The sequence below is a fragment of the Cupressus sempervirens genome, chromosome 9 (genome assembly GCF_028749045.1).
Source record: "Cupressus sempervirens isolate cs-2001-9-10 chromosome 9, ASM2874904v1, whole genome shotgun sequence".
NCBI lineage: Eukaryota > Viridiplantae > Streptophyta > Pinopsida > Cupressales > Cupressaceae > Cupressus > Cupressus sempervirens.
In genome coordinates, this window is record NC_143126.1 from 908,233 (window position 1) to 1,052,411 (window position 144,179).

The window sequence follows — 144,179 nt, forward strand, 5'->3', positions numbered from 1 at the left end:
CAGCATGCAAATCTTGTGCACGCTCCAGCACAGGATCTACAGCGTATTGCACCACCTTGGCCTTTTGCTTGTTGGGGCCTTGATCTAGTTGGAACTATCACACCTCTCTCATCTGATGGACATAAATGGATAATAACAGCTACAGACTATTTCACTAAGTGGGTGGAAGCAGTCCCCCTAGTCTCAGCTACAGGAGTTCAAGTCTCCAAGTTCATCTTGTACCACATTGTTTGCTACTTCGGCATCCCATCCACCATCTTCACTGACCACGGAGGTAATTTTGAAAATCTCAACATGGAAGAATTATGCACTTCCCTCCGCATCCATCACCGCTTTTCTAGCCCATATTTTCCACAAGGTATCGGCCAGGCAGAGGCAACTAATAAAACCCTCCTCAAAATCCTAAAGAAAGTTGTCAATGATTCCGGCCGTGATTGGCACCTTCAAATAAACCCGGCTCTATGGGCCTATCGATCTTCCTTCCGTACATCCACAGGCACAACTCCATACTCCCTAGTCTATGGTGCCGAAGTGGTATTACCTATAGAAGTTGAACTTCCCTCACTACGCATATCTTTGCGAGGGCAAATCTTAGATGAAGAATACAGAGTAGCTCGACTCACCCAGCTAGATCTCTTAGACGAGAAGAGACAACAAGCCTATGACCATCTCACAGTCTATCAAACTCGTCTCAAAAGGAGTTTCAACAAGAAGGTGTTCCCACGACACTTTCAGCCAGGTGACATGGTCCTCAAAGAAAATATGAAAGTCCAAGCAGATCGAGAAAAGAAAGGCAAGTTTGAACCTACATGGCTTGGTCCCTATGTGGTTACTGCCTCCTTTGGCTCCAGAGCCTATCAATTATCTACACCAGAAGGAGAACTCTTGAATGATCCCACTAACATCATTCACCTCAAGAAGTTCTATGCTTGAAGATCCTTGGTATACCCAGCTTTTGAAAAAATACAAAAAAAAATAGTAAAGAGAAATAAGCGTCCAATGGTGAAAACTTGGCAATTCAAGCGCCTTGGATAGGTACCTTGGTAAAAACCTAGTAATTCAGGTGCCTTGTGTGCTAAAGACTAATCCATTATCTATCACTATCCTATCCCTCATCCATCCACCCACCATCCCATAAAACACCTACTTGTTCCCTTGGTGTTCCAATCAAATATCCAAAATCTGATGGAGCTTGTCAATACCTCCTGTACAGCTTGTAAATCTTGTACCAAAGCTTGTATTATACCTTGTAAATCTTGTACCATACCTTGTATATATCCAAATCTTGTCCAAAGCTTGTACCATATTCCAGCTTGTAAATAATCTTGTACCCTAGCTCGTATCCTATCACATGCACACACAGAATCCCATTTTCCTTAAGCTTTTCACAAACCATCTACCTGTCCACCTATCAACTATTATAGACATCCCATCCTTCACAAAAATTTCCATCTCACAAAAAACCAAAACATGAACAAACTTGTACATTTGTAACATATCTTGGTCTGTCAGCTTATACATCCTCTTTAGCTTAGTATCATTGTATCTATTCGGCTTTCGTGTTAGTTCGTCCTTGGTCAACATCTTGCACACATCGTACACCTTGGTTAGATATTCCAATGCATCCTTTAGCTAGATCTCCTATCACCAAAGTGTTATCCTTCTTAGTTTAGCTTGCCAGACGCATCACTCATCCAGATCCATCAGCTTAGGTGCTCTCTGATAGATTTTTGCAGGATATAGCTTTCCTCATGTCTGATCTTGGTCCGTTAGTACCTCATCCTACCCATCTCATTGGCAAACAATTCTCTTTTGGATTTTCACTTTCTTTTGATTTGGGATCTTAACTTTTGGGTCTTGAAATATCTTTTCCAAGCAATCTCCTTGTTCCCTCCTCAAGGTTGCCATGATCTTCCATATCATGGTATGCTGCGAATGGGGCAATTAGAGCGTAAGGTCTTGATCAGGTCTTTTGCTTGTTTTCTTTTTCTGCTTGTGGGTTACCTAGTGTCGTTTCCACGCTGCTTCCTCTGGGATTCATGTGTGATACTGGGGCAATCCTTGTGTGTTTGTTTTGAGTCAGTTCGTCAGTCCTCTGGACGGTTGGTGAAAAGGCCTTGATGTTCTTGGTAACCTTGGAAATTAACCAACAGTCCTATAGCAAATCTAGTGCTCAACTACATGGTGGTACTTCTCTTTGAAGTATCCCCCCGCTCAAAAAGCTTCAATGGATTCCTTTTATAGCGCTCCGCTCCTCCATCTCCCCCCCCAATCCTGGAAAGTCTTAAGCTTGCTTTACTATTGTGCCTCTGATTTCCCTTTATCATTCTCCCGTAGTGAGAGTTTGAGCTAATTCAGCCCCTTCTCTTCGCTAACCTGCGTCTTAGCTCGTCTCAATTTCTTGTACTTTTCAAGAAGTCATCGAGCCTCATTTCTCTCCCCGCCGCCTTCTTGAGGGGTCATCATCTAAGTCTAGTCTCTCCTCTTCTTATCCGAGACTGGGGCAACCTTGTTGCTAAAACATCTTCTTCGTGTCGTCTTCATTCGAACTTCTTTGAAATAGTGTTGTCTCAACACTATGTCAAAGAGGGGCAAAATGTAGACACCTAAATTTGATTACACTATTTTAGTAATCCTATTTAGTTATCTAAAAAGGCATTATTAATTAAATTTCTATTTAATTAATCCTTTGTCATCCCCTAGTTGATTAATTTAATTAATCATCTATAGTCCTAATTGATAAATCAAATAATCTATTATTTATCAATTAAATCCTTTTCTCCTATCTAATTCCAAAAATCCTCATTTATTAAATAAATCTATTTGATAAATGAAATCCTCAAATTCAAAAAAAATCCTAACCTATCCCTAATCCTCCTTTTACCCTAATCCACCCCATCCACCCATACTAACCAAGCTTAGCCACTAACTCACCCACCCTCATTAATGCCATCCACTTGCACATCTCTAACATCCCTAATCTAATCCTAAACCCAAGCCTAATCCACTCCCTAATGTTGTCACATTCCTTAAACAAGTTTAAAACTTTCCTAATCCAAACCAAAGTCTCCCCTCAAAAAAACCCAAACACTAAGTCATGAGTGCTCTTACAAAACATAAAGACTCTTACAAGCCCACTCATGACTCTTACATCCATCTTACACACTCTTCCCTCTTCCACACTCATTCCTCTTACATCCCTCTTACATCCCTCTTACATACTCAACCCCACTCATCATGACTTTAACCAACCCTTAACCCTACCCTCTCACACTCCTCCTCCTTGTGACAAGTGTCACCTTCCCATTGGTGCTAAACAAGCACAATCCATGTGCTCCCCTTTGAGTGCATCTTAGCCCTCCTTAAGCCTTCATCCATCCTTGCATCTAAGCCCTCCATCCCTCTACCCCTTAGCCTATAAATTGAATCCCATCCCAAGCCATTTCTTCAACAATCTTTGAGCTAAAGTTACCATGCTATTTTGAGAACCAAAGCCATCAACCATACCCTTATAATGCCAAATTGAGAGCTCACAAAGCTACTAATTTTCCATTACCCATCTCCATTGAAGCAACTTTTGAGCATCTTGAGCATACATCCACAGCAAAAAGGACACATCTACAGAATCAAGAAAGCATGGAGTGTTTTCTCTCGTGAGGTTTGCACTTCTTATTTTCTTTCTTAGTCTAAGCATATATGTGAATTTAGTTTTTGGTTTGTGAATGTTTACTTCATTTGTTAATGTTCTTTGCATACTGATTCTGGTTCTACACATACAGTATATTGGTTACCTTATATTTGAGCAATGCTCCTCTAGGGATTAGGATATCTCGCTATTGACATGTCATTATGATCTTTATCCATTTTCTTAGGAAATGTTTGGTTAGCATTCTATGTCTTCATATGGTCTTTGTACCTGTTGACTTAAATAATCACATGGAGTAAGAGGACCTCCTTGGGATATTGGAATATAAATATTGGGCTCCTCTTGAAGATCATACAAGTTTCAAATATTTAATTAAAACTTGTAATATCGTACATGGATTTTTCAGTCTTGAATTTGGGTATATTACAGTTGTGGTCTTACATTTAGTGCAGTTTAAAAAATCTCACCGTGCAGTTGAAAAATCCTTCAGTCCTTTTAGCACCACATTTGATCTAGATGAAGTTTGGATCTATTTTTTCTCTTTGAGAAATATAGTTCTTATGGCATCTTTACATATGTTTAGCAAAGGCCAGGAAACCTTAGAGTAAACTATAATTGGATTATATTGTAATTTCTGTTCGAGTGCAATTAATTTACTAAGTTTCATGTTAAGATTGAATTCCTTATAGTTGTTATGCTACTCAAAGTCTTTACTTCAATCCTGAGCATATTTTGCTAGCTGCGTGGTATTTTTCTTGAGGGCTGCTTTTGTAGATGCTTTCCATTTAATATATGTTGCAACATTTGGAAGCATATTTTACTTTTTGTACTTTATAATATGAGGGTAGATTTTTGGATTAAATATCAACATAATGATTTTCAAGGACATATTAGATTTGTAATTGGAATAGCTACAATATGCAGGGTCTAAAGCAGGAAGTGATTATAGATCTTGTTGGACAATGTAATACTTACAAGCAGTGTGTGATGCATCTTGTCAATACAACTTCGTAAGTTACATTTTCTATTTATGATTTTCATTTGGAATCCATTGTTTTAGTTTTGAGATGAATTTGGTAAAATTATTTTTGAAATGAGTGAATGAGACACTTGTCAGCCAGCTCACTGGACAGACCTACAGAGACTCAAACATTGAAAACCAATACTTGAACAAATAGGATTAACAAATATGTTAAATAAATTTGATCCCTTTTCATATGTGCCTACAAGGCTCTGATTGGACCACAATACATTCTCCAACATTGGAAAAAAAGAAACACAAATACAAACACAATCACCAACCTTCACTATTCGTTAGGACAATATACTTAATGAAGAGTTTGAGGAGGCTTATACCACAAATGTTGTTTTGGTCAGTCCCATTAATTTGAAAGGTGGCTTTAGAGAGCAGTTAAAGGATCTTGACTAAATCCAAGATTAGCGAAAATGTCTTCTGTCACATTTAAATGGAGTGTGCAATTTTGAAACCTAACATTGACAAACTTAAGAGCCCAACAAAAGAGCTTCTTTTACACAATGCCTCAACCTACAATTGAGAAAGGAACATTGTACATGAATTTAATTGATTTAACAAGAAGGAATCACAATTCCAGTATATGAAATCACAGAAACTTATTAAAAGAAATTGAAAGAAAAATAAGGAGTAGGGGACCACATTGTTTTGTGATACTTATGAAATGCTAAACACACCTTAAATATAACCTACACACATATTTGTAATGCCACTCACAATTACAGCAATCCTTTTTACATTTACAGCTTTCAACTTGGAGAGTATGGAGAAGAGGAAGGAGACTTGTATAGTTTATGACACATCACCCTAGAGTATTCACTTTACTCACACAAATGAAACTCATGGCTTTAAATCATGAAATTCAAAATACACCTTCCTTGATGTGAAATATGATGATTTTATACAAAATCTACAAGTGATCCCAAGGGCACTCTAGGGAAGTTGGATACTTTGGTTTTCCCACAAGCTTCTTCCCCTTATAAAATCCTAAAATAAACCTTATATATGATCCATTCACCCATTTGCATGACAACTCAACTACCACAATCATTTTTGCAGTTACAACTATTACCTGAAGAGGAAGGAGTGAAGAGGATGGGAGCATGCATTGTCTACCACTAGTCACTCGTGAATGGTCACATTTATTGCACAAATCAAACTCATGGTGTGAAATAATAAAATGCAAAATACACTTTTTGATGCCAAATATGACGCCCTTCTACACAATCTACACATGTTGTTGAAGGAACCTCAAGAAAGTTGGATACAACAAATAGGTACAAGTGTTCTATTGGGACCATATGCTTGAGAGCTTTTCCTCTAATAGTGTTTCAAGCTTGGAAGCAAGGTTTGTTGGGTGTTATTCTTTGGTTGTTTAGCTCTATAGCCTAAAAGATTCATTTCCATTACTTCTATTTCTTCTTCCAAATTGGGGGTGGTTGTACTTACAAAGTACACATTCTTTTCTCTCCTAAACATACAGTAGCTAGATAGACATCTACCCCTCCTTGGACACACGTATCCTATTCGTATGGATACCATATGGATACATATTAGATAACATACCCACATGAGCCCAACAAACCTTAATTTTTAGAATGTGTAGGATACTGTGTGAAAATTTGACATAAACCTTCCTAAACTTATTTAACAAAGCCAGAACCAAATGAGGATGACAAATGAAATGTTTTTTCTATTTTGGGGACCCATTTTTTGGGTTATCTTCTGATGCAACTCTACAATTTTTTTTGCATAGTGAATTTTTTAATGTAAACTTATAAATATGTATGGAGAAATTATTTGTCTATATTGCTTTAGAAGTAATGCAAATAGGGTGAGATTACATTTGGGTTTACTTTTGGTGATGTCATTAACTGAAGTTCAAGAGACTCATTTTGTATCGTTGAGTTCATCATGTAGGAATGACAATGATGCTGAATGAAAATTTTCTAACTCTTAAGTGCTTGTAGAGCCTATGGAAGCATTAATTATGTAGAGAATCTTGAGTTGGATGTTTCCTAGGATGCATTTAGACAGTCATCATTAGTTGAGAAGCAAGAGACTCATCTTGGATAGTTGAGTCCATCACGTGGGATTGACAATCATACTGCTGAGAAAAATTGATCTAGCTCTGATGTTCTTGGAGAGTGTAATGTAGAACATAATATTAGAACTTTAGTTTGGGTGTTTGTTGGATGAGGAGTTCTAGTTGTGAAGGTTTATTTTCTACTCAATGATTATGCTATATGTCTTCAACTACTAAGCTCATGTTTTTGAAATTTAAACTTTAAAATTAATTTAGACATTTTATCTCGTGACTTCCAATTTTATCATGATCTGATCTTCTTTGGGTAATAATTTTCACTTTTGGACAATTTTATATTATCTTTTAATAGATTTATATATATTTTTGGACAAATGTATAGACACCACAATGTATATGGGAGGTCCTTTGCTTATGAAAATGCATGCATCCGCTATATGTAGATGCTTTTTTAATGTAAAATTGTAAGTGGATCTACATGATAGTGGTTATTGGTTAAACATTTTTAGGTAGAAGGAAATATAGTGCATATAATGAAGGCATTGGCTAGTCACCCCAGAGCAGCACAGAGTTTGATTGAAGATGATTCACTTCAACTTTTATTTCAAATAGTTGCAAAAGGGGAAAATATTGGTACAATTCCTTTACACATAGTTCAACTTCATCGACATGTTGTGCAGGTTAGATTTAGCCATAATTTGTGCCAAATCTAGGAATAATATGAGGGTTTCCTTTGAAATTTTGAGCTCTCTTAATTATAAGATTTTAACTGCCATTTCAGTTGTAATGTAGATACTTGGTCTCCTTTTGGTCAATGATAATGGAAGCACAACCAAGTACATTCACACTCGGCATTTGGTGTGTTTTCTGATGACTAATTAGGCTTATTGATTCAATGTATTGAGTAGTCAAATAATCATTCAGTGGATGAATGGCCTTGAACTTATTATGGTTTTATAACTTGTTAAATATTTTATTTCTATGGATTTTAATTTTCTAAGCTAAAGTGCCTATTGATCTTTGTTACTATTAGAGCTATTTCTTTATCTAGGGGAAAAGATAAAATGATTGTTTTTTATTTCAAGTTTCAAAATTATTTTTATCAGTTGATTGTTTCCTAGCTAGATTTTTCTGTGTTGGTTCTTGGTCATTGCTATCACAGAACCATTCCATTAATTCTCAAAATACATCTAATCAAATAGCTAATATAGATAGTGAACGAAGAGGAAGGTCTCTATATTGTTGCAAATATTATGAATTTGAGGTATACTTTGATTTTTATTCAGGCATTTGATGCTGAAGTTGGCTCATTCATAATATTTCTCCATCAGAACTATTCCACTTTTTGGTATGTCATATTTTAGATTCATAAAGATGGATATAATTTCTAGCTCAAGTGATTTATCTTTAATACACATGCTATTCTTATTCATTACTGGCAGAGTGACATGGATCAAGCATCTAATAGGATGGGGCTAGGCCAAGTTAAAAATATTGGTTTGTTGAAAATAAAAGATACAGTCAAAATAAGCTTGCAAGAGATCAAGTCCACCTACAGCAAGGGATACAAATGACCTGGAGAGTTGACCTATGGGGTAGACTTGGTGAGCGTACTTGAATTGTGAGCTTGGCAAGTTCACTTGGGGAGCCGACCTAGCTATCTGACATGGTGAGTGGGCTTAAAGTGGTGACTTGGTGGGGCAAGTTAGCAAGCCGACTTAGCGAGGCCACTTGGAGAGGTGACTTGGTGAGCTGACTCGGTGAGAAGACTCAAAGACTAACCTTGATAAGGTGCTTTGGTGGGGTGATTTGATGAGAAAACTCAAAGTCAACTTGGCAAGCATACTTGAATAGTCAACTTGGTGACATGACTTGGTGGGGTGACTTGGCAAGCCCACCTGGTGAGTGTAATTAAATAGTCAACTTGGTGAGCTAACCAAGTGAGCTGACATGGTGAGTGGGCTTAGAGAAGCAACTCAGTGGGGCAACTTGGCAAGCACACATAATGAGCCAACTTGCCGAGGCAAGGTGGTAAAACCACTGGGTGAGCTGACTTGGTGAGTTGACTTAAAGAGTCGACTCATTGAGGTGACTGGGTGGGGGTGCCTTGGTGAGCTAACCTAGGGGGTGGACTTGGTGAGTGAACATAAAGAGTTGACTTGGTGAGCGTACTTGAATTTTTTGCTTGGTGAGTTGATTAGGGGAGTCGGCTTAGCAAGCTGACATGGCAAGTCAACTTAAAGTGGCGAGTTGGTGGGGCAAGTGGGGGTGACTCGGTGAGCTGACCTAGAGAGTTGGCCTAGGGGGCAAACTTGGTGAGCAAACTTAGAGAGTCAACTTGGTGAGTGTACTTCAATTGTCAGCTTGGCGAGTTGACTAGGGGAGCCAACTTGATGATCTAACATGGTGAGTGGGCTTAAAGTGGCAACTTGGTGGGACAAGTTGGCGAGCAAATTTAGCGAGGCCACTTAGAGATGTGACATGGCAAGCTAACTTGGTGAGTAAGCTCGATGAGCAGACCTAAAGACTGACCTTGATGAGACACTTTGGTGGGGTGACTTGATGACCAAACTCAAAGAGTCAACTTGGCGAGCATACTTGCACTAGTACATTTGGGTTCATTTTTTGACCTTTATTGGTCAAATTTTTGACCCAATTTTTGACCAAATTTGACCAACCCATTGGTCAAAATTTTTCTGCTCAAAATTTTGACCAACTCACCGGTACATGATTTTTTTCAATCATATAACTAATTATATATTCTTCATATTAGTTACTATCAGTGTTTTTCAGGCATTCTATAAAATAGTTCACACGCCTTGCGTATGATATGACATTTTGCATGCATCCTGCACTCTCTCTCATCCGACTAATGATGGATTACACAGAGTGATCTCAAACCATGATGCTAAAAAATACACAATCAAATCCAAAATGAACTTGCACTATAAATGGATTGTGGAAATATGATATTGGTAAAATTGCATGCATGTCTACCAGGACAATCACAACTTAAACATATATTTATCCTAGTAGACATGCATGCAAAATTAACAATATTAGATTTCCACAATCCATTTTTAGTGCAAGTTCATTTTGGATTTGATTGTGTTTGTTTTTTAGAATCATGGTTTCAGATCAGTCTACGTAATCCATCACCAGTCAGATGAGAGAGTCTGGGATACATGTAAAATGTTATATCATAGGCAAGACATGTGAACTATTTTATAGAATGCCTGAAAACAATTTACAGCTACCTGTTGGTGGAAATTTCCACCAATGCCTAAATTTTTTTCTACCTTTGTTGGTGGAAATTTCCACCAATGCCTAATTTTTTTTCCTACCTTTTTTGGTTGAAATTTCCACCAATGCCTAAATTTTTTTTCTACCTTTGTTGGTCAAAATTTCCACCAACCCCTACATTTTTTTCTACCTTTGTTGGTCAAAATTTCCACCTTCATTGGTCAAAATTTCCACCAATGCCTAAATTTTTTTCTACCTTTGTTGGTCAAAATTTTGACCAATTCTGGTATGAACCTAGACAATGGCTTTTGTGGGTTTTCAACCAATAGATTGGTCTAAATTTTGACCAACTAGTGAGTTGGTCAAAATTTTGACCAAAAAAATATCGACCAATAAAGGTCAAAAAATGAACTCCTTCTCACACTGCCCACTAATACTTTGCATTCCACTTTATCCTTTTTAAGATTAAACCTCAGATAGAAATAAAAATTACATAAAAATATAACCAATACCAGAAAATAATAGATCACATAGAAAAGAACACAAGACACCAAGATTTAATGTGGTTCACCCAATCCCTGGGCTATGTCCACCAAATAGCAAGTCCAATATTATTACAATCTAGTGATTACAACCTGATTACAATCTGTAATCCCTTAAAACTCAATACCGCTGCAAGAACCAATTTTTGTATCACACCTTATGAAAACACCTAACCCTAAGCCCCTTTTATACAAGAAATTTTATTTCACTTTAGGGTTACAACATGTCGGCCATATGTCGGCCATATGTTTGCCATATACTGGCCACAACATCAGCCATGGTCCAATTTTTTTTTTTTGGGGTGATGCCTTGAGCCCCAAATAATTTATGAAGTATGTACAATACTTCCTTGATTAGTCACCACATATTAACAATCCTCTTAATCAAGATCTCCCCTTAAGTAAGGAAAAAAACTTTTCTTTATACTATATCTTCATAATAATTCCTTGAGTCAGCCTTGAGGCTTTCCCAATTAACTAAAATAAGATAATTAATTAATTCATAATTACAATATCATCGTTGGCTTATAGTCTATACAAAACTTCACATGTGTGAAACCATGTGTTGTGTACACGCTGGCATCACCACACAACTATCGTCTATGACTATGTAACTATGCATCTCTTGATTAAGTTGTATCTTAGATGAAAGATAGTGATAGATCATTAGAACTCTATTTTCCAATGGTCTATTTCTACACTGCTTCTAGTAAATCAAGTATAACTTCCATACAACATTGACTTAGACTTATTTCTCTTAACTACATCATTAGGAAAACCTTAGGAACATGCCCTCCATTGCACATCATCTAAAACTTCCTTAGCTTCTATGCATCTTAAGATTACTGACTACTTTTCTTTTGGTCTTAATAAAATTGCTACTATGTTGACATTAATGAAAAATCCAGTCACGAATGAAACATATCAATACTCTCCAATGCTTAGGATACTCCCCAATGTAGTACATCAAAATTCATGCTAATAATCTCCCCCTTTGGCATTGATGTCAACAGGGGAGATAATGTAGATGAAAAACATATTGATACTAGAATTTTGCTCCTTTAGATCTTATAACCATATCTCATACTACACATCCAATGATCCCTTGGATCACTTACACGCATTCAACAAGAATTTTGTTGCTTCTCACACTATGCACTAATACTTTTCATTCCACTTGATCCTCTTAATCAAGATCTCCCCTTAAGTAAGGAAAAAACTTTCTTTTATATTGTATCTTCATAATAATTCCTTGAGTTGGCTTTAAGGCTTTTATAATTCATTAAAATAAGATAATTAATTAATTCACAATTACAATATCAGTATCGGCTCATAGTCTATACAAAACTTCACACATGTGAAACCTTATCTTGCACACATGCTAGTGTCACCACACAACTTTCCTCTATCACTATGTAACTATGCATCTCTTCATTACATCTTAGATGAAAGATAGCGATAGATCATCAAAACTCTATTTTCCAATGCTTTGTTTCTGCACTACTTCCAATAAATCAAGTGTAACTTCCATACAACATTGACTCATACTTAGTCCTCTTAACCACATCATCAAGAAAACCTTAGGAACATGTCATCCATTTTTCATCATCTAAAACATCCTCATCTTTTACATGTCTTAAGATTACTGACTACTATTCTTCCAGTCTTAATAGAATTACTGTTATGTTGACATCAATGACAAATCTTGTCATGAATGCAACATATCAATACTCCCCAATGCTAAGGATACTCCCTTAATGTAATATCATCAGTATTCATGCTAACATAAATAATTTTTTGTTGTCATTTCCCCTTTACTTTCTAATGGAAATAATTTCCTAGATTGAGAAAGGTCTTTCAACAACTATAATTGACTTTAGCTTGTTTTTAAGTGTACCACTTGACTTCTTTTCTACCCATATTTGTGTTCTTTTAGGTATCTTATCTTTAACAAATTTTTTATTGAAGTTCTCTACATTCTTTTTATTATTTTCTTTTTGACTTTCACTACTACTATCATTCCTTCTTATATTTTTGTTTGTGTTCCTTCTATAGCTCACGTTTTGTGGTCTTTTATTTGGTGTTCTCATGTTGTTCATCTTACAAAATCTTGTTGTATTTCACAAATTGTTACAAATATGACTTTCTATCACATTGTTCTCATATCTAGGCCTTGACTAACTAATCTATAATATGAAATCTCAAGCAATAATCCAAAGCTGTTGCACTTATAACACAATACTATATCTCTTATGACATTAGTTTCTCCAATAGGTCTACTAGCTGCAAGGTTAGTATTTCTATACATTCAATTATTATAATTATTATATCTATGTTTTGTACATTCAATAGCTTTATGACCGTATGCATAACAATTATAATAATAACCAAAATAGGGTTAGAATACTTTCCTATATATTCCTTCCAATTTTATTCCATGCAAAAATAAAATCCACTAAATTGTCTCCCCACTTCTTTTGGTTTCTCAGATTGTTTGGTACTTAATTGTTCATATCTTCTTATAGTTTTTTAGGATGTTGGATCACAAGATCTAGTTTGTTAGTAACTTTAGATCTCTTAGAGGATTCTCCTTCAACATATCCAATACCACTCATGTCACCTTTAGGCCTTTGTGCCATGATCTACTCATCAAGTTTTTCAGCATTGGAGTACAACTTCTCAAGATGTTGATTTGTGTTTGTAAGCTCTCCTTTCACAATAGTATTATGCTTCTTAAGTTTTGTATATTGTAGCATTGTCATCTTTGTCACCTTGGCAAGTTTGGATTTTAGATCTACATTCTTATATCTCAAATATAATTGACTTTTCTTCTCATCTTCCATAAATCTCATCTTATTATTGGTAATCTCATGCTCATGATTTAAAATCTCATTTTATTTACTAATATTATCAACAAATTTACTATTTTGATCATTTGAATCTTTCTTGGATTTGATAGATTCAATCCATTCTTTCAATTTCTGAATGGTATCATTTGCTTCTTTAATATATTTTCCTTTAGACTATCACTTTCTTCTATAATTCCATCAATTTCCTTAAGATCTACTTCCAAATTCTTATATACTTGATATGTATCCATAGTGATCTTACTCAAGCTATTAGGCCTCCTTTGAGTAACCATGCTCTGATACCAATTATTAGAAACATGAAATACTAAGGAGGGTAGGCAGGGGGTGGGTGGGTGGGTGAACTAGTATTTCACAAACTTTCGCCCAACTATGGATATATGTAATGATATTAAAGCATGCACTTGTGATTGAACTAAAAAGTGAACATTACACTAACACAATACAACTCATAATACCATTATTTATTAACTAGGGAAACTTTTTGCAAGGGAAAAACCTAGAGGGAATTATACCCATAAAATGATCCACTAATCAAAAGTATTTTATGAAAGATATTGATCTGTTAGGAGTCTATTACATCCATATAGTGTATATGTCCTTATTACAAGACTAGGTCTTTTTAGAAGCCTCAAATCTATTATGAGTTAATATTACAATTACAAAAGTAGCAAGATGAGTCCACTACTCAAACATACATATAAATAAAATTTTGTACAAAAGGGTATAGATACAAAACCCTTTTGAAAATGTTGATATCTTCAGTATCTAATTTGTCCTTTCTAGCTCTCTATATAATCTTTGCATATATTTCCTTCTCTACTCTAACATAAAATTCACATCACAAAATAATGGAATTTCAATGTCCAAAAGAGGTTACATTATTACAACAAAAAAATTCATCCAAAACTTTTTCCTTTCTACTAATCTATTATGTCCTATCGAACTTAAAGTCTTCATACATGTCTCAAAACAAAAAATTGACTTTTTCTCAATTAGGGTTAACATCTAGGATAGCATCCCTAATTAGTTAAGTAATTATTTTGGTGATCCACAATTCTTCCTTAACACAATTAATCATTTACTTCACTCTATCCTATTCTACCTGTGCAAACATGTACTTGGTAAAAAATTAATAACTTTGTTCATATAAATCCAAAACTTAAACACACTTATAGGTATGTAGAACATTGTCCATTCTAGTTGATGATAACTGTGCATTAGTTAATTCAATTTTTATGAACCTCTTGAATAAAAAAGGTATCTCTTTTGATAGTTATTCTTTATAACATGACCATTTTCTAGATTAATTTCTCCAAAGCACAACTCTAGGACTTGCTCACTAAATAAAGAATATATGTTTCCATACTCATCTCTTAGCCAAATTTTCAACTCTCCCTCCTCCCTCACTTGAATATTGGGTGGAATTACAAGGCCAACTCTTGTAGAGTGTAATAGCCCTTATTTTCATTGAGCTAAAAAATTGAATTTTATTGTGAAAATATGTTGTGTTGTTAGGGTTTGTGTTTTACTTGTTATCAATTCAAGAAAATAACCCTAGCCTAATTATTTTTCCCTAGCCTAGAATTGAAAGTCATACCCTAAGGTTTTGTATTTACCATATCGAGAAAAGAATCTATTAAATTCACAATCTTTTATCTTTACCCTAGTTTTTGTTCCAAATGGGAGATTATATGTCAGTTTCAAATCATGAGTTATGATCTTATGATCTAGGTTTAGGCATCTAGTTGTAAGTTAACTTTTTTCCTCTCCTAATGTTACAATGGAATGGTTAGCTAAGGATTGTAAGGAAAAATGTTGAATGTTGAGATCTTACAATGTATCATTTGGTCACAACATCGTGGGTGTTAAAAAAAAAGCTTTTGATCGTATGACTCACATTTTTGTATGAAATTTGTTCAGTGCTCCCCTCAAGATTTGTGACAAGGGATTAACTACCTTTTGTGTATTATAAGTTGGGTGGTTTTATTGGGAATTGACATATCAATCTTTTGGTGTAACTACAACCCCATTCTAACAAGTGATATCAGAGCTTGTTCACAAGTTTGAATCCTTAGATCCTCGGGTAATGCTAAGGGGGATATTGTTGGAAATTTATTCAGTGCTCCCCTTGAGATTTGTGATAGGGGCTTAACCACCTCCTGTGTACTATAAGTTGAGTGGTTGTATTGGGTATTGATAGATCAGTCTTTTGGTGCAATGGCAACCCCACTCTAACACTTTTTTTGTGTCATCTTAGGTGTCTCATAGAAGAAGTCTAAAGTTAAGTTGTAAGATGTTACAACAAATAGGTGATCATGTAATTGTATGAATAAAAGGAAAAGTGCATTACCATATGAAAAGAAGTGGATTGTAGGATCACAAAGGTGTAAAATACAAGGGGCTATGAAGAGTTCTGATCCTATGATAAAGAGGAGATCGAGACATCATAAATGTTTTCAAGGAGACCTTCAAGGATACAAAAAGCCCTTATCGTAAGATCATAGGATAAGATTTTGAGGTATCCAATGACACAATAAGGAGGTGATCATAAGATCATAAAGGATCAAAAGGATAAAGAAAGGTGGGGCCTAATGTATGAGCATAAAGATTTTTGAGACATGTGGTAATTCATATCTTCTAATGCTATGATCAGTAGTAGATTGTAAGATCTAAAGGGTAAGTCAAGAGATCTTAGAAGGTATGAAAAAGTTTTTGATCATAAGATCATGAAGAAGATAGTTTAATCTTTTGAGGCTATAATGAAGAAAAGATAACCACAACGTATGGTCATAAGTCACTAGTAGCAGTTGAGGGTAGCCTCCAATTTTATAAGCTAGGTTAAAGGACTACGATCGTGTGATCATAAGATAAGAAATGTTGATGCTTGATGCTACACTAAACCTTGATTGTGAGATTGTAAGGGTTTGTGAAAAGGGGAAAAAATTTAAAAGAAAGGCATGGCTAATCACAATTTTAAGATTATAAAACAAGTAAAAGTAAGATAAGATGTTATGAAAAGGCTCATTAACCTTTCAATGTAAGATCATGGGTATAGAAAACACTTTGTTTCTAGAGTTCTAATCTTAAGATAAATTGTGTCTCATAAGATTTTAAGGGAGTTAAAGGTAGCCTCTAAGGATACATAAAATTGTATATCATAAGATCATAAAAGTCATTTTTTGGATTTATAATAATGTGATAAGGTTTTGAATTAAAAAGGTCATAAGATCATAAAGCCAAATTCCCCTGCCTATGATAATATGAAGAGCTTATGCTTTAAAGTGAATCATAAGATCATAAATCCTAAAGTTTGACATGAAAAAGTAAATTTCACTATTTTAAGCTATAAAATGATAGAAAGCCTTTGACCAATGATTTTTGAGTAAACTACAAAGGGCCTAAGCTAGATAGTTATCTAGATGCTCCACTAAAGTGACATTAGAATGCTGAATTTAATGTTCAAGCATGCATAATATCAATACAGAGGGATGTTCATGAAGTACATGATGTATAAAGGCATTCTATAGATTAGTTATAGATTACCATTCATAGAGAGAAGAAAATCCTAGTAGTTGCAGAGCTTTCAGTGTGAGCAAATTATTGTTTTTAGTGCCAAGTGTAGAGTCCTCCTATATTTTTAGTATACACTTAAGATATTTGATAAAGAAGTGGACAAAATTAAGGCTTTAGACATGGAAATTACAGAAACCTCCACTTCTAAGGGAGGAAAAACTAGATAAAAAAAGCCAAAGAAGTTTGTTGATGAGTGGATTAAATTGTTTCCTGACTCTTTCAATGCCATTTCTTCAAATGATCATGAATTCAAAGACCCCTATACATTTTTTAGACATGCTACATGCCCTGGAATCACAAGTTCTAAACTATTTAGATACTTCCACCATAACAGGATAGATAAGATTTCTATTTGCAACCCATGAAGAAAAATATCACCAAGCTTATATTTCCAGATGTCTTGGTTTGTGTTGATTTGGTGAAGGCCATTATCAAATTATACAATCCAACCAAAAAATTAATTCACATGTGGGAGGACACCATTTTGTGCACATTAGACTATGCTTCTTTCATAGAAGCTTTTGGATTAGATGGTACCATGGGTGAACTAGTAGACCTAGTTGACCTACAAAAGAAATTTGAAAGAAACACCAAGGCATACATAGGGAGGACTATGGTACAACATATCCCTATGGACCTTAAGAAGGTGTGTGATTACCCTAAAAGGGTGGATAAGATGATGCCCCTAGACAAATTCAAGAATTATTTTATGAAGATAGTCTATGGTGTCCATAATGTAGTAGGAAAAGATGGATCTAACATGGTCTATGGTGCAGGATTTATTGTTTCCAGAGATGTACAACCCACCTACCATGGTGGAGAATATGAATATGTAGAATATATCCTAGAGAAAATGAAGAAAAATATAGGGTTACCACAGAGTGGAGAAATGGGAGCTTTCAAGTACCACCACTATTCATTGTCAGTGCATTTTATTTTGTACAAGAACATGGGATACATCAACCTTGATTTATTGAAAACATATCTGATGCAAATGGAGAGCTACCTATTTATCTATGGACATGGGTATGGGATATTTCTTATTACTACTATAAAAAAATTTCTTTATTTAATAATTTAAGTTATATTATAATGAAAATGCTAGACTCTAGCCAATTTAGGGCACCTAGGATTTTGAAGAGTCTTTTGAGACTAGTGCCACTCTAAGAGGGTACAAAATTAGATCATAATTGGGGTGATATTTTCTTATCTCCAATTTTTTCCTTAATGAGAGTCTATGGTTATCTTAACCCACCCCATATTTTTCCCAAGTTCATTCCCCCTAGATTCACCATCATTGAACTCATGTGGCAATTATTCATGGTAAATAGGGAGTACCTAGGACCTAAGGTACAAAAAGACACATTTCTATGTAGATGCTTTAGGGTTGGAGATTTTTTAATAGGAAAAGAATCCTTAGACCAAATACATTCTTTTCTACAACATTTCAATTTATCAACTGACCCTTATAGAATGTAAGATCTTAATAATTAGATGAGGAATACCCTCAAATAAACAAGAAACTATGTGTTGCCAAGCACCAAGGAATTTCCTCGTGAGGATCTCATTCTAAACATTGTTGCTAAGGGGGAGGTAGCTGACAAACTTGCCAAACTTGATGATATTTTAAGGGTAGAGAGGGAATTGAAGAGGTTAGATCCTAACTTCAAATGATTTTACATGGATGTCCCCTATCCTCATAGGATAAGGAAAATGTTGAATGATCATCTTGTGATCTTGGCACAGATGCCTGCAAGGCCAATTGGTGAAGAAGAAAGGGTGAATCCTGATAGCCCATAACTAGATGTAACCCTCGAGATTGAAGAGGATGAGCCTACAAAGGAATCATGGGTTACTAAGGGAAGAAAAAGGCATAAGGTAGCCCATATATCCAAAAGGGTGCAATAGAGGACTCTGCAAACCCAGCCTAGTAAGAGTCAGTACTTTGCTGACCTAAGATAGAGCTACATATAGGATAGAATTAGTGTAATAGAGAACACTCTCACTAACTTGAAGCTGGCAACAATAAGGTTGGATGATAAGATCATCCAAGCCCAATAGTTCATCAAAGATGAAAAATTCATTAAGTCTAATGAATTTAAAAGCTTCGTATATAAGATCAAGAAATGTGAACTAGTATTAAATATGAAACTAGGGGAGTCTAATGAGGAGAAGAAGAAGTTGATAGACAAACTACATGCCTGATAAGGCATATTAATGTCTTAATTTTGATATGGTTTTCATAAGTTTGGACTTACTCTTTGTGCTTTGTCAAAAACATTTCCAAAATATTTGTATAAATATCTTGTGACTTATGCCAGAGACAACTAGAACTTACTAAGCTATGGGTAGTGTGTATGGCATACTTTGCTTAATACTATACATAGAATGCAATATTTCATATAAATATCTTAAGCTATGTTCTAATATGTGAATAAGAGTAGGAATGTTATCTTGCATATATGTTTTGGATGTTTCTAACTTTTAGGAAAATGAAGAGTGGTGCAAAGTGTGGTGATTACTGCATTAAAGGAAGAGGATGATGGAGACTGATTGTTGCAAGGAAAGTGCAGTACAGTTCCTATGGATAAGGTGTGCCTATAAAGGAGTTACTATTCCAAAAAATTTAGGAGATGCAACTTTCTATATTTCCTACAAGTTGTTATTCTATTGCTTAGTAATAAATATTCTATGTCATGGTTGATCTTCTGCCTTCTTTCTTGGTGATGTTTTTCAAGACTTTTATGTCATGTTTTTAATAGGTCTCCAATCCTCCATATAATGGATTGGAATCGTCTTAGTAAGGAATAATAATGAAAAAATAGACAATGTTGGTTTAAGATTCAAAAGTTATTTTTTTTCTATTCTTCATGAATTATGTAGTTGATGTAATCAAAGAAGGATTTTAATGAAAGATTGATTTCAGAATACTTGTTGTGTTCATAGTTAGTTGAAACCAACCAATGGGGCCCACTTGGGAGGTGGAATAGATTTAGGTAGAGTAGATTCATTCTTTGCAATTTCCTATTTTCAAGATAGAATTATTGTATTAGTCTTGCAACATTGTTACTATGGAAGTTCTTGCAGCACTTGCATAAAATGATCATGGTGGATGTTTTGAGTTACTAACGAGTTTAGACTCATTTCCAAAGGTTTCTACAGTTATCTGTTGTTAGTAAAAATGTGTTCATTGCTTTGTAATAGTAGTATAGATTCTTTTTATGCATTTTACTTTCCTATAGCATAGGTGTTAAGACTCTTAAAAGAACTTGGTACACATACTGTGCTGACCCATTTCAAGTCCTATGTTCTTGGGTTGACAATTCAAGTGTATTTCATGATGGAATAGTATATATATATATATATATATATATATATAGATAGTATCCTTGAGAGAGACAATGGTGTAATTATCTTCATCCATTATGAAATCATACATTTTTGGCATCGTTGCTAGGGATAGTGTCAAACTAGGAACCTTTATGAGTCTTTTATTTTTAGATTAATTTGTTAGCAAAAAACTGCAAAGTTGTGGGCTTGATTAACAAGTCACTAATTCAATTGCAAGCATTGAAGAGGAAGACAAAGAGATGAATATGGAAGATTTCTTCTATGGGAGTCTGTTAATTTGAATGAAGAAGTTGAAGAAGAATTTGAGTTTCCTTTTGAGGATGCAAGCCCTAATTTTCTGATAGGATCTTCCTCTAGAGCAGAAATGTTGGACACAAGCAGTCTTTAGCCTTTTCCTAAAATTTTGGCCAACTTTCTTGATAGTTCTAGTCCAAATCCACTTATTGTTAACAATCCCATAGTCAATGCTCCTCTTCAGCAACAACCCCATAATCAAATACCTCCAGTAATGGCACAACCTACTTTTTCATTTCCTCTCCCAAGCCTCATTACCAATGCTAATCTCAAAAATATACCTGCAACTTCTCTTCCAAAGTGTTATGGCCTTGTAACTGAGGATCCTGATACTTTCTTGTTTGAGTTTGACATACTTTGTCATAGCTTTGACTATAAAACTAATACCTATAAGCTCAAGTTATTTCTAGCAACATTGAAAGAATCAACCTTACAATGGTTTATGGGTTTAGGAGCCAATGCAGCAGGTGCCTAGGATGAAATGAGAACTCTACTTCTAGAGAAATATAAAGAGTATTAAAGGGGGAGTGATCCAAAAGAAGATGATATCTTTAGAATATCACAAAAGGAGGATGAAACATTGGAAGACTATGTTTCACATTTCTTGTATAGATTGCAGAAGAACCCCCAGCATGTATTGGTAGAGGATTCACAGAAACTAGTCTTCCTAAGAGGGGTAAACGATAATTGTTTGGAAGTACTAGACCTGATGGCTAGTGGTAATGTATATCAATCCTCTTGGGATGACCTAAAGAAAATATTGTCTTAACTACTCAAGGTCAACTATGAAGAAAGGTAGAGCATATCGGTTCACAACCACTAAGGGATCAGTCAGAGTATTTCAAAGCTTGAGATATCTAATCTACTTTAGATTTCAAGTAGGACATCATAAATGATGTTGCTACACATATCGACACAATAACTATAAAGAAGAAGCATGCAGAGGCTAAGGAGCAGTTACTTGAGTACTTTTTGTGGTTCCACAACATATGCCCCATTTCCTACTAGGAATGGGGACCCCTTACTCTCTTTTTTGGATCCTCAGACTCACAATTCAGGATCTAGAAAATTCCAAGAGTCAAAAGAGTAAAAACTTGAAAAATTGAAAAAAAAAACCAAAAAATTTGAAAAATCAAAAAATTCATAAAAATTATAAAATTCATGTATTGTGAAACATCATGCATGCCTATGTGTTGCATCGTGTCTATGTGTGTTGTGAATTATGCACACACCCACATGCTAATGTACACACCACACTGCGTATGCATGCACTATGCATTGTGCACACCATGTCACATCCATACATGTGCTTGTGTGCCACTACATGCTCCGTATGGCATCTGCATGTGATTTGCATTGTGTATGTCGCACTACGCCATGCCCATATGCACTGCTTGCACCCTTCCAAACCTAGCATCGCATGCCCATGAAAAAATATTGTCATGTGCGCTACCAAGCTAGGTCACATGTGTACATCCACACATCCTCGACATCTAGTGCACCTCTAAGGTAAAAAAGACATCCTCAACTTGTTAGGGTCATAACTTTTGACCTAGAGCTCAAAATTTAGAACCGTTTACACCATTGGAAAGAAGAACTGAAGACTATTTTCAATCCCTAAAATAGTGAGCATTCAACTACCCAATTTTAGGGAGTAGAAGACCTTTGAAAAATCCATTAAAAAATGTCTAGAAAAACTTGTGAAAAAATATGAAAAATTTTCAAACATTTGATCATTTTGGATAATCTAGATCACTTGGTTTCTCATTAGGAAGGATATGGCAATTGGAAAGAATACAAAGGTCAAAGATACAGAGGTTGGAAACATGAAGTGGAATAGGTTCCTCATCTTATGTAGCTATTAATGACAAGAGTCAACATAGGTGCCTTGGGATTTTAGATTGAAGAAGTAGAAGGAGTTCAAGTTTATGAAAGTGATTGGCTATAAAGAGGGTATAAATCATCAAAAAGGGGCAAAGAATGGACAAAAAAAGTGATCTAAAACCCCATTTAAGCAAAATCCAGAAACCATTTTTAAAATTGAGAACTTTGATTTTTTGACGACTTGAGCTTTAGAGGTGCGCAGGTCCATAGCTCCACAACTCCACAGGTACGTAGGTCCGCAGCTCCACAATTTAGAGGTGCACTAATAGTTAACTACTTGTTCCAAAAATAACACTTTTCATGCATCAAAAATGCATTCTAATGGCAGTTTAACTTCGACACATGCCTAGTGAAGGAGCAGCTTCTAATTTTGGCACCTCCAGACACTCCTACTTTGACTAAAGGCTTCCTCTTTTTTTTTCTCTCATATTTTCTTTTTTTTTGACATGTAAAGGGCTCATGCATCCAATAAATGAATAAAATATGGATGGAGTCCCTCTAAGCACTAGATTAATCATTAGTCTGTATATATTTAGTTTGTTTTATTAGTTAAAAGCATTTTATTGCATGAAGAATATCTCTCACTCTCAACACAAATTAAGGAGATGATTTCTTATAAATACCCCATTATAAAATGTAACAAGGCCATCGTTATTATGCAATAAAATTATGCTTTTGGTGCTAGCATTTAGAGTGTAGTGATTCTTTCCTAAATGTATCATTGTTTTGTGAATTTTGTTCATGAGATTGTGATTGAACCAACAATTTATTGCATTATTTCTGGTTGTGCAATCTTTTAGTTCTAGTGTTTGCTATAGATTTATGAATTCTACTGATGTAACAAGCTTGAGAAGAGATCATCAAATTGTGCTTGCATAGCCTTTTGTCTTCCATGAACGCACTTTTTGGGCCTTGCAATTAGATGAAATATGAAATATCATACAATTTTTAAAGTTTCTCATCGACGATTGCATCAGTGGATTCTAGGAAGCATTGCTCCTATTTTCATTGGTTTTCTACCAATTTCTTTGAAATTTTAACTTGTAGAATGTTATTTTCTGTAGCTTATGTCCATTTAGGATTTCAATTTCAAGTTATTTCAATTTCATATTATTTTCTTTCAGTTTGTTATTTTCTTTGCTAACCCCGTGTTAGAATAGGAACTTATTTTAGTTCACTGTTAGAATAGAATTCATTTAAAAACTAGAAAATACAAAAATATTGTTCTTTTGTGTATTATTTTAAGACAACAATTAGATTCTCTTCATTTTGAGATCATAGTAGAGCTAGCAGAGGCCTCCTTGTGAACAATCACATTTATCTTCAATTGAGCAGATTTTGGTATGTCGCAAGACAAATACTGAACCTTGGAGTTGATCGCAAAAAGATTATATTTTCAAGAGAGGAATTACACAATGGATTCCTACCATTGACCTTGTGCAAAATGACTACCCAACAATACTATCCACACTGCCAGAAGTAGAAGAAAGTTTGTCAATGCAAATTGGTCGCTAATGTGGAGAACCAACATCTTCCAATTGAGTACATCAATATAGAAGGAGAGGATGAGCAAGTATTCTTTGTTGCTCAACATCGTCCATCAGCCCCATATCAAGGTATGCCTCAAGACCCTTTAAAAATTCAAATCCATATGGTAATCAATGGCAAAACCATAGAGTCCAAGGTCCTCTACAATATAGTTAACCTAATTGGAATAGTGCTTGGAAAAATAATCCACAACAGCCTCAATGCCCATAGTTCCCAAACCAATGGTAAACATGCCAAGGGAATTGGTAGTCTACAAACCAATGGAGAGGACCTTAGAAATGGCCTAACAATGTTGGATACACACATTTACCACCTCCAAAAAATATGCCTACACTAATGCCACCACTTGCAAGTTCTAGACCTCAAAAGAAAACTCAGTTGCCTACACAACCTCAACCAAATCCAAATAACCAATAGCCACAACAACCCATGTATTCTACTGATGCTCAAAAATATCTTTCTTATGATCTAAATGTTGTAGATATACATTTGAGATCTAGTACAACCCTACCAGTGCTTGAAATGCCTCTCATAACTAAAATATCAAATACTCCTATAGCATTAGTGCCAACAACTTCTCTACCACAAATGGTTGACCCAACCATTATAACTAGCTCAACTCAAACTCAAATAGTAGTTGGACCTCCTTTTCCACAAATTCTCAATACAATGTAAACCTAAACAAATAAAGGGATAATCTTTTGACATCATTGATCGACTAAAGAACATGCATTTCCAAATTCATTTGTTCCAAGCTATTAAAGATGATCCTATTTATGGCAAAGCCATTAGAAAAAGCCTATCTAAAAAATATGGGAAGAAAGAAAAAGGACCCAACCATAGTCCATGTTATAGGGAAATTGGGTGATATTATGTTAGTGAAATTGGTTATTCCTAAATATTCTAATCTAGGAAGTCCAGTTATGAATGTGATTATAAATGATCAATCTGTTAAAAATGCCTCAATTGATCTTGGTGCTGCTATAAATATTATGACCAGTGATACTATGAAAAAGCTAAATATAGAAGGATTAAGGGCTACCCCAAAAATTCTATAACTTTCAAATAGTTCTACTATCACTCCTCATGGGATGATCGAAGGCATAATAGTAACCTTAGACTCTCTAGATTACCCTGCATATTTCATGATTCTATCCCCAAAAGTCAACTTGGTTACCCTGTCATTTTAGGATGACCACAGTTAGCTATAGCTGATGCAAATATAAGTTGTAGGTCAAGGAGTATGACCATATCAAATGGATAGGAAACAAAGAAATTTTTCCTATATCCTCCAGCAAAACCCCAACTAGATTTAAGCACACCTATATGGCTAGATTTAGGGGATGGAGAGGAAGAGTTAAACTTTATAGCACAGCTTATGATGTTACATAGACAATCTTTTCTAAAGTTGTATGAGGAAGATTTATTAATTCAAAGTATTACTAATAATACTTGTGTGGTAGAAAAGGATGTATCTAACAGTTTTGTGTTGGAACTAACTACATATGTGGAATGTAATAAGAATTGTTTTCTACCCAGGGAGCCAGACATTATCCATCAGCTTTTACCATGTGAACTAGATACAAGTCCAATCTTTGAAGCTATTATGGTTAGTCTCACAACTATCTTTGAGTTGTTAAAAGGTCATAATCTCCATGTTAATAATGAACTACCTCCCAAATAGATGAAATAGTTAATAGAGCTTCTTCAAAAATATGAAAAGGCTTTTGCATGGGACTATGGGGTGAAAGGGTTAAGCTCTACATTATGAACTCATAGAATATATATATCAATGAAGGGTGCTTGCCACTCCATCAACCCCAGAGGAGGATTAATCCAAAACTCAAAGAAATAATTAAAACTGAACTACAAAAGTTGTTTGATGCTAGTTTTGTATACCCTATATCTAATAGTAGATGGGTCTCACCTCTAGTTATAGTACCTCAAAAGGGAGGGAAATGGAAAATTTGTGTAGATTATAGAGAATTGAATAAGGAAACCAAGAAGGATCACTTTCCTTTACCCTTTATTGATCAAGTTCTAGACACTCTGGCTAGTAAGAAATATTTTTCTTTTATTGTTGGGTACAATGGTTATAATCAGATAGGTATAGCTCCAGAAGATCAGGATAAAACCACATTTACATTCCCATGAGGTACTTTTACATATTCTATCTTGCCATTTGGCCTATGTAATGCTCCTGCAACATTTCAAAGAGATGCAATCAGTATTTTTGCTAATATATCATATGATTGCATGAAAATATACATGGATGATTTCATAGCATTTGGAGGCACGTTTGAGGAAGCCTTAATGAATCTTGAAATTGTTCTTGTCTAATACAAAGAACATAATCTATCACTAAATAGTGAGAAACAATTCATGCTCATGTAGGAAGGAGTGGTGTTTGGTCATTTTATATTAGCTATGGGAATACTAGTGGACCTGGCTAAGATAGAGGTAATCCTAACATTGCCCATACCTACAAAACCAAAGGATGTAAGATCTTTTTTAGGTCATGCTAGCTATTATAGGTGTTTCATAAAAGATTTTAGTAAAATAGCTAGTCATTTGTATACATTGTTGACTAAAGAAGTTGAATTCATTTGGACACCTACATGTAATGAAGCCTTCCTACAGATTAAGAAACTCCTCACCATAGTACTAGTTCTGATGGGACCAGATTGGTTAATTCCATTTCATATCCATACCGATGCATTAGACTATGTTGTAGGTTTTGTATTAGGAAAAAAGCCTACTAACCTTGAAAATGCAACTTACTACATTTGTAAAATCCTTCATGGTCTAGAACTAAACTACACAATAACTGAGAAAGAAATTTTAGCTGTAGTATATGCTTTGAACAAATTCAAACATTATGTAACTAGATATCCTAATTTTTTCATATTGACCACTCATCTATAAAGTACTTAATGAATAAACCTACTATAACTGATAGATTGGCAAGATGGCTCTTGTTGTTGTAAGAGTTTGATATTACCATTGTTGCTAAGTTAGGCAAGCCCAACATAGTTGTTGATTATTTGTCCAGACTACACATTGTTGATGAAGATCTGGCTCCATTTGAAGATACCTTTCTAGATGAGCATTTGTTCTACATAGCCACTCATACACCATGGTATGCAGACATAGAAAACTATCTTGCTACAAATAGAATGCCCCCACACTTCTCTCACAAAGACAGGAGAAAGCTAGTAAAGAAAAATTTTCATTATTAATGGATAGATAACAATCTATTCTATACTAGATTAGAAAAGACCATGAGGAAATGTGTTAGAGAGGATGAGATATATGATATACTACATGCCTATCATGAAGAACCATGTGGAGGTCATTTTTTAGGAAAAAGAATAGCACTAAAAGCACTTATAAGTGGATATTATTGGCCAACATTACATAAGGATGCAACAAATTATACAACTAAGTGACAAATTCCAAAGGATGGGCTAACCAACCAAGTCAAATGAGATGTCATTCCATCCAAAGATTGTTGTAACACCCTTTGACAAGTGGGGTATGGACTTCATAGGTCCAATTGACCCATCATCAAATGGAAAATACTATATCTTAGTGTGTACAAATTATTTAACTAAATGGGTGGAAGTGAGGATAATGAAAAATGAAAGAGATGAGAACGTAGCTAAATTCTTATATGAGGAAATGTTCACATGCTATAGAGTTCCAAGAGAACTTGTCACAGATCAAGGCACCCAGTTCACATCAAACTTAATCACTAAACTTATGAAAGAATACAACATAAGGCTCTAGTCCTTATCACCCTCAGGAAAATGGGAAGTAAACATCACCAACAAAGAAATTGTAGCCATTCTGACCAAGAAAATGCAAATAAACAAGAAGGATTGGAGCAATAGATTAACTGAACTTGTCTAGGCATACCAAACTACATGGAAGACAACAACTGGATTCACTCCATTTGAACTTGTGTATGGAAAAGTAGTAATGTTGCCTACTGAATTTAAACATAAAACATTGTGCACTACTTTGAAATTAAACACTAGTCTTCCTGTAGCACATGAAGAGAGACTTCTCCACTTAAAATCATTGGATGAAATGAGAAAGATAGCATTGGAAGGAACAAAGATCATTCAATAATAGCAAAAGAAGTGGCATGATGCACATATTAGTCATAAATAATTTTAAGTGGGAGATTGGGCTCTCCTATACGATTCTCATTTCAAAGAGAATTCAAGAAAGTTTTAGACTCAATGGCTAGAACCTTATGAAATTCAATATGTATTTGAAAATGGTATAGTCTAGTTGACAACCATTGATCCTATCTAGTTCAAATTTCTTGTAAATAGCCATAGGTTGTGCCTCTATCATTAACCATAGACCAAAGATGAGTTCCTATAGCAATTCCAACTAGCTAGTTTACTAGATCCTATGGACATAGTTCTTGCAGTGGAGGGTGCAAACCTTCTTCCTTTAGCCATACCATGATAAACCTTCAACAAGAACTCATAATAAAATCTCATTTAAGCTAAGGTCCATTCTTTCATTCATTTTTCTATTTCTTCATACCAACTCATCTCATTTCTTTATCTATCATGCACTTACACTCCACACCATCCAAAAATTATATTTTTACTACTTTTAATAACACGTACCATCAACACCTTTTTCTGTGGTCACCAAACCTTGCCACCTCATCAATTTTCATGCAAAACTATGCTCTAAAAATTTTAGGTACAACATTTATACTCTTTATTCATTTTTAGCACATCAACTTTGATATTTATATATAATACTGCATTAAATGTATAGTATAAACCTTAAGCCAGTTTCTCATTCCTATGCCAACATTTTTAAGTGTGGACACTTGTAAAAATTTAGTGGGGGGCTGAGAAAGTGTATTAGTTTTCAAATGTCATCTCCACATCACCCTAGTCATGTCCACATTATAGGTTGTACTTAGGAAGTGGTCTGATTTTAATTTAAAAATCTTTTTGTATTTGTCATACCTTTTCATTTCTTTTTTGGGAAAGATCTCCTTTGTTTGAAAAGGACTATGATTTATTACAAGAACGCTTCCAGTTAAACCTTGATGTCCTTCATAATTAATTTCATCATTATTTTACATGCCAAACATAATGGAGTCTTGTTAAGAGAATGTGGTATCAACATTTCTTAGAAAGATCAATTTGAAATTTTGAGAAGAGGGTATTTGTAGAAGTGTTAAAGGGGTAAAACTTATCAAGTTGGTAAGAATAGAGAAATTTGAAGCTAGGAATTTTGAATATGGGAGGATAGTTGCTGAGACATGAGTTGATTGATTATAGTATTCCACTTGCAAATGTGGAAGTAGTCTGACAATTTAATGCCTATGGATAGAGTTTATGAGGACATTTGATGAAGGGGAAGCCACAGTATGGGGATTAAGAGTAATTGCTACTAAGGAGTGGATAGCAGAAGTCATAGGACTACTAGCTAATGGGGAGCATTATCTGAATAAACATGATACTAGGTTGTTGTGGGTGTAGTTCTCTTAGTTGAGTGACCCTCTACTAAAAATTTCAAAGTAAGGATGTAAAAGGCTCTCTCTCCCAACTCTATATCCTGAATTAGCAACCCATATCATCAGGTATTTGACCTGCGAAGTTAGGTTTTCAAACTTGTATGCTCATCATTTTAAGCTGCTCAGTTGTCTATGACATAAAATTCAAGTTAATTTGCCCAATTTCCTTTATAATATGTTGTATATTAGCACTGAAGAAACTAAGAAAGGAAATCAAAATTTCTATTCCTCATCATGCCCTTGTCAAACTTTTAGTTGAAAGTTCTCTTAGGGATTCCTCCCCTATATCATGGATATAATTTTTTGAATTAAAAACCTTGCAGCCTCAAGCCAATATTGTTCCACAAAATTTAGGGAATGAGGAAGAACTTGTAGAGCCTAGTCAAAATCTAGCTAAAATAGAAAAAGAATCAACATTACCCGCTCTTGATAAACTCGTTAAGCCTATTTCAGAGGGTGATATACCTAGCTCTTCCAGAGACAAAGACAAGCATAAGATTTGTAAAGAGAGTCCTAATCTTGAAAAGGAAGCCCAAAACCCTCTTGTTAAAGTGACAAAGAGAAAAAGGTCTATTCCTACAACAACCACTCCTACAACATCTACCCCGATAGCACCTAAACCAAAGAGGACCCACAAAATAGTAGAAGTTAAAGAGGTTCCTATGCATCAAAGCCCTTGTATATGAGGTCAAGTATCCCTAGTTTCTACTAAAAACCAAAATGCTTCAATTTCAAAATATCATATAGAATCAGTGGTTGAGAATATTCTAGAGAGCTCTCTTATATGGTTGGAACCCCTAAAATGTAGAAACAAATGAAAATGACCCTGTTAATGAAATGCCCTAGGGAAATCAAAAAATGTATGAGTCCAACCCTATTTTTGTCTCTAAAAAGGCCCCTAAAAATGATCAACCTACTTTGCCACAAGTCTCTGTATATTCTAATGTTTCTATCATGCCTTATAGATCCTACTAGTAGACCTATTACTTTTGACAAGTTACTAAGGAACAAAAGAAGAAATCTATGGCTCAATAATTCCCTTCATCTAATATTCAATCTATATTATTTGGTCTTTACAACCACTTCATTTTTCAAAAGGCCTTGTGGAGGAAAGAAAGAGACCAAATGTAGAAATTAATATTTGACAAAGATGAGGAAATTTAGTCACTGAAAGAGCAACTTGAGAAACAAAAACAATGAATGAATAAGGCTTTAAAGTTGGATGAATAGGTACCGAGGGTATATTCCATTTGTCTGAAGGAGAAGTTTCTACTATTTCAACTGATGACGACAATAAGGGATGTTGATTGTGAATTGAAAAATGCTCAAGATTTCTACAATGTGTATCAGACTTTGCCTTCATGGAAAAAGATTTTTTTGTGTGAAATTTATTTACATAATTTCATAATTCCACATGAGATAGAGTGGAACCCTCTACTTTACATAGTGGATGTTCATCTCAGAGCCTTAATGTCCTGGATGCATAATGAGACAAACTATGATAGGTAGTTAAATGCCTATAGAGATCTTGAGAAATTTGAACCATTGCCACTATGACTTGAATCGCACAAGCCTAATGACCTTCAAAGAGACTGGTTTAGACTAACCTATGGAGAAATGAACATAGATATCAAGGAGAAAGTATTTTAAGAAAGAGAAAAGGTTTATAGAGATTACTAGACACTTACAAACTTTACACAACAAAGAGCTATTGAAGGGCTTAGGAATCAATGGAGCCGACTATCAGAAGATTTCAAAATGGTAGAACCACTGTAATGTCCCCTTTTTTTTAGCATTCATAGCATGATGTTGTCATTAGCCTATTTCCCCACGGTCTCATAGGCTAACCATGAAATTAAAGGGACTTAGAGGCCATTTGGCCTAGATAGTTTCAGTTGCAGGTCTTTCTGAGGGGTTTCGAGGCAACTTTGTGCATACTTACTATTTATAGTAAGTCATCTTGGGCATGGGCGGACATCCAGTGGCAACGGTATGTCAATGGTAATTGTTTAAAATTGACAAGAAGACTTGTTTATCACTGATAAGATTTGTTATGCATTGATAAAGCTATTTTATAAAGTTAAATTTAAATATTTAACTTTATTAATACATAGACTATAGTTTGTGGGAAATATTTAAATTAAAAGAGCCTCCTTTATTTTATAACACATTGGAGACATAAGTGACATAAAGGGAGTTATGTTTTATTCCACATTGAGAAAATGAAGGATGGAGCCCTTGTGAGAATACTATAGAAGAAATGGAAGAGCTTCTTTTGAGTATGCTTAGAAATATTAAAGAAATTGGGGAATTTTCTGGAGATTATGTCTCAATAGTTTGAAGGACAAAATCCCTTCAAGCTAGAAATCTTGATGCCATTGAAAGATATGGTCTTGAGATTCAACATAGTAGCAATATGAAAAAGTAGATACGAAAAAGTAGTCTGAAAAAGTGGAACCGAAAAAGTAAGCTAAAAAAGTGGGTACAAAAAAATAGTCTGAAAAAGTAGTTCATTAGCATTTTTGAAATTCTTTGAGCTTTCATCAGCATTTTTTGAGAGCAGATTTGAGGAGGGTTATTACAGTAGTATCAGAGCGGTTTCTTGCCATCTTGTGGAGGTCTTATTGGGAATTTGGAATAGCCAGATAGAGAGAAAAATGTTTGACAAAATGAATGCCAGTCCAGATCAAGGAAAGGAAAGATTCTTATAGTTATTAGACACCTTAGCATAGGGAAAATGATCAGCAGAGTAGAGAGCACAGGAACAGGGTCAGAGATTGGAGCTTATGATGCAAATGATGGCTCGTCAAATGGGGTTGAATGCTAACGTGGGTGGAGGAAATAATCAGAATGGTAATAACCAGAGTGGTAATAATCAAGATGGGACACATAATGGAGGTAAACAAGTTGGGAACAATTTCGATCATGGACCCCAGCAATCTAGGATAGTGAGTTTGAGGTCCATTATTCCCACATTTCCTCCTAGAGCTCTAGAGCAGCCCATACTAGAGCCCCAGATCACTGATATACAAGACCAACTGAGGAGAGATTGGGAAGCTAGAGGTCCAGATTTTACTACTGCAGTTACCTTTAGGGAGTATATAGATGTGTTGATGAAGCATATGCCACATGGACATGATAGGAACTAGAGCTATGAGCTATGAAAGAAAGTAGGGAAACTTCAGTTACCATATTATGATGGCTCGAGGAAGTCTATAGAAAGAGCTTGGCTTCAAAGGCTTGACACATACTTTCAAATGAACCCTATGCCTGAGGAAGAAGCTATTAAGTATAAAACAATTCACCTGGATAGGTTAGCACACAAGTGGTGGCATCATGGTATGGTCACTATGGGTCATGCAAACATTACCTCATATGTGGAGTTTAAGGAGAGACTAATTGAATATTTTGATAGGCCTAAGGATCGTACCTTCCCTATTAATGCCAGAAACTTGTATGAGGAGTTTAACAGACATTCTGATTCGATATAGGGAGACATTAGCACATCTTCAGGTAATGGTTTATTTGCATCATCTTCACAAGTAGAAGGGGTTATAGACATTGTGCAAGATGAGCTAGAAGGTGATATCACAAGGACATTGGATTGTGTGATTGAGACAGATGGTGATTCCAATACAGTTGGGTTGGATGAAGTTACAACAGTTGAGGATAGTGTCATATTTGAGGATAGTATAGTTGATCAAAAAGTGAGCATTCAGGACTTTGCAGAAAATAAGTATCAGGCATGGTTGGATGCTTCTTCACATGAGATAGAGGCTAGTATCTCTTTACTTGGTTTGGCAAGCCAGTTGAAGACAAGGGACAAGAATATTGTCACAGCTTTATCTCATCATGACAGGATACATGGATTGATTGAGAATCACATTTTGATGATTCAACTGCAGGAGAGACAAAAAGGAGTCACAATAGGTTCTTCTTGTGACGACTTACAACAGATCAATTAAGGCATGGAGGTGATGAAGTTAAGTTACATACACCTACTTTCAGATCATGATCATATCCTTAATCTTGCAAGGATCTATTTAGATGCAGTGAAGAAGGAGGAGAAGGAGGTTGACCAATTTTTTCATGAGCTGGAGGATACTTGAAATTCCTTGGTGTGTACTCAGTTGGTTCTCCAAGATTTTGAGAGATGCATGGACGAGCTTTGTCTTGAGGTGAGTTCAGTTTGAGAGTTAGTGCGTATACCAGGGACTCATTTTTCTTTTACAGTCAGGTCACATGTTGATGATGATATGAGTATGTCTAGCATTCACACTCTGGATTCAGAGATTGTAGATAGGTGCGTGAAGTCAGTTGGTATTGTTCACATTACTTAGGTGAGAAGTTTTCTTGAATTGCCAATTGGTTTCCGTTCATGGATTAGATGTTGGGATCCTTATCTTAGTACCTTGGATCGTTTTGACCAAAGATATCTATCATTCCTTGGTAGAAGTATCTGTTGCACCATCATGGACTTGATTAGTAGTTTGCCAAGTGTAGTTCTCATCCATGCTAGCAACTTGTTTGATGTTGGATTTAGTTTTTACACACCTATGTTGGGCATTGCTCATATATCCAGTCGACCATTCTTGTTGGAATGGGTTAATGATCTCTCAGATATGACAAAGTTTATAGATGAATCCTAGGATCTGAGTATTATAGATGATAGCTATTCTAAGGTTACTCCTTTGGATAGTGTACCAGGGATAGAGTATAGGAGTTCAACCAGTCGACACAATCATGTGTCTAGTCAGCTAAGAGTTGGCGAGCGAGACATTTCTATCGCTTGCGAGCACTTCGATCCTGCTCGACAGTTGTTAACAGTTTATGGATGGGGTTCTCCTACTAGTGATGAGCAGGGAGGCAGTTATCTTTCCTTGACAGAGATCCACTCTTTATGGGAGGCTATCCAAATTCTAAGATAGAATTATATGCAGTTGGCAGTCGATAGAGATTATCTTATGGAGTGGGGCAGTACAACATATGATGCATTATTGGTCAAGGAAGATGAGGTGAGTGAGCTTACTCAGCAGCTCAAGGTGACTTCTGAGTTTCTTAAGAGTACACAGTTGGCTTTCAAGGAGTCATAGTTTCATTTAACTAAGGTGACCATGGAGTTAGAATGACTTCAGTCTTTACCAAATTCTATACAAACATGGACTGTGGTGTCTGGTCATCCGCGGATGTCCATGGTCAAGGTTGATAGAGGTAGTGGAGATGAGGATATATCTATCCACGACACTAGTATTAGCATATTTGGTCTATTTCCACTGGAGGTAGGTTCAATTGAGTTGGGTGCTACAGCTGAGCATTGTGATATGTTTGACTTGGAGGGCACAGAGACTAGTGATGTTGTTGATTCTGCACTCTTGGCTATATCATCCTCTGACATAGCTGATGATCAGCCACAGTTGGTTGTATCACGTCTGCAGGATGAGTCTTTGACTATGATTGGTTCTTTTTACCAGCATTATACTATAGGATATGTTCATCAGTTTTCTTTTGATCCATGTGTTGAGGAGTTGATGGCAAACGAGTTTGGTCTGGGCTCTCATTTTTTCTATCTACCATGTAATGACTATTCTTCATCAGTAGTGCATGGGTGTTATGGTTATGAGATAGTGACCAGTGAACTACAAAGTTGTGTTAATTGTAGTAGGTGTGCAATGTGTGGATTCTCTGTATTTGGTACAGTTTCACATGGGAGTATTCATCATTGTTGTAGAATTGTATTGTACATTCCACATAGGCTACTGGGATGTGTTGATGGTATTTACTATGTTGGCAGTTTGGGTTATCTACTCTACTCGGGTTTTGATATTTCAAGAGCTTGTTTCTCATGGGTTCCTGACATTGGAGTTTGGGTGAGTTGTATTTGCCAATTTGATTATGGATTCCTCTTGGTTAATTTTTAGAGGTTGTTGCAGGAGCCTATGTTGATTGCCAGCAGTATAGTTCATGACTACATTTGGGATCCAGGTGGATTAATTGGGTTGTTGTTTGACCATTACTTGGGGACAAGCAATTTTGGGAAGGGCGGATTGTAATGTCCCCTTTTTTTTAGCATTCATAGCATGATGTTGTCATTAGCCTATTTCCCCATGGTCTCGTAGGCTAACCAAGACATTAAAGGGACTTAGAGGCCATTTGGCATAGATAGTTTCAATTGCAAGTCTTTTTGAGGGGTTTTGAGGCAACTTTGGGCATACTTACTATTTATAGCAAGTCATCTTGGGCATGGGCAGACATCCAGTGGCAACGGTATGTCGATGGTAATTGTTTAAAATTGACAAGAAGACTTGTTTATCACTGATAAGATTTGTTATGCATTGATAAAGCTATTTTATAAAGTTAAATTTAAATATTTAACTTTATTAATACATAGACTATAGTTTGTGGAAAATATTTAAATTAAAAGAGTCTCCTTTATTTTATAACACATTGGAGACGTAAGTGACATCAAGGGAGTTATGTTTTATCCCACATTGAGAAAATGAAGGATGGAGCCCTTGTGAGAATACTATAGAAGAAATGGAAGAGCTTCTTTTGAGTATGCTTGGAAATATCAAAGAAATTGGGGAATTTTTTGGAGATTATGTCTCAATAGTTTGAAGGATGAAATCCCTTCAAGCTGAAAATCTTGACGTCATTGAAAGATATGGTCTTGAGATTCAACATAGTAGCAATCCAAAAAAGCAGATACAAAAAAGTAGTCCAAAAAAGCGAAACCAAAAAAGCAAGCTAAAAAAGCAGGTACAAAAAAGTAGTCTGAAAAAGCAGAACTAAAAAAGCAGGCCGAAAAGCAGTTCAAAAAAAGCAAAGTAGAAGGGGAAGCATTGAAAGAAATTATTACACCCATCTACAACTAGGTTCTTCTGTTAGTATTGCTTTTTAGGGTGTTATAAGCTTTCAGCTGTAAGTGTGCATTATACCAACATTATCATTTTGTAATCCATGTAAATGCCAAAGTCTTGGCCATATTTCATAAGCATTGTATTTTTCATTGCAATTAAGAAGATAATAGTTGCTGGTGTCATTTAAGAAATTTAATATCATCATTTATCAACTAGTTAGTTTGCATACCAACTATTTGTCAAAATGCTAGTTGGTTGTAGGTGTTCATTTCTCATGCTTAGATCATATATATGCACTGAATATTGCCAAAATTAGTAGCACACTCATGTTAGGTCATTGTGTAGTCCATTGTAGTCTTCTAGCACAAGATTCTCATTGATGCAAATTGAAGAAAAAGTCATTTAAAGCCAGCTAAAAAACTATATGTCATAAGTCCCTTGCATGTGAATTGTTTGATGAAATTCTTTGAGCTTTCATCAGCATTTTTTGAGAGCAGATTTGAGGAGGGTATTACAACCACATAGTGTTGGATATAATTGATTAATTGTGTGTTTTCTTTGATGTTACAAAAATTTCATATCAGTTATTAGTCAGTGCATGTTGAGCTCACTAGGGTAGTGAAGATAGTTTTTTGTGTCTATCGAGCAGTCCTATGGTTGCCTCGTTCAGAAGATAGTGTCTATAGAGTTAACACGAGTGTCAAAGAAAAGTTTGTAGAAGATGAGTGCTAATCGAGCCCACTTGATTAATGAAGGAAAGTTGGATGAAACTAGTGCTAACCAAGGTCACTCAATTACCAAAGGATTTTAGCAAGTTTGTAGTGTTAACCAAGCTTCTATTGGTTAACACAAGAAATCACTTTTGAATTAACATCTATTGAGCTGGGTTAGCTAATGAAGGATTTTCTTATTTATATTAATCTCAATTGATTTATCTATTGGTTCTAGATAACTATGGAGATGAATATTAATTATTCTAAGTTGTATTTGAGCTGACTTGACAATATAAAAGATATAAGTATAAGGTGAAGTTGTGGTTTCAAAAGTGTGCAAGCTATTATGAATGAATTATAAGGGATGAAGAGAGGAAGTGAATTTGAAGGATATGCAGAATATCCTTGTGGAGCAGAAAAGCTATATTCAATGAAAAAGGATTAAGTGCAAGCTATAACAGAGATCTGTAATCAGCAATTTAGTTACATCTAAATTGGGTCATTTTATTGTTACTCTCTAACCATTGTAACAATGATCTAAATCTCTTAAAAAAGGTTATTTAATAGCCATTTGTAAATCCTCAAACAATGTGACAATTCTGTTGAATTGTCTAAAGACTTCTAACAAGGCCACTTCTAACAAGGTGATTAAATCCTTTGATAGGATCACACCTAATAGTGTGTTTTGTAACCTTTAACATTGTTTGCTATGTTACAAGCTAGAGTTTTTGTTGCACCAAAAGATTGACCTATTAATGCTTGATATAACCACTAGAATTATAGAACATAGGAGGTAGTTAAGCCACGTCACAAATCTTGAAGGGGAAAGCTGGTAGTTAGTCCAACAATTCCCCCCTCAACATTACCCAAGGAGATTCAAACCTGTGACCAAGCTCTAATACAACTTATTACAAGCTAGAGTCGTCATTCCACCAAAAAATTGACCTGTTAATGCCTGATATAACCACTAGACTTATAGAACACAAGAGGAAGTTAATCCATGTCATGAAACCTGAAGGAGAAGTCTAGCAGTTAGCCCAATAGGCTCCTCACAGAGTTCACTTCAGAAGAGTGAAAAGCAATAACTAGTTACAATTAGTGGTTTTTCCCAAATTGGGTTTCCACGTTAAATCTTGGTGTCTCATGTTTTCATGCTATCTCTTTTATGCTTATAATTAAGATAAAGTAAGAATAATCACTAATAACATCTTAAGGTCTGCAAAGTTAATTCATTACTAAGTAGATTCAATATTTACCAAGTTACAACATTAGCTATGTGTATGTCGAGTATCATTATTTTAGTTATTAGAGTTTGTTTTGTGATGACATATAAAGAGATCTTGGAATTATTTTTGGAGTAAATTATTCACCCCTCCCCTCTTAGTTACTCTCTTATATTTCCAACAATTGGTATCAGAGCTTTTGGTGCTTGTAGAGAAGGTTTTAAGGACTCAAGCTAAAGATCAAGATGTCTTACAAGAGAGAGAGATTCCAAAGTTGAACAAAGACAATTTTGTAGCATGGCAAGGACTTATGAGGTTACATCTAGCTACTATCAGTGATTTAGGTTGCAAATATCTTGATGCTGAATACAAAACTTTCACTGGAACATTATTACTTCAAGAAATTGCTGAGAAGAAGAACCATAATATCATGATGATTGATATTGCATCTACTCTTAGTTATGCTGAATTTGATGAGGTAAAGGACTGTAAATTAGCTCATGCAATGTGGACCAAACTGAAAGATATCTATGGAGGAGATGACAATGTAAGAAGAGAAAAAGAAAAATGTCTTAGAGGACGATTTGACCAAATAAAAATGAGAGAAGATTAAAATATTGCAAAATATGTGGAAAGAATCAAAGCTAGTGTAAGTGCAATCAAAGCATCTAGAGGAGACATTAAGGAGGAAATTGTTGTAAGAAAGGTACTCAAAACTCTTCTTCCTATCTATGCAATTAGAGTGTCTTCTATTCAAGAAATTATATGTGATCCCAATAATTAATTAACTTTGGATTCTCTAGTTGGAAGATTGACAACTTTTGAACTAGATAACTATGATAATTATGTTCCTATTTTAAAGAATATTGAGTCTACATTTGAAGCCAAACTCCCACTCAAAGAAAAGAGAAAGAAGTCAAAGATCAATCAATTAGAAAGTGAGGAAGAAATTGAATAAATTTTTGATAGTGATCTTGAAATTGTTGAAGCCCTACTTGCAAATAAATGCTCCAAACATAGAGGAAAGTACAAAGAAAAAATTGCTCTAGTCTATTTTTCTTGTGAAGAAATTGGTCATATTGCTGCTAGGTGTCCAAATAGAGAAAGAAAGGATGAGAAGAAAAGCCACAAGTACAAAGGCAAGAAGGAACTCAAAAGTCACAAATCCTTCGAGGAAAAAGGTAAGAAAACTTTTTTTATGGCTAAAGATTCTGATAATAGTGAAGATGAAATAGTGTATATTGTTGTAAAAGATGAATCTAATGATGAAGGAGATAAGATGGCACTTATCTCTTATGTTAGAAAAAATGACTCATGGATTATAGATAGTGGATGTTCACACCATATGACTAGAGACAAATCAAATTTTGAACATTTTAGATATTATGATGGAGGAAGTGTAAGATATGGTAACAATGAACCTTGTTGCATAAAAGGAAAAGGTCATATCTCTTTAACTAGTTAACTTATTTGTGATGATGCCTATTGGGTTGAAGGACTAAAGCATAATCTACTCAATGTGGCATAGTTGAACAACATTGAATTCAAGGTTGAATTCATGAATGGCAAGGAAAAACTGTTGGATGACAAAGGAAATCTAGTTGGATCAAGCAAGCAAACAAGAGGTAATCTATTTTATCTTGAACTTAGTGAATGCTCATTTTTTATTGGTCAAGTAGAAGAGAGTTGGTTATGGAATAGAAGACTATGTCATGTAAACTTTGATAATATGGTCAAGACTAGCAAACTTAGAACAGTAAGAGGTATTCCTAGTTTGAAGAAACCTGATGTTGGTTTGTGCAAAAATTGCCAAATTGGTAAAATGGGAAAGACTAGTTTTAAAAGATAAAACTATTAGTTAGAAGAAATCTTGGAAATTGTACACACTAACTTATGTGGACCTATTGGAATAGAAAATTATAGTGGAGAAAAGTTTTTCATTCTTTTTGTTGATGATTATTCTAGAATGATGACTGTGATGTATCTAAAAGAAAAATCAGAAGCTTTTGAGAAATTCAAATGGTATTTAGCAAGAGTAGAGAAAGAAACTAGAAAGAGATTGAAATGCTTAAGATCAGATAGAGGTGGTAAATTCATCTCCAATGAATTCAATAATTTCTATATAGAAAGAGGAATCAAAAGACAAGTATTAGCCCCTAGTACACCTCAGTAGAATGGTATAGCTGAAAGAAGAAATAGATCCATCATGGATTATGCAAGGACACTGATGATTCAAAAGATTGTTACTATCAAATATTGGAAGGAAGCTATCAGCACTGTAATTCATACTTTGAACTGAGTTTAGTTGAAGAAAGACTCAAACAAAACTCCCTATGAACTATGGTATGGCTACAAACCTAATGTAAGTTACTTGAAAGTATTTGGTATTAAATGTTATATCTTGAAAGAGTCTAGAAAAGGAAATTTTGATGTAAAAGGTGATGAACGCATATTTCTAGGATACTCCTACAAAAGTAAAGCATAAAAATGTTTGAATTTGTCTACTCATAAGAACATAGAAAGTGCACATGTGAGAATTGATGAGTTTGCAGAAAAGAGTGAAGAAGAAAGCAAAAAGGTGCTAGAGGATTACATAAGATTTGTTTATTATGAACTTGATACATTGGAAAATCTATTTGAAGGAAAGGAGACTTTATCTCCTGAGTCCCCTAAATCTCCAACAGTTACCCAGTTGCAGGAAGTGCAAAGTGAGCCACATTCTGAAGAACTTGAGTCACAATCAGAACCTACCAAGCCAGTTCAAACCAAGTTTGAAGGACTCAAGTCATAGACAGAAGGACCTAAGCTTGAACTTGAAATTCATAATGAATAAAATAGAAATTATTCAAAGCCAAAAGAGCCTATGTTAGAAAGATATGTCAGAAGGCATCATGCACCTAATCAGATCATTGGAGATAAATCAGATGGAACAATGACAAGAAGCAAATTAAAAGGTACATGTTTACTTGCTGAATTTGAACCTAGAAATGTTAAAGATTATCTAGAAATGAAAGTTGGATTGAAGAAATGAATGAAGAAATAGAAATAATAGAAAAGAACAAAAATTGAACTCTTGTTCCTAGACCCAAAGATAAAAATGTAATTGGTACTAAGTGGGTATTTAGAAAAAAATTAAATGAAGATGGAAAAGTGTCTAGAAAGAAAGCAAGACTGGTATGTGAAGGTTATTCTCAATAAGAAGGTATTGATTATGGTGAAACTTTTGCCTTTATTCCAAGATTAGAAGGTGTTAGAACTCTACTTGCATATGCAACTCACATAGGATTTAAAGTGTATCAAATGTATGTCAAATCTATATTCTTGAATGAAATTATTGATGAGGAAGTCTACATTGAACAACCAGAAGGTTTTATAGATCCTAACAAAAGGGACATGGTCTAAAAATTACATAAAGCTTTATATGGTCTCAAACAAGCTCCCAAAGCCTAGTATGAAAGGTTGCATAACTATTTGATACAGATTGGTTTTCAAAGAATAAATGATAACAATAGTGTGTATATCAAGGAAGGACCATATAAGAAGATTATGTTGGAATAAATATTTTTTAATGATACCCTATTTATAAGAAATGATGACTTATGAAAAGAATTTCAAAAGAAACAAGGAAGGAATTTGAGATGTCCATGTTTGGTGAAATGAAATTCTTTGTTGGATTGCAGATGTATATGAGCAATGTTAGTATGCTAATAGAAACCAAATTTAAATAAAGCTTCTAAAAACTAAATAAAATTCATAAAGTTCAAGATAGACTAAGATGATCTCTCAATTGAAAATATGAGCCATTAATGGGCTCTCTCAATGAGAAGCTCTCTCGTTGAGTGGCTTTATCTAAATGGATAGGATGTATGCTCAATATGCTTCCAAAGGCTTCAATGGATGATTGTAGATTTTTGGTGTGGATATATGGCTTTATTATGGATTTGGATCTCAAAATAGCATTATAACTTTATTTCATGGATTGTGTTATTTTGCAAAGGGGAAGGATCCAATTTATAGGCAAGAGGCTTGAGGGATTGAGGGCTAAGATGCAAGGATGGGAAAAAGCTCATGGAGGGCTTAGATTGCATGAGAGGAGAGCACATGGATTGTGCTTCCTTACAACCAATCAAGGAGTGACACATGTCACATGGTGAGAGGATGGAGGAAAGGGGAAGGATGAGTCAACAAAGGAGGCTCAAGGGATAAAATCTTCATAAAGACCCTTCATAAGTGCTTTGTAAGAACATTTATGACTTTGTGGGCTTTATAAAGTTTTGTGGTTGAAGATATTTGTGAGAGATACCATGAAATTCGAATTTGAGGGTTTAGGGAGGTTTTAAGCTTGCTTAGGGTTGTAAAAATGATTAGAGGAAGGGTTAGAGATGGCTTAGGACTAGGCAAGTGGATGGCAAGTGGATTGCAATTAATGAGGGTGGGTGAAGGAGGAGATATTTGTTAACTTTGGCTTGAGTTAGCAAGTCTTAACCCATGTTTAGGGAATGTGAAAAGGTTAGGAGGGGATTAGGATTAGGGTTAAAGACATCTTCTAGAAGAGTCTAGGCTTTGGATGAGGATAAAGACTTTATAGAATAGTCTAGAATTTTCTAGGATGAGGATGAAGACTTTCTAGAAGAGTCTAGAACTTCTTAGGATGAGGATAAATTAGATTTTTAGGAAATAAATAAAGTTTTATTTATTTCAAGGGTTTGGGTTGAGGAGATATTTATTAAAACTTTTTTAATAAACATGAGGATTAATATTTAATCTTAATTAAATATTTTGAGTTGGGATTAGGGGTAGCAAATGATGGGATTAGCCTTTAATCAAAATTAAAGAAGGATTAGAAGATTTTGGAAGAGGTTAGTGGTCTTAAGGAAATTGGCCAAGTTTTGGGCAAAAAATAAATTTTTTATTTATTTTGAGTTTTTTGGTCAATTTATTAATTAAATAATTAATAAATAAGGAAATAATGTTTAAATAAGATTTAAACATTTTTGGGAGGGATTTCTTAATTAAATATTTTTAATTAAGATAAAGGGATTTAATGGCATAAAAATAAATAAATAAATTAATTAATTAATAAATGATGATGTCATCAGGAATTTTTTAGAAAATAAAAATATTTTATTTTCTAAAGGTTTTTTAGGTGTCTACAACAGATACAGTAGATAAGATAAGATAAGATAAGATAAAATTATTAATGTCCACGAAAAATAAAAATGTTTTATGGGATTGAGCATACAAACAAAGAGCCAGCGAAGCAAAGGCACCAAACTATGACAGAAAATGAAACAAAACAACAAGAAGAAAGAAAGGCAAGGTAAGGACTAAGGGTCCTTCAATTTCACAAAGAAATCTATAATAGAGAGGTACATCCATGGACAATCCATGGTCTTTGGATGTCGTGAAGAACACCTATAGGACTGATGCTGCCTGTAGAGACTGGTACAATTTCTAACAGATTTGGAATGTCAAGTAGTGGAAGGCCTTTTCAAACCCCACGGAGGAGACAAGGACATCACTCAATCTAAGAATATCAAGGAGATACTAAAAAAGTTTGGAATGGAAGATTCAAGACTAGTTGGAACTCCCATGTGTACCGAACATAAGCTTTCCAAAAATGATATTTCCAAAGAAGTAGATAAGACCACATATAGATCAATGATTGAAAAATTATAGTATGTAGTACATACAAGGCCTGACATTGCCTTAATAGTTGGGATAGTGGCAAGATTCTCAGAAAATCCTAAAGAAAATTACATGATGAAAATCAAGAGAATCATGAGATATCTAAAAGGTACTAAAGACTATGGCTTATGTATAAACTTGGAGGCAATTTGGACTTAAAGAGGTTTACTAATGCTAATTGGGTAGGAAGTCTTGATTGCACCAATGGAGGAGCATTCTTCCTTGGTAAAAGATTGGTATCCTGGACAAGTAAGAAACAAAATTGTACATCTCAATCCATAGCAGAGGCAGAATATGTGGCAAAAGTAGACAATTTCTCTAACATTGTTTGGTTCAAACAACTATTGGAAGGAATGAAGGTAGAAATCAAACATCCAGTAGTCATATATTGTGATAAAACCAGTGCAATCATTATATCAAAGAATCCAGTGATGCATTCCAAAACAAAGCACATTCCTATAAAATATCACTTCTTAAGAGAATTGGTGCAAGATAAAGAAGGTAGATTGGAATATGTAAATATGAAAGAGAAAATTGCAAACATATTCACCAAGCCATTACCTAAAGATACATTTTTGTATCTAAGAGGTAAGCTAGGGGTCATTCCCCTATCTAAATCTCACTAAATAAAGTCTCATGATGCATCAACAAGAGAAAGTTGAAGATCAATCTGTTGATGCAGTATTAACAAGGGCTTGTTGTAAATGAATCAATACTTAAGGTATATTGATATTATCATAATTGTTGTCTTTGGCATGTGTTATCAAAGAGGGAGGAGTTTACTATCATATCTCACAAAAATTATGGCATATATTGTCAAAGAGGAGAAGTTTTATAAAGAGAGGTCAAAGAAGGAGACTGAACTTGGCAGAAGATTGTTGTAGATAGAAGTTTTTTGATAGAGGGAGAAGCTAAAGAGTTCACACTGATAGAGGATGTCTTGTTCTCAAAAATTTCATTGTGCTATGGCATGTTTTGTTTCTATCAATGCCAAAGAGGGATATTTTTGGATACAATTGATTAATTATGTGTTGTCTTTGATATTACACAAATGTCATATCAGTTATCAGTCAGTGCATACCGAGTGCTCCTATGGTTGCCTAGTTTAGAAGACAATGTCTACTGAGTAAACTTGGGCATAAAAAATAGTGTGTAGAAGATGAGTGTTAACTAAGCTCACTTAGTTAAAGAAGGAAATTTGGATGGAACTAGTGCTAATCGAGGTCACTTGGTTGCCAAAGGATTTTTGCAATTTTGCAGTGTTAACCAAGCTTTTGTTGGTTAACACACGAAATTGCTTCTGAGTTAGTGTCTATTGAGATGGGTTAGCTAATGAAGGATTTTCTTATTTTTGCATATTAAGCTTAATTGATTTATCAATTGGTTCTATCCAACTATGGTGATGAATATTAATTATTCTAAATTGTATTTGAGCCAAGTTGACAATATGAAAAATATAAGGGAAAGTTGTAGTTTAAAAGTGTGCAAGCTATTATGAATGAATTATAAGGGATGAAGAGAGGAAATGAATTTGAAGGATAAGCAGAATATCCTTGCAGAGAAACAAAGCTATATTTGATCAGAAAGGATTAAGTACAAGCTAGAAAAAATATACATAATCAAAAATTTAGGTTCATCTCAATCAAGTCATTTCATTCTTACTCTCTAACCATTGTACCAATGATCTAAATCTCTTAACAGAGTTGGTTTAATAGCCATTTGTAAATCCTCTAACAAGGTGGTAGTTCTGTTGAATTGTCTAAAGACCTCTAATAAGGCCACTCCTAATAGGGTGATTAAATCCTTTAATAGAGGTACACCTAGAATTGTGTTTTGTAACCTTTAATAGGGTTGGTTCCTAACATAACTCAGTTCAAAAGAGTAAAAAATAGTAACTAGTTACAATTGGTGGTTTTTCCCAAATTGGGTTTCTACATTAAATCTCGGTGTCTCATGTGTTTGTGCTATTTCTTTTATTCTTAAAATTAAGATAAATTAAGGATAATCATTGATAACATCTTAGGTCTACAAAGTTAATTCATTACTGAGTACATTTAATATTTACCAAGTTACAACATTAACTATGTGTATGCTGAGTATTAGTATTTTAGTTATCAAAGTTTTTTTTGTGCTGACATCTAAAGGGATCTTGGATTTATTTTTGGAGTAACTAATTCACCCCTCCCCTCTTATTTACTCTCTTATATTTCCAACACATATCTTTGTTAATTATGAGGCATCTATTAATAGGGTGGCCAAGTGTATGCAATTGGGAAACCAAATTAGAAAGGAATTATAGATGTCTTCGACTTTTTAGCCTCATATTCTTCTTAGGCCTCTTTATGGTAATGATTCTACTAAACTAGATCCATTGGTTGAGGAACATATGGGTGAACATTGGAAGTACAACAAAGGATTCTTCTATACTTTCAGAAGTGGGAAGATAGAGAAAACTACAGTTGAAGACTTTAGAGCTATGGCAAGGAAGTATAGTGCTTGAGGACAAGCATTTGAAAAGTGGGGGGTAGATGATAAGGTATATTAATGTCTTAATTTTGATATAGTTTTCATAAGTTTGGAGTTTATCTTTGTTCTTTGTCAAAAACAATTCCAAAACATTTGTATAAATATCTTGTGAACTTATGCCAGAGACAGCTAGAAGTCACTAAGCCTATGGGTAGTGTGTATGACATACTCTGCTTAATATTATAACATAGAATGCAATATTTCATATAAATATCTTAAGCTATGTTCTAATATCTGAAAAAGAGTAGGAATTTTATCTTACACATGTTCTGGATGTTTCTAACTTTTAGGAAAATGAAGAGCAATGCAAAGGGTTGTGATTACTACATTAAAGGAAGAGGATGATGGAGACCGATCATTGCAAGGAAAGCACAACACAGTTCCTATGGATAAGCTGCACTTGTAGAGGAGTTACTGTTCCAAAAAAATTAGGAGACACAACTTGCTGTATTTCCTGCAAGTTGTTATTTTGTTGCTTAGTAATAAATGTACTATGTCATGGTTGATCTGCTGCCTTCTTTCTTGGCAATGTTTGTTCAAGACTTTTATTTCATGTTTTTAATATGTATCCAATCCTCTATATAATGGATTGGAATCATCTTAGTAAGGAATAATAATGAAAAAATAGAAAATGTTGGTTTAAGATTCAGAAGTTATTCTTTGTTGGTTCCTCATGAATTATTCAATTAATGTAATCAAAGAAGGATTTTAATGAAAGAGTGATTATGGAATACTCGGTGTGTTCATAGTTAGTTGAAACCAACCAAGAGGGCCCACTTGGGAGGTGGAATGGATTTAAGTAGAGTAGATTCACTATTTTCAATTTCCTATTTTTAAGATAGATTTACTATATTAGTCTTGCAGATTGTTACTATGAAAGTTCCTACAACACTTGCAGAAAATGATCATGGTGGATGTTTTGAGTTGGTAACTAGGTTAGGTTTATTTTCCAAAGCTTTCTATAATTATTTGTTGTTAGTCCAAGTGTGTTTACTACTTTTTAATAGTAGTATAGATTCTTTTCATGCATTTTACTTTCTTGCAGCATAAGTGTTAAGACTCTTCAAGGAACTTAGTGCACATACCATGCTGACCCGTTTCAAGTCTTGCATCCCTGGGTTGACAATTCAAGTGTATTTCATGATGGAATATGTAGTCTTCAGAATAGATATAGTATCCTTGAGAGAGACAATGGTGTTATTATCTTCATCTATTATGAAACTATACAATGCCTATGATCTAGAGAGTGTGGTAATGACTCTTGAGGAGGCAAGGTATTTGGTGCAAAAGAGTGGAACACTACTAGTGTGTGGTTATGCTTGACCAAATTATTAGACAAGAGAATTCCATATCATATGAGCCATATGGAGTTAGTGGATTCTAGAGGGGTACATGATTCAATATTGATTCCAAGTCTCTAGTAGTGTGGAACATGGCTCTTGCAACAAATAAGCCCAAGATAATGGATGTGCAGAGCACAAAAAAGAGCAATATGAAAGTTTGGACTTTACAAGGTACCTCAAGTACATAAATCTCCAAAGCCATAAATATTTTTTCATTGAATGAGACAAAAGTGGAGGAGATAGAAACCCAACTATCTAAGGCTTTCCATGACTATGTTGATGTTAGGAAGCTTTATGAGGAGGAGCTCAAGAAGATCCATATATATAAACAAAGAATTGAAGAGCTTGAGGCTAAGGTTTAGGGATTGGAAGCTGAAGTTACATCTCTTAGAGAGAAATTGTCAAATGAAGAGCAAATGGCCACTGTAGAATATAATAGGGAATAGGATGTTAAAGAACAACCACCTAAGGTCATGGAAGAGACAACTAGATAGATAGATGAGTTGGAGGTAGAGGATACATAGTCTAGAAGAATGAGCATTAATGCTCCACCAACACAACAAAGTGATGAGGTAAGGATAACTATCCTTAGAAGTATGATAGGCCACAAAGTTTAAACTCTAAAGAATGTATCTCAATAGGCACATACATTATATGTTTCTTTACAAGGTGTTGAGCAGGTTTGCAATGAAGCACTTGCCTGGCTGTCACCCACATTCACTGCTACGGGGCCATACATTAAATTCTTAGAGTGCCTTATTATGTTGATGACTAAAAATCTAGATTTTTCTAATAAGGTTATTACATAAAGGAGGGCCCAAAGTTAGTAAAGGGATTAATTGTCTTCTTTATTGGAAAAATAAAAATAATACAAGGAAAAATGAAAGTTTTAACTTAGGGAATTAAGCCCTGTATTCCATCCATTTTGGATGCAAACAACAAGTTAAGAGATTGGCAAGAGTTGTTTGATTCCTTCAATGTAGTATTAACTCAGGAAACCACAACAATTTTTGAAGATAATAGTTATGACCCATTTGACAATTTGGTTGACCCCTTGTTCAAGGTTGAAATAGATTTAAATAAGTTTTTAGTGGAGTTAAAAGATATAACAAATGCCTGGTGGATTAAAGCCACAAAGGACTTAAAGAAGTTAAATTAACTAAGTGGCCCACCAAAAGAGACATCTATGTTTGGGAAGTGGTGGGAGAGATTAAAGATTTGCTGGTGAGAGGTAGTTGAAGATTTACTTGCTGAAGATAGTAGAAGACAAAGGGATTAAATTTAAAGTTCCAGTAATAAACAATCACCTGATGACTTTGCAACCACCTGTTGTTTTTGGTTCAAGTGCATATGATGGTCTTAATTGTATCTTTTAGTACATTTCTTGCCACCTTTCTCTTCCATTATGGTTTCGACATGTTTCCTCCTCCCATCTAAAGTTTTTTTTAGTCCTCATATATTAGGATTTCTAAGATGTGAAGTAGAGCCCAAAAGTTTGTAGAAATTTTAGTTTATATGTCATTTATAGTCTGTACAGTTTTGTTAATTGTATGAATGCATTCAGTTTTGTAAACTTGAAGATATAATGAGTATGAATAATCAATTTGTCAAGTTATGAGTTATTTTTTGAGTCTATATTACTATTGTATTAGTTTTCAAAGGAAATTCTACATATTAGTGTCTCTAAATTTTGTCTCTTTTCTTATATATCTATGATATTGGGATTCAAGTGAACAAAGTTTTTTTAGTTTAATGCAATTTGGATGAATTGTATGTTTCTTATAAATTTCTTTTAATTCAAAGAAGTTAATTAAATTCTTTTAGTAAGTGATAAGGTTTAATGTACATGAGAGGGATATGATAAGAATGGAATTTAGAGTAACTATTAAAAAATTTGATTGCAAGTCAATTAAATAGGTCTAAAATTGCTGGTCCTAACTCTATATAACAATGGATAAGCCACTAATCAATTATTTTTAGTTGCAAGTTGATGGTTCATATGATTGAAAAATACGTATATCAATCAAAACCAATTTTCCATTTATATAATGAAGATTTAAATTTGTGGGTCAACACTTGTTTGTGATAGCTTCCTTCTAGTTATAACTTGTTATTATAATCAAATTGTTTGTTGCAAATGTAAGAAGAAATTGTGACCAATATTTTCTATAGGTGATAGGTTTGAAAGAAGTATTAGTGACCAAGTGTTTTTAAAGAAGAGGATCATAAAACCAGTCATATCAATCCCTTAGGTCCACCCACCTTGGCCCTGCAAAGCCTAAAGTGTAGAGAATCTTTATGATTTTGTTGAAGTTGGTCTAGAACTAAGATTGACCCTGCTAAATATAGGAATTAACTAATCCTTAGGATGGTTTCTGTCTTATGCTTTTTGTTATTGGGTTTAGAGCAACCTAGTAGTTTCTTACCAAAAAGAACTCCAAAAAAATGGTGACTCTACTAAGAAGTTATATAAAGAAATATTGTCAAATGAGCTACAATCTCTAGTTTTATTAAACATTTCCAGTGCCTAGACTACAAGGGTAGAGTTGTATTACCTAGTGTGCAAATATCAAAGAGTTTTCTTATTGGCCCTCTCTATTAGATCTATTTTGAAATTTTTTCCTGTGTTATTTTCCTTCTTCAAAAGCCATTTTAAAATACTTTCCCTTCATAGGTGGGAACTTAGTCTTAAGGTTTTGTAGATATTGCTATATATATACCAAATATTTGAACCAATGGTAGATAAAAAGAAAAGTACACAAGCTTTTACAAAGGCCAACCTAGAAGTAATGTTGTACATAGAATTACCTCTTAGAGGTAAGAAAAACCAACCTAAAAAAAAAGTAGACTACAATCCTATGTGGAATCCTTGAGGGAGTGTATTAGTCCATTTGGAATACCAACCTGTGGTATAAAGACAAGCCTTTTCCTTAAGTTCTAAATATGAGACTACTATACTATGAGAAGAGACTTTTACAACTCCTATACAAGAAAAAAGAGTGTATCATGATAATAATGTCTCTTCTATAGGGGATATCCATTTTAAACCAGATCTAGTGAGTGAAATGAACCATAGGTGGGGATATAAGGATAATCTAGATGATAGAGTCAATTCTAGATAGTTTTCATAAGAAGAAAGAAAATTCATAGATTTGGATGACCCAATGGTTTCATAAACCACTTTTGTAGATCCAAAAAATCTATTTTCATAACTAAATGTTCTTAGGAGAAGAGTTGGAAAACAAGATGCCAATAATATCCATTTGGAGAAAGAAAAGGAAGTTATTACCATGAATTCCATCTTAGAAAGGGAATCCTTACTTAGAAGGATGAGTACTTTGCAAGAGTAGAACAAGAGATTAGAAGAGAAATATTCCAAAGTAAATCTATATGTGTTTGGATATGTAAAGGCTTTGAGATCAAAAGTCCATGAGAAGGAGTGCCTTCTTAAAGAGAAGGAAGGGCCTGTTATATCACAAGTCCAACCCTACATGCCTATTGAACCTAAGGTTGTAGATCTAAGTGTGGAAGATCATGATAAAGGAAAACATAAAGATGTAGGAATACAAATAAATGAGCCCCAAGTTCTTCCTAGTAAATCTACAAGTATTACCATGTCTAAGAAGGAAAGATGGGATTTATCAAAAGAACTTGAGAAGGTTGAGAATGAGGCTCAAGCTATAGAAACTAGAAGGAAGATATAATTTATCAAAGCTAATTCTATTTTAGCATCTTGGCTAGGCCAATCCTCACAAGTTATCCCATCTATTCCTACTTATGAACCAGCAATGACTGACCAAAAATTGTCTCAGTCAGCCCTTGCCACATCTTGTACTACATATAGTCAAGTACCTATTAGTCAAAAAATCCAACAAACTCAAGTGCCAATGCAAAATTAGGCTATTAAAGCAAGCACATCTAATGTTGCTAGATTTTAGGGAAGACCTAATTATCTAAAGTAGTACAAGAAAATGTCCTTTATGGGCATTCTTAGTTTTCCCTATCCTATCTCTAATGACTTGAGAGGTAAGGTTGTCAAATTTTTAGGCAACAATGCCATAATTGGTGAGGAGCACTTGAGAAAATTCATTGATGTGCTCAATAATTATGAAGTAGAACATGAAGACTTAGTGATGAATTTTTTTTCTCATTCACTGACAAAGGATACTAGAGATTGGTTTAGAAGGTTTCCTGATAATAGCATTAGTTCATGGAATGACTTAGAGAAGTTTTTCAAAGAATAATATGGTGACAAGAACAATGCTAGTTATATGTTGAATGAATTCAAAAACATAAAGAAAAGCCCCAATGAGTTGACATTTGACTTTAATGTGAGATTTTAGAAGGTCATGTATAAATGATCTCAAGTAATGAAACTTGTTGAAGATGTGTGTCTCACAACTTATTTCAATGCCTTTGATAGTAAGATGGTATATACCTTAAGGGATAAAGAACCCAAAACATTGAGGGATGCCTACAAAATTGTTGTCAATATTGAAAATAATAGAAGGGCATCTTGTAAGTTTTTGATTAGGTAAAATAGGTTTTAGAGGGATCCTGAAACCCAAAGTTTTACAGCAAAAAGAGTGAGATGAAAAAAACTAAACAAACAAAAAACTACCAGAAAAGGTCAGAGACAAAAGAAAGCCGAAAGCCAAAGTACAAAAGCCATAGACAGAAAAGAAAATCCAGGTGAACAAGCTAGTGGCCATCTGTGTCCATGGCTTGTAGGGTTTTTGCAACATCATTGTCCTTCTGACTGGCCACACCCTCCTGAATCTTGGTAGGAGTGTTCATCTGGTTCCTTTGATTCACCTGGTCACTGGCCTCTTTTTGAAATTCATCCCATTTGAATGCTTGCTCTATGTTTTGCTCCACATCCTTTTCAAGGCCAGTTGAAGTCAGATAGTCCCCCAGAATGACAATATTCTCATTCAAGGTGTGAAGGGTGTCCACTATCTGTTTGGCGATTATCTAGTGGACAGAGTCCAGCCTTTGGACCTTCTACTCAAGTTGGGTGAGTCTGTCATCCTAACGGTCTTTGGAGACCTGGCCTTTATCTTTCTCTTGGCTACCCGCCTGGTCCTTGCTTCCTCTGGCTTCCTGGTCCTTATCAGAATCCTATTTGTTGGGCTAGTTGCTCCTATCCTTCAGAGCCTCAATTTCTTGAAAAAGCCACTTGATGGAATGAAAGTTGTCAATTAGGCCGTTCTTTGCATTGTTTAGGAAGTTGAAGCTAGTTTCTCACAAACTGTCAGAGATAACCAAAAGAGCTGAGTCAATGAGCTCGTCGTAGTGGGTACTTTTGTCAAGGTCCTCCAACACCTAGATTTTAGCAGGTTCTCTAACAATACCCAAACTGACCTTGTCCCCATAGAAGTTCCTCCAGGCCCTCCTCTTGTTCTTTCTAATTACCTCCCCCCCTTTTTCAACCATGATTTCAATCATCTCCTCTGGGGGAAAAATGGAAACCTCCTAAGGCAAATTGGGTAGGGTGGGGTTAGGGGGCACATCAACAAGGTCACTGGAATGATCCTAGGGCAGGGCCTAGTTCACTTTTCTTTTCTTGGGGTTAACCTTGGGGTCCATAGGAGTCACCACCTCCTTGTCATTTTCTCTCCTCATATCTTCTTCCATCTCACTTTCCTTCCCCATCTCTGAGCCCTCCTCTTCAGACTCCATATCTGACTCCACATCATCGTCACTAGCCTCTTTCACCATCTTAGGATGAGGAGAGGGGGGGATAGGGGGAAGACATCTGGGGCTCTTCCTGCTAGGGATGTGAGGTTCACGGGTAATAGGAATAGCTATGCTCGGGGTGTCAGTTTTCTCTAATTTCACTACAATCTCATCCCTAGAATCAGAACTGGTAGTGTCCTCCGAGGCACTACCCAAGACCCCAATGGTTTTACCTCTAGTTTTGGTTTTCAAGAACTCATAAATTAGAAGCAAGAGACCCTCATGGAGGGTAGGATTTTTGACAGGGCATTTCTTGAACCCCTCTATATTCTTGGCCATGGAGGTGACAATGTAAAAAGGAAAAGAAATTTTCACTTTGTGTCTAAAATGATTTAACAAAACAAAATGATGAGTCCTGATTCTATCAAACCTGGGGTCAAGAGTGACATATTCAATGATAATCTTGAGAACATACGTCCAAATTTTTTTGATGGAATAAATGTTGTAGTAGGTGTCAATCTTGACCAATTTTCTTTTCTCCTTATCATTCTTGACAAAGTCATTGACAGCATTGGCAGACATCTTCTTGTCCCTATACAAGTTCAAGCCATTCTGAGAAAAGCTAGTCACCTCCGCAATAAGACCCTCAGTGATTTGGTGGGAAACACCATCAATTTTGACCCTGCCATTTTGCTAGGAATCAACCATAGCTTTAGTTACCTCTGCATCAAATCCATGAAGCTTCTCTATGAATTTGGTTATACCTCCCTTTTGGAGCTTTCTCTAGACCTTCCTCTTCACTTTCCATCTCCCTGCTTCACCCCATGGATCTCTTTGGATCCTTTCACCCATCATTGTAGTTTTTGGCTCAAGTAACCCTAAACCACTAACAATATTTTTGAGTTCAGAGTAGCAAAAGGTGTTGAGAGTGAAAATAATTATGTGCATGTTTATGGGTTCATTTCTGGCTTCCTTTAGCTCATGTCTTCCATACACGTGATTATGGAGTGAAGGGGGTTCCACATAACTCCAAATAATTTCCTTTTTGAAGTACAATTTTGCAAATCCTATCATCATTAAAAGGACATTATGTTGGTGCTGTGGATTTTCTCCTTTCAGATTAGCTCAGTCACCACTGCCAAAAAGTCATTGTTGCTTCCCCACGTCATCACTGAGTTGCTAGCAACTGCTTTGTTGGCAAACTAGTCAGCGACCGTGCTTTTTTCACGATAAATGTAGCTGACGTGGTAGTTTTTAAATTTCATTAAGTCAAAATTTAGGTCCTCAATAATTCTTTCGATGGTCCAGGAGGGTTTTGTGACTCCTAAAATGAAATTTATTATATTTAAGGAGTCACCTTCAAGCCGCAACTGCTCAATCCTTGAGGCCAGGGCCAACTTAACATTGAACCTAGCAACACTGGCTTCAGCTAGATGATTGGTTTGGTGGCCAATAGGGGAAGAGATAGCAGTAATGCCACCTCTTGAATTGTTTCTTATGATACCTGCACATCCAGTTGGACCTAGATTCCCCTTGGCCACCCCATTGAAATTGGCTTTATGCTAGTTCTTAGGGGGAAAAGACCAAGTAGCCTCCTATCTTCTTTCCTGGCTTTACTGTTCCCTCCAACCTTTATGTCTCCTTCTCTGATTATGGCATAGTTCTTTGTCATAAGGTTTTCAATTTTATCAGCTATTATAATCTCAAGGTCATCTTTATCTCTGAATATCCTATTGTTGTGCTCCTTCCAGATTCCCCAACAGAAGTGTGGGAGGATCTAGGAGCTCAACAACTAAGAATTCAAACCTTGATGGTGGCTTCTCCATTAACTAAATAAATCTTGGATGCAAGCTGGAGGGCACCAGTTGAAGTCCAGGTTAGTAGTTAGATGGCTCCACACCCTAGAGGAGAAGCGACAGTGGATGAACAAATGATTAACTGTTTCCAGATCATGCTTACAGAGGTAGCATCTATTAGGTAAGATTTGGCCTCTCTTGGCTAAATTATCCTGGGTGAGGATTTTACCTTGAAGGAGGAGCCAGAATAAATTTTTTATCTTAGGCGTAACCACAGGGATCTAGGCTTTGGCCTAGATAGGTTTCTCCTCTTTACTCACAAGAGATAGATAGCCGGTGGCCACAGAGTAAAGGTCCCATGAAGAATCTCCCCAAACTAAAGAGTCACCATTCTGGTTGAAGAAGTTGGCATTCAGAGAGGACATTAAAGGCTTGAGGTCCTGTGAAAGTTTAGCTAGATTGTGCCATTCATTACCATTTCTGTAGTTCCTTACCATCAAATTGTATTTGCCAATACATTGATCGGCCCACCTACCAAATATGGGGTGATTAATGAGGGGTTCCTGACACAGCCAACTATCTTGCCAAAAAAGTATTTTGTCTACCATTCCAAATTTCCATTTAGCTCTAGATTTAGCAAGGGGGAGGACCTTCAACATCCCATTCCATATATGGGATCCCATCGGCAACTCAGCCCCTTGAAATATGGAGTTAAGAGATAGTCTACCTAGATATTTCTTAGCTAGAATATCCCTCCAAAAACCCGTGCTTTGGAAGATGCACCAAGGATGTTTAGCTAAAAGGGATTGATTGAGGTGAGAAATTTTTCTAATACCAAGACCACCTTGGCTTTTGGACTAGCAGACTAGGTCCCATGCAACTATGTGGTATCTCTTATGGTCATCTGTCCCTATCCAAACAAAATCCCTCTAAATCCTCTCCATTCTTTTTGCAAACTTAACTAGAATCCTAAAAAGACTAAGGGCATAGGTAGGGAGGTTCTGGAGAATAGAGTTAACTAGAGAGCATTTGCCAACTTGACTAAGGGTGGCCCCTTTCCAACCTGAAAGTTTCCTATTGAAATTGTCTATAATGCTAATCCAAAAGGAATCTAGAGGTTTCATTCCAAGAGGTAGCCCAAGATAAGTCACTGGCAGGGACCCAATGCCACATCCCAAGATGCGAGCAATTTTCCTCTACCTCTCCAAAGGGGTATTTAGGAAGAAAACTGAACTCTTATCCAAATTGATAGCCTATCCTGAACCCCTGGTGTAGGAGTTCAGAATGCTTTTGTAATTCCTAGCCTCTCGAAAAGAGGCTTCACCCCCCAAGATAGTGTCATCCACAAATTGCTGGTGGGTGAAAGTAGAGGGTCCCGAAGAAGGACTTAGACCTTAAAAAATCTTGTCCCAAGTCTTCATCTGAATGATTCTACCCAGGCATTCCACCAAGATGACAAAAAGAATAGGAGATATGGGGTCACCCTGCCTTAAACCCCTTGAGGGGGAGAAGAAAGGAGTGGGGAGACCATTAACCAAAATAGACAAAGAGGGAGAAGACACAAGTTGAGAGATGAGCTTGCATACCTGAGCATTGAGACCACAGGCTCAAAGGACATCAAAGAGTAACTTCTAGTTGACCCTGTCGTAAGCTTTAGAAAAGTCCAGTTTGAGAAGGAAACCTTCCTTATTGCCTACCTCAAGAGATTGGATGACTTCGTGAACCGATATGATGGAATCAAGGATCTACCTACCTAGGACAAAACTAGTTTGCTGGGGAGAGATGATCAGGAGAAGAATGCTGAGGAGTCTAGAAGTAAGAACCTTGGAAATGATCTTGTAGAATGAGTTGCAGAGGCTAATGGGCTTGAATTTTTCCAAAGAGTCAGCTCCTAGAATCTTGGGGATGAGGACAAGAAAAGTACCATTAAGTTCTTTGAGTAGATTCCTAGCCCCAAAGAATTCTTGAACCACCTTTACCACATCCTTCTTAACCACATTCCAATAAGTCTGAAAGAAGAAGGTAGGGAAACCATCTAGGCCCAGAGCTTTATCCCCTGGGAGGGAAAAGAGGGCCTGGTGAATTTCCTCCATGGTGGGATAGCTTTCAGCAAGGAATTGTGATGATCTTGCAGTAGGGGGGGAATGGCTGCCAAGATATCCTCTTGATCAAATGCAAAGAGGGAGGGATCAGCTATGAGGAGAGAGGAGAAGTAGCAGACAACTTCCTTCACTATCTCTTCTTCCTTAGAAACTAGAACCTGGCCCTTTTTGATAATAGATATCTTATTGTTAGCTCGATGCTTAAGGGTGGTCAGTGAAAAAATCTAGTGTTACGATCTCCTTCTTTCAACCAGCTAACTCTAGATCTTTATTTTCAATAAAGCTCTTCCTTAGATATGATGTTATGCAAATTTGAGAGGATTTCCTTTTCCTCCTGCCTATTGTGAGCATTATATCTGGAGAGCATCTTGTAAGTTGGGAAGAAGGGATTAACAAAAAAAAAACTAGTCCAAAAGGAAATAAGAAAGATTGTGAGAAGCCTACAATAGGTAAGAAGCTTGAAGAGGATACAATGGGTCAAGTTTTAAACCTGCTAAAGAATATGAATCCACCTACCTACCATGAAAATAAGACAAATGTTGGTGAGAAGGTTGCATTCAACAATAATTATAATAGACCACCTAGGATGCAAAATTACCCTTATACAAAATAGTAGAAGGATGGTAAGCGCATCCCTAATCCTTCTCAAGGTAGCAAAGATAAGGGTAAACTAGATCCATTACAAAGAAAATTTGTAAACATGTCTAATGATATATCATGGTGTATTATGTGTCAGTTCCTCATTCTTCTGATTATTGTACAGTTGCTCAATCTTTTGTAGTAAATTAGCAGGCTCAAAATGAAGAGGGAGAGCAAGAAGAAAACCATGAGGATGTGGCATGCAATATGATAAACATTTGTGATAGTGGTGAGGATTATGACTTAGAGAAATCTAAGATGGATATTGTAAACTAGAGAAATGTATATCAGATGCATCATCAGCAAGTGTTTTCAAATGATGGAGATCAAGATGAAGACACAATATGCAATACATTGTCATGGGTGGATCACATAAATTTGAGAAAACCATCCAATGAGAAGAATAATAAAATTAATACAAAGATGGTGACTAAAGTCCATGGTACCTATAATCTAAGAAATCAAACTGTTAATAATGCTCCAAGTAAGCCATCTAGTATCTTCATTAAAGATATGATAGCTAGGGTAAATGGTGAACATAAGAAGGACACTCCTAAGACATCTAAGGTTGAGGATAACAAAACAAGAAGTGGGAGCAAAAAAAGAAGGTATAGTTTCAAGGAGTTGAAACTACTAAGTTAAATGTACAAGAAAAGAAATCAAACTTTGATACCATCAAGAAAATGGATGTTTCTGTTGTTCAAATGCCTATAGCCATAGTGTTGAGATCTTATTGAAAAGATCATTGCTAAAAAAGGGAGATTGTTGAAGTAGAACATATGTTTCAATCATTTTTTTTTCATTGATGTCAAACTTGCTATTTTCTAGTAAGACAATTGCTTATAAGATCCAAGTACTATCACTTAGTTGATTGATGAATAAGATTTAATCAATAAGATGTAACAATAGCAGCTAGAGGAAAGGTTGAGTTACAGTTATGTAATGAAGTATAAGGATCAATTAAGATAATGGTGAAATGATGTATTGATAATCTACTTAAAGTTGAAAAGGTTGGATACACTTAGAAACTTTAGAAGAACTAGTAATACAAAGACAATCTGCAAAGCTTGACTGAAGTTGATAGTAGGTGTCGAGCATCAGTAAAATGTAGTTGATGCTAAGTGAACTCATAGTTGATGCCAAGAAACATAATATGTGCTAAGAATAAGAAGATTAATAATGTTGAGCTGGTACATTATTAGGAAGTCAAAGATTTTCCAAATCTGAGCTGACAAGTTTGTTTACTTGATGTTTGTAAACTAGGTGGAAGATAAGGCTGATGAGCTGGTGATAAAAAATTTAAGGTAAACCATTTTTAGGTGAATTCAAATGGAGTCTAGGAAAAATTTCTAGAAGAAACAAGATATGGGGTAGATACATTGTATCCTATCTAATCTATCCTAACCCTAAAATGGATGATGGAGAACAAAGCAAAAAATTATTCTAATTTGCTATTTAAGGAATTTCTAGTCATGAAGAAAAGGGTCTAAGAGGAAGAAGAGAAAAATGGGAGATATTGAGAAGGTCAGAGAAGGCCAATAAATAAAAAAGACAAAGAGTCAAGGACTTTGCTCCATCCAGTGAACATTGAAGTGACTAAATTGGTATACCAAGCAAGAAGGCTTAAGGAGGTATATGCTTAAGGGTGAACACACTATCAGAGCTACAACTAATGAAAGCAAAGAAAATTGAGGATTGAATTGTGATCTAAGATTTGCAAGAGAAGTTATTAGTTGTATTAGATCAAAGCTCTACTATTACTGTCTAACAATTATATCAGTTGGGGTAAAATCCTTTGGACTAAGGTTGACTTAACAGTCATTAGAAAATCCTTTAATAAGGTGGCATTCCAAGTGAATGGACTAAAGTCCTTTAACTAGGCTCACTTCTAATAGGGTGATTGAAATCCCTTATTTAGTGACAAGCTTAGATGCATGTATAGATATGAATGTTTAATGGGTTCACTATGCCAATTGAAAAGTTTTATTAGTACATCTGGACCTTGAGTAACTGATTCACCACCGTCTCAATTATTCTAAAGAATTCTAACAATTGGTATCCAAACCATCTACTAATAGGACTATTTTGAAGGTACTAGAAGCATAAAGATCAAGATGTCCAAGTGAGAAGTACCCAAGCTTAATAGAGACAACTTCCCTGCATGGAAAATTCTAATGAAGCTACATCTTGGAGGAATAGGAGATCATGCACAATCCACCATCTCAGTGGAACATGTCAATCCAATTGGAGTTGCTACTATTGAAGATATGAAAAAGAAGAAAGAAGATAATTAGGCAATGTTGGAGATTGCCTCTGTTCTCAGCTATGCAGAATTTGATGAAATCAAGGGATGTAACACTAAAAAGATGTAGGATGACCTACAAACCATCTATGGAGGAGAAAAAAAGAGCCAAGTTAGAAAGCCTTAGAGGTAAATTTGATGACATGAGAATGGAGGAAGGTGAGAACATTTCTCAATATGTTGCTAGAATAAAAGAAGGTGTTAGTGCAATAAAATGTGCTACTAGTCATATAGATGATGATACTTTTTTAAGTAAAGCCATAAGGACATTACTACCTATTTATGCTATTAGAGTTTCAGCAATCTAAGAATTGAGATGTATTCCAGGAAACAATCTAACTCTTGAAGGTTTGGTAGGTAGACTCACTGCTTTTGAGTTATCCAAATTTGACAATTACAAACTAGAGAATTTTGAATCTACTTTCAAGGCTAAGTTGCTATTGAAAGATTCTGATGAGAAGAAGCATAAGAAAAAAGAAAGATAAAGCATGTGTCTGGTGATAGTGATACTAATGAAGAAAATGTTGATCAACTAGAAAAATTTCTAGCAAGAAGATTCCATAGAGGAAAAGGCAAGTTCAAAGGTAAGTTACCCATCATTTGTTTTAATTGCAATGAAATTGGTCATATTGCTACTAGGTATCTAGAGAAGAAAAACTATAGAGGAAATGACAAATACAATCGTAGAAGAAATGAAGATAGCAAAGATTACAAAGACAAAGGCAAGAAGTGCTACATTTTTGAAGAAGATGATTCTAATGAACATGATGATGAAGTAGTTTATGTTGCAATGAAGCATGAGTCTAATGAAGATGAGGCAACTTCACTTGTGACCTACATAAACAAAAATAACAAATGGATGATTGATAGTGGATGCTTACATCACATGATAGGAGATAAAATTAAGTTTTTTACCTTCAACCATTATGATGGAAATAGTGTTAGATTTGGTAATGATGCTCCATGTTTGATAAAAGGAAAAGGTTCCATTAAACTCACAAAAAAGATCTCATGTGATAATGCTTACTATGTTGAAGGATTGAATTATAATCTATTGAGTGTGTCACAACTAAGCAATGTGGGATGCAAAATTGAATTCGGAAACAAGACTACCAAGATATATGACACAAATGGAAAATTGATAGGAAAAGGAGATCAAACTAGAAGTAATCTATTTTACCTTGGCATAGAGGATGCTACTTTTCTTGTTGTGAAAATTGATGATGGGTGGTTATGGCATAAAAGGTTATGTCATGTTAACTTTGATAACTTGATTAGTATCAATAACATGAAGAAAGATAGAGGTTTTCCCAAGCTAAAAAAGCCTAATAATGTAACATGCAAACAATGTCAACTATGTAAAATGACTAAGTCAAGTTTCAAAAGTAAAATGTATACTTCTAAAGAGATACTAGAGATTGCTCAGACTAACTTGTGTGGACCTATAGAAGTATAAAGTTACAAGAGAGACAAGTACATAATGTTATTTGTAGATGATTACTCTAGAATGATGACAGTCATGTTTCTAAAGCAAAAATATGATGCCTTTCAAATGTTTAAGTGGTTCTTGGAAAGAGTTTAAAAAGAAATAGGTAAAAGTCTGAAATTTTTAAGATCAGACAAAAAAGGGGAATTCACATCAAAAGAATTTGAAATGTTCTATAATGATAAAGGAATCAAAAGACAGACATTTGCACCTAGAACCCCTCTACATAATGGAATTGCTAAAAGAAGAAATAGGTAAATAATAGACTATGCCAGGACACTTATGATGGAGAAGAATGTTGCTCTAAAATACTGGAGAGAAGCTATAAGTACAGCTATCTATACCCTAAACCAAGTGCAAATCAAGAAAGTTACTAATTCAACACCTTTTGAATTATGGTATGGTTACTCACCCAATGTAAAATATTTTAAGGTGTTTGGGAGAAAATTTTATATTCTTAAAGATGTAAGGAATGGTAAGTTTGATGCATAAAGTGATGAAGGTATATTCCTTGGCTACTCCATAAGAAGTAAAGCATACAAGTGTTTAAATACTAACACTAACAAAATTGTGGAAAGTGTAAATGTAAATTTTGATGAATAAACAGAAGGCCATGATGTTGAACCCATCAAAAGGCCAAAAGAATAAAAATAATTTGTATACTTCTATGAAGGAATGCCTACTGAAGAAGAAGTTTCCCATCAAGGTGGAAACCAACAACAAGTTTTAGTGACTATCAAGTCATAGCCAGTGAATGCTGAATTGAATTCGAGAACTAAGCTACATTTAGATGTTGAGTTATAGAATCAAGAAATTGCACAATCTAATTCTAAAGTTAGTGTACATGAAAGAGATGTTGAGATACCTGATAGAAATATACATAGTGACTCTAATGCTGGAAGACAAAATGATGAAACAAGAGCTAAGAGAAGACTATCCAAATATGTTAAAAGACATCATCCTACTGATCGAATCATTGGAAAAAAAGATGTTAGACCAATGAAAAGTAATAGATTGAGGAATGAATCATGATTTCTAAGAAAGAAAGATCCCAAAACAATAAAAGATGCACTAGAAGATGATGATTGATGCAAAGCCATGGAAGAAGAAATTGAGCAGATAGAGAAAAACAAAACTTGGAGTTTAGTTCCAAGACTAGATAACAAAAATGTGATTGGTACCTGTAGACACCTAAATTTGATTACACTATTTTAGTAATCCTATTTAGTTATCTAAAAAGGGCATTATTAATTAAATTTCTATTTAATTAATCCTTTGTCATCCCCTAGTTGATTAATTTAATTAATCATCTATAGTCCTAATTGATAAATCAAATAATCTATTATTTATCAATTAAATCCTATTCTTCTATCTAATTCCAAAAATCCCCATTTATTAAATAAATCTATTTGATAAATGAAATCCTCAAATTAAAAAACCCCTAACCTATCTCTAATCCTCCATTTAGCCTAATCCACCCCATCCACCCATACTAACCAAGCTTAGCCACTAACTCACCCACCCTCATTAATGCCATCCACTTGCACATCTCTAACATCCCTAATCTAATCCTAAACCCAAGCCTAATCCACCCCCTAATGTTGTCACATTCCTTAAACAAGTTTAAGACTTTCCTAATCCAAACCAAAGTCTCCCCTCAAAAAAACCCAACCACTAAGTCATGAGTGCTCTTACAAAACATAAAGACTCTTACAAGCCCACTCATGACTCTTACACCCATCTTCCACACTCTTCCCTCTTCCACACTCATTCCTCTTACATCCCTCTTACATACTCAACCCCACTCATCATGCCTTTAACCAACCCTTTACCCTACCCTCTCACACTCATCCTCCTTGTGACAAGTGTCACCTTCTCATTGGTGCTAAACAAGCACAATCCATGTGCTCCCCTTTGAGTGCATCTTAGCCCTTCTTAAGCTTTCATCCATCCTTGCATCTAAGCCCTCCATCCCTCTACCCCTTAGCCTATAAATTGAATCCCATCCCAAGCCATTTCATCAACAATCTTTGAGCTAAAGTTACCATGCTATTTTGAGAACCAAAGCCATCAACCATACCCTTATAATGCCAAATTGAGAGCTCACAAAGCTACCAATTTGCCATTACCCATCTCCATTGAAGCAGCTTTTGAGCATCTTGAGCATACATCCACAACAAAAGGACACATCTACAGAATCAAGAAAGCATGGAGTGTTTTCTCTTGTGAGGTTTGCACTTCTTGTTTGCTTTCTTTGTCTAAGCATATATGTGAATTTAGTTTTTGGTTTGTGAATGTTTACTTTATTTGTTAATGTTCTTTGCATACTAATTCTTGTTCTACATTTTGGCACGCTCGGTGGGACCCCACTATGGGTCATTTAATCATCTATTTTCATCTATATGTCATTTTTCTAACCATCTAATGTTTATTGTTGTTTGAGTGTGTTGTGAGGGTGTTTTGCTTGTTTTTGCAGGTTAAAGAACGCACTTAGGAAGAAGAAATACCATCTAAAAAAAAAAATTCGCATTTTTCAGCTTTTTTGGCACAGTTTTGGCGTCTGCAACCTATTCTGTCTGCGAAAATCGACGTCTGCAAAAATTTGCATCTGCGCAAATCGACATTTGCGAAAATCTGCGTCTACGCAAATCGACATCTGCGAAAATCCGCGTCTGCAAAAATCAAAATTTGCAAAAATCCGCGTCTACAAAAATTGACATCTGCGAAAATCCGCGTCTGCGAAAATCGTCGTCTGCGAAAATCCGCATCTGTGCAAATCGGCGTCTCTGCTTGTCACCTGTGTTCTGTGCTGCAAATCTATTTTGTCCTCTTCATATTTTGACAGACTGTCTTCTCTATTTTCTTATGTTCCATTTCTACTTTATTATTTCTACTTTTAGTGGTTCCGTAGGATTTAGACCATTTTAAGCATTTTTACGCGTAGAAAAAACAACAAAAAAAGTTTTTAAAAAAATTTCCATAGTTAAGCTCTCATTTTTTAAGATTTTGGCTAACTAACTAAATTGCTTTTTTTTTTGTCTCATTGCAGGTTGGAGCACATATGGAACCACTAACCATGTTTCTTGCAGGTTTTCATGTTGCTAAAAAATGAACTTGAATGTTTAACCATTTGTCTTTAAATGCATGTTGCTAAAAAAAAAATGAACTTGAATGGTTAAACACATTTTTCATTGAATGAATGTTGCTCAAAAACACACTCTTGAATGTCATGGATTAAAATCAACTTTCTTTGGAATGCATGCTTAAAACAAAAAAATCCAATCTTGAATGCCAAGGATCAATTAACCATTACAAATCTCTTTTTCACATGCAATCTAGGTAAAGTTTGATTTTTGGACATTTAAGAAACTTTGTTAAGTTAAAATACAAATTTACAAAAATCAATTTGAGTAGTTCCTTGGACTCACCTCTTTTCTAATCACCCATCAAATATTAACCATTGGTTGCAATCTCAGTGCCATTTATGGGGATGGGTCTACTTGAAAAAGGTGTTAAATGTTTCACAATCTAACTCACTCACTTGGTCTTTGAACGTTTGCTTTAACTTTATCAAAATTCTTAAATGGCCAAAACTCTAGATTAAATCGATCACACTTCAAGTTTGGGCACTAAAATTGAACAACAACTGACGTGGAGAGCCTTCGGGCATGCACTTGAAATCGAATCTCACACACTTTTGTTTTGGGCTTAAAACAAACTCACACTCAATCTTGAATGCCTTAAAGAAAATTAATCGATACTTGATGTGGAGGGCCTCTGGGCGCGTGAGTTTGCTTTTGTTGACCCTAACTCATCTTATTGTTTGCATTCTTTGATCGATTTACTTTTGTTGGCGCTTCAAGTTGGAATTGAACATTGTCTCTTAAACATGAGTGCTTGCAAAGTCTAGATTAGCACACATAAGAGTCAGTTGGTAAAAGAACAAGCGTGTTTTTTAGCCCAAGGTCATCCGAGTCTTCTCTCCCCTTGTCATCTTTCGAGGCCATCTTGGGTGCATAAGATTAGGATCCAAAACCTTGTTTCTTTTTAGGAGGCCTGCTTGGGGATTTCATCGCCCCTTGGATGACCTCAACTCTAGCGCTCCGGCGGAGTATAAGAATCGGGAGGTGAATTGAAAGACACCTCTCTTGGGATCAAAATTTTGTCATTCAGGCTAAGCCTCAAGGAACTTTATACCCTTGAGAAGTGAAAGAGGAGAAGTGGGTTACTGCTCCTCTCAGCTGTGTGACATCCTTTTGGTCTCATCTACGGATTCGGGCCTCACGTACCTTGCGTATATCAAGGACTCCCTAGCTAAACCAATTGTCAGCCTTGCAGAAAACCATCTAGGATGTTAATGTGTTTGGAGTGACTGATCAAAACATTTGTAGAACATACACACTCCTTGGCGCAAGTATCACATTCTGAGAACCACAAACTTCTATCTAGGTGTTCCTATCTATTGCTTGTTTTTATTTTACTTGTTGAATGAATGTTTTCCAAACTTGGTCAATCCTAGCTTAGGGCACACTTAGCGTAGTCACTGCCTATTTTGGAAGTTGAACAAGTTGAAGCAAAACAACTAAGTTTTTTCCCAAAGACAAGAACATTCAAGAATTTATGTCGGAACAACCCAAACCCAAACAGAAGTTTCACAAGGTCAAACTCAAGCCATCTCTAGCATACCAAGAACTTTCAGCCAAGAGAAAAGAAATAACACCAAGCCCACGAATTTCCAAACTCCACAAAGCAGAGGACAAAGCTACCGACGAAGCACTTCAAGAGGCCTGGTTAGAGCACACCATCAAATTTAGCCAACATCCAGGAGTTAATCCTACTTATGCCTTACCAACTAGGCATGATTTCTATGATTAGACACCCTTGTTTCTCCACATCTTCTTGGATAAGCTTCACTATAGAGTCATCTTTTTAGAAAAGCCAGCCATCTTAGCTTATCCCCTTAAGCATTATTAGCTCATCCATCTCATTTAGAATCATACCATCTAGCTAGTAATTGAAAATTTGCACATCTAAGCTTTCAAAATTGTTGTCACCTTGCTAAAAGTTTGCCATTCCTAAAATCTTCCAAATCCACCAATCTCACTAAGGTTATCCCTTTGACAGAGCTTTTTCTAAGGTAATCTAGCTTTGTCACTTGTTATCCCTCATCACCTTGAGCTAAAGGTTGGGATTCACAAGTGGTCAATCTCTTGTTCTTCCTAAAGGATCATCAGTCTATCCTTAAGTTGACACAATCACCACCAAGCTTGCACATAGGAAAGCAGACCTTTTGTGCTTTGACAACATATCTTTGAAGTTAGAATCCCCAACCTGATCCTCCTTAGGTTTTGTCATATAGCTTTGCCTCAACCTAGGAAACCATTTTCATAGAAAAGCCTTCCCCCTTTTGCATCCATTAGCATTATTGCATCTCATCCCTAGGAGCATTTTTCATGCCACTCATCACTCGCTTAGCCAAGAAGAAAGAAACAATGGAGCCCTATCATTTGGATCAAATAGCCTCACCCCCCTTGAGCACTCAGCCATCCTTCAGCCCAGAGCAAGCTATGCCATCACCTACTGACATTGAAGCTTTCATGAACCAACCAGGAAATGCAGTATTGGTAAACGCCATTATAGAAAAAAACAAAGAGACAATCATGGCTAATTTTCGAAGGGACAATGTAGGAACCTTTGACTTTGGAAGACCCCCTCCATTATCAGATTCATCTCACCCATTGTTTGGGCAGCTACCACCACCCATAGGCTCTTATGATCCAAATTATCCTCAATATATTCCAAAAGAAGAGCCTCCATCCAATCCATATGACTCAACAGACCCAAACATACCATCATCCACCCAAGTTGAAATCTCCATGCCGCAAGCCAACCCAGCCACCACCACTCCACTCAAAACCCCCTTTACCCAAAACATCTCACCGTTCACCCCCTTCACTATTGCTGTTGCTCCCACACCTAGCCTTCCAAATCCACCCATATCCCAAATTAGTGCTAGCATCTTTGGCCAACCTCAGCAATATACAATAGGGATGCCACCCACGGGGCTAAGTAATCAACCTTTCATTGCCCCCAGCTTGTTCACCATAGCCCAAAGCACAATTCCATCATTTCCATTAGGTCTCGGGAGCTCAATACCACCAACCATAAATCCACAAAGCTATCAAAACCCACAAGCTACTGCCAATCTTCTACCAAGCTCCCAAGTGACCCCAGCTCCCACCACCACTCTACCAAGCTTCCAAATCCAGCCACAAAGCTATCAAACCCCATCAGTTCCATTCCCAAGCTTTCAATTCCCACCACCTCCACCACCAACTAATCCATTACCTCCAATTACCAACTAATTTTCAATGCCACTTCTAGGAGGTAATCCACCACCCCAACCAACCACCAATTATTTGCAGATGCCATCCCAAATGGGGGCACAACCCACATATATTGGTCAAAGTCCACAAGCCCTCCGATCCTTTCCCCAAGCCTCACAACCATCTTATACCTTACCTCCATAAAGCAATCCATTTAACCCACAGCCAGCTTATGTTCCTCAATCCCAACCTCAAATCCCATATCAACAGCAAGCCTCGCAGCACATGCAGCAATATGTGCCACCTCCCCCTCAACAACCCGTCATCCACCATGCAGCTGCCCAAACAATGTACAATCCCTATCAGAAAATCCCTCATAACCATCCATATTCAATGGCCCCATCCAGCACATACCTACCTTAAGGCACTCCTACATTGGGGGCACCCCAACCATCACCTATCAATTCAAAGTGGGAGCAAATGAAGACAGCTCTGAAAGCCATCCAAGAAGGGAATGATCCAAAGACATTCAAGTTTGAGAATGTGTGTCCTTACCCATTTGATAGAGCCATTACAACGACACCATTTCCCAAACACTTTGAGGTACCTAAATTTGATAAATTCAGAGGAAAAGGAGACCCTATCACACATATCAAAGAATTTTACATGCATTGCCAGGACGTGGCATACAATGATGTCTTCCTCTTGCGCCTTTTTCCCAAAAGCTTGGCTGGACCAGCTCTTGAATGGTTTTATAGAATCCCCTATGGCACAATTAAAAACTTTGCTCAATTATCTGAGTCATTTGTAGCCCAATATGCCCATCTTGTTGAAACAGAACTATCAATAGTTGATCTTGTCCACACCAAGCAAAAAGGTGGAGAAAGCCTTGCCGAATACCTACAAAGATGGCAAACCCTTACCACCCGCATATCCTGCACCTTGCCAGAATGCCATGTGGTGAAAATGTTTATTGATAATGCACATCCCAGCTTGGCTCACCACATGACCATGAACTGTTTGCAGACCTATAAGGATATCAAAGAGAAAGGAATGATCCTTGAGCAAGGACTCATCAAAGATGGTGTGGTAAAGATTTACAAAGAGGCCAACCAAAATCAATCACATTCCAATGACAAGTCTAGGTATTGGAACAAAAACAAGCATGTTGCAATAGATGGGGTTACTGACACCAGACATGTGAATATCGTTGGTCCTTCTCAAAACTAGTTTAACCCACCATATCAAACAAACAACCAACAAGCTACCAATTACCAACAACGAAATAACCAAAGCTATCAAAACCACAATACAAGACCCAACTTTCAAGGGTCTAACAATCAAGCTAATGCCATCAATGTAGCTGTAGGGCAAAAGCCCAGATTCCAACCTGCACCTAGAAACTATACACCCCTTGGTGAGCCATTGGATGTTATTTTTGAGAAATTGGCTAAGGAAAACCTCATCAAATTTCCTCCTACCCAGAAAATTGATCCAAGCCAATCCAAAGCTGCATGGTACAAGGACAATGAGTATTGCAAGTTCCATAGGGTAAATGGTCACACCACCCTCAGATGCATGAAACTGAAAGACTATGTGCAAGACCTCATTGATCGGAAGGAAATCACTGTTGGTGCCCAAAACTCTCCCAATGCAGGCTTACAGATTTATCAAAATGCTTTTCCTCCACACAACAACCAAAATCCTGGAAAAGCACCTATCCAAAACAACACCAACAACTGCCAGCCAAACCAACAGCATGGGAAGAACAATGACCACACTTCATCCTATATAGACTATGGTAGCCTTATAGGTTGTATATCTGAGAAAGAGCCTTCTGTCAATGTTATCAATATCCAAGGACCAGACAATGAGTGTGCGTTTACCACTCGAAGAGTGCAATTTAACATCGCAAGGCCACCAGTTTCATCAACACCATCAGCTCCATCAAAAAGCCGGTACAATATCTTGGAACACCTTGGGAACATGCCAGCCCAAATATCCATTTTAGACCTTCTTCGCACTAGTCCTGTGTACAAAGACATCCTTGACAGTGCTCTCATAGAATCCCGTGTCCCTTCTGATATCAATGCTACTGATTTTTGTAATCTTGTTGGACACCTTTCATCCTCATGTGCCCTATCTTTCAAACCCATCGACATACCTGCGGTTGAGCCAGATCACACCCTTCCGCTTCGCATAGCCATCATGGTATCCAATTTTTCCATGAAAAGAGTAATGATAGATAATGGATCAGCCTTGAACATTTTCACCCTAAAATTTATAAAACAAGCTGGGTATACTGAGGCAGATATGATCAGTGAGGTTATCACCATCAAAGCTTATGACAACTTGGAAAGGACCACAGAAGGGACTATTTTGCTACCAATCAAGGTTGGGCCAGTCATTCAAGAGATAGTTTGCCATGTTGTTGATCTAAACCTACCATTTAACATCCTCCTCGGTCGCCCATGGATTCATGCTATGAAGGCCATTCCATCCACCTACCATCAGTGCATCAAATTTCCGCATCAAGGCACTGAGGTAACCATCCATGCCGATCCAGAACCCTTTGCTTACTGCAATGCAGTTGAAGCTTCATATACAAACCATTGCCTTGGAATAGACATCGGCACAGCCATCGCCAGCTCATCCCACACTTGTAATGATGCAAAAATCATCCTTGCCTCCACCCTATCTACTGTAAAGATCAACAAAAAAGGATGTGGAGAATATAGTCTATCAGATGCATTTGCTGTCGGAGCAATCCCACTTGATCCACATACCCATGGATGGCCAACATATCACAAAGCTAAGGAGATTCCACCTGCTCGATACAAACAGTTTGGCCCAACCACCTTTGTGTCCTCAAAAACCCCTCTTCATGAGGAGCTCACTCCAGATATCAACAATTGGCTACATAAGGATGCACCTCCAAGAAATCAAGCACGCCTTGATCACTTCAGCCAGAAGTATCCCCAACAACATAAGCTCATCACTGAAAAATGGAACTATCAAGGAGGTGGACTAGGACCAGAAGACAGGGGCATGCAATGTCCCATCGAAGCACATGATTGGGAAATAAAGTCAGGTCTTGGCTTTGGCATACCCACAACTGGGGGCACCAACGAGAATGGTCACGCTTTTTGGAACATCCATCGCGACCTTGTCGAAATTGAAGACATTCCTGACGAAGTTGAAAAGAGAGCCTACGACGATATCCTAGACCAAATCTTCCTAGGAGACTCTGTTCTTCGAGAACTATCCATCCATCTCATTGACATACCACTTGCTCATCCACAACTCATAGATTGGGACCAACCAAGTGTCATACATATTGATGAGTTCGCATCAGAGGAAGCACTTCTAAGATTAATGGGAGCTGAAACTCCTCATAAGAAGACAAAGCCAAATTCTACCTACATCTACAAGCTAGATCCCAAGGGGTATTTTGGAGAAAATCCCCAACCTAGTTTCGATACACCCAAAACTGGAACTAAGGTAAATCTGGGACTAGCTAAGGCAGTGAAGAGAACCCCTCAGCAAGAAAATCTAGAGCCACAAGCAGAACATGAGGATTTTGTATTGCCTCCTCAAGATAATAGAGGATACTAGAGAAGTCAACATTGGTTCTTCAGAGATCCCTAGAATTGTTCACATTGTTGCATCCCTATCACAAGACCAAGCTAACCTCCTCTTTGAGGTTTTACGAGAGAACATTGGCTGATTTGCATGGTCATATCAGGACATGCTAGGACTTGATCCAAAGCTTGTAGTTCATCATCTTGCAGTCGATCCAAAGATCAAGCTCGTCAGACAAAAGCTTAGGAAAATGCACCCCAAGGTGGCATTACTAGTCAAAGCTGAACTAGAAAGAATGTTAGCTGCTAAGGTTATCTGACCTATCGACTACTCAGAATGGATCTCCAACATGGTCCCTATCACTAAGCCTTCTGGTGACATCAGAATCTGTACTGATTTTAGAGATCTTAACAAAGCTTGTCCAAAGGATGATTTTCCCTTGCCCAACATAGATATGATTGTAGATCTTACAGCTGGACATGAAATCCTATCCCTTATGGATGGATTTTCTGGGTATAATCAGATCAAGATTGCAGAAGAGGATTAGCATAAGACAGCATTCACTACCCCTTGGGGAACCTTTTGCTACACCATGATGCCTTTTGGCCTAAAGAATGCTGGGGCTACCTATCAAAGAGCTATGATAGCCATTTTCCATGATCTTATCCATAGCATTTTGGAAGATTATGTGGACGATATCCTGGTCAAATCTCACACCTTCATGGATCATCTTGCTGACCTGGAAAAAGTCTTTGATAGGTTGGCCCAATATTATCTCATGCTAAATCCCAAGAAGTGTGTCTTTGGGGTCACATCTGGAAAGCTTCTAGGCTTCATAGTTTCTAATCGGGGTATAGAGATCGACCCCAAAAAGGTCAAGGCTATCTTAGACATGCCTCCTCCCCAGACATTGCAACAGCTTCACTCTCTTCAGGGAAAACTTCAATCTGTCTGGCGCTTCATCTCCCAACTTGCAGATAAGTGTACACCATTTTCACACTTGCTAAAGAAGAATGAGAACTTCAAGTGGGATCTTTTATGTCAGCACAGCTTTGATCAGCTCAAGCAGTATCTCACCAATCCCCCTATCTTGGTTCCACCAGTTCCTGGTCGTCCCTTGATCTTGTATATATCAGCAACACCTACTGCTCTAGGGGAACTTCTAGCACAACATGATGATTATAGCAGAGAGAGAGCCATCTACTATATTAGTAGAACCCTAGTTGGTTATGAACTCAATTACACTCCTATGGAAAAAGCTTGTTTGGCAGTTGTTTTCTCAACTCAAAAGCTTTGCCACTACATGCTAAGTCATACCATCCAACTAGTCTCCAAGATTGACCCTCTCAAGTATATGCTCTCCAGAACAGCACTTACAGGCCGTTTGGCCAAATGGGTTATGCTACTAAGTGAGTTTGACATCCAGTATGTGGACAGAAAGGCAATCAAAGGGCAAGCTATAGTAGATCACCTAGCTGATGCACCTCTAGTAGATGCATATCCTTTGCTCACAGAATTTCCAGATGAGCATATCTGCCTAATTGAAGAACAGCCCCCATGGAAGCTTTATTTTGATGGCTCATACACCTCTCATGGATCAGGGGTAGGAATATTATTAGTTACACCTCAAGGAGATTACATTCCAAAAGCCTTCAAGCTACAATTCCCTAGCACCAACAATATAGCAGAATATGAAGCTCTTGTAGTAGGATTAAAGATAGCTGCGGAATGGAATATCACTGAGTTACAAGTCTTTGGTGATTCCCAACTCATTATCAAACAAGTCTTAAATGAATATAAAACCAAAGATGAAAAGCTATTACCCTACAAAGAGCTAGTTGATTAGCTGACCCAGCATTTTACAAAGCTTCAGTTTACACAAGTGCCTCGAATGCAGAACAAGGTAGCAGATGCCATGGCCACTATCGGCTCGCTCTTGGAAATTCCCCAAGAAGCTACGCAGTATGAGTTTTTAGTCGAGCAGCTCCTCACACCTGCCTATTCGAATGAGGATTCAAACCATGTTTGTATCTTGGTTGGTCCCCAATCCCCTTAGTACCATGAAATTCACGCTTACCTTAACGATGGTAGCATATCCCCTCACCTCACACATACCCAACGCCAGAACCTCATTCGAAAATCATCCTGCTATGTTATCATAGCCAATACCCTATATCGTCGGGGTTATCACAATACTCTCTCTCGATGTTTAGGTGAAAATGAGGCCGTGATGGCATTAAAAGAAGTACATTCTGGACTTTGCGGTGCCCACATGAGTGGTATTGTCCTAGCATGACAAATCCTTAGAGCAGGCTACTATTGGCCTACCATTGAAGAAGACTCTTGTGACTTTGTCAGAAAGTGTCTCCCATGTCAACAGCATGCAAATCTTGTGCACGCTCTAGCACAGGATCTACAGCCTATTGCACCACCTTGGCCTTTCGCTTGTTGGGGCCTTGATCTAGTTGGAACTATCACCCCTCTCTCATCTGATGGACATAAATGGATAATAACAGCTACAGACTATTTCACTAAGTGGGTGGAAGCAGTCCCCCTAGTCTCGGCTATAGGAGTTCAAGTCTCCAAGTTCATCTTTTACCACATTGTTTGCCGCTTCGGCATGCCATCCACCATCTTCACTGACCACGGAGGTAACTTTGAAAATCTCAACATGGAAGAATTATGCACTTCCCTCTGCATCCATCACCGCTTTTCTAGCCCATATTTCCCACAAGGTAATGGCCAGGCAGAGGAAACTAATAAAACCCTCCTCAAAATCCTAAAGAAAGTTGTCAATGATTCCGGCCGTGATTGGCACCTTCAAATAAATTTGGCTCTATGGGCCTATCGAACTTCCTTCCGTACATCCACGGGCACAACTCCATACTCCCTAGTCTATGGTGCCAAAGTGGTATTACCTATAGAAGTTGAACTTCCCTCACTACGCATATCTTTGCGAGGGCAAATCTCAGATGAAGAATACAGAGTAGCTCGACTCACCCAGCTAGATCTCTTAGACGAGAAGAGACAACAAGCCTATGACCATCTCACAGTCTATCAAACTCGTCTCAAAAGGAATTTCAACAAGAAGGTGCTCCCATGACACTTTCAGCCAGGTGACATGGTCCTCAAATAAAATATGAAAGTCCAAGCAGATCGAGAAAAGAAAGGCAAGTTTGAACCTACATGGCTTGGTCCCTATGTGGTTACTGCCTCCTTTGGCTCCAGAGCCTATCAATTATCTACACCAGAAGGAGAACTCTTGAATGATCCCACTAACATCATTCATCTCAAGAAGTTCTATGCTCGAAGATCCTTGGTATACCTAGCTTTTGAAAAAATACAAAAAAAGAAAATAGTAAAGAGAAATAAGCGTCCAGTGGTGAAAACTTGGCAATTCAAGCACATTGGATAGGTACCTTGGTGAAAACCTGGTAATTCAGGCGCCTTGTGTGCTAAAGACTAATCCATTATCTATCACTATCCTATCCCTCATCCATCCACCCACCATCTCATAAAACACCTGCTTGTTCCCTTGGTGTTCCAATCAAATATCCAAAATCTGATGGAGCTTGTCAATACCTCCTGTACAACTTTTAAATCTTGTACCAAAGCTTGTATTATACCTTGTAAATCTTGTACCATACCTTGTATATATTCGAATCTTGTCCAAAGCTTGTACCATATTCCATCTTGTAAATGATCTTGTATCCTAGCTTGTATCCTATCACATGCACACACAGAATCCCATTTTCTTTAAACTTTTCACAAACCATCTACCTATCCACCTATCAACTATTATAGACACCCCATCCTTCACAAACATTTCCATCTCACAAAAAACAAAAACATGAACAAACTTATACATTTGTAACATATCTTGGTCTGTCAGCTTGTACATCCTCTTTAGCTTAGTATCATTGTATCTATCCGGCTTTCATGTTAGTTCATCCTTGGTCAACATCTTGCACACATCGTACACCTTGGTTAGATATTCCAATGCATCCTTTAGCTAGATGTCCTATCACCAAAGTGTTATCCGTCTTAGTTCATCTTGCCAGATGCATCACTCATCCTGATCCATCAGCTTAGGTGCTCTCCGATAGGTCCTTGTAGGATATAGCTTTCCTCATGTCTAATCTTGGTCCGTTAGTACCTCATCCTACCCATCTCGTTGGCAAACAGTTCTCTTTTGGATTTTCACTTTCTTTTGATTTGGGATCTTCCCTTTTGGGTCTTGAAATATCTTTTCCAAGCAATCTCCTTGTTCCCTCCTCAAGGTTTCCATGATCTTCCATACCATGGTATGTTGTGAATGGGGCAATTAGAGCGTAAGGTCTTGATCAGGTATTTTTCTTGTTTTCTTTTTCTTCTTGTGGGTTACCTAGTGTTGTTTCCATGCTGCTTCCTCTGGGATTCATGTGTGATACTGGGGCAATCCTTGTGTGTTTTTTTTGAGTCAGTTCGTCAGTCCTCTGGATGGTTGGTAAAAAGGCCTTGATGTTCTTGGTAACCCTGGCAATTAACCAACATTCTTATAGAAAATATAGTGCTCAACTACATGGTGGTACTTCTCTTTGAAGTATCCCCCCGCTCAAAAAGCTTCAATGGATTCCCTTCATCTCCATTATCCCCCATCCATATCCTACATCTGTCGCTCCTACCCCAGCTTATGCATCAATATCTCTTTGAATCACTCCTCACGCTTAGCTTTAGGGATCCACAATCCTAGTCTTAGGGATCCACCAATCAAATCAATCCACCAAGCCTCATCTTTCGAGATCCACAATCCTAGTCCTAGGGATCTCCGAAACCCATCTTTCGCCAATCTGACTCTTCGAAATCCTGTTGCATCAGCTTTATCATTCTATCATCCATCTTCCTATCATGGATTCCTTTTATAGCGCTCCGCTCCTCCATCTCCCCCCCCCAATCCTGGAAACTCTTAAGCTTGCTTTACTATTGTGCCTCTGATTTCCCTTTATCATTCTCCCATAGTGAGAGTTTGAGCTAATTCAGCCCCTTTGCCAACCTGCATCTCAGCTCATCTCAATTTCTTGTACTTTTCAAGAAGTCATCGACCCTCATTTCTCTCCCTGCCGCCTTCTTGAGGGGGCATCATCTAAGTCTAGTCTCTCCTCTTCTTATCCGAGACTGGGGCAACCTTGTTGCTAAAACATCTTCCTCGTGTCGTCTTCATTCAAACTTCTTTGAAATAGTGTTGTCTCAACACTATGTCAAAGAGGGGCAAAATGTAGACACCTAAATTTGATTACACTATTTTAGTAATCCTATTTAGTTATCTAAAAAGGGCATTATTAATTAAATTTCTATTTAATTAATCCTTTGTCATCCCTTAGTTGATTAATTTAATTAATCATCTATAGTCCTAATTGATAAATCAAATAATCTATTATTTATCAATTAAATCCTATTCTTCTATCTAATTCCAAAAATCCCCATTTATTAAATAAATCTATTTGATAAATGAAATCCTCAAATTAAAAAACCCCTAACCTATCTCTAATCCTCCATTTAGCCTAATCCACCCCATCCACCCATACTAACCAAGCTTAGCCACTAACTCACCCACCCTCATTAATGCCATCCACTTGCACATCTCTAACATCCCTAATCTAATCCTAAACCCAAGCCTAATCCACCCCCTAATGTTGTCACATTCCTTAAACAAGTTTAAGACTTTCCTAATCCAAACCAAAGTCTCCCCTCAAAAAAACCCAACCACTAAGTCATGAGTGCTCTTACAAAATATAAAGACTCTTACAAGCCCACTCATGACTCTTACACCCATCTTCCACACTCTTCCCTCTTCCACACTCATTCCTCTTACATCCCTCTTACATACTCAACCCCACTCATCATGCCTTTAACCAACCCTTTACCCTACCCTCTCACACTCATCCTCCTTGTGACAAGTGTCACCTTCCCATTGGTGCTAAACAAGCACAATCCATGTGCTCCCCTTTGAGTGCATCTTAGCCCTTCTTAAGCCTTCATCCATCCTTGCATCTAAGCCCTCCATCCCTCTACCCCTTAGCCTATAAATTGAATCCCATCCCAAGCCATTTCATCAACAATCTTTGAGCTAAAGTTACCATGCTATTTTGAGAACCAAAGCCATCAACCATACGCTTATAATTCCAAATTGAGAGCTCACAAAGCTACCAATTTGCCATTACCCATCTCCATTGAAGCAGCTTTTGAGCATCTTGAGCATACATCCACAGCAAAAGGACACATCTACAGAATCAAGAAAGCATGGAGTGTTTTCTCTTGTGAGGTTTGCACTTCTTGTTTGCTTTCTTTGTCTAAGCATATATGTGAATTTAGTTTTTGGTTTGTGAATGTTTACTTTATTTTTTAATGTTCTTTGCATACTAATTCTTGTTCTACAGTACCAAGTGGGTATTTAGGAATAAGTTAGATGAAAATGGTGAAATCACAAGGAACAAAGCAAGACTAATTTGCAAAGGATATGCACAAGAGGAAGGAATACAATATGGGGAGACATTTTCCCATATTACAAGAATGGAAGGAGTAAGAACTCTTCTTGCATATGTTGCCTACAAAGGATTCAAAATTTAACAGATGGATGTTAAGTCTGTATTTTTGAATGGCATACTAGAAGAAGAAGTCTACATAGAGCAAATAGAAGGATTAGTTGATGACAACAACAAGAATATGGTATGTAAACTACACAAAGCTCTTTATGGTTTGAAACAAGCACAAAGAGCATGGTATGAAAGACTTCATAAGTATCTTGTGAAGATTGGATTTGAAAAAATTGATGATAACAATAATCTACATATCAAGACAGAAAAAAGTAAAGACATTTTGTTATATAAAATTTTTGTTGATGATATAATATTTGGAGGACAAGATGCTTTATGCAAGGATTTTGCTAATCAGATGAAACATGAATTTGAAATATCAATGTTTGGTGAGATCAAATTCTTTGTGGGACTATAAGTTTATCAACTTAAGTATGGCATATTTGTCACCTAGTCAAAGTACATAAAGGAAATATTAAAAAAAATTGGACTAGAAGATTCAAAACCAGTAAGCATACCTATGATAATAGGACACAAACTATCAAAGAATGATGATTCTAGTAAAGTGAATCAAACACTATATAGGTCAATGATTTGGAAAGTTGCAATATGTTGTACATGGAAGACTTGATATTGCATTATCTATTGGGATAGTTGCAATTTTCTCTACAAATCCAAAAGAAAATCATTTAATGGTAGTGAAAAGAATAATGAGATACTTGAAAGGAACATAAGAGTTTAGCCTATACTATAAGAAGAATGAAAAGTTTGATTTAAGAGCCTACACTGATGCTGACTAGGGAGGCAATATAGATGATAGAAAGAGCACCAATGGAGGAAAACTTTTCTTAGGAAAGAGATTAGTTACATGGACTAGTAAGAAACAAAGTTGTACCTCACAATCCATAGCTAAAGCTGAATATGTTGCTGCTGCTATAAATTGCATAAACATTGTATGGATCAAGCATCTACTTAAAGGAATGAAAGAAGAAATAACAGAACCTGTGATACTTTATTGTGACAACACTAGTGCTATAAATATATCAAAGAATCCAGTGATGCATGCCAAGACAAAGCACATTGCAATCAAGTATCATTACTTAAGAGAGCTAGTTGAAGACAAAGAAGTGAAGATGGAGTATGTCAATTCAAAGGAACAAATTGCTGACATCTTCACAAAACCATTACCTAAGGATGCATATGAATATCTAAGAGGTAAGATAGGGGTAATAACCCTATCAAAGGTTCTTTAATTAATAGCAAGACTACCCTACATCAAATAGGTTGATTGCCAAATGTCACAAATTGATGTAGAGGATCTTACTTTAGGTACTACCTAAAGTAATCAAATTGTTGAAATTTCAAATCAGTCACAAGCAAGGTGACAAAAGAGAGAAACTAGAGATATTGCAAATTCTATATGTACATGTAAAGATGATATGTCTTTGGCATTGTTGTCAAAGAGGGAGAAATAGAAAAAATTGATCAAAAGCTAAGAGGGAGAAATAGCACAAGGAGAAAATAGTAGAAACTAATTAGGGTGATAGATCAAAGAGGGATAAAAGAGAAAGTGTATCAAAGAGGGAGATAATTATTGATGTTGCTGATCAAAGTTAAAAACATGAGGGAGACATCCTAATCTACCTTGTAAGAGGGAGCTATAAGAAAAGAAATTCAGAGGGAGTGATAAGAAAGAGTTTTGTAACCTAATTAGAGGTTGCTAATGAAAGGAACAATTTTGATACAAGTTTTCTTTTTTGGTATTGTCTTACTATTCTAACTTAGTCAGTTTGGTCAAACAAAATGTTTTACCATTAAGGTGACTTGGTTGATTAGTTTGGTTTGTCATCAATGCCAAAGAGGAAGATTGTTGAGATCTGATTGAAAAGATCATTGCTGAAAAATGGAGATTATTGAAGTAGAACATATGTTTCAATCATTGTTTTGTCACTAATGTCAAACTTGCTATTTACTGGTAAGACAATTGCTTATAATATCTAAGTACTATCACTTAGTTGATTGATGAACATAATTTAATCAATAAGATGTAACAATAGCACCTAGTGGAAAAGTTGAGTTATGGTTATGTAATGAAGTATAAGAATCAGTTAAGACAATGGTGAAATCATGTATTGATAATCTACTTAAAGTTACAAAGGTTGGCTACACTTAGAAACATTAGAAGAACTAGCAATATGAAGACTGCCTATAAAGCTTGACTGAAGTTGATAGTAGGTGCTGAGAAAAGTTAGTTCAAGTCAAGCAAAAAATTAGTTGGAGCTGAGTAAAAGCAAAAATCTAGTGTGTGCCAAGTAACATAGTTGGTGTTGAGAAAATACAATAGGTGTCGAGCATTAGTAAAACTTAGTTGATGCCGATTAAACTCATAGTTGATGCCAAGTGAACTCATAGTTGATGCCAAACAACATAGTGTGTGTTGAGCATTAGAAGATTAATAATATTGAGCTACTGCATTATTAGAAAAGTCAAAGATTCGCCAAATATGAACCGACAAGTTTTTTTTCTTGAAGTCTATGAACCAGGTGGAAGATAAGGCTGATGAGTTGGTGATACAGAATTTGTGGTAGACCATTTTAGGTGAATCCAAATGGATTCTAGGAGAATTTTCTAGAAGAAAAAAGATATGGGGTAGATACATTATATCCTACCTAATCTGTGAGAAGACCAAGAAATAATAGAGATAGTGAGTCAAGGAATCTGCTTTGTCTAGTGACCACTGAAGTAACTACATTGGAGTACCAAGAAAGAAGACTTAAGGAGATATATGCTTGAAGGGTGAACAATCTATTAGAGCTGAAAAGAATGAAAGCCAAGAAAATTGAGGACTGAATTGTAATCTGAGATCTGTAAGAGAAGTTGTAAGTTGTATTAGATCAAAGCTCTACTATTACTCTCTAACAATTGTATCAGTTAGGGTAAAATCCTTTCAACTAAGGTTGACTTAATAGTCATTAGAAAATCATTTAACATGGTGACATTCCAAGTGAATGGCCTAAAATCCTTTAACTAGTCTCACTTCTAATAGGGTAATTGAAATCCCTTAACCAAGTCACATTTAACAGTGTGTGTTGTAACAAGCTTAGATGCATGTATAGATATGAATGTTTAATGGGTTCACTAAGCTAAGTGAAAAGTTTTATTAGTACATCTAGACCTTGAATAACTGATTCACCTACCCTCTCATTTATTCTAAAGAATTATAAAAAATAGGTATTTCTATTAAAAGTACTATTTATGATCTTGTTGACATAATTTCAATGTTATCACAAATCACTGTCAAAGTTCCCTTATTAGAGATGTTTAGGATAAAGGAACATAAAAATAAAGCTTTATCTTTGTTGGGTGGGATAGGAAATAGTAATGTTGTTAGACAAGAACCAATATTCATACAATAGACACCAATCATAATAAAAGACAAAGAGAACAAAGGAGTCATGTCCCAAATACCCCAAATGTATTTGGACAATTCATTTGTAGCTTACTTTCAAGACATTGATCCTTTCTTTCTCAGCTTGGTCATAAATGATAGAACTCTAAAAACTTCATGATTGACTCAAGGGAATCAAGCACTATTATGCCTTTCAAGGTTATGGAAGCCCTTGGTTTAGAAGTGGTTACTAAACAATGTAGATGTAGAGAAATGGATGCAAGGGAAGTGTTTGTTATAGGTACTATTAATGTCCTACCTTTTAGGCTTACTACTTATCCTAATATTGAGTTAACTATGATTGTCCTTGTAGTTGATATTCCTCTCCATTATGGAATTTTTCTCTCTAGAAAATGGAGTGCTTTAATGGGAGTTAGCCTACAGTGTGACTTGTCTTTTGCTACTTTCCACATAGGAGATAAAGCTATCAAAGTTGATAGATAACCAAGGGTTACCCACATGTTTGAAGATAATATAGATAAAGATGCTACATGTTTCCTAGATACTAGGGTTAATGCTTTTAGAGATGAACTTGTCATTCAAGAAATTGAGAAATTATCCCCATTAATTGAATAAGAAATAACCAATTGTGTAGAATCTCAAGGTCTTTGGACCATGTTTTGTGATGGGGCCAATTCTAAAGAAGGCTCAAGGACTGGATTTGTTTTTATATCTCAAGAAAATAACACATTTAGGTATTCATTTACTCTAAAATTCACATGAACTAATAATATTGTGGGGTATGAGGCACTGTTTGTAGTATTAAAAGTAGTAGCTAGTCATGTAATTAAAATGTTGCAAGTTATTGGTGATTCAGAGTTAGTGGTGTCTTAGATTAAAAAGACATGTGCCTCCAAGAATAAAATGTTGAAACAATATAGAAATGTTGTTTGGGACTAGATAGAAGAATTTTATGCCTTTGGAATTTCTTTGATAGATACAAGCAATACCAAGATGGTTGATCTATTGGCTAATAGAGCCATCGAGCTAGGTGACATATCATTTACTGGTATGTCTAAGATTGAAATGCAGAACATGTCATCAATTCCTTACAATGTGGAAAGATGGAAAGTATTTGAAGATGAAAAATACATTTTGAATTTCCTCCTAAATGAGGATAAATCATGGCTAAGAGTAGTATTGTAGTGCTTGGATAGAAATAGTGGATGAGAGGAGAAATTTTTTGGCCAAGAGATCCTAAAACTTAGGACTAACAAGGTACCCAAAGGACTAGTTGTTTTGGAAAATGTCTTTGGTAACCAAGACCAGGTATATTCAAAAGCTAAAGATAAGAAGCCATAGGAGCTTGAAGGGATAAAACTTGGCACTTTTGAATCTCCAAAAAAGGTATACATTTTTTAAAACTCTATCCCTTGCAATTAAGAAGTCTTTGGTTGATTTGTTGAGAAGATTTAGACATGTCTTTGCATGGTCATGTGATGACCTCAAAGCTTATGGGGAGGATTTGTTTTAGCACATAATACCTCTCAAAGAAGATGTTAAACCATTTAGACAAAAGAAAAGGCATGCGAATCCTACTCTAGCCCCTAAGATGCAGGAAGAACTTATGAAGCTTAGGAATGGGGGGATAGTAAAGCCAATTAGACATTCCTCATGGGTGTCTAATCTAGTGCCTATTAGGAAAAATAATTGGGATATTAGGCTATGTATTGATTTTAGAAACCTAAATATTGCATATTTAGAGGATAACTATGGGTTGCCTAATATGGAGGCCATATTGCAGCAAGTTACTAGTTTAGAACTAATGTCTATGATATGGTTTCTCAAGATATAACCAAGTTCTTGTTAATGAAAAAGAATAATTCAAGACAACCTTTACAACTCCTTGGGGAACCTATGCATATTTCAGGATGCCTTTTGGCCTCATAGATGCAAGAGCAACATTTCAAAGGGCCATGGATGTGATGGTACTCAAAATTGCATTCCCATTTTGAGTGTTTTTCCAAAATTTTGAATCACTTTGAGCCCGCTATGAATGTTTTTCATGCATATGTAACTGGTTGTCATTTCAAGGCTTAGGTAGTGTTTCAATTATTTAATACCTTTCATTTGATATATGTATATGTTTTCTATTGATATACTGACATTCTGAACCATTCTGTGAAGTCCTATTTTGAGCAATTTCCAATTCTCCATTTTTACCCAAGTGTTAAACAATGATCAAAGGCTATGTTTGCGATTGAATATCTTGCACCCGATGATGTTTCATGACTTACCACTTTGGGAGTGTTTAGTGTCCATACCAGAGAGCCTACGTTTCATATTTTGAGTTGTTTTGAATCCGTTTGACTAGGTCTTGAATCCCTCAAAGTTGGTGATTTATTGTTGTCATACTGATGTGAATTGTTCTAAATTTTGGGAAGCCCTATTTGTCCTATAATAACATTTGACTAGTTGACCAAAATAATAAAATTCTTTTGAATCATACTCTAGGGGTTAGAGACTTTCTATGTTCCTAATTTGAGATAATGACGAATCTGTTTGATTAGTTTTCAAATGCAATTTCGTTTGCAATTTATAAAGTTTCACTGGTGTCATGAAATCCAGATTGATTAGTACCCCTATTCATGATGTCATAACTTGAGATCCATGATAGGTGAGATCAAATGGATTGTACCACTATGTTTTACTCTAAAAATACTTCAAGTGTTCCAATTTTCAAGTCTTGACAAATTCGTCTGCACACTTTTCTAGGTCCATTCCATTTGCAAAAAATGCTTTTCTATCATTGTTCCCAGCTTTACAAATCTAAGTAGCCCAATTTGACTGCTCGCCATTTTTTTCCTATTATTTTTAATGAGTCCTAATCCTAGATTTATGTTTTCCTCATGATAGTGAACCAATGCCCCAATTTTCGTGCCCCCAAATGTTAGTTCACCCAATTTTTGGAGCTGAATCCGAAAGCATTTTATGGTTTTCTGACTTGTTTGCTTGTAGGCAATTATGAAAGGGTAAATTTGACAGTCAATATATTTTAACTGAGAATCCTTCATGAGATGATATTCAATAGGGTAAAATTATGCAGGACAAAGAATTAGTGTGTTCGATTTCAAAGCTCAATCATGTGTTTTTGTCACTTTTTAAAGCTAGTCAAAGGACCTCCTGATACAAAGTTGACAGTTTGGTTATTAATGATAAAATGAGTTTAAAATGTTTTTCAATGGTTTATTTTTATCTTTACTATTTTTAGATGTTCTATGGATCAGTTGGATAGTTCAGTTGTTCAAAGATGAAATTTTTTTAGCTGGACCCACGTTGGGGCCTGACTAATACCGTTAGATTGATATGATGTTTGGAGATGAATGTCATGAACCAAAATTAATATAGTTCTTCTTTAATGTATTTGATTAAATATTTCTTTGGAATATTCATTGAATTTCAATTATTTAATGAATTTCATATTTGCAATTATTATATGAGATGTCTTTCCAATTAATTCCTATCTCTTTTGATTTTTATCTTATAAAATAATTGCTTTCTTCAAAGTATATTAAAATGTATATATTAATTAAATCAAACAACATAGATTACATATTAATTTTAATACATTAATCAAAATCTATACTGTACTTTGTAAATATTTAATTAAAAACCTAAACCTAACCCTAATGTTTGAAATAGCATAGACACGATGCTCCAGCGCAACAAACCTAAATATATTAATAGCCTTAAGCACCTTATGTAAGAACATATGAAAAAGAAAAAAGGAAAAGATCATAAATTAAATCAGAGATTGAATTAAATAAGGGGGTAACAATATTGTATTCCACATCCAGTAAGCGCAACACAAGACGCCCGGTCATCCTCACAACATCTCTTTATTACTCTGCACTGTAGCACAAGAATCTTCGTCTGATGTATTGGCACTATCAAGATAATACCCCTATAGTAGGAGTATAGGTATATCTAATCCCCCCCCCCTGTACGCTTCAAACAACAATGCAATAATATTAAAAAGATATCTAAATAATCATTTAGTCATGACATGATAGTAGCCTTAAAGGACACATATGGTATAGAATTTATGATTTCAAAATACATAATTCTTAACTCCATCCCATACCATTCTGAATATAGATTAGAATTATTAATTATTTCGCATGAGAAGAGAATCATATGATTCTTAATACCATTTCATTTGTGGATTTATAAGCATTTCACATGAACATTAAGATGAACATTAAAATAAATAAGGAAGTAGTATATATTAAGCATTTGCAATATGTATGTATAGATTAATATAATTATATTATATTGTGTGTGTGTGTGTGTGTGTGTGTGTGTGTGTGTGTGTGTGTGTGTGTGTGTGTGTGTGAGAGAGAGAGAGAGAGAGAGAGAGAGAGAGAGAGAGAGAGAGAGAGAGAGAGAGAGAGAGAGAGAGTGATGATATAGGGTTCAAGTAGACATTAACACATGATATATTAAATATTACAATCAAGAGGATACTGGTACATTATACTTATATATGTTCTTAACACTTAAATAACATCAAGATGCATTTCAAATTATAGTACATAAAATCTTATCCTCACCTAAGGGATGAAATCCTAAGATAGGTAGTTGGTGGAGGGAAGGGCAGAGTAATTTTGAGCACTTGTCAAAATTGCTTGGAGCTTGTTTCATGTGCCCTCTGCACCGTAATTCTACCGTCTTGAGATGATCATCACCTAATGAGAGAAGATGATCTGGCACTATAAGGAGAAATCTTCCAATAAACCAATAAAATGATTTTTAATGCTTAACAACTCCAATATTTTAATAACAATAAGGATCATAGGTTTTTTAATTTGAATTACTTCCTAATTTATGGCCTAAAATTTTAATATCAGGTTGAAGATTAAAAAAGGGGTCATCACAATTGGTATCAAAGCTTGATCCTACCATCCTGAAAATGTAGTAAATGAAAAGAGGAGCAAAAATGAGTGAGCAATTATCTAATGAAATTAGGAATGTTATGGAACAGGCAAACCAAACCTTAGCAGAGCAAATAGAAAGATCAAATAAAGAACTTCTTCAAGCATTGCAAAACATGGGGAATTCCATAAATAATCTTTAAAACAATAATTCTAGTGGAAGGGACATAAGTTCAAAACATTTAGAAAATAATGGAGTTTCACCATCTCAAGTACCCAAACCTCCTTTCTTACCTAGGGAAGGCCCCTCAATGGAAAGAGAGGGACAAACAACCAATACTGCTATTGAGAATGCAAGAGCTTATGCCAACCTTGAACCAAAAATTAGAGAGTTAATAACATTCAGAGAATTTTTTGAAGCCAAAAAACATGAAACCCATAGGAGAGAAAGAAGCCATCAAAATCAAGACTTTTGAAGTAAAGTAAATAAAGTAACACTCCCAAATTGTGATGGATCAGAAAAGTCTACTACATGCACTTGGTTACAAAAATTAAACACCTATCTTACCCTTAGTCCAATGATAGAAGAAGATGCACTTCAATTCACAATCCTTCACCTAGAAGGCATGGCACATGATTGGTGGCATCATGGCCGTATTACTCAAGGGCACCAAAATATTACTTCTTATAAAGAATTTTCTCAAAAACTAATTAAGAGATTTGATAGAAGGCATCCTCAAGAAAACTTTAAGAAATTAACTCAAATAAGATAGCAAGGGACAATAGAGTATTATATTAAAGAATTCCAAAGGATCTCACTCCAAGTCATAGGAGTAGATGATGAATGCTCTACATATTTGTTCATAGAAGGATTAAGAGATTCATTAAAGGGTCTAGTAAGTGCCATAAAACCTTCATCTTTAGATGATGCTTTTGAAATTGCATTAAAATTGGAAGTCTCAACCATAGATGGAAGACACATCGATTACTTGGTGAGTTTGAAACACTTGCCAAGTACTCTAAGATGACGAGTAAATGGGCCAAAAACTCACCTGGCCAAAAACTTGATAGGTGTCCAAAAACTCGCCGATTAATCAGTGAGTTTTAACCAAAAACTTGGTGAGTGTTTTTTTATAAACTCACAGTTCTGAGAACCTGCGGCCAGTGATGCCTAAATAGGTCAAAATGCATTGTTTTTTGCATTGTTTCTTTCATTTGTGTGGAGTAAAGAAGATTTTAGATGATTACAAGTTATTCAAGGTAGATTGGAGTGGATTTTGGAGGATCCTAACGAGATTTAGAAGAGAAATTTCTTTCCAGGTATGTTCATCTTATCATTGTTTGAAAACTTTTTATAGTTTTAACTTTTAAGCAAAGTTTATATTGTTTTTGTTGTTGTTTGTAAATGATTTCAAATCATTTGAAAGTTGAAACCCTAGTTGTTCTAAACTTCTAGCTTCTAAGTTCTAACTCTAAGTTCTAACTTTTTTTATTCATTTTTCTATAAATTTATGTGTAGGGCAGCGGTCAAGCATTAAAAAAAATGACAAATCTGCAAGAAGAGTGGCCGCAAACACCATGCCCATCTGGATATATAGGCACTCGGCCTAAAAATGCAAGAGATAAGACATGGTGGTTTGCCTATAAAGCTCCAAATGATGTTGGGAAAGTGATATGCATTCCATGTGAGAGAATTATTTTTGGAGGCATAAACCACCTCAAATACCACCTTGCAGGCATAAAGAAGCATGATTCAAATCCTTGTCTCAAGGTAACTGATGAAGAAAAAAGATTCATCAATACCCTACTTGCAGCTGCTGAAGAGAAAAAATTGAATAGGGGGAGGGAAAAATTATAGCTATGAGGGCAGCCATAGCTGAATCTGAAGGAGCTCGTTTTGATATGCAAGAGGAAGAAGAAGCACTTGAGAACATACCAAGATCTCTTCATCGCCCATGGATTTGCAAACAAAATTTCTCTTTTACCGATTCCACTTTTTCTACGTCTCCTACTTTTTCATCACCATTCGGATCCCCATCAGGGATAGGGGGTTATTTTGTGCCCAGGAACACACCTGGAGCACTGCCATCATTAGAGGGCACTGCATGGTTTAAGGAGGTGCATGAGCAAACTAATATTGCAGCATTTGATTTTTGGTTTTTCAACAATATCTCAATGAATGTTGTTGATAGTCCCTATTGGGTCAATATGGTGAATGCAATAACAATATCAGGAAAAGGGTACAAGCTACCTAATTGCAAGGATATGAGTGAAAGGTTAGTATTTTACTATTTAAATTTTAGTAATTGTAAATAATTGTGATTCACTTTAGTTCATTGTTATATTTTAAATCTTAATTGTTATAACTTATTTCCTATTTTTTACTAACACTTACACTTTATTTAATATTACACCTAAATTTTGTAGGTTGCTTGACAAAATGGCTGGTAGGGCAACATTATTGATAGAAGACCAAAATAAAGAGTGGAAGAAGTATGGCTGCACCATTTTATTTGATGGGTGGACAGATGGAAGAAGTAGAACCATTATTAATTTCTTGGTTACTTGCAAAGATGATGTGGTGTTTTGGAAATCTGTCGATGCCTCCAACAAAGTGAAAAATGTAGCCACATTGGCTTTAATGTTGGAGACTGTTGTCATGGAGGTGGGAATAGAGAATGTGGTGCAAATAATCATGGATAATGTAGCAACATATGTGGTATTAGGTAAATTTAATTTTTTATATTCGAATCAATATGAATCATGAATGTAATGCTATGGTATTATTCAATTTATATTTGATGTAATTTTTAAATACTAAATATGGAAAGTTTGTTACTGATTATTGATTTTTTGCTAATCTTTTAGGTAGAATCCTCCAAGAGAGGCATCGCACACTTTTTTGGTCACCTTGTGCAGCACATGTCCTTGACCTTCTTTTGGAGGACATAGGAAAACTTGATTGGGTGAGTCCAGTTGTGGAAGATGCTAGGCGAGTCACAAAATATATCTATAATCACCCATGGGTTCTTAGTTTGATGAGAATAGCCACTAAAGGAAAAGATTTGATGAGACCTACTATGAAAAGGTTTGCAATGGTCTTCTTGACATTGCAAAGTATTCTTGACCACATATTGGCTTTGAAGCAAATGTTTGTGTGTGTTGATTAGGTTGCTTCACCTTACTCAAAGAAGCCCGAAGGAGAGGCTGTGGCACAGATAGTCTTTGATGATAGATTTTTTGCAAAGGCTAAGGATATTGTGGAGGTAACTTCAAAAATTAAAACATTATATTTTTAGTTTGTTCTAGTTTCATTATAAATTCATAACTTACTATGTTATTAACTAATTTGTATTTTTGAAATTTCAAATGTAGATGTCTCTGCTCCTAGTTCTAGTCTTGCACATATGTGATGGTCAGCAATCCCCAATGGGAGGTCTTTATGAGGCCCTAGATAGGGAAAAAGAGGCTATTAGAAGCTAATATCATGGGGACAGTCTTAGATTTGACCCCATTTGGGAAATAATTGATAGGAGGTGGAACAATATGCTCCACCAACCTATTCATGCAATAGGCTACTTCCTCAATCCCAAATTTAGATACTATGATAATTGATTTTCCTTTAAGTTGGGATTTTACTAAGACTTTATTTTACTTTACTTTTTAAGGTTGTGTAGTAAGACTTGATATCATTTTCTATTTGTTTTAGGGCTGATGATTCCTACTTAGATCCTAATGGAGAGGTCATGGAAGGTCTCTCTAAATGCATTGAGAGAATGATATCAAGTGAAGGGGAGAGAGACCTTGTTGTGACCAAAAAAAAAATCTATGTGGAATCGAGGCATCCTTTTTTCTATTTTATGCTAGCAATGAGAGCAAGATCTACTCAAGCACCAGGTAAAGCATCAAACTTTAAAACTTTTGGCAATTGATAAGTTGTTCTTTTGATTTTTTTTTTTATTGCTTTATAAATTTTTTTATTTTTTTTTTGCAGATGCTTGGTGGGCAATTTGGGGTGGCAATACCCCCAATTTAAGGAAATTTTCTCTCAGAGTCCTATCTCAACCTTGTAGTTCATCCCATTGTGAGTGCAATTGGAGCTTATTTGAGTCCATCCACACAAAGAAAAGAAACAAAATGACTCAAAAATGACTTAATGACCTTTTTTATGTGCACTATAATCTTAAGTTGCGCCTCAAAAAGGCACAACTCTTAGAACTACCTAGTTCACTTGACCTAGATGAGATAGATCCTTATTCTGATTAGACAACATAGGAGCCAGGTCCATTGTTTGCACTAGATGAGATCACTGATTTTGAGAGGCGGGCCATGGAGGGGGAGGCTGATGCTAATTTTTAGTTCACTATGGATGACATTGAGGATGAGGATGAGGATGATGATGATTTGGGTGAGGATAAGGCATTACCATTAGGAGGAGATCCATCCTCTTCTAGGATGTCGAGCTAGTCAGTAGGGATGTTGAGCAAGGGGACACAACCATAGAGTTCACAGTCATGTAGCTCATGCCCTATCCCAGTGCAGGGCACTTCTTCTAGGACTAGACCTCCTCGCTTTCCTGCTAGTGCAAGTGGAAAGAGGAAGATGTGATTGAGTCATTGACATTGTATTGATGTATTTAGACTTTTAGTATTTACTTCTAGTTTGACAGATTGAAACTATTTACTATTTTGCTTCCTACCATGAGCATTCTACATGAGAATGCAATTTTGTACGCACTATGCATTTATATATATCTAAACTCTATTTGTTTCTTTTGTATTGTCCTTAATTAACTTATTAGATGCATTTTCTCATTAAATTTTGCAAAATAAATGTATTTTTAATTAAATTTCAAGGGTTTTTTAGGTTCTCAAGTTTTTCCTGAGTTTTTTTTTAAAATCGCCGAATTTTTCTCGATTAAACTTTTGAGGGGCTTGGTGACTTTTTGGCTTTGGCAAGTTTTCCAACTATGGTCTCAACCACAAAAAAAAAATCCTAGAATAAACCCAATACAAAAAGTCACAAAAAAGATAAATCCTACAAAAAGTTCATTCCTATGAAGGATCAAGAAGAACTAAAGAAGAAAAATTTATGCTTTAAATGCCAAAAGCCATGGGAACTACCCCATAATTGTAGTTGAAAAAGAAACACTTGTCGCCATTGCAGAATAGATTGGGTACCTAGACATAGATGTGAACAAAGAGGCCACATCCAAAGAATGGAAGAAGACCTTGAAGAAGAAAAGGTCAACAAAAAGGAAAAATGTGACAAAGTCAATCAAGAAGAGACAGAGGGAGAAGAATATGGAGTGATAGCCACTATGACTCAACCCTCCAAATATTGAGTCTTAAGAATTAGATGCACTCTTAATGGACAGAAATTCATTGCATTGGTTGATAGTGGAGCATCCCATAACTACATTGATGAAAAACTTGTTAATAGAATGAAATTAAAAATTGAGAAGATTAAAGGTTTTACTATTGCTCAAGCCACATGATCATTAGTGTGATGTACAAAGGTGATTCCACAACAAGAGATCACTTTAGGAAGAAAGCACACCATCAGAGAAGACCTACATGTGGTTCCACTAGATTCAAATATAATTTTGGAATGTACATGGATATTTTCTCTGGGATGTTTTAGGTTTGACCTTCCAAACTTAAAAATCCATTTTGAGCACAAAGGAGAAGAAATAACATTGGAAGGAATACCTGATGATTTTGCAAAACTGGTTTCATGCAAAAGTATAGAAAGAATACTACGGCATGGTTGAGGAGAATGGGTTGCACAATGTTTAGTATTAAACAAATCCACACCACAAGAATCAACTATCCATATAGATATTGAACCTATTATTAAGAAACATTAGAGGGTATTTGAAGAAATTCCACTAGGATTTCCACCCAAAAGAGGATTTGAACACATTATAGAATTGGAAAAGGATGCTAAACTAGTGGTCACCACCCCTTATTGAAATCCTCAAAAGTAAAAACAAAAAATTGAAAAGGCCATCCAAGAACTCCTAGCAATGGGGCATATTCAACCTAGTTCTAGTCCTTTTGCATCTCCAGTAGTACTAGTGAAAAAGAAGGATGGGACAATGAGAATGTGTATAGATTATCAGACACTAAATAAGAAAACTATTAAAAATTGCTATCCCATTCCTAGGGTGGATGAACTTATAGATGAACTTCATGGAGTAGTATATTTTTCTAAAATTAATTTATGTTCAGGATACCATCAAATTAGAATGAGGAAGAAGGATGTTCCCAAGATAGCATTTAGATGTCATTATGGACATTTTGAGTTTCTAGTTCTACCTTTTGGCCTCACTAATGCCCCGGCCACCTTCCAATCATGTATGAATCATATCTTCTAGAAATAACTCAAGAAATTTCTCCTTATTTTCTTTGATGGCCTTCTCATCTATAGCAATTCATGGGCAAAACATCTCCAACATATTGAAGAAGTCTTGAGCATATTAGAATTTGAATCCTTACTTGCAAAAGCATCAAAATGTGAATTTGGATTAGAATAAATTCTCTATCTCAGCCATAAAATCAATGCCAAGGGTGTAAGCATGGATGAAGAAAAAGTTAAAGAAATAAGGGAATGGATGAAACCCAAATCCCTAACTCAACTTAGAGGATTCTTGGGATTATGAAACTATTACAAGTAGTTTGTAAAGAACTTTTCCAAGTTAGCATCTCCTTTAATAGACTTGACAAAAAAGGGAAATTTTGGATGGAATGAGGCAGCACAGAAGGCTTTTGAAGAATTAAAAGAAAAAATGAGTTCTTGCCTAGTGTTAGCAATTCCAGATTTTTCACAACCTTTTGAATTACAGTGTGATTCTTCTAGTGAAGGAATTGGGGCTATACTTATGTAGAAAAAACACCCTATTGCTTTTGAAAGTCAAAAAATATAAAAAATAGAACAACACTACTCAATTTATGATAAGGAAATGTTGGCTATCATGCACACACTGGCAAAATTCAAACAATACCTAGTATGTGGAAGGTTCAACATTAAAATAGACCATAATAGCCTGAGGTTCTTCATGAATCAAAAGGACCTTAATAATCACCAGTAGAAATGGGTAAGTAAAATCCAAGCATATAATTTTGATATTGAATACATTAAAGGAACCCATAATGTGGTAGTACATGCTTTATCTAGGAAGGACCAATTGAATGCCCTTACTAGAATCACAGGCGATTGGAAAAATGAAATTGTTGTGGAATATGCTAAAGATCCAAGGACTAAGGAGATCATGGAGGGAAACATAACTAATGATGAAATCAAAATTGTTGAAGAACTCATACTATACATGGGAATAATACTGCTTGTAGCGAATTCCAAAGTTAAAAGGAAGGTTATGAAGGAATATCATGACAACCCTCTATTTGGACACACTAGATTCTACAAAACTTACAAGAAGATAAGGGAGAGATACTCTTGGAAAGGCCAAAAGAAGGATGTTATGAAATATGTCCAGGAATGTATAACATGCCAAAAAAATAAGGCTGAACAAAATTACCCAACTAGTTTAATACAACCATTACCCATCCCAAGCTAAAAATGGGAAAGCATTACCATGGATTTCATTACAAGATTACCTAAGGTGCAAGAAAGAGATTCCATCCTAGTAGTGGTAGATAGGCTAACCAAATATGCACATTTCTTTCCCATATCCATACATTATAAGGCACCACAGATAGCAGAGTTATTCTTTAAAGAGGTTTTTAGATTACATGGGTTACTTAAGAATATCATTAGTGACAGAGATAGTAAATTTCTCAACTTATTCTGGAAGGAACTCTTTAGATTAACAGGGACTAATTTAACCCCTAGCACCAGTTATCATCCCCAAATAGATGGACAAATAGAAACTGTTAACAAATGGATAAAAGGCTATCTCAAAAACTATGTGACAGGGCAACAAAATGCATGAGTCAAATGGTTATACTTGGGAGAGTACTATTATAATAATACTCATCACATGTCAATTGGAATGAGTCCATTTAAAGAATTATATGGATATGAGGCCACTACATTTGGAGATCTAATCAATCAAGAGAGCAGAGTACCTAGAGCCAAAGATTTCATCCAACAAAGTATTGACATCATGAAAACTCTCAAAGATAATCTCCACCATGCTCAGAACCAATAGAAGATATATGCTGATTGAAAACAAGTGGAAAGGTCATTCCAAATTGGAGATCTGGTATTTTTGAGATTACAACCCTACAAAAAATCTTCACTCAAAGTCAGTGGAGTAGAAAAACTAAAACCACACTTCTATGGACCATACCAGATCTTAAGGAGAACAAGAGAAGTAGCCTATGAGATAGAATTGCCTGAAAATAGTAAGATCCATAATATTTTCCATGTATCCAAACTTAAGAAAGTCCTTGGAAGGCATATAAATCCTTGTGTTGATCTACCACCATTAGACAATGAAGGAAAGCTCATCTAGGAGCCCGAGATTATTCTTGAAAGGCATGATAGGAAACTGAGGAACATGATCATTCCAAAATATTTAGTAAAATGGAAGAATCTTCCCAAGGAAGATGCTACATGGGTTGGAGAGGAAACCATCTCTCACTTAAACATTGCTTGGGGACAAGCAATTTCAGGAAGGGGGAACTATCATGAACCAAAATTAATATAGTTCTTTAATGTATTTGATTAAATGTTTCTTTGGAATATTCATTGCATTACAATTATTTAATTAATTCTGTATTTGGAATTATTATATGAGATGTCTTTCCAATTAATTCCTATCTCTTTTTATTTCTATCTTATAAAATAATTTCTTTCTTCAAAGTATATTAAAATGTATATATTAATTAAATCAAAAAACATAGATTACATATTAATTTTAATACATTAATCAAAATCTTTACTATACTTTGTAAATATTTAATTAAAAACCTAAACCTAATCCTAACATTAGAAATAGCATAGACATGATGCTCCAATGCAACAAACCTAAATAATGTATTAATAGCCTTAAGCACAGTATGTAAGGAGAGACAAAAAAGAAAAAAGGAAAGATCATATATCAAATCAGAGATTGAATTAAATACAAGAGTAACAATATTGTATTCTGCATCCAGTAAGCGCAAGGTAGGATGCCTGGTCATCCTCGTGACATCTCTTTATTACTCTGCATTGTAGCATGAGAATCTTGATCTAGTATACTGGCATTGTCAAGACAACACCCCTACAGTAGGAGTACAGGTATATCCGATCCCCCCAGTATGCTTCAAACAACAATGCAATAATATTAAAAAAATATCTAAATAATCATTGAGTCATGACATATGATAGTAGCCTTAAAGGATACGTATGGTATGGAATTTATGATTGCGAAATACATAATTCTTAACTCCATCCCATGCCATTCCAAATATAGATTAGAATTATTAAGTATTTCACATGAGAAGAGAATCATATGATTCTTAATACCATTTCATTTGTGGATTTATAAGCATTTCACATGGACATTAAGATGAAAATTAAAATAAATAAGGAAGTACTATATATTAAGTGTTTGCAATATGTATCTATAGATTAATATTATTATATTATATTATATTATGTGTGTGTGTGTGTGTGTGTGTGTGTGTGTGTGTGTGTGTGTGTGTGTGTGTGTATAAGAAGACATTAACATGTGATATATTAAATATTACAATCAAGAGGGTACTAGTACATTATACTTATATATATTCTTAAGACTTAAGTAACATCGAGATGCATTTCAAATTATAGTATAGAAAATCTTATCCTCGCCTAAGGGAAGAAATCTTGAGATAGGGAGTTGGTGGAGGGAAGGGTGGAGTAATTTCGAGTACTTGTTGGAATTTCTTGGAGCTTGTTTCACTCCACCCTCTGCACCATAATTCTACCATCTTGAGATGATCATCACCTACTAATAGAAGATGATCTGGCACTATAAGGAAAAATCTTCCAGTAAACCAATAAATTGATTTTTAATGGTTAACTCCTCCAATATTTTAATAACAATAAGTCTCATAGGTTTGTTAATTTGAATGACTTCCTAATTTATGGCCTAAAATTTTAATATCAGGTTGAAGATTAAAAAAGGGATCATCACAATGAAGGTACTTTGATATAATAGCATCATTGCAAGTCAAATTGGTCTATGAACATGGAAATTAGATGCAAGACATGTGGCAGAGCCATTGATGTTTCTCTATTTCTTTTTGACTGCACAACTAAAGTAGCAATAAGTGGTTTTTACCACCATTAGAACTAATTTTTATTTTCCATTTCCATTTCAGTGGGCACATACAACCATTTTCATACCTCAATTATTAAAAAATGGACTTGATTGATTATCTACTCGAAACTTGGAAAATCTCATCAACCCACTGAGCCATTAAGGAATAAGCTTCCATTTTCCTTAAGAATGTGTATATGTGCCTTAAAAAATTTTAATTAATATGTGGACTAAGCTTCTTGAACATGAGAAATTTACCTTGAGAATCTAAAATACTTTTCCTATATAGGATTACTTATTAATCACACCATTGAAACTATAGTTTAACTGGATCTTAAGGGATACTATCATGGCCGAGTTAAAAGTAAAAGATTCAAGTTTAGAATGGAAGATAAATCTTCGAGAGGGCTTAGTTGATGTGAAAGATGCTTAGAAGGGGTTTCATTATCAATTCTTGTATAAAATCTATGAGATAATCAATAGTAATGAAAAGAGGCAATGACTCCATAGACCATGATAAAAATTGAAGCCTCAAGTGAAGCCTACAAGGAATCCTGTGTCACGTAGCATACATGATGAGCACCCCAAGAAGAGGACTAGAGGACATGATTTGATTATAATATGCAGCTAAAGTTTCCAAGGATATTCCAGAAAAGTCCCATGTAGTGGAATCTGATACACACATAAGAAAGAAAAGGGCCACAACTTTTGAGATCTAGTAGGAAAAAGATTGCAGAGATGTTCCATAAAGAATGCAAAGGGATCTTCATGCAAACAAAATAGGGTACCCATGGCCATCTCATAGTATTTTAAGGCATACCACTATGGTAAGGAGATAGAGCAAGACTGTCATGGATACACTCTACACAAAAGAGCACAAGGAACATCAGATATAGAAAGCAACCCCAAGTTTGAAGTAGAGCATGACGTTAGTGGAGGCCATAGCAAATGAGGAGTCAATAATGATGGCAAAAGAAAGGATCCCCACATAGGGAAGTCTCACACAAACCATGAAATCTCCACATATAGGTGAAGACATGGTAGAAAGGTAGGAGAGTTTGGAAGAAGCCACCAAGAAGGAGAGAGGCCATAGTTGGAGATTGGATGGCAATACATAAAGGAATTCGTTGAAGGGAAAGAACATTGAGCCCACACCAGAAGAAAGAAATGTCACAATAGAGGAAGACATTGAAGGAAAAGCCCACGACATGCAAGGAAATACATTCCCATGCAAAAAGGGCAGCCACGTAATAGTTTGAAATGGCAACGTATAGGTGGAGATGTCCATGACATCCCATGGCTAAGAGCAGCTCAGTAGGGCAAAGGGCACAACTTCCATGCAAGATGGAACTTTGGTGTGGCACTTTTATCCCACATTCATTGGGATTTAGACTTTAAAACATTTTAAAACCCCAAACATGCAATGTTGTAGTGTCTTCAAAGAAATACACTTTATGGATGCACCAAAACTATGGGGGGGCCCACCTAGCCGGTTAGCATGTTGAGGTCAACAAAATTTTAAACTTACCATGCCTTGAGTGTAGTGTCGTGAGCTCGGGAGGTGGAATTTCATAGCATTATTGTTGAAATCTGATTGAAAAGATCATTGTTGAAGAAGGGAAATTTTCGATAAAGAATTTTTTCAATCTTTGTTTTGTCACTGATGTCAAAAATGCTATTTGCTAGAATGAAAATTGCTTATAAGATCCAAGTACTATCACTTAGTTGATTGATGAAGGGGATTCAATCAATAAGATGTAACAAAAGCACCTAAGGGAAGGTTGAGTTATGATGTTGTAATAAAGTACAAGGATCAGTTAAGAAGATGGTAAAATGATGTACTGATAATATACTTGAAGATACAGACATTGGCTACACTTAGAAACAATAGAAGAATAAGTTGCAACAAGGCTATCTAAAAAGCTTGATTAAATTCATAAGTGGGTGTCAAGCAAGTTAGTTCATGCCAAGAAGATTTTTAGTAAGTGTTGAGCAAATGCAAAATCTAGTGTGTGTCGAGTGAAATTGTTCAGGTGTCGAGCAAACAAAAAGTGCAAGCAAGATGAAATGTAGTAGGTGCCGAGCATTAGTTAAACTTAGTTGATGCTGAGTGAATTCGTAGTAGGTGCCGAGGAGCACAATATGTGCCAAGCATCAGTAATTCAATAGTGTCGAGCTACTGCATTATTTGAAAAGTCAAAGACTCACTAGATCTGAGACGATAATGTTGTTACCTTGAATTTTGTGAACCAGATGGATGATAAGGATGGTGAGCTAGTGGTACAAAATTTTAGGTTAACTATTTTTAAGTGAATACAGGTAGATTCCACATGATTTTTCTAGAAGGAATAAGATGGAGGGAAAGATAGATCATATCTAACCTAATTCATTCAAACCCAAAATATGAGCAGGAAATAAGAGTAGAAAAGTATTCCAAACTTCTATTTAAGGAGTTATAGGTCAAGAATCGAAGAGTGTGGGTAGAGAGAGTGGTTGGCTAGAGTGTGTGGTGTCAAGAAGAAGAAGACATTGAGAGGGAAGAATAGATCACAAAGACTATGATTCGATAAGTGACTACAAAGGAGATTGCATTGGCACAACAAGCAAGAAGACTCAAGGAGACAAAGCTTGAAAGGTGGACAAGCGATCAAAGCTGTAGAGACTGAAAGCCATGAAAATTTGTGAACTGAATTGTGATCTAAAATCTGCAAGTTATGTTGTGAGTTATATCAAGTCAAAAGCCCTTATTGTTACTCTCTTGCAATAGTATCAATTAGGGAAAATTCCTATGGACTTAGGTTGGTCTAACTACCATTGAGAAATCCTTTAATAGGGTGACATTCCAAGTTAAATTTTCTAAAGTCCTTTAACTAGGTACACTCCTAACAGGGTGTTTGAAATCCCTTAACTAGGTCACATTTAATAGTGTGTTCTAGCCTTTAACATGGCAAGCCTTTCATAGGGTGTCACTTTAGAAGAGTGAGAAACAATGTAGCATGTTACTGGTGGTTTTTTCCAAATTGGGTTTCCACATAAATCATTGTGTTATGTGTCAATATTTTGTGTTTCATTCCTACATGTTGATTTATCAATAACTTACTAAGAAGAATGTTTAGCTTGGATGCATGGTTAGTTTGAATGGGAACACTATACTTAGTGATAAAGTTTTGTTAGGACATTTGGACCTTGAATAACTAATTCACCACAACCCCACCCACCCTCAATTATTCTAAATAATTTATAACAATTGGTATCAGAGCTATCTTCTAATTTAGTTTAAAGGTACTAGAAGTAGAAAAGATCAAGATGTGTAAGAGAGAAGTTCCTAAGATCAATAGAGATAACTTCACCACATGGAAAAGTTTGATGAAGTTGGACCCTGGATCTATAGGTGATCATGCACAAGCCTCAATCATAGTGGAACATGTTGATCTAGCTGGTGTCCCTACTAAAGAAGATATGAAGAAAAAGAAGGAGCACAATAAGACAATGCTAGAGATTTGCTTTGCTCTCAACTATGCTGAATTTGAAGACATCAAGGGATGCACCCCTATGTTCAAGATGTGGGAAGCCTTGTCAAATATTTATGGAGGAGATCAAAATTTCCAAAGAGAAAAAAGAGAGATCCTTAGAGGAAAGTTTGATGACATGAGAATGGAGGAAGGTGAGAACATTTCCTAATATGCCTCTAGAATAAAGGAAGTAGTAAGTGCAATTAGAAGTATGACTAGTGTTTTAGATGATGAAACTATTATCAACAAAGTTTTAAGAACCTTGCTCCCCATCTATGCTATTAGAGTATTAGCCATCCAAGAGTTGAGATGCATACTAGGAAACAAACTCACTCTTGAAGGTATAGTGGGAAGACTTACTACATTTGAGTTATCTAATTTTGATAACTATAGACCTGAGACCATTGAAACTACTTTCAAGGCCTAGCTATTGTTGAAAGACACTGAAGAGATGAAACCAAAGCAGAAGAAAATAAAGATCAAATATGCATCCTATGATGAAGAAGATGTAGAACAATTAGAAGCATTATTGGCTAGATGATTTCACAAAGGCAAAGGTAAATTTAAAGGTAAGCTACCTATCATATGTTTTAATTACAATGAAGTAGGACATATTGTTGCAAGGTGTACACAAAAGAAGAACTACAAAGAAGGCAACAAGTACAAGAATAGAAGAGAAGATGATAGTAGAGATTACAAGGACAAAGGCAAAAAGTGCTACATTGTTGAAGAAGAGAATTTAGATGAAAATGATGATGAGGTAGTCTATGTAGCCATGAAGGATGAGTCAAATGAAGATGAAGAAATAGCACTGGTAACCTATGTAAACAAGAATGATAGGTGGATCGTAGATAGTGGATGCTCACATCACATGACAAGAGACAAAAGTAAGTTTGTTATCTTTACTCAGTATGATGGAAATAGTGTTAGATTTGGAAATGATACTCCATGTCTAATCAAAGGAAAATGTTCCATTAAGCTTACAGAGAAAATTTCATGTGATAATGCATATTATGTTGAAGGATTGAACTACAATTTTCTAAGCATGTCATAGTTAGGAAATGTAGGATGCAAAGTAGAATTTGGAAACAAAACTACCAAAATCTATGACACTGATGGAAATCTAATAGGAAAAAGAGACCAAACTAGGAGTAATCTATTTTACCTAGATATGGAGGATGTTTCTTTTCTTATTGTAAGATTTGATGATGTGTGGCTATGGCATATAAGGCTATGTCATGTAAACTTTGATAATCTAATCAACATTAGCAACATGAAGAAAGTTGGAGGATTGTCTAAATTGAAGAAGCCTGACAATACAATGTGCAAATAGTGTCAGCTAGGAAAGACAACCAAGTCAAGTTTCAAGAGCAAAGCCTATACTTCCAAAGAAGTACTAGAGTTTTTCCATACTAATTTATGTGGTCCAATAGACGTGCAAAGTTACAAAGGAGACAAATATATAATGTTGTTTGTTGATGACTACTCTAGAATGATGACTGTCATGTTCTTAAAGAAAAAATCTGATGCATTTCAAATGATTAAGTGGTATTTGGCTAGGGTTGAGAAAGAAATAGGAAAGAGTCTAAAGTGGTTTAGATCAGACAGAGGAGGTGTGTTCACATCAAAGGAATTTGAGACATTCTACAATGATAAAGGAATTAAGAGACAAACATTAGCACCTAGAACTCCCCCATAGAATGTAATTGCAAAAAGGAGGAATAGATTAGTGATAGACTGTGCTAGAACATTAATGATGGAGAAGAATGTTGCTCCAAAGTACTAGAGAGAAGCTATAAGTACAACTATCTACACCCTAAATCAAGTACAAATCAAGAAAGGTACTAATGGAACACCTTTTGAACTATGGAATGGTCACTTAGCCAACGTTAAACATTTCAAAGTGTTTGGTTGTAAGTGTTATATTCTTAAAGATTCTAGAAATGGAAAGTTTGATGCAAAGAGTGATGAAGGAATATTCTTTGGATACTCTAGTAGAAGTAAAGCATATAAGTGTTTAAATACTAACACTAACAAAGTTGTGGAGAGTGTAAATGTAAACTTTGATGAGCATATAGAAGTTCAAGATAATGAATCCATCAAGAAACTAGAAGAGTACAAATCCTTTGTGTACTTCTATGAAGGAATGCCTGCTAAAGAAGAAGTTGTCAATCAAGTTGGGAATCAGCAACAAGTTTCAGCATCTGTCAAGTCACAACTAGTAAATGCTGAGTTGCATTCAAAATTCAAGTTGTAGAATGAAGAAAATGCACATTCTGATTCTAAAATCAATATGCATGAAAGAGATGATGAGCTACCTGAAAGAGATGTGCACAATGACTCTGATGCTAAAAGACCAAACATGGAAACAAGTATAGAACCTAGGCTATCTAGGTATGTGAGAAGGCATCACCTAACTAATCAAATCATTGGTGACAAGGAAGCCAAACCAATGACAAGAAACAAACTAAGAATTGAATCATGTCTGCTGAGCAAGATTGAACCCAAGATAGTGAGAGATGCACTACAAGATGATGATTGGTGAAAAGCTATGGAAGAGGAGATTGAGTAGATAGAGAAGAACAAAACTTGGACTTTAGTTCCAAGACCAGTTGATAAGAATGTGATTGGTACTAAGTTGGTGTTCAGAAACAAGCTAGATGAGAATGGTGAGATCGCAAGAAATAAGGCTAGACTGGTCTGCAAAGGTTATGCACAAGAAGAAGGACTGGACTATGGGGAAACATTTGCTCCTATTGTAAGAATGGAAGGAGTAAGAACTTTACTTGCATATGCTACTTATAAAGGTTTCAAAGTCTACCAAATGGATGTAAAGTTTTCTTTTCTGAATGGTATACTAGAAGAAGTCTACATAGAGAAACCAAAGCATTTTTTTGATGACAATAACAAGGATATGGTTTGCAAACTACATAAAGCACTCTATGCTTTGAAACAAGCATCAAGAGCTTGGAATGAGAGACTTCACAAATATCTATTAAAGATAGGATTTGAGAGAATAGATTAAAATAGAAACTTGTACATCAAATTAGACAAAGGTAAGGATATTCTAATATTAGAAATCTTTGTTGATGATATAATATTTGGAGGAAAAGATGCACTATGCAAAGATTTTACTGATCAGATGAAACATGAGTTTGAGATGTCAATGTTTAGGGAAATTAAATTCTTTGTTGGATTGCAAGTATATCAACTAAAACATGGCATACTTGTGACCAAATCAAAATATATCAAGAAGATACTCAAAACATTTGGCTTAGAAGACTCAAAACTAGTCAGTACATCAATGATAATAAGACATAAGTTATCCAAGAATGATGAATTAGCTGAAGTAAATTAGACAATGTATAGATCAATGATTGGAAAGTTACAATATGTTGTACATAGTAGACCAGACATTGCATTAGCTGTTGGAATAGTGGCAAGATTTTTTGCAAATCCAAGAGAAAATCATCTCATGGCAATGAAAAGAATAATAAGGTACATAAAAGGGACAGATGAATTTCCCTTATATTACAAGAGGATTGAAAAGTTTGAACCGAATGCCTACACTTATGTAGATTGGGGAGGTAATATAGATGATAGAAAAAACACCAGTGGAGGAGCACTCTTCTTAGGTAGAAGATTAGTCACTTGGACTAGTAAAAAGAAAAGTTGTACCTCACAGTCCATAGCTGAAGCTGAGTATGTTGTAGTTGCCATCAACTGTACCAACATTGTAAGGATTAAGCACCTATTGAAAGGTATGAAGGAAGAGATAACTGAACTTGTGATACTCTATTGTGATAATAGAAGTGTCATCAACATATCAAAGAATCTTGTGATGCATGCCAAAAAAAATTACATTGCAATTAAGTATCACTATATAAGAGAACTGGTGGAAGACAAACATGTGAAGATGGAATATATCAACTCAAAGGAACAAATTGCTGACATCTTCACAAAACCATTACCTAAAGATGCATTTGAGTATCTTAGAGGTAAGCTAAGGATAATGCCCCTATCAAAGACTATTTGAGCAACAACAAAATTTCCCTACATCAAATAAATTGATTTTTGAAATGATATAAGTTGATGTAGAGGATACTTACTAAGCTAAAATTCCAAATTAGTCACAACCATGGTGATAGAGGGAGAAATTGGAAGCTAAAAATGATACACTTGCATGATAAGATGTTGAGATAATATGTCTTTGGCATTGTTGTCAAAGAGGGAGAAATAGCAAAAACTAATCAAATCTAGAGGATCAAAGGGAGATAGCAAAAACTAATTAGACATCTAGAGGGAGAAATAGCAAAACTATAGGATCAAATGTGTAGAGGGAGAAATAGAAAAAAGGAAGGAGAAACAAAATAGAAGCTAAGAGGGAGAAGCAGAAGCAAAGAAATCAGTCAAGATAATAGATCTAAGAGGGAGTAGATCAGAGAGGGAGTAGAACAAAAAGGAGAAGATAGTGTATTAGCAAAGAGGGAGATATGAAAGATGATGAAAATGGTAATGACAATAAATTTTTTTTTGGCATTTTAACCTAGTTAGTATATTGATAACTTGGTTGATCAGTTTGGTTTGCCATCAATGCCAAAGAGGGAGATTGTTGAAATCTGATTGAAAAGATCATTGTTGAAGAAGGGAAATTGTTGATAAAGAATGTTTCCAATCATTGTTTTGTCACTAATGTCAAACCTACTATTTACTAGAATGACAATTTCTTATACGATCCAAGTACTATCACTTAGTTGATTGATGAAGGGGATTCAATTAATAATATGTAGCAAAAGCACCTAAGGGAAGGTTGAGTTATGATGTTGTAATGAAGTACAATGATCAGTTAAGACAATTGTAAAATGATGTATTGATAATATACTTGAAGATACAGAGGTTGGCTACACTTAGAAATATTAAAAGAATAAGTTGTAACAAGACTATTTGCAAAGCTTGATTAAATTCATTAGTGGGTGTTAAGCAAGTTAGTTCATGCCAAGTAGATTTTCAGTAAGTGTTGAGTAAATGCAAAATCTAGTGCATATAGAGTGAAATTGTATAGGTGTTGAGCAAACAATACGTGCCAAGAAAAGTTCAGGTGTCAAGCAAGATGAAATTTAATAGGTGTCAAGCATCAGTGCAACTTAGTTGATGCTGAGTGAATCCATAGTAGGTGTTGAGTAACACAGTATGTGTTGAGCATCAGTAATTCAATATTTCTGAGATGTTGCATTATTTGAAAAGTCAAAGATTTGCTAGATTTGATCCAATAAGGTTGTTAGTTTGAATTTTGTGAGCCAAATGGAAGATAAGGATGGTCAACTGGTGGTATAGAATTTTAGGTTAACTATTTTTAGGTGAATACAAGAGGATTCCACATGATGTTTCTAGAAGAAATAAGATGGAGGAAAAGATACATCGTATCTAACCTAATTCATTCAAACCCAAAATATGAGTAGGAAATAAGATCAAAAAAGTAGGCCAAACTTCTACTTAAGGAGTTATAGGTCAAGAATCAAAGAATGTGGTTAGAGAGAGTGGTTGGCTAGAGTGTATGGTGTCAAGAAGAAGAAGATATTGAGAGGGAAGAATAGAGTGCCGAGACTCTACTTTGATAAGTGACCAAAAAGGAGATTGCATTGGCATAATGAGAAAGAAGACTCAAGGAGATGAAGCTTGAAAGGTGGACAAGCTGTCAAAGCTACATAGACTGAAAGCTAGGAAAATTTGTGAACTAAATTATGATCTAAAATCTTGAAGTTATGTTGTGAGTTATATTAGGTCAAAAGCCCTTATTGTTAGTCTCTTGCAATTGTATTAGTTAGGGAAAAATCCTATGGACTTAGGTTGGTTTAACTACCATTGAGAAATCCTTTAATAGGGTGACATTCCAAGTTGATTGTTTTGAAGTCCTTTAACCAGGCACACTCCTAATAGGGTGTTTCAAATCCCTTAATTGGGTCACATTTAACAGTGTGTTGTAGCCTTTAACAAGGTAGCCTTTAGCAATTTTCTCTAGGAAACCAGCAGGTTTCCAATTTTTTACTATGAGACTAGGTTGTTGCTGGTTTTAGTTCCTATCTAATTGAGCAAAGCTCTAGCAATGAAGGCTACACATCCACTCTTGTGAAGATTTTCATTTTCATTTTATGTCTTGTTTCTCTAACATAAATGGAAATTAATGATAGATCATGTGACATATCTGGAGTTTCATTTAGTGTTACTAGTTAATGTATTTGGTCTTCCTAAGGATAAATACAAAAGGGGATTTACAGTGAGTTATCCGAGTTTTCTTATTCTATTTCTTGATTCTTCATATACTATTAACTTTTTAATTGAATGAATAAGGTTTCTTCAATTTAAGGTAGGGTGGATGAGTTGTATATTAGATCCATCATTGCTTTTAACTCAAGTAGTTAAGTAAGTGCTTTAATGATTTGATAGGGTTCCTAGGTGTATGGAGGGGATATTTCATAAGAATGGAATTTAGAGATTTCAGTTGAAAAACTTAATTGTAATGCAATCAAGTTAGGTCATCCTACTAGTAATGACTCTATGTTGCAATGGATAAGGCATTGATCACTAAATCAGATGCAAGCTTATATGAAGGTCATTTGCAAAAATCCTTTTAATAAAATCAATTTACTTTTCCATGTTTTCTAGTGGGCTGAAAGGAATTAACCCTCACCTAGCTTATGAGTTAATAGGTTATGATTTGTAGCTATTTTGTTCCTATGTTATTGCATAATTATCAGAAGATAAAAGGGTTTTATCTACTATTATTAGGTTCAAATTATATGTTTAATTGCATTGGTACCATATATTAGAACCTCAAGGTTAACCCGCCTAGGCTTTGCAAAGCCTTAAGTGAAGAAGGAGTTATGCCTTATAGTTGGCCCAAGATTGTAGTTGAGTGCATCCATCATAAGAATTTGTTAGCCTTAGATGTATTGGTCTAGTTTCTTGGTTAATTTTAAAACTATCAAATCAGGAGCCAACATGATGTAGCATTTAAAGAATATATTGATAAGTTTATGGTTGTGTATCAAGATGATCTAAGTACATACTCAAAGAAGGTTGAAGACCATTGTAGGGATTTGGAAAATATTTTTATCAAAGCCTTGGAGTATGATGTTTCCTTAAACCTAAAGAAGTGCACATTTTGGGTAATAGAGGGCAAGTTGTCGGGTCATATATTGTCCAAACATGGGGTGAAGATTGACCCTGAAAGAGTAGTAGCAATTGATAAGGTGTCAAAGCCCAAAAATTTCAAAGGTATATAGTCTTTCTTTGGGCAAGTTAATTTTGTAAGGGGATTTATAACTAACTTTGTTGAGGTTAGAAGACCAATTTCAAAAATGCTGAAGAAAAGAGCAAGTATTAGTTGGGAAGGTGAGCCTACTATTGCCTTCCAAGAAATTAAAACTGCTATAAAAAAATGTACCAGTTCTTAGAACATCAAATTATGAAAAACTAATGCATATTTTTTCTTTTGCATCTTTCCATACTGTAGCAGTTGTCTTGATTCAAAAGAATGAAGAAGGCTATGAGAAACCAATTGCATTCTATTGTAAATATATTTAGTCTACTAAGATGAAATATGAAATAAATGAGAAATAGGATTGTGCTTTAGTCATAGCAGTAAAGGATTTTAGATGCTACTTAGTGGGTGCTATTGTTATTTCTTTTGTGCCTAGTACAATAGGCAAGGATATCTTTTCTTGGCAGGAGGTTTCTGGTGGAAGGTGCAGATGGATAAATAGAATTTAGGAATTTAATATTGATATCCAAATCACCAAGTTAGTAAGAGGTCAAGGGTTAGCAAAGTTGATGGCTCAATCAAACTTAGATGCTAATAAAATAAACATGGTAAGTAATGAACTCAAATCAAACGCATGTCATATGGATCATTATGACTGGTATTTAAACGTAATATTTTAGTTGCAACACATGGAAGCCCCATGCCACCTAAAAAATAATGAAAGGAGAATTGTTAAGTTGCATGCCATTAGGTATGTTATTGTTAATGGAGGTCTTTGGTGGAATTTTTTTGAAGGGATACTCTTGAAATGCATTGATCAAAATGAATAATAGAAAGTACTAATTGATATATATTATGCAATATGTGGGAGCCATAACATGGAAAAGACTACTTCCCACAAGATTATGAGGACAAGATTTTGCTGGCCTAGCTTATTTAAAGATGCACAAATTCTAGTTAAAAAGTATGATTCTTGCTAGAGATTTGCAGGAAAATTAAAGTTCTTTGGTAACACTCCTATGCAATTAGTAGAAGTATAGGCACCCTTTTAGTAATGGGGGATGGATTTTATTGGTGAGATTTCAACCAAGTCCAGTACTAGCTACTCATGGATATTGGTGGTGACTAATTACTTTACAAAGTAGGTGGAGGCTATTCTTACAAGAAATTCTTCTAGTAAGGTGGTAAATAATTTTAGACTAAATAATATCATAACAAGGTTTGAGTGTCCTAAAAGAATAGTCACTCATAATACCATGTGCTTTAGGTCTAAAGAATTTATTAAGTTTGTTGATAAGTATGGCATTACTAGATCTCCACAAGGAAATGGACAAGTTGAATCTACAAACAAGAGTATGTTAGAAATCATAAAAAGGACTTTGGATGTCAACAAGAAAGCATGGGATTCAAAGTTGCACTTGGTAGCTTGGGCTAATAGAGTGACAATGAAGAAGGAAATAGGTGTACCACCTTTTGACCTTGTGTATGGAATCCAGGCTAGAATGCCTCAAAATAACCTGATCGGCCTATATAATTACATCCAGATGTATGATGATGATATCCTTAATGATATGCAAGAGAGGATGAATGAATTAGTAGGGTTGACTAAAACAAGGAAGGAGGCCTCAGCTAGAAATATAAAACTATAGTTACATACAAAGCATTTGTATGATAGAAAAGTAGTAGCAAGAAAGATTGAACTAGAGGATCTAGTCTGAATGTGGAATGCAAGACTTGAGGATAAAGGTAAACATGGAAAATTTGATCCTATTTAGTTAGGCCTATATCTGGTTGATTCTACATGGGGTGAGGATTCTTATTTCAAAAGAGAACTATCAAGAACCTTTCTTGAAGTGCAAGTTGATGGAAAATTCTTGAAAAAATACTTCTCTTGAAGGTATTTTTCTTTCCATGAATAGTAGATAGGTTTGTATATCTTGTATATTTTGTAAATTTATGTGCATATGTAGAGCCTTTGTATATATGTATATACTTTTGTATAGTCTCAAAAGTTGTCTAATGTTGTCATGTGTGTGGTCTACTTAACCCATATTTTCTAAATTCTTGCATAGATACAAGTTATCCATCATCCCTAGATAGAGCAACTAATAGCCCTTATTTTCACTGAGCCAAAAACTTAAACTTTATTGTGAAAATATTTTTGAAAATACGTTGTGTTGTTAGGGTTTGTATTTTACTTGTTATCAATTCTAGAAAATTACCCTAGCCTGATTATTTTGTCATAGCCTAGTGTTGAAAATCATACCCTAAGGTTGTGTCTTTACCATGTCGAGAAAAGAATATAATAAATCCACAACCTTTTACCTTTACCCTAGTTTTTGTTCCAAGTGGGAGATTGTATGTTAGTTTCAAATAATGAGTTATGATTTTAGGATTGGGGTTTAGGCATATAATCATAAGTTAACTTTTTTCCTCTCTCGACATTATGATGGAAGGGTTAGTGAAGGATCATAAGGAAAAATGTTGGATGTTGAGATCTTATGATGTATCATTTGGTCATAGCATTGCAAGTATTAAAAATAAAGCTTTTGATCTTATGAATCACCTTTTTTCATGTCATCTTAAGTGTATCATAGAAGAAGTCTAAAGTTAAGTTGTAATATGTTATGACGAATAGGTGATCATGTAATAGTAAGGGTAAAAGGGAGGGCTCATGACCATATGAAAAGAAGTGGATCATGGGATTGTAAAGGTGTAAAATACAAGGGGCTATAAAGAGTTCTGATCCTACAATAAAGAGGAGATCAAGATAGCATAAAGGTTTTTAAGGAGACCTCTAAAGATATGAAAAGCCCTAATCATAAGATTGTAGGAGAAGATTTTGAGTTGTCTAATGACACGATAAGGAGGCAAACAAATGAGCATAAATATTTTTGAGACACATGCCAGTTCATATCTTCCAATACTATGAGTAGCAATAGATCATAATATCTCAAGGGTAACTTAAGAGCTTTCTGAAGCTATGAAGCAGTGTTTGATCGTAAGATCATGAAGAAGATAGTTAAAGTTTCCAAGGCTACAATGAAGCAAAGATAACTACCTATGTATGGTCATAAGTTAGCAGTAGTAGTTGAGAACTATAGCCTCTAATGTTACGAGATAGGTTAAAGGACTGTGATCGTGTGATCATAAGATAAGAAATAATAAGGCCTAATGTTAATCTAAATCTTGATCATGAGATCATAAGGGTTTGTGAAAAGGGGAATGAAATTACAAGAAAGGCATGGCTAAATGCAAGTATAAAATTGTAAAGCAAGTAAAAGAAAGATAAGATGTTATGGAAAGGCTTGTTAACCTTTTAGCATAAGATCACACATATAGAAGACACTTTGTTTCTAGTGTTCTGATCTTAAGATAAACTATGTCAGCTCATAAGATCGTAAGGGACTTAAAGGTAGGCTTCGAGGATATGAAAAATGGTATATTGTAGGATCATAAAAGCCATTTTATGGACTTATAGTAATGCAATAAGGGTTTGAATTCAAAGGATTGTAAGATCATAAAGCCAAAGTCACCCACCTAAGACAATACAAAGGCTTATGCTTTAAAGTTGATCATAAGATCATAAACCCTAAAGTTTGACATAAAAATGAGAATTTCACAGTTCTAAGATGGAAAATGACAAAAAGCCCTTGATCAATTATTTTTGAGAAAAGTACAAAGGGTCTGAGCTAGATAGTTATGTAGACACTCCACTGAAGTGACATTAAGATGCTGAATTTAACATTCAAGCATACATAATACCAATGCAGAGGGATGTTGATGAAGTACATGAAGTATAAATACAATCTATAAATCAATTACAGATTACCATTCATAGAGAGAAGAAAATCCCAATAGTTGCAAAGCTTTCAGTGCGAGCAAATAATTGTTTTTAGTGCTAATTATAGAATTCACAAGTATTTTTAGTATAGTTAAGATGTCTAATAAAGAAGTGGAAGAGATTTAGGCTTGAAACATAGAAATTGTAGAAACCTCCACTTCTACAAAGTCAAACAAGTTTGTTGATGAGTGGATTAAATTATTCCTTGACTCCTCCAATGCTATTTTTGCAAATGATCATGACTTAGAGACCCATATAAATTTTGTAGAGATGCTATATGCACTAGAGTTATTGGTTCTGAACTATTTAGATACTTCTACCATAACAAGACAAACAAGATTCTTGTTTCCAACCCATAGAAGAAAAAATCTTGCTAAGCTTATATTTCCAGAGGTCTTTGTTGATGTTGATTTGGTGAAGGCCCTTATTAAATCATACAATCTAGCAACTAGATCATTTCACAAGTAGGATAGCACCATTCTGTACACATTAGATTGTGCTTCTTTCATAGAAGCTTTTGGATTGGATGGTTTCATGGGTGAACCAATAGACCTAGTTGACCTACAAAAGAAATTTGAAAGAAACACCAAGGCATACATAGGGAGGACTATGCTATAGAATATCCCTATGAACTTTAAGAAGGTGTGTAATTACCCTTAAAAGGTGAATAAGATGATGCCCTTGGACAAATTCAAGAATTATTTTGTGAAGAAAATCAATGGTGTCCACAAGGTAGTGGGAAAACATGGATTTGACATGGTGTATGGTGCAAAATTTATTATTGTCATAGATGTACAAGATGCCTACCATGGTGGAGAATACAACTATGTAGAATATATCCTAGAGAAAATGAAGGAAAATATAGGGCTGACATAGAGTGGAGAAATGGGATATTTCAAGTTCCACCATTATTCACTACTGATGCATTTGATTTTGTACAAGAACGTGGGGTACATTAGCCCTGATTTCATTGATAACACATCTGATGCAAATGAAGAGCTACCAGTTTAGCTATGGACACATGTCATGCCCCAAAATATGAGGACAAAACACAAGTAATTTTATTTTTTTAAAGTTAAAAATAATTAAGTCCACTAAGTTTGATAAGATTGTTCTTTCATAATTTTAAGAGTAGGTACAACGAAGATAGAAATAGGTTCTTCAATCAAGACTCTTGATATTCCATTAAGTTTTTAAAAATCAAAGTGTGGGACAATTTTGTTATCAAATCAATTTCGACATTTGTTTCATTTTACATTAACTTTAAAACAATAGATTTAAAATTATTCAAATAACAATATAATTAAAGATAAATTCAATGTTTATAACAAAGTATGTTTCATCTCATACTAGATTAATATAATTAAAAAAATAAAAATAAAACTATAATCCTTTTACCAACTACAAATCTTTATTTTAAATATCATAACAAATTTAAACTTTATTTCTAAACAATCATATCAATAACTTTACAATTCTATTAAAATCAAACCATACTAACATTATTTAAAAACATGCTAATTAACATATTATTTTCCTCTATAATCTATTTAAAATCAAAACATATTAACATTATCTACAAATCGAATATCTTCTTCAACTAACAATATTACTAAAATAACATACTAATTTACTTTACAATTATATCTATAAAAAAAAAATATTAAAACTAAATTTAAAACTACATTAATTACTAAACCTATAACTAACATTTTATTTTAATACTAATGTTAATTAAAACATAAACTAAATTTAAACTAACATAAATTTAAGCAAAACTTAAATCACAACTAATTTGAATTTTTTTAAAAAAATAACTTTTAAATAACAACCAAACTAAACTAAAATTAAATTAGAAACTAATCTAAACTAACTTAATGTAAAGCTTTACAAAAATAAAATAACAATCAACTAAACTAAACTAATATTAAAATTAAAACTCTTTTTATTTTATTTTTAAAAAAATCAACAACTAACTTAATTAATATGTACCCTACGTTTTTTATCCCTTCCCACTATACATGGGATCTTGTCTCCCATTAAAGGCACCTAGAAAATAGGTGAAGGTGTGATGTTTCTTTTTTTTGAAACTTTCTTTTTGAACTTTAAATTATTCAAACATGACATGACAAGGTGATGTTAGCCGTACCTGCCATTTGCTACGCATAGAAAAAAGGGGTAGAGTAGTTATTTTAGAAAGTTTATTAGGTAGGATATTTTTACAACTTAATGTAAGTGTATTATTTTTCTTTTTATTTTGAATTTTAAAAAAAAATTATTATTGCAATTATTATTATTTTTTTGAATTTAAATTGTAAAATAAAGATCTATAGAATATTCTCTGTGACAAAAAAAGGATAAAACATTTCTCATACAAAATCCAGAGACTTTTTTTGGCTCTAGGATAAATTTTATTTTTCAAGGCATTTTTTTGTTCTAAGTATGATTGTTTTTTTAAAGCAACATATTATCTATCTATATATATATATATATATATATATATATATATATATATATATATTCCCCAAAGAAGTTTAAAACTTTAAATAGTTTCTCTTCTTTCTTGTTTTGTTTTTAAGGCCTCTTTATTTTCTAAGTATAATTTTCTTTACAATGCAATCCATTTTTTAAAAAATTGCTAATAGAATGTACTAGCTATCTGGTTACACTAAGAACTTGAATAATTTGTTTTAATAACATTGCACAATTGTCCTTATTTCCTTATAACTATGAAAATGAATTAACGTTCCACGCATAACATAATTTTGCCTTAACAAATATATGAACATTGAATTTTTACATAATGCAACCTCATCATTTCATTTTATTTTTTGATGTGTATCCATCTCATTGAAAATTACAATTAAATCACAAGATAAACAATTTTACTCAAACACCAATTTTATTGGCAAACCTGATTCAAAGGCTCAGCCGGGAAAGAATCAGGAAGAAAACCCAGCTTCATTGCCAATCCAACAAAGTTTTGAGATACAAATTACATAGGATTTCAATCCTAAATTACAACACTTAAATTAAATTTCCTTCATGATTTCTCAACAAGGGTTCCATATCCAATTCAACAACACATTTTTATGAACCATGGAGGAAACAAATATCTGATCGGGTGACAACCAAGCATAACCAAGAGACAATCAAGCAAGCATAATCATACGTGGTTTACACAATAGGATTCACAATGAATCAAAACTAGGGAAAGGTGGATTCTTCCAACCAGGAGAAGTCAAGCACAACACCAAACAGATGCCCAATCAGGGCTATAAACCAAGAACTTTCGTTCTTCCATTTCAACATACCATACTCATACAAGGTTTGTGCTGACAGGTAGCGGCCCATAACACCCTACCCTTTCTCCCTCTTCTCATCTTGAGAAGAGACTCTACACTGATTGGAGTCCAACTAAACAAAACTTTCCCAAAATTGGTCACTTCTGCCCTCTCCAAGGGTGAGTAATACCAAAACACCCAAGCAAGAAAAAATCTCAAAATTGCAAACATAAACATGAAAGGAAATCATCCAAAAATAACATGGTTTTCAAAGCTTCCCAACATAACCAAAAACATACAAACATTGAAACAACAACAAGGTAGCATAAGCATGAAACAAACATGAAAATTGAATAAGGGAGATGAGAATTCTAACCTTCACAAAGAGGTAATGGCAATGAAAAATTTTGAGTAGAGCTTCCCTTTCCTTGCTTCAATCTTCAAGAACTCCTCTCTAAATGTAGAGATTGGGTAACAACCTCCACAAGACTAAGAAGGGCCTGTAAATAAGCCTCCAACTCAACCACCAAAAAGAGCAATAACTATTTCCACCCACTAGCAATTATAGAAACTCCTAACTCAACCTACACTATGGTTACAACCTAAGTGGAGATGCGGTGAGGTAACTCAAGATAACCATGGTCAATTTTCGCACAAAGGCAAAAAGAGACTTTTTGAGTGACCTCAAAAGTCAATAAAAGGGGCTTAGGGATTGGAAAAGACCCCTAACCCATACCCATACCCTTTGGGTATAATAATTTTATGTTTTAAAGCCTAAGGGATAGGTTTAGAGCCAAACAAAAGTTAGGAATAAAATTAGGACCAACTAACAACTCTAAAATGTAGATTAAGCACTAATTCAGATTAAGGGTGACTAAACTTGATTAAGAACCCAATTAGCAAACTGACACTAACTTAAACCAACTTGGGTCCAAAGGTTACACAACTAACCCTAATCAACACACTGAAGAACATAAAAAATTTACGAGTGTCAAGCGACACTAAAAGAACATAGTTATGAACATTAACATTCACTGAACACAGAAAGATACATACATACATCTCACAGTACAATACATGAATTATGAACGACAAGGTTTCCAAAATTAACACATAGAGATCAGTTCTGTCCCTCCGTCGGTTTCCTCAGTTAAAATAACTGCACACTCATTGCACACATCAGTAGTCTCAAAAATCACATGCAATATATACGTATCAGAAATTCACATAAATTGAAACATACATAAATCAGGGTTTCTTTCATCCTACTTAATTCTCAACCATTAAAAATCTCTTAAATCAAAGTATCAATCGTACATTTACCAATTTCATCAACATACATATACATAAAAAATTAAATGACAAACATCAATATATTTGAAAGTAACATCACATAACATGAAATAATATAATATGTTCTAAGTATCAGATGATGTCTCGATATCTCGAGTTGTGAGTGTCAAAATGATAAAATAACAACTAAGGCTACGAAGGGTCGGGGCGAGGCCTCACAACACAGGTATGGGATAGTTCTTATTACTACTCTGATTTTGTTTCTTTCTTTAATAATTTTAGTGTTTTTATAATGAAAATTCTAGACCCTAGCTACTTTAGGGCACCTAATATTTTGAAGAGTCTTTTGAGACCAGCCCTACTTGTAGAGGGTAAAAAATTAGATCATAATTGGGGTGATATTTTATTATTTCCAACTTTTTCCTTAATGAGAGTATCTGGTTGTCCTCAACCACCCCATATTTTTTCCAATTTCATTCCCCCTAGATTCACCATCATTGAATTCATGTGGCAATTATTAATGGTAAATAGGGAGTACCTAGGACCTAAGGTGCAAAAAAGCACATTTCTATGTAGATGCTTTAGGGTTGGAGAATTTTCAATAGGAAAAGAGTCCTTAGACCAAATACATTCTTTTCTCCACCATTTCAATTTATCAACTAGCCCTTATAGAATGTATGATCCTAATAATTATATGAGGAATACCCTCAAAGAAATAATAATTTATGTGTTGCAAAGCACCAAGGAATTGCCTCATGAGGACCTCATTCCAAATATTGTTACTAAGGGTGAGGTAGCTAACGAATAAGCCAAACTTGATGATGTTTTAAGCATAGAAAGGGAATTGAAGAGTGTAGATCCTAACTTCAAAGGATTTTGCATGGATGTCTCCTATCCTCATTGAATAAGGAAAATGGTGAATTATCATGCTATGATCATGGCAGAGATGCCTACAAGGGCAATTGGTGAAGAAGAAAGAGTGAATCCTGGTAGCCCAGAACCAACTATAACCCTCAAAATTGAAGAGGATGAGCCTATAGAGCCATGATGTGTTACTAAAGGAACCAAAAGGAAAAAGGCAGCCCATATACCTAAAAGGGTGATATAGAGGACTCTCCAGATCCTGCCTAGTAAGAGTCAGTATTTTTCTGACCTAAGAAAGAGCTACATATAGGATAGAGTTAGTGTAGCAGAGAACACTCTTACTAACTTGGAGTTGGCAGTAGCAAAGTTGGATGACAAGATCATCCAAGCCCAGTAGTTCATAAAAGATGATGAATTCATTAATTATAACGATTTTAAAAGCTTTCTATATTAGATCAAACAAAGTGAACTAGTATTAAAGATGAAACTAAGGGAGTCTAATGAGGAGAAATAGAAGTTGACATAAAAACTACATGCTTATGACCCAAAGAGTGAGGGAATGCTACTGGTGCCTAGTTGGGATTGGGAGCAAGCATTTATGCTTGAACAAATTAGGAGACAAGAGAGTACCATATCATATGAGGCATATGGAGTTGGTGGATTACTAAGGGGAACATGATTCAATGTTGATTCCAAGTCTCTAGTTGTGTGGAACATGGCTCCTACAATAAATAAGCCTAAGCTAATGGATGTGTAGAGCATAGAATAGGGAAAAATGATAGTCTGGACTTTATAAGGTACCTCAGGTATAGAAATCTTGAGGGCCATAAAGCACTTCTCATTTATGAATGAGGCCAAAGTGGAGGAGATAGAAACCCAACTACCTAAGGCTTTCCATGATTATGTAGATGTTAGGAATCTTTATGGAGAGGAGCTTAGGAAGAGCCATATATATAAAAAAAGAATTGAAGAGCTTGAGGCTAAGGTTTAGGGATTGGAAGCTAAAGTTGCATCTCTTAGAGAGAAACTATCAAATAAAGAGAAAATAGCCACTGTAGAATAGAGCACGGAACAATATGTTCAGGAATAGCCACCTAAGGTCATGGCAGAGACAACTACATAGACAGATGAGTTAGAGGTAGAGGATACATAGCCTAGAAGAATGGGCATTGATGCTCCACCAATATAGCAAGGTGATGAGATAAGGACAACTATCCTTAGAAGTATGAAAGGCCATAGAGTTGAAACTCTAAATAATATATCTCAATAGGCCCATACATTATATGTTTCTTTAAATGGTACTGAGCAGGTTTACAATGAAGCATTTGCATGGCTATCACCCACATTCAATCTTTGGGGGCCATACACTCAATTCTTAGGGAGGCTTATTATGTTGATGGGAAAAAAGGAAGATTTTCCTAATAAGATTATTATAGTAAAGGAGGGCCTAGAGGTGGTAAAGGAATTAATTGGCATATTTACTAGAAAAATGTAAATAAAACAAGGAAAAATGAAAGTTTTATCTCATGGAATTAAGCCATGTATTCCACCCATTTTGGATGCAAACAACAAGTTGAGAGATTGGAAGGAGTGGTCCAATTCCTTCAATGCAATATTAACTTAGGAAACCACTTCAACAATTTTTGAAATTAATAGTGATGACCATTCAGCAATTTGGTTGACTCCTTGTTCAAAGTTAAAATAGATTTGAATAAGTTTTTAGTGGAGTCAAAAGCTATAATAGATGTTAGGTGGATTAAAGCCACAAAGGATTTAGAAGAAGTTAAATTAAATGAGTGGCACACCAAAAGAGAGATCTATATTAGGGAAGTGGTGGTAGAGATTAAATCTTTGTCGATGAGAGGTAGTTGAAGATTTACTTGCTAAAGATAGTAGAAGACAAAGGGATTGAAGTTAAAGCTCCAACAATAAATAGTCACCTGCTGACTTTGCAACCACCTCCTATTTTTGGTTCAAGCATAAAGGAATGTCTTAAATGTAACTTTTAGTACATGTATTGCCACCTTTCTCTTCCATTAGGCTTTTGACATGTGTCCTCCTCCCATATGAAGCTTGTTTTAGTCCTCATATATGAGGGTTTCCAAGATGTGGAGTAGAGGCCAGAAGTCCATAGAAATTTTAGTTTTTATGTCATTTATATTCTGTCTAGTTTTGTTAATTGTATGAATGCATTTAGTTTTGTAAACTTGAAGATACAATGAGTACAAATGATCAAGTTTTCAAGTTGTTAGTTATATTTTGAGCCTATATCAATATTGTATTAGTTTTCAAAGGAAATCAATACAAAATGAAATTATGCATATTGGTGTCACTAAGTTTTGTCTCTTTTCTTATATATATGTGATCTTGGGATTGAATTAAATAAAGTTTTTTCAATTTAATGCAGTTTGGATGAATTGTATGTCTCTTATTGATTTCTTTTAATTCAACAAAGTTAAGTAAATGCTTTTAGTAAGTGATAAGGTTTAGGGCATATGAGAGGGATATGATAAGAATGGAATTTAGAGTTACCCTTTGATGAATTTGATTGAAAGTCAATTAAATAGGTCTAAAGTTGTTAGTTTTGAATCTATATAACAATAGATAAGGCATTGATCAATTAATTTTAGTTGCAAGTTGATGGATCATATACTTGTTGAATACATATATCAATAAAAATCAATTTTCCATTTATGTAATGAAGAACTAAAGTTGATGGTCAACACTTATTTTTGATAGCTTCCTTTCGGTTATAACTTGCTATTAAAATCAAAGAGTTTGTTACAAATCTAAGAAGAAATTGTGACCAATATCTACTAGGGGATAGGTTTGAAAGAAGAAGATCATAAAACCTATCATACCAATCCCTAAGGTGCACCCACCTTGGCCCTATAGAGCCTAAAGTGTAGAGAATCTTTCTGATTCTATTAAAGTTGATCTAGAACTAAGACTAACCCTGTTGAATATAGGATTTTGCTAATCCTAAGGCTTGTTTCTATCACATATTTTCTGGTATTGGGTTTAGAGAAAACTAGTAGGTCCTTACCAAAAATAACTCCAAGAGAGTGACTATTATTGAAGAAAATTTTTCTGTGTAAATAACCCAACTAAACCAAAGAGCATTAATAGATGAAGTCTAGAACCATTCTCATCACATTGATCTACTATCTTAGAGGGTTCTCTTTCCTTCAAAAAGAGTCAATGAAGTTTTCTTTTTAGATAATGAAAAAGGTTTTTCCATAGTGAGTTTTTCAACAATCAATGAGTTATGTTATGTGCACTTGAAGGAATCTTCAGGATCCTATCCTAGTACTATATCTATGTTTTCAAAAAGAAATATGCAATTGAGATAGAGTTAAGCTATGTTTTCTGGAGGTTTCTTTTAGAGAGAATTTATGCAAAGTGACTACTAGTAAATCAATTGTATCTTTTGATAGATATAGAATTTATTTTATCAAATTTATAGGATGGTTAGAGACATTTTTAAGATGCTAAAATTAAAATGGAAAAATTATATATGTAGTTTGAGATGACTTATTGAAGACTATTCAACATATTGTTTCTTGTGAGATGATTATTGATAAAATCATTGTCAAAAGAGTTTAATTGTAATATAATATGTTTTTCAATATCTTAAGGATGTCCTATATTATTTATTTTAAAGTGAGAAAACCTCAAGGTCAACTCAATACTTTTTTAGGATTTGTTATAAAGGAAATGTCACTTCCATGTAGTAAAGTGTGAATTGTCATTTTTGATTAATGAGATTGTTGTGCACACTTGAATAAAAATTCAAGTAATGTAAGAGAATATATTTATGTTTATTGATATACTGTGAGCTTCAAAGGATCTATATTAGAAAATAATTTGTATTATAGTGGTGCAGGAGCACCTAGGATCATAATTGAGGTCCTAAATAGTTTTGTCTTGTACATGGTTTTATCCAACCACTAGAGAATAAGGGATAAGTATAAAGACACAAGGGTTTGATTATATTCATATACATAGGTAGGTGAGAGTGAGAAATTTTGGGGTCAAGAAGTGTCCTTGAAATGCATAAGTTGCTTATAATTGGTCATTTGGGTCAAAGGTTAACCAAACCCTGGTCAAAAACTCCAAAGTTGGGAAATAGTGTTAGAAGTTGGATTTGGAACTTAATAGACTCATATGAGGTGTCTTAATTCCTAAAAATGGTCAAAGTGAAAAGTTGTGAAAAGTTGCTTAACTAGCTTTCCATTTTACAAAAGTTTCTCAAGCAATTTTGCATTTTGCAAGTTGCACTTGACAACATTGCCAATATTGTGCAAAACCCAAGCAACTTGATTTTTTTTCAGTTATTGCACCCATAAAGGAGCTACCACATGTCCCAAAAAGGTATAAAAAAACATCTTATTCCTAGTTGAATGGTTTGTATTGAGATTGTATGAAATTACATTGGAAGTAATAGAAGACAATGTATTTTCCCATCACAGTCATCTTGCACACTCAAAATCTAAATGTTAATGGATTTATTGGGATCTATGTTTTACCTTGATAGATAGAGGATTTAATTTAGTCTCTTGTGTAGTAATTTGGGTTCTTTAAGTTCTATTTAGGTAGGTGTTTGAAAATCATTTTGCAACTATATAGCTTGTTGCCCTAAGTTGACAGATACTAAGAAAAATGGCTCTTTCTTGAGTTCCAATGGTTAAAAATTTATGGAACTTTGGAATCATGAAGGTACATGTAAATAACATGTATGTGTTCATTTTGGTGAGTTTAGGAGTTGGTTTTCTATTTTTAAAGCAAAGCCCTAGGTAAGTAGAAGGTTGTTCAACTAGGTGAAGGTTAACAAAACAATGGAAAAAAAAGCATGGTAGATGGATTGAAATGATCTATATAATTTTTGGTTGGAAGGAAAAACTAGTGAAATCACACTAGACCAAGGGACAAGTCTTGGAGTTTTGATATTGAAAGTGTTTTGATTGAACCTAGTGAACTATTGTGAGAAACCCTTGGAAATAGGGATGCTTTTGTGTGGCAGTGTACGAACATCTTGGTGACCTAAAACTAGATGAATCTTGGAATACTCTAAAAAGGGTATTCAAACCTAAAGCTCTTTTAAAAACTCCTTTGGAATATTATGAAGCTAGAGGCCTAAGACTTAATTACAAGGCCTAATTGCTACTAGCCCTAGTAATCCTCTTGAACAAGGATTCTTGAGATCATCAAAAAATTGCTAACTCAAACCTCATCAATCACCTTGAAAATCATGAAAGACCTAAATTCCTAAAATCTTGGTGAATGTCTTGGTGTATCCTGTGGAGGGATTGAAGACAAGGGGTGAAGCTAAACCTTGGAGTTAGTGAAGAGTTACAAAATTGGCAAGCTAAATTTGTGAAGTAGGGGAATGGGAGAAGCATTCCCTTAGTAGTAGGGTGAAGACAAGACCCTAGGAAGGCTATAGGAGATCCTTGAGTGCCTTGGTGGATAGGCCAAGAAAAAATAGAAATCCTTCCTGATCAAATTGGTATTAGAGCTAGTGAAAGATTTGGGCCAAGTGTATGTCTGACTTAGAAGGTGAGTCAATAGGTGAGAGAATCATGGTGAAAAATAAAAAGATAGCAATGTATTTGATAGAGAAAAGGGAGAGAAATAGGATTCTAGAAGAGTCCTTAGAGGCCATGAAAGAAAATATTGAAAAAGTTGTAGAGATAATGATCAAGTTAAAGAGAAGCTAGAAGAGAATGACAACAAGAGAAAAGATATAAATGAAGAAGATACATGACCTAAACCATATCCTCCAATGTAAGAAGAACCTTCCTCAGACATCAAGGAAATAATTTGAAATTAACTTAAAGGTATACCCTTGTTCACATGTAAGATAGATTTAGAATTGGTAATGGAGTGGATGGAAGCATCACTTTGGATGTGAAGGAGTCACAAAGGCTCAAAAGGTGAATGTTGCAAAGGCAAGATTGAGGGGACCAACCCTAACTTGGCAAAAATTTCTCCAAGAAAAGAGGGAGAAGGAAAAAAAGAAACCAATAGCCAGCTAGGAGGCTATGGTAGCCAAAATTAGAGAAAATTATCTTCCTTAAGACTATGAGATACAAATCTACAAAAGGAGACAAAGCTTGAAGCAGAAGGATATGGATGTTGCCTCAGAGGAATTTCAAAAACTATGTTTAAGATCCAATGTTAAAGAGGAGGAAAGTGTGAAGGTAGCTAGACATCTAGGAGGATTGAAATGGTAAATTCAATAATAAATCAGTTAATGGACCCCTTCCATAGTTCACAAGTGTTTTAGTTGGCCCTTAAGGTGGAAGTGAAGAACAAGAGAAAGCAAGATTCCAATGCAAAGGGTAGAGATTCAAGAGGAAAGGGTAGGTTGAAGAGCTAATGACTCAAAACTAAATGAGAAAGAAAATGATAGAAGTAAAAAAGCTATCTACACTAGGGGAAGAGGCTTTAGTAGTGAGGGAACATGAATATTTTGTTGTTTTGTTAGGAGTTCCCATTTTGCTAGCATGAACTGCTATAACTATGGTAACTTAGGACACCCAACATATAGATGCCATGACAAGTCATCCTCATCATCTAAAGGGGAGAATAAGGTAACATATGCTCATGGAGAAGAAGATGATCTCAAAAGAAATTTAGTTAGTATTTCTTAAGAAAAGGGGGAAATTTGATGCTCAAGAGAGTCCTAATAAGAGAACCAAATAAAGAGGAACCAAAGAAAAGAAGGTAATATTTAGGATCAAGTGAAAGATCCTTGGAAAAGTGTCTAAAGTGATCACAAGATTGGGGTCTACTGATAATATTATCTCAGAGGAATCAGTGAGGAAGCTTAAACTTGTCAAGGAACCTCATACTCATGCTTATAGAGTAACTTGGTTAAACAAGGGGTAGAATGGGTTAATAAATGAATAAGCTTGGGAGGATTTTCCATTGGGGATTATAGTGATAAAATACTTTGTGATGTGTTGCCCATGGATACTTGTCATCTTTTATTGGGAAGACCATGGCAATTTGATAGAGAAGTTGTTCATCAAGGTGGAAAGAATGCATACACTTTCAAGAAGATTGGAGTAACTTACATGATACAACCCTTAGTGGAAGAGGAATCTAATGAAGTATCAATAGTAGCACCTAACTTTTCAATGAGGTTAAAAGATATCCTTAAAAACATCAAACATGAAGAGGGAGTAGGGTATGCCGTTTTGGTTAAGCCCAAGGAGGAAGAAAAGACAAAACAAACCACCATTCCCCATGAAGTGAAGCAATTACATGAGGGTTTCCAAGACATCATATGTGATGAAACACCAGCTACCTTGCCTCCTCAATGGGCCATAAGTCACCAAATTGACCTTGTACTAGGGGTATCTTTGCCTAATAAAGATTCTTGCAAGATGACTCTAGATCAAAATAGAAGATATTATTGGATCAAAGCCTCATTAGGAAGAGCATCAACCCATGTGTAGTCCTAGTGGTTTTAGTACCTAAAAAAGGAGGTAAGTGGATAATGTGTACTAATTGTAGGGCCATAAATAGGATCACTATTAGATATAGGTTTCTTATTCCTAGGATGGAGGACTGGATGGATTGTCTAGGTGGTTCTAGGTACTATTCCAAGATAGACCTTCAGAGTGGTTATCACCAAATTAGGATGAAGGAATGGGATGAATAGGAAACTACATTTAAAACCACAAAGGGTCTTTAGGGGTGGCTTGTTATGCCTTTTGGTCTTACAAATGCATCAAGTACATTTATGAGATTGATGAATGAAGTCTTGAAAGACTATACAGGTGAATTTGTGGCCATGTACCTAGATTACATCTTCATATATAGTAAGCCAAAAGAGGAGCACATGAAGCATCTAGAAATGATATTGAGAAGGATACAAGAGGAGAAACTCATCATTAATCTAGAAAAGAGTGACTTCATGAAGCAAGAGTTAGTGTACTTAGGTTTTTTGGTTTTCCAAGGAGATTTGAAAAATGGATCAAAGCAAGGTGGAGGCTATCCTAAGATGGCCTAATTAGTTAGAAGCTTCCATGGATTGGCTGAATTATATAGAAAGTTTGTGAGATTATTTAGTGATATATGTGCACCCATTGTAGATATCATCAAAGGAGGACTCAAAACCAAGTTTTTATGGACTAAAAAAGTGTTGGAAATATTCAAAAGGCTAGGTTATTGAGAGGGGAGGGGTGAATCAGTAACCTCATAAAATTTTTGACATAAGATATCCAATTAGCTTTTAATTTATTCCACTTAATCTAATCCAATAGCATGCATAAGAAATGAAAACATGAAAGAATTCATAACATTTGACATATAGATTTGGTCACCTAAAAACCTTCCAAATAGAAAGTAAAATTGGGATAGGGATGATACCCACAAACTTTAGTATTGAAGTATAAAGTTGGCTTGTTAAGGCTTACATTGATCACTTTTGATGATCTGCCCTATTAGGAGCAATAAGGACTACTACGTACACCTTGTTAAATGATTTTACAAATATACAATGAAGTATGAACTTGATAAAGATATTTCCAAAAGACTATTAGGTCTACCTTGTTAAAGGATTTAACTAATCCACCTGTTAGGATGAAGCAGTAGTTGATCTCTAATCTACAACTTGGTTTGCTAAATGAGGTTCCTTTATGAGCTAGTTACCTTGTTTTGATAGATATGTATTTGATGCTACTTATACTACTATAACTTTTATAATTTTCTCTTTTCTTCTTTTCTTTGATTGCATTCGATTACATTGTACTTACTATACACTTGGATATGATACAATACATTACATATATATACCAATCCAATTATATAATTAGAAAGTAGGCCACAATACAAGCTTACACAAATATAACAAAGTCATCCCAAATGAAGACACTCAGGTTCTAAAGACTGACTTGATGAGGTTCTCATACTTGGCATCCACTATAAATGCTCGGCATCATCATGCACTCAGTAGATATAGAAGCTCAATCCATACTGATCACTTTTGAGTAGTCTTGAACTTGGTCTGCATTGACAACTCAATAACTTAGCATATAAACTAAATCACTTGATTCATACTAAGTGACTTAGTCAAAGCTTTCTTTATGAGCTTAGTATAAACTAAATCATTTGGTTAACACAGAGTAGCTCAATTAACACTAGACTCGCATCACATGAACTGTAAACTTGGTAAGCATTGTACTACTCAATTTACACTTGTAAACTCAGCATACACTGAGATGCATGATTTACTTCTCTAATCTTCACCCAAACTAAAACTACTCAACATGTGTAGACACCTAAATTTGATTACACTACTTTGGTAATCTAATTTAGCCATCTCTAAAGGCATCATTAATTAAATTCTTATTTAATTAATCCTTTGTCATCCCCTAGTTGATTAATTTAATTAATCATCTATAGTCCTAATTGATAAATCAAATAATCTATTATTTATCAATTAAATCCTTTTCTCCTATCTAATTCCAAAAATCCCCATTTATTAAATAAATCTATTTGATAAATGAAATCCTCAAATTCAAAAAAAACCCTAACCTATCTCTAATCCTCGATTTAGCCTAATCCACCCCATCCACCCATACTAACCAAGCTTAGCCACTAACTCACCCACCCTCATTAATGCCATCCACTTGCACATCTCTAACATCCCTAATCTAATCCTAAACCCAAGCCTAATTCACCCCCTAATGTTGTCACATTCCTTAAACAAGTTTAAGACTTTCCTAATCCAAACCAAAGTCTCCCCTCAAAAAAACCCAACCACTAAGTCATGAGTGCTCTTACAAAACATAAAGACTCTTACAAGCCCACTCATGACTCTTACACCCATCTTCCACACTCTTCCCTCTTCCACACTCATTCCTCTTACATCCCTCTTACATACTCAACCCCACTCATCATGCCCTTAACCAACCCTTAACGCTACCCTCTCACACTCATCCTCCTTGTGACAAGTGTCACCTTCCCATTGGTGCTAAACAAGCACAATCCATGTGCTCCCCTTTGAGTGCATCTTAGCCCTCCTTAAGCCTTCATCCATCCTTGCATCTAAGCCCTCCATCCCTCTACCCCTTAGCCTATAAATTGAATCCCATCCCAAGCCATTTCATCAACAATCTTTGAGCTAAAGTTACCATGCTATTTTGAGAACCAAAGCCATCAACCATACCCTTATAATGCCAAATTGAGAGCTCACAAAGCTACCAATTTTCCATTACCCATCTCCATTGAAGCAACTTTTGAGCATCTTGAGCATACATCCACAGCAAAAGGACACATCTACAGAATCAAGAAAGCATGGAGTGTTTTCTCTCGTGAGGTTTGCACTTCTTATTTTCTTTCTTAGTCTAAGCATATATGTGAATTTAGTTTTTGGTTTGTGAATGTTTACTTTATTTGTTAATGTTCTTTGCATACTGATTCTGGTTCTACATTTTGGCACGCCCGGTGGGACCCCACTATGGGTCATTTAATCATCTATTTTCATCTATATGTCATTTTTCTAACCATCTAATGTTTGCTGTTGTTTGAGTCTGTTGTGAGGGTGTTTTGCTTGTTTTTGCAGGTTAAAGAACGCACTTAGGAAGAAGAAATACCATCTAAAAAAATAAAATAAAAACTGCATTTTTCAGCTTTTTTTGGCGCAGTTTTGGCGTCTGCAACCTGTTCTGTCAGCGAAAATCGACTTCTGCGAAAATCTACGTCTGCGCAAATCAACATCTGCAAAAATTTGCGTCTGCGAAAATCAACGTCTGCGAAAATCTGCGTCTGCGAAAATTGACATCTCTGCTTGTCACCTGGGTTCTGTGCTGCAAATATATTTTGTCCTCTTCATATTTTGGCGCCTCTGTAGTTCAGCATCTTCGTATTTTGGCAGACTGTTAAAAAGTTAAAAAAAATTTTCCCATAGTTAAGCTCTCATTTTTGAAGATTTTGGCTAACTAACTAAATTGCTTTTTTTTGTCTCATTGCAGGTTGGAGCACATATGGAACCACTAACCATGCTTCTTGCAGGTTTTCATGTTGCTAAAAAAAAAAATGAACTTGAATGTTTAACCATTTGTCTTTGAATGCATGTTGCTAAAAAAAAAAATGAACTTGAATGGTTAAACAAATTTTTCATTGAATGAATGTTGCTCAAAAACACACTTTTGAATGTCATGGATTAAAATCAACTTTCTTTGGAATGCATGCTTAAAACAAAAAAATTCAATCTTGAATGCCAAGGATCAATTAACCATTACAAATCTCTTTTTCACATGCAATCTAGGTAAAGTTTGATTTTTGGACATTTAAGAAACTTTGTTAAGTTAAAATACAAATTTACAAAAATCAATTTGAGTAGTTCCTTGGACTCACCTCTTTTCTAATCACCCATCAAATATTAACCATTGGTTGCAATCTCAATGCCATTTATGGGGATGGGTCTACTTGAAAAAGGTGTTAAATGTTCCACAATCTAACTCACTCACTTGGTCTTTGAACGTTTGCTTTAACTTTATCAAAATTCTTAAATTGTCAAAACTCTAGATTAAATTGATCACACTTCAAGTTTGGGCACTAAAATTGAACAACAACTGACGTGGAGAGCCTCCGGGCGCGTGCTTGAAATCGAATCTCACACACTTTTGTTTTGGGCTTAAAAAAAACTCACACTCAATCTTGAATGCCTTAAAGAAAATTAATCGATACTTGACGTGGAGGGCCTCCGGGCGCGTGAGTTTGCTTTTGTTGACCCTAACTCTTCTTATTGTGTGCATTCTTCGATCGATTTACTTTTGTTGGCGCTTCAAGTTGGAATTGAACATTGTCTCTTAAACATGAGTGCTTGCAAAGTCTAGATTAGCACACATAAGAGTCAATTGGTAAAAGAACAAGTGTGTTTTTTAGCCCAAGGTCATTCGAGTCTTCTCTCCCCTTGTCATCTTTTGAGGCCATCTTGGGTGCATAAGATTAGGATCCAAAACCTTGTTTCTTTTTTAGGAGGCCTGCTTGGGGATTTCATCACCCCTTGGACGACCTCAACTCCAACGTTCCGGCGGAGTATAAGAATCGGGAGATGAATCGAAAGACACCTCTCTTGGGATCAAGATTTTGTCATTCGGGCTAAGCCTCAAGGAACTTTATACCCTTGAGAAGTGAAAGAGGAGAAGTGGGTTACCGCTCCTCTTGGCTGTGTGACATCCTTTTGGTCTCATCTATGGATTTGGGCCTCACGTACCTTGCGTATATCGAGGACTCCCTAGCTAAACCAATTGTCTGCCTTGCAGAAAACCATCTAGGATGTTAATGTGTTTGGAGTGACTGATCGAAACATTTGTAGAACATACACACTCCTTGGTGCAAGTACCACATTTTGAGAACCACAAACTTCTATCTGGGTGTTCCTATCTATTGCTTGTTTTTATTTTACTTGTTGAATGAATGTTTGCCAAACTTGGTCAATCCTAGCTTAGGGCACACTTAGCGTAGTCACTGCCTATTTTGGAAGTTGAACAAGTTGAAGCAAAACAACTGAGATTTTTCCCAAAGCCAAGCAGATTCAGGAATTTATGTCGGAACAACCCAAACCCAAACAGAAGTTTCACAAGGTCAAACTCAAGCCATCTCTAGCATACCAAGAACTTTCAGCCAAGAGAAAAGCAATAACACCAAGCCCACGAATTTCCAAACTCCACAAAGAAGAGGACAAAGCTACCGACGAAGCACTTCAAGAGGCCTGGTTAGAGCGCACCATCAAATTTAGCCAACATCCAGGAGTTAATCCTGCTTATGCCTTACCAACTAGGCATGATTTCTATGATTAGACACCCTTGTTTCTCCACATCTTCTTGGATAAGCTTCACTCTAGAGTCATCTTTGTAGAAAAGCCAGCCATCTTAGGTTATCCTCTTAAGCATTATTAGCTCATCCATCTCATTTAGAATCATACCATCTAGCCAGTAATCAAAATTCTGCATATCTAAGCTTTCAAAATTGTTGTCACCTTGCTAAAAGTTTGCCATTCCTAAAATCTTCCAAATCCACCAATCTCACCAAGGTTATCCCTTTGACATAGCTTTGTCTAGGGTAATCTAGCTTTTTCACTTGTTATACCTCATCACCTTGAGCTAAAGGTTGGGATTCACAAGTGGTCAATCTCGTGTTCTTCCTAAAGGATCATCAGTCTATCCTTAAGTTGACACAATCACCACCAAGCTTCCACATAGGAAAGAAGACCTTTTGTACTTTGACAACATATCTTTGAAGTTAGAATCCCCAACCCAATCCTCCTTAGGTTTTGTCATATAGCTTTGCCTCAACCTAGGAAATCATTTGCATAGAAAAGCCTTCCCCCTTTTGCATCCATCAGCATTATTGCATCTCATCCCTAGGAGCATTTTTTCATGCCACCCGTCACTCGCTTAGCCAAGAAGAAAGAAACAATGGAGCCCTATCATTTAGATCGAACAGCCTCACCCCCCTTGAGCACTCAGCCATCCTTCAGCCCAGAGCCAGCTATGCCATCACCTACTGACATTGAAGCTTTCATGAACCAACCAGGAAATGCAGTATTGGTAAACGCCATTATAGACAAAAACAAAGAGACAATCATGGCTAATTTTCGAAGGGACAATGTAGGAACCTTTGACTTTGGAAGACCCCCTCCATTATTAGATCCATCTCACCCATTGTTTGGGCAGCTACCACCACCCATAGGCTCTTATGATCCAAATTATCGTCAATATATTCCAAAAGAAGAGCCTCCAGCCAATCCATATGACCCAACAGACCCAAACATACCATCATCCACCCAAGTTGAAATCTCCATGCCGCAAGCCAACCCAGCCACCACCACTCCATCCTTGGTTCATACCTCTCCACTCCAAACCCCCTTTACCCAAAACATCTCACCGTTCACCCCCTTCACTATTGCTACTACTCCCACACCTAGCCTTCCAGATCCACCCATCTCCCAAATCAGTGCTAGCATCTTTGGCCAACCTCAACAATATACAACAGGGATGCCACCCATGGGGCCAAGTAATCAACCTTTTATCGCCCCCAGCTTGTTCACCACAGCCCAAAGCACAATCCCATCATTTCCATTAGGTCTCGGGAGCTCAATACCACCAGCCACAAATCCACAAGCTACTACCTTCACTCCACAAAGCTATCAAATCCCACAAGCTACTGCCAATCTTCTACCAAGCTCCCAAGTGACCCTAGCTCCCACCACCACTCTACCAAGCTTCCAAATCTAGCCACAAAGCTATCAAACCCCATCAGTTCCATTCCCAAGCTTTCAATTCCCACCACCTCCACCACCAACTAATCCATTACCTCCACTTACCAACTACTTTTCAATGCCACTTCTAGGAGGTAATCCACCACCCCAGCCAACCACCAATTATTTGCAGATGCCATCCCAAATGGGGGCACAACCCACATATATTGGTCAAACCCCACAAGCCCTCTGATCCTTTCCCCAAGCCTCACAACCATCTTATACCTTACCTCCACAAAGAAATCCATTTAACCCACAGCCAGCTTATGTTCCTCAATCCCAACCTCAAATCCCATATCAACAGCAAGCCTCGCAGCACATGCAGCAATATGCGCCACCTCCCCCTCAACAACCCGTTATCCACCATGCAGCTGCCCAAACAATGTACAATCCCTATCAGCAAATCCCTCATAACCATCCATATTCAATGGCGCCATCCAGCACATACCTACCTCAAGGCACTCCTACATTGGGGGCACCCCAACCATCACCTATCAATTCAGAGTGGGAGCAAATGAAGACAGCCCTGAAAGCCATCTAAGAAGGGAATGATCCAAAGACATTCAAGTTTGAGAATGTGTGTCCTTACCCATTTGACAGAGCCATTACCACAACACCATTTCCCAAACACTTTGAGGTACCTAAATTTGACAAATTTAGAGGAAAAGGAGGCCCTGTCACACATATCAAAGAATTTTACATGCATTTCCAGGACGTGGCATACAATGATGTCTTCCTCTTGCGCCTTTTTCCCAAAAGCTTGGCTGGACCAGCTCTTGAATGGTTTTATAGAATCCCCTATGGCACAATTAAGAACTTTGCTGAATTATTTGAGGCATTTGTAGCCCAATATGCCCATCTTGTTGAAACAAAGCTATCAATAGTTGATCTTGTCCACACCAAGCAAAAAGGTGGACAAAGCCTTGCCGAATACCTGAAAAGATGGCAAACCCTTACCACCTGCATATCCTGCACCTTGCCAGAACGCCATGTGGTGAAAATGTTTATTGATAATGCACATCCCAGCTTGGCTCACCACATGACCATGAACTGTTTGCAGACCTATAAGGATATCAAAGAGAAAGGAATGATCCTTGAGCAAGGACTCATCAAAGATGGTGTGGTAAAGATTTACAAAGAGGCCAACCAAAATCAATCACATTCCAATGACAAGTCTAGGTATTGGAACAAAAACAAGCATGTTGCAACAGATGGGGTTACTGACACCAGACATGTGAATATCATTGGTCCTTCTCGAAACCAGTCTAACCCACCATATCAAACAAACAACCAACAAGCTACCAATTACCAACAACGAAATAACCAAATCTATCAAAACCACAATACAAGACCCAACTTTCAAGGGTCTAACAATCAAGCTAATGCCATCAATGTAGCTGCAAGGCAAAAGCCCAGATTCCAACATGCACCTAGAAACTATACACCCCTTGGTGAGCCATTGGATGTTATTTTTGAGAAATTGGCTAAGGAAAACCTCATCAAATTTCCTCCTACCCAGCAAATTGATCCAAGCCAATCCAAAGCTGCATGGTACAAGGACAATGAGTATTGCAAGTTCCATAGGGTAAATGGTCACACCACCCTCAGATGCATGAAACTGAAAGACTATGTGCAAGACCTCATTGATCAGAAGGAAATCACTGTTGGTGCCCAAAACTCTCCCAATGCAGGCTTACAAATTTATCAAAATGCTTTTCCTCCACACAACAACCAAAATCTTGGAAAAGCACCTATCCAAAACAACACCAACAACCACCAGCCAAACCAACAGCATGGGAAGAACAATGACCACACTTCATCCTATATAGACTATGGTAGCCTTATAGGTTGTATATCTGAGAAAGAGCCTTCAGTCAATGTTATCAATATCTGAGGACCAGACAATGAGTGTGCGATCACCACTCGAAGAGTGCAATTTAACATCGCAGGCCCACCAGTTTCATCAACACCATCAGCTCCATCAAAAAGCCGATACAATATCTTGGAACACCTTAGGAACATGCCAGCCCAAATATCCATTTTAGACCTTCTCCGCACTAGTCCTGTGTACAAAGACATTCTTGATAGTGCTCTCATAGAATCCCATGTCCCTTCTGATATCAATGCTACTGATTTTCGTAATCTTGTTGGACACCTTTCATCCTCATGTGCCCTATCTTTCAAACCCACCGACATACCCACGGTTGAGCCAGATCACACCCTTCCACTTCGCATAGCCATCATGGTATCCAATTTTGCCGTGAAAAGAGTAATGATAGATAATGGATCAGCCTTGAACATTTGCACCCTAAAATTCATAAAACAAGCTGGGTATACTGAGGCAGATATGATCAGTGAGGTTATCACCATCAAAGCTTATGACAACTTGGAAAGGACCACAGAAGGGACTATTTTGCTACCAATCAAGGTTGGGCCAGTCATTCAAGAGACAGTTTGCCATGTTGTTGATCTAAACCTACCATTTAACATCCTCCTCGGTCGCCCATGGATTCATGCTATGAAGGCCGTTCCATCCACCTACCATTAGTGCATCAAATTTCCTCATCAAGGCACTGAGGTAACCATCCATGCCGATCCAGAACCCTTTGCTTACTGCAATGCAGTTGAATCTTCATATACAAACCATTGCCCTGGAATAGACATCGGCACAGCCATCGCCAGCTCATCCCACACTTGTAATGACGCAGAAACCATCCTTGCCTCTACCCTATCTACTGTAAAGATCAACAACAAAGGATGTGGAGAATATAGTCTATCAGATGCATTTGCTGTCAGAGCAATCCCACTTGATCCACATACCCATGGACGGCCAACATATCACAAAGCTAAGGAGATTCCACCTCCTCGATACAAACAGTTTGGCCCAACCACCTTTGTGTCCTCAAAAACCCCTCTTCATGAGGAGCTCACTCCAGATATCAACAATTGGCTACATAAGGATGCACCTCCAAGAAATCAAGTATGCCTTGATCACTTCAGCCAAAAGTATCCCCAACAACATAAGCTCATCACTGAAAAATGGAACTATCAAGGAGCTGGACTAGGACCAGAAGAAAGGGGCATGCAATGTCCCATCGAAGCACATGATTGGGAATTAAAGTCAGGTCTTGGCTTTGGCATACCCACAACTAGGGGCACCAACGAGAATGGTCACGCTTTTTTGAACATCGACCGCGACCTTGTTGAAATCGAAGACATTCCTGAGGAAGTTGAAAAGAGAGCCTATGACGATATCCCAGACCAAATCTTCCTAGGAGACTCTGTTCTCCGAGAACTATCCATCCATCTCATTGACCTACCACTTGCTCATCCACAACTCATAGATTGGGACCAACCAAGTGTCATACATATTGATGAGTTTGCATCAGAGGAAGCGCTTCTAAGATTCATGGGAGCTGAAACTCCTCATAAGAAGACAAAGCCAGATTCTGCCTACATCTACAAGCTAGATCCCAAGGGGTATTTTGGAGAAAATCCCCAACTTAGTTTTGATACACCCAAAACTGGAACTAAGGTAAATCTGGGACTAGCTAAGGCAGCGAAGAGAACCCCTCAGCAAGAAAATCCAGAGCCACAAGAAGAACATGAGGATTTAGTATTGCCTCCTCAAGATAATCGACCAGAGGTGTCTTCTATTCTAATAGAGGATACTAGAGAAGTCAACATTGGTTCTTCAGAGATCCCTAGAATTGTTCACATTGCTGCATCCCTATCACAAGACCAAGCTGACCTCCTCTTTGAGGTTTTACGAGAGAAAATTGGCCGATTTGCATGGTCATATCAGGACATGCCAGGACTCGATCCAAAGCTTGTAGTTCATCATCTTGCAGTCGATCCAAAGATCAAGCCCGTCAGACAAAAGCTTAGGAAAATGCACCCCAAGGTGGCATTACTAGTCAAAGCTGAACTAGAAAGAATGTTAGCTGCTAAGGTTATCCGACCTATCGACTACTCAGAATGGATCTCCAACATGGTCCCTGTCACTAAGCCTTCTGGTGACATCAGAATCTGTACTGATTTTAGAGATCTTAACAAAGCTTGTCCAAAGGATGATTTTCCCTTGCCCAACATAGATATGATTGTAGATCTTACAGCTGGACATGAAATCCTGTCCCTTATGGATGGATTTTCTGGGTATAATCAGATCAAGATTGCAGAAGAGGACCAGCATAAGACAGCATTCACTACCCCTTGGGGAACCTTTTGCTACACCATGATGCCTTTTGGCTTAAAGAATGCTGGGGCTACCTATCAAAGAGCTATGACAGCCATTTTCCATGATCTTATCCATTGCATTTTGGAGGATTATGTGGACGATATCCTAGTCAAATCTCACACCTTCATGGATCATCTTGCTGACCTGGAGAAAGTATTTGATAGGTTGGCCCAATATCATCTCATGCTAAATCCCAAGAAGTGTGTCTTTGGGGTCACATCTGGCAAGCTTCTAGGCTTCATAGTTTCTAAACGAGGTATAGAGATCGACCCCAAAAAGGTCAAGGCTATCTTAAACATGCCTCCTCCCCAGACACTGTGACAGCTTCACTCTCTTCAGGGAAAACTTCAATCTATCTGGCGCTTCATCTCCCAACTTGCAGATAAGTGTACACCGTTTTCACACTTGCTAAAGAAGAATGAGAACTTCAAGTGGGATCTTTTATGTCAGCACAGCTTCGATCAGCTCAAGCAGTATCTCACCAATCCCCCTATCTTGGTTCCACCAGTTCCTTTTCATCCCTTGATCTTGTATATATCAGCAACACCTACTGCTCTAGGGGCACTTCTAGCACAACATGATGATTATAGCAGAGAGAGCCATCTACTATATCAGTAGAACCCTAGTTGGTTATGAAATCAATTACACTCCTATGGAAAAAGCTTGTTTGGCAGTTGTTTTCTCAACTCAAAAGCTTCACCACTACATGCTAAGTCATACCATCCAACTAGTCTCCAAGATTGACCCTCTCAAGTATATGCTCTCCAGAACAGCACTTACAGGCCGTTTGGCCAAATGGGTTATGCTACTAAGTGAGTTTGACATCCAGTATGTGGACAGAAAGGCAATCAAAGGGCAAGCTATAGCAGATCACCTAGCTGATGCACCTCTAGTAGATGCATATCCTTTGCTCACAGAATTTCTAGATGAGCATATTTGCCTAATTGAAGAACAGCCCCCATGGAAGCTTTATTTTGATGGCTCATACACCTCTCATGGATCAGGGGCAGGAATATTATTAGTTACACCTCAAGGAGATTACATTCCAAAAGCCTTCAAGCTACAATTCCCTAGCACCAACAATATAGCAGAATATGAAGCTCTTATAGCAAGATTAAAGATAGCTGCAGAATGGAATATCACCAAGTTACAAGTCTTTGGTGATTCCCAACTCATCATCAAACAAGTCTTAAATGAATATCAAACCAAAGATGAAAAGCTATTACCCTACAAAGAGCTAGTTGATCAGCTGACCCAGCATTTTACAAAGCTTCAGTTTACACAAGTGCCTCGAATGCAGAACAAGGCAGCAGATGCCATGGCCACTATTGGCTCACTCTTGGAAATTCCCCAAGAAGCTACACAGTATGAGTTTTTAGTTGAGCAGCTCCTCACACCTGCCTATGTGAATGAGGATTCAAACCGTGTTTGTATCTTGGTTGGTCCCCAATCCCCTTGGTACCATGAAATTCACGCTTACCTTAACGATGGTATCATATCCCCTCACCTCACACGTACCCAACGCCAGAACCTCATCCGAAAATCATCCCGCTATGTTATCATAGCCAATACCCTATATCGTCGGGGTTATCACGATACTCTCTCTCGATGTTTAGATGAAAATGAGGCCGCGATGGCATTAAAAGAAGTACATTCTGAACTTTGCAGTGCCCACACGAGTGGTATTGTCCTAGCACGACAAATCCTTAGAGCAGGCTACTATTGGCCTACCATTGAAGAAGACTCTTCTGACTTTGTCAGAAAGTGTCTCCCATGTCAGCAGCATGCAAATCTTGTGCACGCTCCAGCACAGGATCTACAGCCTATTGCACCACCTTGGCCTTTCGCTTGTTGGGGCCTTGATCTAGTTGGAACTATCACCCCTCTCTCATCTGATGGACATAAATGGATAATAACAGCTACAGACTATTTCACTAAGTGGGTGGAAGCAGTCCCCCTAGTCTCAGCTACAGGAGTTCAAGTCTCCAAGTTCATCTTGTACCACATTGTTTGCCGCTTCGGCATCCCATCCACCATCTTCACTGACCATGGAGGTAATTTTGAAAATCTCAACATGGAAGAATTATGCACTTCCCTCCGCATCCATCACCACTTTTCTAGCCCATATTTCCCACAAGGTAACGGCCAGGCAGAGGCAACTAATAAAACCCTCCTCAAAATCCTAAAGAAAGTTGTCAATGATTCCGGCCGTGATTGGCACCTTCAAATAAATCCGGCTCTATGGGCCTATCGAACTTCCTTCCGTACATCAACAGGCACAACTCCATACTCCCTAGTCTATGGTGCCAAAGTGGTATTACCTATAGAAGTTGAACTTCCCTCACTACGCATATCTTTGTGAGGGCAAATCTCAGATGAAGAATACAGAGTAGCTCGACTCACCCAGCTAGATCTCTTAGACGAGAAGAGACAACAAGCCTATGACCATCTCATAGTCTATCAAACTCGTCTCAAAAGGAATTTCAACAAGAAGGTGCTCCCATGACACTTTCAGCCAGGTGACATGGTCCTCAAATAAAATATGAAAGTCCAAGCAGATCGAGAAAAGAAAGGCAAGTTTGAACCTACATGGCTTGGTCCGTATGTGGTTACTGCCTCCTTTGGCTCCGGAGCCTATCAATTATCTACACCAGAAGGAGAACTCTTGAATGATCCCACTAACATCATTCACCTCAAGAAGTTCTATGCTTGAATATCCTTGGTATACCCAGCTTTTGAAGAAATACAAAAAAAAATAGTAAAGAGAAATAAGCGTCCAATGGTGAAAACTTGGCAATTCAAGCGCCTTGGATAGGTACCTTGGTAAAAACCTGGTAATTCAGGCGCCTTGTGTGCTAAAGACTAATCCATTATCTACCACTATCCTATCCCTCATCCATCCACCCACCATCCCATAAAACACCTACTTGTTCCCTTGGTGTTCCAATCAAATATCCAAAATCTGATGGAGCTTGTCAATACCTCCTGTACAGCTTGTAAATCTTGTACCAAAGCTTGTATTATACCTTGTAAATCTTGTACCATACCTTGTATATATCCAAATCTTGTCCAAAGCTTGTACCATATTCCAGCTTGTAAATAATCTTGTACCCTAGCCCGTATCCTATCACATGCACACACAGAATCCCATTTTCCTTAAGCTCTTCACAAACCATCTACCTATCCACCTATCAACTATTATAGACATCCCATCCTTCACAAAAATTTCCATCTCACAAAAAACCAAAACATGAACAAACTTGTACATTTGTAACATATCTTGGTCTGTCAGCTTATACATCCTCTTTAGCTTAGTATCATTGTATCTATCCGGCTTTCATGTTAGTTCATCCTTGGTCAACATCTTGCACACATTGCACACCTTGGTTAGATATTCCAATGCATCCTTTAGCTAGATCTCCTATCACCAAAGTGTTATCCTTCTTAGTTTAGCTTGCCAGACACATCACTCATCCAGATCCATCAGCTTAGGTGCTCTCTGATAGATTTTTGCAGGATATAGCTTTCCTCATGTCTGATCTTGGTCCGTTAGTACCTCGTCTTACCCATCTCGTTGGCAAATAGTTCTCTTTTGGATTTTCACTTTCTTTTGATTTGGGATCTTCCCTTTTGGGTCTTGAAATATCTTTTCCAAGCAATCTCCTTGTTCCCTCCTCAAGGTTGCCATGATCTTCCATATTATGGTATGTTGCGAATGGGGCAATCAGAGCGTAAGGTCTTGATCAGGTCTTTTGCGTGTTTTCTTTTTCTGCTTGTGGGTTACCTAGTGTCATTTCCACGCTGCCTCCTCTGGGATTCATGTGTGATACTGGGGCAATCCTTGTGTGTTTGTTTTGAGTCAGTTCGTTAGTCCTCTGGACGGTTGGTGAAAAGGCCTTGATGTTCTTGGTAACCTTGGCAATTAACCAATAGTCCTATAGCAAATCTAGTGCTCAACTACATGGTGGTACTTCTCTTTGAAGTATCCCCCCGCTCAAAAAGCTTCAATGGATTCCTTTTATAGCGCTCTGCTCCTCCATCTCCCCCCCCCCCCCCCCCCAATCTTGGAAAGTCTTAAGCTTGCTTTACTATTGTGCCTCTGATTTCCCTTTATCATTCTCCCATAGTGAGAGTTTGAGCTGATTCAGCCCCTTCTCTTCGCCAACCAGCGTCTCAGCTCATCTCAATTTCTTGTACTTTTCAAGAAGTCGTCAAGCCTCATTTCTCTCCCCGCCGCCTTCTTGAGGGGGCATCATCTAAGTCTAGTCTCTCCTCTTCTTATCCAAGACTGGGGCAACATTGTTGCTAAAACATCTTCCTCATGTTGTCTTCATTCAAACTTCTTTGAAATAGTGTTGTCTCGACACTATGTCAAAGAGGGGCAAAATGTAGACACCTAAATTTGATTACACTACTTTGGTAATCTAATTTAGCCATCTCTAAAGGCATCATTAATTAAATTCTTATTTAATTAATCCTTTGTCATCCCCTAGTTGATTAATTTAATTAATCATCTATAGTCCTAATTGATACATCAAATAATCTATTATTTATCAATTAAATCCTTTTCTCCTATCTAATTCCAAAAATCCCCATTTATTAAATAAATCTATTTGATAAATGAAATCCTCAAATTCAAAAAAACCCTAACCTATCTCTAATCCTCCATTTAGCCTAATCCACCCCATCCACCCATACTAACCAAGCTTAGCCACTAACTCACCCACCCTCATTAATGCCATCCACTTGCACATCTCTAACATCCCTAATCTAATCCTAAACCCAAGCCTAATCCACCCCCTAATGTTGTCACATTCCTTAAACAAGTTTAAGACTTTCCTAATCCAAACCAAAGTCTCCCCTCAAAAAAACCCAACCACTAAGTCATGAGTGCTCTTACAAAACATAAAGACTCTTACAAGCCCACTAATGACTCTTACACCCATCTTCCACACTCTTCCCTCTTCCACACTCATTCCTCTTACATCCCTCTTACATACTCAACCCCACTCATCATGCCCTTAACCAACCCTTAACCCTACCCTCTCACACTCATCCTCCTTGTGACAAGTGTCACCTTCCCATTGGTGCTAAACAAGCACAATCCATGTGCTCCCCTTTGAGTGCATCTTAGCCCTCCTTAAGCCTTCATCCATCCTTGCATCTAAGCCCTCCATCCCTCTACCCCTTAGCCTATAAATTGAATCCCATCCCAAGCCATTTCATCAACAATCTTTGAGCTAAAGTTACCATGCTATTTTGAGAACCAAAGCCATCAACCATACCCTTATAATTCCAAATTGAGAGCTCACAAAGCTACCAATTTTCCATTACCCATCTCCATTGAAGCAACTTTTAAGCATCTTGAGCATACATCCACAGCAAAAGGACACATCTACAGAATCAAGAAAGCATGGAGTGTTTTCTCTCGTGAGGTTTGCACTTCTTATTTTCTTTCTTAGTCTAAGCATATATGTGAATTTAGTTTTTGGTTTGTGAATTTTTACTTTATTTGTTAATGTTCTTTGCATACTGATTCTGGTTCTACAACATGCACTAGAATTTGTCCAAAGGACTCGATAGCAACTATAGAACTTGGTCATAATTGAAATGCTTGGTAAACACTATTAACTATACAATGAGCTTAGTAGCTCTATACAATCTAAATAACTGTGTATTACTAATAAAAAACTTTCCTGATATGTCAACAATCTCCTGCTTTGGCATTAGTGAAAAAAACACTTATCAGCCAAAACTGAATTTAAAAGGTTTCTTGAATACCTTTTATCCATCACCTTGTGATATTGGCTCAGTAGAGTATACTATTTTTGAGATTTTTTAAAATTGATTTTTAAGGTATATATTTGTACATGTTAAGGTTCTTTCATACCGTATACTATACATCTTCTCTCTATATACAACATATATTACTATACATTTCTTACTCCCCATTGTTTTTACAACTTATTGCATGTTTTCCCCCATACCATATGTCTTTCTTCTCCTTTCCGATAGTAATGCCACAAATTTACTTTATTTATTTACATGGTAACACCAAAATGAGATAAAAATTCTGAATTTTCCTTGAGAATGATTGCCAAGGTTTTATCCCAATTGCCTTACAAGACCTTACATGTGTTAAGTGCAATTTGGACTTTTGCTGACAATTCTATCATATGGTCCACAATGGAGAAGTTACTGTCATGGATGGGAGTTTTTGAATATGCAATATGTTTCCATAGTGTATCCATGTTGGTAAGAATCATATTTAGTATATCTATCAATGTGGATCTAATCCTTGCTTCTTCTTTGAGCAATTCTTCTTGCATATCTAACAAAAATCTTATTTTCTTGAAATGTGCAAAGCTTGAACTAGGGTCAAGTTGTAGCTGTTAAGCACTAGTCTTCAGATCTTCATCTATTTTGGATATTTTTTCCTTTATTTCCTTAGTAAACTCAAAAACATCACATAGCTTTCCAAAAAGTGATGACAAATTTGAACAAGATGCTTCTAAATTGCCCAAAATTGTAGAAAGTTATACTTGATATATAGCTATCTACTAAGCAATGTGCTCCATCATTTTATTATCAAACTTCTTTTCCACCTTTTTCACTAGCTTATCTTGTCCATTAGTATCTTCATTAAATTTTTGGATAGCCTCTACTAGCTGATACAAGATTGGTTGAGAAGAATCAACCTCAATACCTATGGCCTCTACCAAAATGTTCTTTTCATCTTCAATTATCTTGAATTCCTTATCTCTCTCCTCTCTTACTCTTTACTATTTAGCCTTCTTCTAGAGGAGTTCACCAAATGTCTACATTTGGTTTGGAGTGAGCTTGTAAATATCCCAATTAGGGATTACTATTTCCTCATCTAAGCCTATTTCTTCCTCTATCTCCATTCCTTTTCCCAAAAAATTTGTGCTCAGTTGAGGCTTGGTCTTAACTATCATTGTACTTATTGCCTTTGTGTCCAGAATAGAAACAATAGTAGACATACTAGGGCTAGTAGTAAAAATTGATACTATACTTATTGAAGGTATATTAACATAAATACCTAAAGAATTCAAAATTGATGGGGCAATCACAGATGTATTCAAAACAGATGTGTTCAAAGTTAATGTATCCAAGGATGATGTTACCAACTCAGGAGAAGAGGGAGGAGTCTATAGCTCAGTAGATGAAGTGGAAGTTACTTCAGTTAATGATGTCTTGAGTTGAATTAGAGCATAGAGTGATTGGATGTTTGTACTATTATCAGTAGTCATAATCAATCCTATTGAGGTTTTCTCCATGTTTGATGTTACCATTGGTTTGCTTTGGGAGTGAGGAAGTGAGGCAATGATTGCAATAACTATCTTGACTGGGTCAATCTCCTCATCATCTTGAGTTTCTTCCTTGATAGCCTCTTGCTCCTTGTACTCTTCATAATCAACAATAACAAGTGAGTTAATTCTTCATCATCATCATCATCTTTTACATCAACAAGAAAATCACTTGGGTTATGAAGATGATAAAAATTCTTCCAAGTGTTTATTGCATTCTTCACAACATGCTCAATATCCTTCATCAAAATCAGACAAGTATTAAACTTTAGAGTCAAATTTTCTTCATTTTTCTTTAATGACTCTTTTACCTCTATATCTAATATGCTCGACAATAGCTGCCTCAAGGTTTTTCCATATATATCTTTGATAGTTTTCATATAATTTTCCCATCTTGGCTTAATTTTCTCCATTAAGACATTAGGAATCTAAGAAGTAAGCTGGTCAAGGGAGTACTTCCACTTACCCATTTTGTCTATGACTAGATCTTCTATTTCCTTCTTCTCTTAATCAATCCTAATTTCATATTTTAATGATTTAAATTTTTTAATACTTGCTCCATCTTTCAATTCTTTCAACCTATCTTGGAAGGTGCATAAAGGTCTACTAAATATAATATCTCCTTCTTCCTTGTTAGATTTCTTCCTTGACCTCCTGGTAAATATTGTGGTCAATGGCTTTGTTGGCTTGGTGATGATAACCTTGCCCTTTTTCTTTAGTGGTTCCTCTTTTTATGACTCTTCCTCATCCTTTGTTTCTTCTTCATCCTCACCTTTTCCCTCGACCAATAAGAGGGTGGAATTGGCTTTCATTTTGACAATCCTTCTCTTGCCTTTGTTGACCGCCTAAGCGAGTTTTATTTCTAGTTCAATCCTAGCCTTTGCTTCATCATATGTCCCAAAATATGCAGCCTTAGGATCAACTGGTTCATTTTGTGTCATCAATATTAACCTCATAACCAAAAGGTTTTACCCATGCAATTCTAGGTCTAACTGCATGAATGTACACCTTGTCATTATCCACCATGACACATATATCATCCTTATAATCTTCAACTAACTTCTTCGAAATCTTGAACCTATTGTTCATTTTCTCCTTAAATGCATCAAAGTAATTATCTATAATATTGTTATAATTCTCACCCATCTCAGCAATATACTCATTGATTTGATAAAGCACATGCACATCTTTTCTCCAAATTATAGTGCCTTTAGAAGGGAAGAATTTATGAACATAAAAGAATAGACAAGTTAACAAGGAACCAAACTTACACAGGTTATTCTTT